Below are 144,179 nucleotides of genomic sequence, written 5' to 3'. Positions count from 1 at the left end.
CCTCCTTGTCTCCTAGATGTTTAGCTTCCTCTCTAAGCTACCTAGCTCTATATATAGGAGTTTTAACCCATTTTGTAAACACTTTGAGACTTATATAGATTTAGGCCTATAAACACCTAATTTTGCCCGGGGAGCCTACATCAAATAAATAAGCTAAGGAGACAAGATCAGGAGACTCCGGAGGTCCCAAACCAACACAAACATGAACCCAAATTACATTAAAGATTCAAATAGCACAAAAGCTATATTAGTAGCTTGGAATGGGTCATTCTAAGCCAATGAAATAGCTTAAAAAAATTGGGTCAGAACGCCCCGCTCTGACCTAGTTTGTTACATGCAAATTTCAAATTTGGAACGGACCATTCCATTTTCAGAACGGGCCGTTCCAAATTCAAATTTTTGCTGTAATAGATCATTTTGGAATGGCCCATTCCAATAATCAGAACGATCATTCTGATTGATTTTTGTGCCTATAAATAAACACCTCGTACAAAGTGCTTGGGGACCCTAAATAAAACAAAATTAGTCTATTAAAGTCTTAGATAATTCAGATATTCTCTTCCTCCTTTCTCCTTGTATGTCTTGAGATTTGTGAGGCAAATTGTAGTGTGCAAGGTAGCCAAAAAGTGCCTCAAGTCTACAACATTGAAGTTCCTTTTATAAAATCTCATCCAAGAGTTATTTCCATCAAATTCCTTCTCTACCATTTACTATTTCTATCACAAAATATTACTATAAGTAAAAGCAACCATGTAGACGTCATAGGATTAGTCGTGTAATTTTAAAATAAGTGTGTAAATAACCATCAATAAAGGGAACTCAACATTCAAATTTTATTCTCTATCACGCTAATTTCATCATGGGGTACCAATATAGGGTGTCGTAGGGTGTCTAATACCTTCCCTATGTGTAATCGACTCTCAAAACCAAATTCTGGCTATGATGGCCATAATTGACTTTTAAAAATCTTTTCTTTTTCCCATGTTTTGAGTAAAACATTGGTGGCGACTCCTTCGAACTCTTTTTAAAAACCATTAATTAGGATTAGTCTAGTCTCCGGGCATTCCCTAATTGATGAGATTTTCAAAATGGAGGTCCAAACCATCTGTGGACAAGATCAAAATTTTTTGACTTCCGACAGATGGCGACTCCACTAGGGAGGCTTAAAGAGGGTTAGGCCTAAATAAATGATGAAATTAGCAAAATAAGAATAATATTTCGAATATTTGTTCCCTTTACTTTGTTAGCATTGTATGTATTTGTTTTATTTGGCTTTAATATTTGTATGAGCGTTTAAATTATGCACCTATTAGAAATAACAACTATACACAAACCATTGCACACAACAGTTTCCTCTATACCTGGGGGCATGAGCATGTAAACATAGAAAGTGGTTGACATATGACAGGCCCAAGAATGGCCTTGGAGCCTACAAGCCTTATCAGAAATCACACTCAAGGTGATAACCGATTACTTTAGCCCAAAATACTGCATTAGATCTTAGAGTTTGTCAGTGACAGCGATAGAGATACTAGATCCCTACAACGAGGACAACTTGGGAGCCTTTAAAGACTAGTGAGGAAAATTAGAACATTCCTATTTAAAGCATTTTCTTTGACCGGAATCACAGACCATGGATTTGAACGTGAGTGTTCGCGGTGTACTTTGTCTGAGCATATGTTTGTTGCATGGTTGTTTGTTCAAACTATTTTTTTATTTTTTCAAATAATTCCCCTAAGAAAAAAAAAGAGAAAAACTGAACGAATATATAAGAAATGCGTGTTATCTGTATTTTTAGGATCATTAAGGAGACCTCAAACAAAGAAGAGTCAGTGTGACCTTTACCACGTTGTAAAATATTACAAAAAAGAACATCGTCGACTCACTTTCCCAAAGATGAGTCACCAAGTCTTTGTTAAAGGACTTCCTTCAAGCATTCTCATTTAGTGGCCTAATGGGAAATTATCGTTGTCTCTCAAACATGGCTTTTCAATGCTCTGTACTTACAACGACTCAGAGGATAAGAGTTATGGTGGCTTTAGAGGAGAGGAACCACGTGCTTAATGAAGAAGTCGCACAGCTCAAGTAACAAATTTCTAAGATGTTCAAAGCCATGAACATGTTGTAATATGATGACAATAACGCCAGTAATGTCAGGGATGCTTCCATAGATCATCTAAATGCCTTAGAAGAAAGGTTAAGAGTTTTGGAAGGCCATAGCTTTAACGTGCAGGAAGTTGCGGAAATATGCTTAGTGTAGGACATTGAGTTCCCCACCAAATTGAAGATCCTTGACTTCTAGAAGTACACCGGTACCAGTTGTCTGAAAGGGCACCTAACGATGTATTGTCAAAAAATGGCTGCCCATGTCGGCAACAAGAAGCTCCTGATACTTTGCTTTAAGGAGAGCTTATCTAATGTCGCTCTCAACTGGTATATGCAATTGGATAGAGGCAAATTTCAAACATGGAAGCAAATCGTCGATGCTTTCCTCTAACGATATAAATATAATATTGACCTGATTCCTGATAGGTCAGATCTGTAGAGTCTAAGCAAGAAAGGCGACGGACCTTTCAAAACTTACGCGTAGAGGTGGAGGGAGTTGGCTGCACAAGTAGAACCCCCACTGTCTGACAAGGAGACAGTCACAATGTTTATCAACTCCTTGAGTGGGCCCTATTATGACAAGATGATAGGGAACATGTCAACCCTTTTTGCCGACATAGTCACTATAGGGCCCGATTACAAAAAGGAACACCAACGACTCACTTTCCCAAAGATGAGTCACCAAGCCTTTGTTAAAGGACTTCCTTCAAGCATTCTCATTTAGTGGCCTAATGGGAAATTATCGTTGTCTCTCAAAGATGGCTTTTCAATGCTCTGTACTTACAATGGCTCAAAGGATAAGAGTTATTGAGGCTTTAGAGGAGAGGAACCACGTGCTTAATGAAGAACTTGCACAGCTCAAGTAACAAATGGGTAAGATGTTCGAAGCCATGAACATGCTGTAGTATGACGATAATAGCGCCAGTAATGTTAGGGATGCTCCCATGGATCATCTAAATGCCTTAGAAGAAAGGTTGAGAGTTGTGGAAGGCCACAACTTTACGTGCAAGAATTTGCATAAATATGCTTAGTGTAGGACATCGAGTTCCCCACCAAATTGAAGATCCTTGACTTCTAGAAGTACACCGGTACCAGTTGTCCGAAAAGGCACCTGACGATGTACTATTAGAAAATGGCTTCCCATGTCGGCAACGAGAAGCTCCTGATCCTTTGCTTTAGGGAGAGCTTATCTGATGTCGCTCTCAACTGGTATATGCAATTGGACGGAGGCAAAGTCCAAACATGGAAGCAACTCGTCGATGCTTTCCTCTGACGATATAAATATAATATCGACCTGATTCCTAACAGGTCAGATCTGCAGAGTCTAAGTAAGAAAGGTGACAAACCTTTCAAAACTTACGCATAAAGGTGGAAGGAGTTGGCCACACAAGTAGAACCCCTACTATCTGACAAGGAGACAGTCACAATGTTTATCAACTCCTTGAGTGGGCTCTATTACAACATGATGATAGGGAACATGTCAACCTTTTTTTCTGACATAGTCACTATAGGAGAATGGGTTGAACAAGGTCTAAAGACTGGAAAGATAAGGAAGGCCCCGATGAGCCATGACCCCAAGAAGGTCTATGGAAAGAAGAAGGAAGAAGGGGTCAACGCTTTTTTTCATTGGTTCCCCAAAGATCTGAACTACATCACAAGTAGAGCCCATAAGAGATAGGGTGGTGGACAAAATCCCCACCACCTATGCATAGCTACTACCCAGCTCTTGGAATCTTCAATATTTGTTTGACTCCCTCCATCAAAGAAAATGGAAGCTCCTTACTTGCCTTGGTATAAGCAAGTGTATTTTTTGTCTTTAGAGAGTTATAGTGAAGAATAAGCAATGGACAAAGTTTTTAGTAAGATATATCTACTGAACGAACTTGAATCTGAAACATAGATAAATAGTGCAAAGGATTTTATATTGGTTCGCTCAGACTAAGCTACGTCCAGTCTCCTTCAATTGAAGGGTTCCACTAGATTTTCAATTAAGTACAAGTATTATCACCACTTCTCGTTTGCCAAGTATTTTCGACCACTTCTAGCTTGCCAACTTCACTTGTCAACGCTAGTATTCTTTGTTCAGCCTCTTCAGGCTCGCAGTGAGTATTCTAGACCACTCCTGGTCCCCAAGTATTATCAACCACTCCTGGTTGGCCAACTTCACTCATTGGCTCTAGTATTCTTTATTCAACCTCTTCAAGCTCTTAGCGAGTATTCTTGACCACTTTTGGTCCCCGAGTATTATTAACCACTCCTGGTTGGCTAACTTCACTCATTAGCACTAGTATTCTTTGTTCAACCTCTTCAGGCTCTGAGTGAGTATTCTTGACTACTCCTGGTCCTCGAGTATTATCAACCACTCCTGGTTGGCTAACTTCACTCATTAGCTCTAGTATTTTTTGTTCAACCTCTTCAGGCTCTAAGTGAGGATTATCGACCACTCCTGGCCTGCTAACTTCACTCATTAGTGCTAGTATTCTTTGTTCAGCCTCTTCAGGCTTTCAGTGAGGATTCTTTGACAAGCCTCTCCAGGCTTATACAAGTATTCTTTCCCTAGCCTCTTCAGGCTTTACAAATGATAGATAATTTGTTTTGAGTGTGTGGTTTACTCTCACAGAGAGGATACAAAGATTTGCTACACTCACTAAGGTGCATGTTCCTAAGTTACACTTAGAACTCCTTAGTCTACAGAGATAAATACAATACAATATTGTACATTTGACTGTTTATGCTCTATCTCTAGTTTCGTTGCTTCTTGGGCTTGATATCACTCTTTGCCAGCCTTTCCAGGTTTGAAGTCATGACATATATAGTCTCTGTAAAATTTTCCTGTTACAAGTGTTTGTTGAAGCAGGATGTAGTCGTTCATGACTAGTTCGATCTTTCATTTAATACATTAGATCTTGCATTAAATGTTGCTTCCTGTTTATAGACATTGCGTGAAGTCTTCTACGTTTTGTTAGCTGCAGTGTCTAACTTTAACTGAGACCTAGGAACTTTTTATCCTTTTTCGGTCATCGTAGCTGCAAAGGCGTTGTCCTTATCTAAAAGAGTAATGTACTTTTTCTGACACATGCATGCTTTTACTTTTGCGCTTGTTTTTCTTCTTTTTCTTTTCTTCCTTTCATCGCATGATCATATTGAGAGCTTTTGTATGATTGTAGATGATGCCTGAATTTTCCCTTGAGACTTGATTCTTCAAATGCTTGCATGATAGTCTTCGTTTGCGTCTGGTAGTCTATGTGCATCTCAAGACTTGATCTTTGTCTGAGCATTTGTCATTAACGCTTTGACTTTCTCTGGTTTGGTCAACATTGTAGATGGAGAAACTTTGTTTCTGTCTAGAATGCTTTTCAGTTTGTGCTATCCTTCGTCTGATATGTAGTTGACTTTTTTCTGATTCTTGACCAGCCTTCATCTAAGTTCTTATGTTGCATTTTAGGTTGTGCTTGACACACCTACGTCTGATATTTGTTCCATCATCGTCTGACGCTCATGTTGTATTTCATCTATCATTTGGCTTGGTTTCGTCTGATCCTAGTGTTGTGTTTTTCCTTGACTCATCTTCGTCTAGTTGACCATTAAGCTTCATCTAATGTTTGTACGGACTTCATCTAGTTTTTAAATGCGCTTTGTGTGAAGCTTGATCATTTTTCTTCTTGTGTTATCTTCTCGTTCATGAATGTGCTTCATTTGCAGCTTGATCATTTTTCTTCTTATGTTGGACTTAGCTTCGTTTGACCTTTCTGTCTAATGCTTAAAGCTTTCCTTTTTTGTGTTGGTTCTAGTATACGAAGTGGCACATGCTCTATTCTTCAACTTGCCTGTACTTATATTTTTCTGAAACACTAACACACTTGTTAGAAATAACAATATGTATTATATTTGTCTCATTCAAAACTTTTCTAGGAATTGCTTCGTCTGACTTAACAAAAGTTTGACACCAACACACCTAGCATCGACAAGCAACCGCTGCCTAAACATGATGAGAATTGACCTTGGAGTAGGGTGTTGAAAAGCTACAAGAGTAGAGGCTTAGTGAGGGGTTATTTTTTTTTGTTTTTGTTATTATTTCTTTCTACCTACGACTCCCACCTGAAGTCGTGGGCTTCCATAATAAAAGGGTTTCTAAAAATTTTATTTTAATCAATAATAGACACATTTGTTTTCGCAAAATACTTATGTTCCCATTCTTTTCTCGCTTTTCTCATGCATTCGAATTCTAAAACCCAATACAGAACCTAAAAAAGGCAAACATGACTGATGAGAATAAAATTTAGCAAAATTCGAACGTCCACGATGTGTCATTCAAACTCAAGGAGGACCTCTCCTCATATATATAAAGGTTACTAGATTAGGAGGCCCGAATAATCCAACCTCATCAAGAGGAAACTGAGAAGGTTAACTTGAGACAAACAGAGGATAAGAAAGAAGTCCTCATCAACATGAAAATCGAAGAAGAAACCAAAAGCCAACCGATAAAACTCCTCAAGGAATATGTCGATGTTTTCGCTTGGTCTTATCACAATATGTCGCGATTAGATCCCAAAATCGTCGAACATAAGTTGCCTATAAAAGAAGAGGTTCGTCCTGTAAAACAAAATCTCCGAAGAGTCAAACTCAAATGATCCCTTCAAATAAAAGAGGAAGTGCAAAAACAGTTAGACGTAGGATTCTTGGACATTTCGCATTATCCTAAAAGGCTCTCAAATATAGTGCCAGTATTGAAGAAAAATGGGAAAGTGGGAGTCTGTTAAGATTATCGAGATTTAAATCGAGCTAGCCTTAAGGATGACTTTCTGTTACCACACATTGACATGCTAGTGGATAATACCGCCACAAACACCATTTTCTCGTTTATGGATGGGTATTCATCATACAATCAAATCAGAATGGCTATTGAATATCACGAAAAAACTTCTTTCATTACACCATGGGGGACATTCTGTTACAGGGTAATGCCATTTAGATTAAAAAATGCCAGAGCAACTTACCAAAGAGCCATGGTGACCTTGTTCCATGACATGATCCATAAGGAAGTTGAGGTCTATGTAGATGACATGATTGCCAAGTCAAAAAGTGAATGTGACCATCTCATTCACCTAAGAAAACTATTTAATCGACTTCGAAAGTACCAATTAAAGCTAAAACCTACCAAATTTACATTCAAAGTGCGATTTGGAAAACTCCTTAGATTCATCATTAGTGAAAAAGGGATAGAGGTGGACCTGGATAAGGCCAAAGCCATCATAGAGATGTCGCCCCCAAGGATGAAAAAGGTTTCCTCAGGAGAGTAAATTATATAGCTCGTTTCATATCTCAATTAACCGATACTTGTACTTCCATCTTCAAACTACTCCAAAAGAACCAGCTGATGGAGTGAAATAAAGAATGCCAACTCGCCTTCAACAAGATCAAACAATGTTTGGCGAACCCGCCAATATTGATGCCTCCTGTCGAGGGGAAACCTCTAATCCTATATCTTATAGTATTGGACGGTTCCATGGGATGTATACTAGGTCAGTGGTGTGAATTCGACAACTAAGAAAGAGATATCTACTACCTAAGCAAGAAATTCACAGACTACGAGATGCGGTATTCACCATTAGAAAATACCTTTTGTGCTTTGATATGGGCCACTCAACGATTAAGACAGTACATGCTAAGACATACCACCTAGTTGATATCAAGAATACCGCATCTCGTAGTCTGTGAATTTCTTGCTTAGGTAGTCTATGAATGGATCCCATTAAGTATCTTTTCGAGAAGCCTATACTCACTGGGAGGGTTGCTAGATGGCATGTATTGTTATCAGAATACAACATCACTTATGTCACACCAAAGGCAATCAAGGGCAACGCTTTGGTCGATTATCTAGCAAATGGATCGACCGATGTGCATCATGCGTTAAGGATGATTTCCCCAACGATGAAGTTTTAGCTTTGGGAAATGAGGGAGAAGGGCAAACTAAGGAGGAATCCTAGACCATGTTCTTCGACGGAGTCTCAAACCTGATAGGACACGGGGTAAGTGCCATACTAATCTCATCCCAAGGAAAGTACATCCCGATGATGGCAAAATTGGACTTCGATTGCACCAATAACATGGCTAAATATGAAGCCTGCAAATTGGGTTTGCATGCCACGCTCGATAATGGCATCACAAGATTAGAAGTCTATGGAGACTCAACTTTGGTAATACACCAGTTAAGGAACGAAAGAGAAACCAGATATTCCAAATTAGTTTCTTACTAGGAATACATTCAAAGCCTAATGCCTCAGTTCGAGTCAATCAACTTTGAACACACCCCAAGAGAAGGAAATCAGTTGGTGGATGCTTTGGCCACACTATCTTCCATGTTTTCCATAAAAGAAAGAAGCGAGATGCTGGTCATTAGAATTCAACGTCATGAAGTACAAGACTATTGCTTCACAATAGATGAGAAAGATGATGTTAACCCATGGTATTTTGACATCCAATAGTATATAGAAGGAGGAAAATACCCAACTGGATCATCTAACAACAATAAGAAGATGATCAGATGTAGAGCTATCAGATTCTCATCACATGGGGAGTCCTTTACAAGAAAGGTTTCGATTCAGTCTTGGTAAGGTGTGTCGATCACAAGGAAGCTTAATCCTTGATGAAAGAAATTCACGAGGGAACCTTTGGTACCCATATGACAGGAAACAGCATGGCTAGGAAAATCATAAAGGCAGGATATTGTTAGAAAAGAATGGCACAATCCAAAAGGGGGGGTGAATTGGATTCTATGACCTTTTAAAATTTTTCAGAGTATTTAGGATCTTTATTTCCCTTAAACTTTTCTAAGACTGAATTTTCAAATGAAGCTTTTTTAAAGACTTGTTATGAAAGTATGAATGCAATATGCTTTCTTGATTACAAAACAATGAGGTTGAAATGCAATGCTCTAATTCAGATTAAACCATCAATATTCATACACACATGTTAATCAAGAATTATCTTCTTTAATGTTCAACCAAGAAATTACTCAAAGTAAAAGATAAGGTAGAAGAAGATTGCACAAGTCTTTTATACTGGTTCAACCACTCCACATGTGACCTACATCCAGTCCTCAATCAGCACCTGATCAAGATTTTGTTCCACTATCTCAAGGAAGAAGGTTTACAAGCACACACATGCATATACTTCAACACAGAAGATAACCACTTTCTTGACCCCAAGAAAGCACCCCTTGTAAAAAGCCACTACAAGAAACCTTACCACTTGAGAAACCCTTCTCAAGATTTTACAAGTATTCACACAGAATAAAGGAACGAATTCACCTGGAATTCAAAAGAAAATCTTAATCTTCCCCTTTCAAGAATATGATGATGATGATGATCCTCTAACAAAGTTTTTCACAAACGTTTTTACTCTTGGATTTCACAAAGAAAACTCTCCAAGATAGTCACAAAGACTCCAAAAAAACGCTTTTCTCAATTTGATTATCAGTTCTAACTCATGTCAGAAGTTTCTAAAAGTTCAAACTATTTATAAAAGTCTCAGACCCAGATAATCGATTATTTTAAAGAATAATCGATTATTTTGTTCTTCAGGTTTTCTGGAAACCAACCAAGAACAATATAATCGATTATTTTGCTGGATAATCGATTATTCCAGAGAGTTATTCCTGGGATAATCGATTATTTTTGCAAATAATCGATTATTGCATCAAGGCATCCCATTTTGTCTGTTGCTGGAATAATCGATTATATTTAACGATAATCGATTATTTTGAGTTAGTTTTCAAAACTTCGTTTTAAGCCTCAAAATAACTTTCTAACCTTTTTAACTCATCATCATATACTCTCTACTTAGCTTAGATATAGATTTGCTCATGCACACAGCATACACATCAAACTAAACAATTTATACACTAATTCTTATTACATAGCATTTTCTTTGACATTTTCTTTGACTTTGTTTTTGTGCTTCCAAGTTGTTGTTGTACACACACATTGTGATCATAAGTTGTTGTTGTACACACATGTTGTGATCATCAAAACTCCTTTAAGCTTCAAGCTCTCCTAAGCTCGACAGATATTTCTGATCAACCATGGAGAAGGATTGTATCCTGTATGCAAGAAAATGTCAGAAATGCCAAACATATGTAGATAACATCCAAGTCCTACCTAATGAAATCAATGTCATGACATCACCATGGTCATTCTCAATGTGGGGCATGGACATCATCGGGCCCATTAAACCCAAAGCTTCGAATGGACATCGATTCATCCTCATAGCCATTGACTATTTCACCAAATGGGTTGAAGCAATATCATATACACATGCAACTTACAAGGTGGTGGTCAATTTTGTTCGAAAAAATATAATATGCTGATATGGAATTCTTGACAAGAATACAATAGATAATGGATCCAACCTCAACAACAAGATGATGACCAAATTATGTGGCTTTTTCAAAATCCAACATCACAATTCCTCCCGTTAAAGACCTAAAATGAATGGGGCAATTGAAGCAGTCGATAATAATATCAAGAAGATTGTTCAAAAGATGGTCATCACTTACAAGGATTGGCACGAGATGTTACATTTCCCTTTGCATGGATATAGAACATCCATTCGTACATCGACTGATGCTACACCTTTCTCCTTGGTTTATCGTACGGAGGCGGTCCTACCTGTAAAAGTGGAAATTCCTTCTTTGAGATTGCTCATGGATGCAAGACTCCCCGAGGCTGAATGGATACAAAGTAGATTTGATAAACTAAACCTCATAATAGAAAAAAGATTGGATGCTATCTGCCACGGACAAACTTATTAAAGGAGGATCAAGAAAGCTTTTGATAAGAAGGTTCGTCCTTGACACTTCCAAGAGGCCGATCTTATGCTCAAGAAGCTCTTACCAGCTCAAAAGGATAAGAAAGGGAAATGGACATCGAACTGTCAGGGTCCATTTGTGGTCAAGCGAGATTTTTTGACGAAGCATTGATCCTTACAAACATGGACAATGAAGAATTAGCTTATCTAGTCAATTTTGACATTGTGAAGAAATACTACGCTTGAATAAGATCGCTTTCAAAAAAAAATCCCGCTAGGATACGTTCTAGGCAAAAATTAGGGATAATACAAGAAGACAAGTGATGAACACCCAAGTTTGAAAATCGAAAGGTGATCTGGACACCCTGTCAAAGAACTAGGGTCCTTCAAGGAATCCATCTAGAGTTCAAAATAGGCAATCCAAGGCAACTAGGAGGATGATTACTTTTGTTTTCTGAGGAATATATTTGTCTAAGCCCAAACACCAGCCTACCTCAGCCATCCATTCTTTCTAAATACCTTTTTGTAATCCACTTCTTTAAAGGTTTTGATTTTAATAAAGATATCCTTTTTTATTCATTTCTCTTGGTCGTGTTAAAACAATGTGTTTTGTTAATGATTAAAACGAAAATCGAACAAGTCCAAATAAAGGAAAATAAGTAAATAAACAAACAATCCCGCGTGAGTCCCCGACAAAAAGAAAAGATATGAAATGCATCAGGACGTAAAAAAAGAGCTTAATCTAACGTACGAGAGGGAAGTGGAAAGTCACCTTCCAGAGATAACAAATGAATATCCAAGAGTGCACATTACATATGCATAACACGCATCTTAGAGAGACTCTTTCTACATAAAGCGGAATTATTTGAAAACATAAACAAGTGAGGATTTAAACATTAACAAAGCATGCATCTATTACTTGCACAACAAACAAGAAAAGTCAAAACAAGTCAGAAAATGGTAAATGCAAGAAAAAGGCAAAGCTTCCACATCAGAAAAGCCAGAGCTAAAAGAATATATACCATACCATACCTTGATAATGACCCACACGCATAGGCACTACATAGTTCATTTTGCATTTTGTTATGTCTTCTGTTATTTTAATTTGTGAACATTTTAATGGGTTGTAATATTTTTAAATATTGCTTACTCTGAACAATTTATGTCATGGATATGTTTTAAATTTCAATTTGGTTTTTTTTTTATTCATCTCTATATATTTTTTGTTTTATATATTGCAAATATTATTTCTCTCTATTAATTTTGGTTTGGTTAAGCTAAATAAGGGGAGAAAAGAATGATATTAAGAATGAGAAAAGAATAAGAATGAATGAATGTGATGAATGATTTGATGTTATATGCTGATAGATATGTGAATGATGTTATATGTTGATAGATATGTGAATGAAACGAATGATTTGAATGAATGAGCTTATATGTGAATGAATGGTTAAAGCATTACATTTGTGAATTCAAAGTATTACTTAACTTGTGTGTTGGAAGCTTTTCTATATGAAGTTTTACAGGCAGATCATCAACCAAACACAAGATATCTATTCAAGATATGTCATTTATCTTAATTAGATATTTGGCTCATCAAAACCAAAAAGGGGGAGATTGTTGAGATGTTGGAGATCATTAAGATGATGAAGATGATGGAACATCTTGAAGACTCATCAAGAGTGTTTTAGTTTTGATGATGTTAATATATAGATGTTGCTTAAAGCTATACAAAAGGATATTGTGTTGATTTTGATAGATATAGGCTTGTGTGTGTATTTGTTTATGATTGATGATGATGATGAATGCTAAATTCAAGAACTAATCAAGTTTTTTAAAAAACCAAGAATTTGATTTTTTAGTATTTCCATGTGTAAACATAAAGTAATAGATTATCTTGAAAAAAGTAATTTACTACCAAGTGTTTAAACATAAAAATATGACTTGATTCAAACAAGAGTTTTCAAGGTAACATTGTTAATCAATTACCATTCAGGGTAATAGATTACCAAGTTTGTTAGTAGAAAAGGATATTCAAATGTCCTCAGGGTTAATAGATTACCATGTCTGTTACTGAAAAATGATTTTAAAGTATTTTCTGATGTAACAAATTACCAAAGTTGGTAATAGATTAAAACAGAGTCTCTTACATGAAATGAGGTTGAAGAATCAAAGTTTTCATCGTGTTAATTGATTACCACATTAGATAATAGATTATCAAAGAATGAAAGGCAATCTTGGATCTTAGAAAGCTCGGGATAATCGATTACCATATCCTGTAATCGATTTCCCTGGTGATTTTGTGTTTCTGGTTCATTTTTAAAGAGCTAGTAACAGATTACCATATCAGGTAATAGATTACCTCTATTATTACTCTTTATAACTAAATCACGTCTTGCACTTTAAATAACTGTCTTTTATGAAATTAAAAGAGAATTTTTTAGAAAATATTTTGAAAGAAGAACATTTGAGAAAAAGATTACTTTTAGAAATATGAATAAAGGTTGATCAAAGAAATTTTCTGAAATATCAAGAAGTGCAAAGATTGAACATGAGTTCTTGAAGGAAGACATTCAAGAAGTGTATTCAAATGTGAAAGATCAATATCTACATGAAATTAGGTGATATTTTTCTGATCTTTAAACTTTTATTTTCGCTTTGAATGGTGTATCTCTTGAGATAGGGTGCCTCAACAAGAGATTTTGAAATCTTGAGTAGAGTTTCTCAAGTAATTTTCGCGGGGTACAAAAATTTTGTATGTTTTCAATATTGTGGTCTCAAGATTGATGTTTATTTGAATTCTTATAATATTGTGTGTGCATGGTGTTTGTAAACAATATTATAGTGAATGATCTTTGATTTAGTGGGATGCTAAATTAGGGAAAACTGGATGTAGGCCAAATAGATGGTTGAACCAATATAAATTTTTGTGTTCTTTATCTTCTTACCCTTATCTTTAAGAGTCTTGTTAATATCTTGGTTAAAGAATTAAAAGATTTGTGAGATATGAAATTTCAATTGCAGTACAAATTCTGATCATTATTCTTGTAATTGAAATTGATTAAGAAGAAGGTAATATAAAATCAACCTTGATTACAAGTGATTGTTTTGCTACATTAAATTTGATATTCTGATACTTTGGTAATAAACCTTGTAATATACTATTATTTGTTAAATCAAATTGAGTAAAGGTTGAGTTTTAGATATCTTGGTAGGTTTTTATTAAGAATTGTCGAAAGTTGAGTCATCTTAGGATAGAATTTATTCAACCCCCCTTCTAGATTCTAGTAAATTGGGACCAACACTGGAGAGGTTATAGCAAGCAATACTCATTGACCTGAAGAGGTTATAGCAAGCAGTACTCACCCCATGGGTCAGCTGAAGCCCTAATATCAGTCTAGCTTGGAGAGGCTGAGCTTAGAAAATACTCACCTCCTAATTTGGTACATGACAAAATTGTATGGGAAAAGTCTGGAGAGACAGTACTCACTTCCCAATTCGGTACACAACAAAGCTATAAGGGAAAAGTCTAAAGGGACGATACTCACTTCCTGATACGATACATGACAAAGTCGTAAGGGAAAAGGCGGTCTGGAGAGGCCGACACGATAATACTCACCTCCTAATCTGGTACGCGACAAAGCTGTAAAGGAAAAAGTCTAGAGAGACAGTACTTAACGTCGGCCGGCTGAAAGTTCTAATACCATTCCAGCTTGGAGAGGCTAAACTAAAAACATACTCACTCTATAACGAGCTAAATAGGATCTTCACTTCACCATAACAAGGAAAGAAGGAGCAGTACAGAGCATCTATACGAAGATCGGAGGCTTAGATGGCACATTTTTCCATCCTCATTCCCTAATGGAGCACACAACCTGACACTCAACTACTCTAGGAACAAGGATACATGCAAATCCATCTATCTGAAAAAAGCAATATGGAAGCACCTACGCTATGAAGTAGGATAAAAGACCTAGATGAAATGTCTACGTCTTTACTCGCCTTTGGAAAAACAACATGTAGCTATCCAGAGGACAAGTAAAGAGGGGAATTTATAGACACCTAATTTTGTCTAGGGTGGTTGCATCAAATAAAGAAGCTAAAGAGACAAGATCATGAGACTCCGGGGTCCCAAACTAACACAAAAATGAACCCAAATTACATTAAAGGTTCAAATGGCACAAAAAGGTATATTAGTAGCTTGGAACGGGTCGTTCGCAAACTAGAACAAGCTATTCCAAGCTAGTGAAATAGCTTAAAAAAACTAGGGTCAGAACACTCCATTCTGACTTAGTTTGTTACATACAAATTTCAAATTTGGAATGGGTCATTCCATTTTCAGAATAGGCAATTCCAAATTCAATTTTTTGCTGTAATAGGTATTTCTGGAATGGCCTATTCTGATAATTAGAATGGCCATTCCGATTGATTTTTGTGCCTATAAATAGACACCTCGTACACAGTGCTTGGGGACCCAAAACAAAATGAAATTAGTTTATTAGAGTCATAGATAATTCATATATTCTTTTCCTTCTCTCTCTTTGTATTTCTTGAGATTTATGAGGTAAATTGTAGTGTGTAATGTGACACCCTTACTACCCCAATATATATAATGTAGTAATAGAAACTTATAAATAAATTTTTCAATTTCGGTAAAAGGGTTCACATGAGAATCTTCAATATTATCCTTCAATAACCACAATAAAAATGCAAGAGTTTTCAAATTGTTTTCAAAAATAACATTTACAATTCCAAATCCATATAAAAACCTATATTCTAAAAAAATCCTTTGCCCCGATGTCACAATATCAGAGCATCCCGCAATTCCACTGTTGGCATTCTAGATGCCACTCGAAGCTGGATCTTTCTCACCTAAAACATCCATAATTCGTACGGTGAGAAAAGAAAACAATCATATGTAAAGTACATACAAACACACAATAATGTAATCTCATTACATAAGGAAATATTTACAAACATTTCTATATATCATAATTTATCAATCACTCATCATCTTCACATCTCAATTACATCAATCCACATAAACCTTACAATTAACACTATGCCAAGGCCACGCCACAACTGACATAAGTGATACAGATTAATTGCCTCACTCATCCCACACCATGCCAGGGTCACGCCCTCCCTATAGCATCACTTACCCAGGGGTCGTGCCATCCCTAGTCATTGATGTGAGGAACCACAATCACATCACAATCCATACAATCTCTTGCAATTAACCCTATGTCAGGGCTATCATATCTGACATAAGTGATACGTGTTAACTGTCTTACTCATCCCACACCATGCTAAGGTCACGCCCTCCCTGTAGCATCACTTACCCAAGGGCCATGCCATCCCTAGTCATTAGTGTGAGGAACTACAATCATAATCATATTCACATCCATACAACATCTCATATCATAACTCAATTCCATACACATATCAAATAGGTCCAAAATAACGGGTTTCATACATATCAAGCAATTCATCAATTTTTATCAAATAATATAACAAGGATATTCATAAATTAATATAATAATCAATAGAATTAGCAGTTTAACATAATTCAGCATAAACAGTAAAACCCTTAATTAAAACCTATCTCACAGACACTTTTCTACAATTTCGTTCTCTCTTCCAGATCATCATTCTTACAAATTATTAGCATATTTATAATCCTCAACACATACCGAATCTAATGGTATAATTAATTCCTCAAACAGAAATAATTCAATTTTTCCAAAACCTAGCTCACAGGCACTTTTTTACAATTTCGTTCTCTCTCCCAAATCATCATTCTTACAAATTATTAGCATATTTATAATCCTCAACACATACCGAATCTAATGGTATAATTAATTCCTCAAACAGAAATAATTTAATTTTCCAAAACCTAACCTACAGGCACTTTTCTATAATTTCGTTCTCTCTTCTAGAACATCATTTTACAAACAAATCATATATTTGTTGTCCTAAATATATACAGAATCAAATAATGTCAATAATTCTTCAAACATAAATATTTCTAAAATTACTCATAATTCTAAGGGGTCTTCCTCTACCCAATTCCCTCATGTAACTCTTCATATAAATAATTCCCTTTTCCCCCGTACCTGGATATGAAGAAGCTGAATCTACACTAGAGCTGGTTGGTCTCCCTCGTTGGGTTCCCCTCGGTCTGAAGCAGAAAGTAGAGAAAAGAAGAGAGAGAGCCGAAGAAAAGAAATCAGAAATGAGAGGTGTGCTTTTTGGGAGTGGCAAACAACTCTATTTATAGGCTTTTTACGCCGGAACGGCCCGTTCCAAATCCGGAACGGCCCGTTCCGGGCCCTTAAAACGTGGCTAAAAATCACATCCAGAACGGCCCGTTCCAAAACCAGAACGGCCCGTTCTGGTGTGCATTAATTACCCCCAACGGCCATAATTTTAAGAACGCCCTGTTCCAAGCCCGTTCCCAATTAGGGTTAATGGCATATTTAATAGTCCGGAACGGCCCGTTCCATCTTGAGAACGGCCCATTCTGGGCTATTAACTCACACACAACTTGGTAGTTTGGAACGGCTCGTTCCAATTTCGGAACAGCCCGTTCCAAGCTACTAAATCACCCCTATCACCTTTATAAAATTACCAAAATACCCTCAATTAAAATAAATAAATAAAAAAGTGAAATAAAAACTGGGGTGTTACATGTAAGACAGTCAAAAAGTGCCTCAAGTCTATAACATTGAAGTACCTTTTATAAAAGCTCGTTCAAGAAGTATTTCCATCAAATTCACTCTTTACCATTTATTATTTTTGTCACAAAACATTACTATAAATAAAAGCAAAAATGTAGACATCATAGGATTAGCCGTGTAATTTTAAATTAAGTTAGTAAATAACCATCAATGAAGGGAATTGAATATTCAAATTTTACTCTCTATCATGTTGATTTCATCATGGGGTACCAATATAGGGTGTCGTAGGGTGCCTAATATCTTCCCTACGCGTAACCGACCCCAAACCTAAATTTTGGCTATGAACATGTGCTTAGTCATTTGCATGTAATTAGCATAGCATTGGGTATGCATTTTATCCATGTGCACACATGCACATGGTGTGACCGAAATGCAACTCAAATGGATGCCAAATTACATCACAAATGAGTGCACATGGGTTGGTGACCGGTTGGCACCAAAATTTGAATTTTTGAATTCAAATTTTGGCGCCTAAGGTTAAGTAAACCATACCATGGTTTCACTTAACCTTAGGCTAACCATGGTACACCTTTAACCTAATTTCTCCCTATAAATTCTATTTGACCGAGTTTGTAGTCACTTTTGGAATTAATAGAATGAGATTTCTTCACTTGAACTCTCTCCCTCCGAAAGTCTCTCTTCAACCTACCTCTACCCTACTTGAGCTCCTCTATTTGTAGAGCTAGGTTACCTTACTTCTATCTGGACTTAGCTAAGTTACGGCTTGGTCACATTGTTCTTCTTGGAAGCTCCTATTCCTTGCAACTCTTCCAAGGATCCGAGAAGAATTTGAAGGCATTCCTTGAGGATTCTTCAAGTAGAACCTCATCACTCTATCTCTAGTTTCATTGCTTTGTGGGCTTGATATCACTTTTTTCTTGTCTACGCAAAAGCCAACCCTTCAAGGTTTGAAGTGATGATCTATATATAGTCTTGAAGAATTTGCTCGTTGCAAATGTCCGTTGAAGCAGTATATAGTCGTTCATGACTAGTTTGATCTTCCCATTTAATGCTTAAGATTTTGCATTAAATGTCGCTTCCTGTTTATAGACATTGCATGGAGTCTTCTTCATTTGTTAGTTGTTGTGTCTGACTTTAGCTGAGACCTAGGAACCTTTTTGTCCTTTTCCGATCGCGTAGTTGTAGAGGCATTGTCCTTATCTGAAAAAGTAATGTACTTTTTCTGACACATGCATGTTTTTGCTTCTACACTTGATTTTGTCCTTCTTCTTTTCATCTTCGCGCAACCATATTGAGAGATTTTATATGATCCTAGATGATGCCTGAGTTGTCCTCAGAGATATGATTCTTCATAGGCTTGCGTGGCAGTCTTTGTCTACATCTGTTATTCCATATGCATCTCAAGTCTTGACCTTCGTCTAAGCATTAGTCCTTAATGCTTTGACTTTCTATGGTCTGGTCAACATTGTAGATGGACTGACTTTGTTTTCGTCTAGAATATATTTCAGTATATGTTGTCCTTCGTTTGATATGTTGTTGACTTTTCTTTTGCTCTTTGACCAGCCTTCGTCTAATATTTGATTTGTCATCGTCTAGAGCTTGTGTCATTTTTCATCTATCATATGGCTTTACTTCGTCTAATCCTTGTTATATGCTTTGCCTTAACTATTCTTCATCTGAAACTTGTGATCATTTTCCTTCTTATGCTTGGCTTGTCTTCGTTGAGTTTTCCATCTAATGTTTGAGGCTTTTCGTCTATAGTCTTGTTTTAGCCTTTCAGTCTGATGCCTTCTTTTGTAGTGTATGAAGTGGCTCATGTTCTATTTTTCACAACTTGTCTGTACTTATATTTTTCTGAAACACTAAAAGATTTTTCACAACATGTATTACATTTATCTCATTCAAAACCTTACTAGGAGTTACTTTGTTTGACTTAACAGATTTTTTAGAGAAAAAAATATAGCTTTTTACAGTTAATTATCTTTCTCTTCTTTCTAGATTTCAAACTTCCTTTTATAGGCCTTTAGTGAAGATGACTGTTACAAATCCTTAAACTTTTGTTTTATGGCTTGTGTTTTTTGTCTTCATGATTTGCTTCCTAAAGAGAGAAGTGTCCATTGGTGTAATAAATACTTGAATTAAATACTTTCACCAAATGTCACTTCTTATCTGATAAAGAAAGTTACTTAACACCTTTTGGGTACCAAGTGGGTAAAACCATGTGTGTGTCAAGTTGTTGCAATGGTGAAACAACTTTTAACTACAACTTTCCATTTTTGTGGGGATCTGCTTGTCCTTTTTGACATAGAGCATATCTTTCTTTTCTTTTTGTAAAATGTAGGTATCGAGGAAGTATTTATAAATGATAAAGATTAAAACATGGTTAATTCATTGTTTAGAGATCATAAATGATAAAGATTTAATGCATATATATCTTTATAACTAAGGGTTCAACTTAGTTAATAACAAGATTTATTAATGCAACTTTCATCTTATAAAGATTCGTCTTACTAAATGATGGAAGACCATCCTTGAAGACCATAGGACCTTTGACAAGGTTCATGGTTAAGAGACTAGAAAAAGTTACTAAAGAGGATGTGCTTCTTAGACCTGTGCTTATCATGAGCATAGAGTATGTATTCTCTTCCTAGTTGCCTAGTTTTCTATTGTATATACTTTTGTATAGTTTATTTTCCATTCCTTTATATGCAGTAGTTAAATGTATAGGTTGTTTTTACCTTGTATTGAGAGGTGTATGTTCTTTGTTTGTAGGTCATGCCTTTGGGATTTAGAGGCATGTTCCTTATTGAAATGTATTCCTTTTGACCTTGTATTCATGGTCACCATTTTTAGTTTTTTGAGTTTAGTAATTGGAATGAAAATAGTCATTCTAGTGGTGTGGCAACAACCATTCTAGATGGTGTGGAAGTAGTAAAGGTGTGAAAAAAGTCAAAAGTGATTTTGTGCTTGTTTTTCTTCTCTTGGCTCAAGGAATTGATTTGACTTGGTTTAACCTTCATTTGTTAACCAAAGCAAACTAATTCCTTGGTTTTTGGTTTGGCCAAGACAAACCAAAGGCCACCTTGGCTGCCCATTTTGGCTATTCCTCACCTTGGAACTACTTCTCCAACCACCTAGAGATAAGGGGATACTTGGCACTTGTTCATTGGCTTTTCTAGATCTAGATGTCTCCTTGTCTCCTAGATGACTAACTTCTTCTCCAAGCTACCTAAGCTCTATATATAGGTGTTTCGAACCATTTGTACATAATTTTTTTTAACATTTTATGAAATGGCCGAGATTTCTCTTTAGAATTCTCTCTCTCAAAAACTTAAATCTCTATTTTATTTACTTCCAATTCTCTTATCCTCTTCCTAAGAGTGTGGTGAGACTTGAAGTGGTTTTTCTTCTTCCTTGAAGTGGCATCATTTGAAGGGAGTCCTTAACCATTAAAGTTGATTTTAGAGGTTTCCTCCTCCATTGGAGACCTTGGAGAAGCTTGAGGAGTGTTAAGAAGGAAAAGTCTAAGAAGAAATTTGAATGACAAACTACAATAATCTAGTTCCTCCAAAGATTTTCCATCACTGAAAAGTTGCATCTTGAAGATTTGTCTTAGTCCCTTTGAAAACGTATTCTATTGATAAATAACTTCTTTTGTTTGTTAACTGCAAAACTTTAAATTGGAGGGATCTAAGTTTGTCTTTTAACTTAACAATCACCATGATCATAAAAATCAATATCAAATGGCATCGAGCGCAACACCTCACACCTCAATGTTGAAAGGTCTATGACCTTTTTGGTAGCCCCATGCCTGGCTTGATTGTTTTCATGCCTAGCGTGGTCACAGAATTCGCACTTCTTAGACTTGTAATCTGTATGATTCTGTTATTCCCAATTCACACATAACCATCAAGCATTTCAATTTACAATCCATTTGGTTAATCATTCACTTCATATTTGAGCAACTTTATAACGTTATCAAACCATCATATTTCAATCCAAAAAACCCTCAATTTCATACATAACAACCTTAACCCTCATAATCCACAAATTCAATATCAAATTAATCAATTTAGAATAACATAAGAATATTAGCATAAAACAACCATACATTTGTAATCAATCTCATACTTAAGAATTTCCCATTAAACAAACAACATAAGAGGCTTAGGGATCGCCTCTCTACCATTATCCCATATATGCCCAAGGACTCGATAATCTCACTCCTCCCTACCTAAAGTGATGATTATCATGTAATGATACTTCTCTAATAGCTCCTGTTTTTAATCTGGGTCTCCCTTGACGATCTCCTCTAAGTTTCCTTTTGCGAGTACTCTAGGTTTTTCAAAATGAGCACAAAATGACCTAACTCCCTTTCTATTTACTCTTTTGAATTAGTCTCTAGGCTGGGTCCAAAGTCTAACTCAAAATCTTCTTATTAGCTATCCCCATTTTATTTGTATTAATAAAATATTCTTGTTATATTTTATAATTATTATAATTTATTTATTATTTATTTAAAAAAAATAGGATGTTACAATTTATATCTTAAAAATTTATCATATTTGAAAGGATTTTATTATATTTCAATGGACAATATAGATTGTTTAAAAAAAATACAATGAATACAAAAATAACATAAATTACAAGGTTTGAATAAAGAAAATAAAATCAATAAACATTTTAGTTTCATATCCTCTTAAGAAAACTTTATTTACATACAGTCTTCTATACATTTATATTTTCTCATTCATACTATTTAATTTGAATAATATGTTCAAATTTATGATATTCATTAACTGGTAGAATTATCAAAATATATTTTTAATATTTTTACAAATTTGATATTTCAATATTAAATTTTATTGAAAATAATCATTTGTTAAAACTTAATAATTTAAAATACTTCATAATGTATAATAATTAATAATTAAAAAAATAGTATTAAATATTTAATAATTGAAAAAAATATTAATAAATTATATACCAATATTGATAGATAAAAATGTAACAAAAGATATTGATACATAAAAAAAGATAGGAGAAAAAAGAAAGAGAAAAGGAAGAAAATATAAATGAGGGAGATGAACAAAAAGAGAAAAAGAATATGAGATATAGAAGATAGGAGAAGAGATAGCAGGGGAAAGAAAAAGAGAGAGAGAGAGAGAGTGATGGAAGAGCATGGACCAAGGGTCTAACCACTAGAGCAATGGCCAAAAGATTACTTGAAGACTTGACTGCTTCAGAGCTTAGTGGACCCAATGGGCTTGGTGGGCCTAGGGTGCTCCTCACTTGGACTTTACTTGTTTGACACCACTTTTATTGCATATTAATAGGATAAGAATTTACTTTGTTTTGGTCTTGTATTTTGGACCCTAGATTAGGAATTTTGAGCTTTGGGCTTATTGGGCCTAGAATTGGGCTTCATGGGCCTTTGGGCTTTTGACACCCAATATTGGGCTCATTTTCATTCTTGTAATTTTTCCTATTCATTGTATTTTATTGACCATTGTATTTAGGTCATTAGTATAGGAATTATGGAGGAATACTTGTTTAAGAGGATTAGGCAAAACTAGGTTTAATTTAGCTTGCATTTAAGTTGCATTTTGAGTCACATGGTTGGCGCCACTTATGGCTGAACATGTGTGACTCAAATTCAACCCTAAATGCAAAATAAATCAAACCTAGATGCCTTTAGCTCCTTGGAACCCGGTGATGCACATGTGGATTAAGATTTGAATTCAAATTTCAAATTTGAATTCAAATCTTGGCGCCACATGTGAAGCCTCCACATTGGCGCCAATTGCTTCCTAAATCTGGCCTTATAAAAGCATTCTCCCTAGCTTCTTGTAATCACTTTTTGATATATAGAATTTCTGAACATTTCTTCAGCCAAATTCTTCAAAGAGTCACCGAGAGAGAGAGTGCCTTCAAACCCTAGGAACCTTGCTTAGTTTCCTACCATTGAAGTGAGCAATCTCTTGATGCTTAAGCTTGGATACTTCCATCCTTAGTTTAGGCTCCTTTGATCCGAGAACTTCCTTCAATTCAAGCTTCTTCATTCGGTTCTTCCTCTCCAAAGAAGAGATCCTACGCAAGGTGAAGCCAAGGAGGAATTTCATCAATCATTTCTCCTACCTCCACCATCAGAGAGAGAGAGAGAAAATGAGATAGTGAAGACAGAGAGAGAGAGAGAGAAAAAAAAAGAAGATGAGAAAGAGAAAGAGTGAGAGTGGGAGAGAGGAGAAAAAAAAAGAGAAACAAAAAAGTGAGGGATAAAACAAAGAAGAGAAATAAATGAGAGAAAAAAATCATATGAAATCTCAAAGGTTTTGTGAGATTATTGAATGAGTGAATTATATGTAAATTCTACTAGAAAATGCAAAGCTAGGAGTGCTTCCAAAAAAGGCACTAATTTAATAGGTGTTGGACACAGACGAAGTCCATACTTTATTACGTACTCGTTATGAGTGAGGAACCTTGGGCTTAGGTAGCTTAGCAAACTCAGCTTCCCAACCAAAGCCTTGTTAAGTTAGATAAAAAAGAACAACAATAATGACATAAAGAATGGTTGTCTCATCACTTATGATTGACCTTGAGTGCTTCTGAACAAAAGTTAATGTGTCACTGAAATTGAATACATGAATTGGCCACTTTGTGAACTTGCCAAACTATGTTGGAATGGTCTACTTCTCCTCCTTTGAGAGCCCACTAGACAATGCAAACTTGGCATTGGAGAATAGATGTTGGTAAAAAGAAATTTGCATCAAACTTAAAGTATTCACACTCATGTATGCGCTTCATCTAGATTTCAAGGATCATTCCTGATGGAATAACACTAAGGCCAAGAAGACCAAGAGGTGATATATCGAAGGAGGCAAGAGGAATGGGTTAGTATTGAAAAACCATAGGAGGAGTAAGCCTACTTTTGGGCCTTAGCTCCTAAGTTTTTATAGCATTTATTTTTATTCCTATTTTTTGCCCTTGTCTTTAATTTCCTATTTTACCCTTGTATTTTGGGGTATCTTAGTCATAGGATTTATTTTCTTTTGTATTTCCCATTTTACCCTTGTATTATGGGGTACTTTAGATCATAGGTTTTTAATTTTGGGCTAAGGTATTTAATTAGGGAGCTAGACATATTTTTGGTGGTGTTTGGACCTATTTTTGGACTTAGAAAGGCTTAGGCCCAAGTGGAGGGCAAAGGTTGCATGGTTTTATCATGCACCTACATGTAGCCTAACTAAACCCAAAGATTCCATCCTTGGCCACCAAGTTGCATCTAGGGTTAATTTGGGTTTCATTTGGTGTGCATTTGGCACCCTAAATGCAACCCTAGATGCCTCCCACTCCTATAAATACCCTAGGCACCACACCTTGTAAATACTTTGGAAATTGAATATAAAGAGAGCATTTTTGCCTTTATATCATCCTTAGTCACCCTTGGCTAATTCGGCCACCTCCCTCCCATCTCTACCTTGAGAGAAACAACCCTACAAGTGGCCTTCATCATCATGAAGTGAGCCAACCCTAGAGTACCCTTCTCAAGCATTTCCTCAAACACCTTCTACCCAACTTCCATTGTCGTCCATTCCATCATCATCCACCCTAAAACCTTGTGCCACCTTTGAAGAACTTGATCCTTGGAGAAGGCGTCCTATTCTTTGCTCATCATCTCATGTCCATGCAAGTAAGGATGCCATCAATTCCTATGTAACTTTTTATTTCAACTATGGTAGGATGTGGCATGGGAATGATGATGGGCAACTCATCCTTCCTTTTGTTCAGATCCAAGAAGGGTAACTTTGGACATATCCAATTTGGTTGAATGCCAATCCAAGTATTATCGTTGTTGTAGATAGACGAAGGGAAATTACAAAGCATCTTAATGAATAAAAATTGGTAAGTTTTCCCTATAAATTTCATGTCCTGGTTATAGGCCAAATACCTTGGAGTGAGGGGGTGAATTGTGTAGGGAACCAAGATATTTTTTCCTTGAAAGTTACTTTCTTCACCTTTGGATCATCCATATTAATCTCGATTTTTCCTTTATTACTCTATAAAAGGTCTTGTAAAGGATTCAAGTCTCCTTAAAATTAAGATTTTTATTTTTCATTGAAACTAATACCTGTATTTTCTTTCACCCAGGTAATAAAGTGTTAAATTTGAGGACAAATTTCTTATAAGAAGGAGAAAATGATGGAATCTACCAAAGGCTGCACTTGAAAGAATTTGAGAAATAAAGAAGTTGAATTGATTTGCTTGACAAGGTCTATAGAGATATATCACCTAGTGTTATTTTCTACATCTTGATGAAGGCTTGAGCCCAATTTGATTGATTTGCTTGACAAGGCCCATGGAGATATATCACCTAGTGTTATTTTCTAGAACTTGATGCAGGCTTGAGCCCAATTTGAAGATAACATAACAAGTCCAAATGCACATGATCCAGAAGAAGCATTCCAAATGCACATGATCCAAAAGAAGCATTGATGGGTTGGAGTTTAATTAGTTTTGGGACTAAATAGTTGTTTAAGCCCATTTTGTTAATTATTAATGTAATTTTCATATTTCTTTTTATTCAAATAATTCATATATCTTTTTATATTATTTAGGTCAATTTTTAATGCTTTTAGGCTTCCTACATCATAATGATAGTTGCCCATCTAAACTTATAAATAGGAGCCTTTTGTAAATATTTCAACAGAAAATGAATTAATTAGAATTTGGATATTTTTCCAATCTAGAGGATTTTCTCTTTGTAGGTTTTTAAAAACTACTTTTGATTCTTATTTTTGAATTTGCTAATTCAAAGTGGTGAGTCTTCCTCAACTTATTAATCTTTAGGAATTGTTGCATTGTTCTTTCATTTCCTACCTCAATCCATATTTTCTTCTTCTTCTTTTTAATTCCTTTATAAAAATCGTCCAAAATTTTCATGCTTTGAGATACTGGAATTTTGATCTCATGAAGTTCATATCAAGACACCACACAAAATATGTATCAATTTCAGTTGTAATGTGTATGTATTAATTCATTCAACTTTTATTCCATTTTATAGTTGAATAGAATTCTCAAATCTTTCTTAATTTCTATTGCATCTTTGTCATTTTTTTTTGGTTTTGCATCAGTATTTTAAGACTTTATTTTAGATTAATCTAGTTTAACTAGAAGGTAAATAAAACCCAACTAAAGATTATTTTTGCCAAGAATTACACTCAAATAATGCTTTGCATCTTTGTCTCAATTCTTCTATCAATATGAATTTTTTTTTCTTTTGCATTTTTTCTAATTCTTTCTTTAATTCCTTCTTTTTTTCAGTAACTCCTTCAATTTTATCTATGACATACTCATTTACATATGTTTTATTTTATGTTGAACCAATCTTTATGCGGCTATATGTTTATACAAAATCAAAAACAACTTATACGATTAAGTAAAATAATGACAAAATTGATAATTGTATTTTGAGTAGTTCATTACAGTAAATGTGTTGTTTTTATTATGTTATGATTGTGTTATATCTTTAATAATAAAAGTCAAAATCTAAATTAAACTACTCATGTTGAAAATTATTCTGTCGCTAATTTGAATAAAAAATTTATAACTATATTTCAAAATTTAACTCCTTTTAATAAAAACCTTATTTGGTTATAATATATGTGAGAAATTATATTCATGAGATTCAACATATTTGTTTGATTCTTGAAACAAATTTCTACTACAAAAATTGAAAATTTATAATAAAATTTGGTTGTATCAAGAATTAGAGGTAGCCTCATGAGTCATGATAAAGACAAATTAATATAAAATATTTATGTTTTTTTTTATTATTTTATTTTATTTTAATATATTATCTTAACTAACCAAAATTATCTTTAAAAATAGTATGTTATTTAAATCATTTTTTAAGATATAAATTAATAATTTTTTAATTGTTTGATGTTAAATAAGTTTGATGATTTTTTTTATATTGTTTTATTACCTAAACGAAAAGTGGATTTTTCAGAAGGATTTGAAATAAAAGTTTTTAAAACATAACTCAAACATTTTTTTTTTAATGTATTCCGTTTTTCACAATTTGGTATAACAGTTTATTCTCTAAGTGTACTGGGACTACACACCACCGCTCAAAGTCAACACTAAACACACCTCCTTAGGCCGAGTACCCATCAGGATAATGGGCCGAGTACCCCCCTCAAGCCGAGTACCCCCTCAAGCCGGATCCAACCTCAGGCCGAGCACCCCCTTAGGCCGAGCACCCCTCCAGGCCGAATACCCATCAGAACAACAAATGGGTCGAATACCCCTTAGGCCGAGTACCCCCCTCAGGCCGGTGAATAGACCGAATACCCCCTCGGGTCGAATAAACCATTAAGCCAACAAATGGGCCGAATATCCCCTTAGGCCGAGTACCCCCCACGAACCCCTTCGGCTTCATCCATGATCGAAGACCCTTTCGACTTCACTCATTACCGAAGACCTCTTCGGCCTCGAGCCTGACTGAGCCACCACCACACAACTTGGAGGAAGACCAAACACCCCCCCTCGGGTCGAATAAACCATTAAGCCAACAGATGGGCCGAATACCCCCTTAGGCCGAGTACCCCCCACGAACCCCTTCGGCTTCATCCATGACCGAAGACCCTTTCGACTTCACTCATTACCGAAGACCTCTTCGGTGCCCGAGCCGACGAAAGCACACCCCCACTTCGGCTGGAGCACGGGCCGAACACACCCTCTCGGCCAAAGGAGAGCCAGGTCTAAACACCTCCTCGGCCTAGGCCTAGGCCGAACACCTCCTCGGCATTGACCTAGGCCGAACACCCTCTTCGGCCTCGGAGAAGGCCGAACCCCCTTTCGGCCTCATGCCTAGCCAAGGACTTCAACAAATCAAGCCACTGCCATCAGCGACGAGTCAAACACCTCCTCGGCCTAGGCCTAGGCCGAACACCTCCTCGGCATTGACCTAGGCCGAACACCCTCTTCGGCCTTGGAGAAGGTCGAACCCCCTTTCGGCCTTACGCCTAGCCGAGGACTTCGACAAAGAGCAGATCACAAACAACACGTGGCCAGTTAGATACTTATTATGCGTTAATTACCAAGCCAGATTAAGACAGGATTAAGGTTAATTCATGTATTACCCGCATCCCAAGAATGAAGGCCCACCAGGCCCAAACGTGTCACTATAAATATACAGGTGGTATGACATGAATGAGGTACGCTTTTATCTAGTATAAATATTCTCCGCTCTATACCGAACACTTACTTGAGCGTTGGAGTGCCTTTGCAGGTACCCTCCCCACCCTTGGAGATATCATTCGGTCGGCACCGAGGGCTTAGAAGATCGCAAGGAAGGAGCGACAGGAGGAGTGTTCTATGCAGGAACATTTTGGCGCCCACCGTGGGGCCGATAACCAAAACGGTTCTCGACCCAGGAGCAAGATGGTAACAATAAGGAGTCAACAAGACAACGCAACAATTCACCTCGGGATGCCCTGAGATCCCCCGCGAATGAATCAGAACGAAGAAGGGGCGGAGGAGTCATACACAACCCGATCGCCACCTCCCGATCCTTCTTCGACCATCGAGCAACTAAAAGCCGAGATGATGGAGCTCAAGAGGCTCCGAGAGAAGGACGCCCACGACTTCTCGGTCCTTAGGAAAGAAAATGCCGAGCTTCGAAGCGAAAATCGTTCCTAGCCCCCATCTTGTGGCACCCCAAACACTCAGTCGACGCGTGACCAAGGAGAGTCGTCGGGGTGGTACAAAGAGACGAAGGCCCCTTGGCCACCTGGCGAAGAGACAACAACTATGGATCAGCAACGAAAGCAAGGGAGGAAGCCATTCACCCCGGACATTGCCGGAGCTCGATTGCCCGACAATTGGAAGAATCTGGCCTTAGAAAAATACGATGGAACCGCCGATCCCGAAGAACACCTCGATGCATTTGTTACTCAAGTCGGGTTATACACCGGTGACGACTCGATCATGTGTAAAGTCTTCCCTACCTCTTTAAAGGGACCGACACTGAATTAGTTCACAAGACTCCCACCAGGATGGTGGACTCTTTCACAACCTTGTCCTCCCGGTTTGTAATACAATTCGCCACAAGCCGACCTCATCAGCTCACTTTGATGGCATTAGTCAATTCCCGCCAGGAAAAGAAGGAACCCCTAAGGACATTCATAAGGACATTCATGGAACGGTTCGGAAAAGTGACCCTCTCAATCCGAGACCTAGATCCAGCGGCGGCAATGCACCACCTTATCACGGCATTAAGGCTATGCCCTTTTGTAAACAGCCTGTGTAAAAAGCTGCCTCGAGATCTGGACGACCTTCGGCAAAGGGCTACTAAGTATATGCAGATGGAAGAGTTGGTCGAATTCAGAAATCAGAACCGGACCGACCTTCTTCCCGGAAAGAAAGAAGTCAAAAAGGAACATCATCCAAGACCTCGCCCTCGAGACGCGCCCGATCGAGATAGAACCAACAGGGGCCCCCGATATGCACAATATACGCCGCTCAACGCCAGTAGGACCAAGGTGTTGGAGCAGACATTGGCCACAGAAATCCTCGCGGTGCCCCGCCGCGCTATGACTCCACCCCACACGGACAAAATCAAGACATGCCAGTTTCACAGGAACCGGGGACACACCACGGAGGAATGCACAGCCCTCCTAGATCGCATTGAAGATCTCGTTAAGTCTGGTCATCTTCAAAACTTCACCCAACCATCGGGTAGGAAGAGATACGACAACTTCCATGATAAGAGGGAGTCCGGAAGAGGGAACCATGAAAATGCACCTTCGAGGCACAGATCTAGGGAACGAAGCAGGACCCCGGAGAGAAACGGTAGGCAGCAAGACTGGAATCAACCCAGGAGGGTCATAAACACAATAGCCGGAGGATTTGCAGGGGGTGGAAGCACATCTTCGGCACGAAAAAGACACCTAAGAGCAATCAGATCAGTTAACGCAGTAACACAGGCAGGAATGATCCATATGCCGCCAATTACCTTCACTGACAAAGACTTCAAAAGGGTCGACCCAGTGCAAGACGACCCCATGGTCATCAGTGTAGAGGTCAACAATTGTATTGTAAAGAAAATGCCAGTGAAAGAGTGGATACCCGGGGGACGATAGACCTATACACCTACTTTGGAGACGACCAACAAAGGCGCAGGATCAAAGTACGATATGTGGTAGTCAATGCTAACACCTCGTACAACATCCTGTTGGGCCGACCCTCCCTAAATAAGCTCCGAGCTATCGTCTCCACCCCTCACTTAGCTATGAAGTTCCCCTCAGAAGAAGGCATGGTCATCACGCTGCACGCTGACGGCCCGAGAATGTTACTTCGCTAGCTTAAAGGTGCAGCCAACTCCAAAGCCGAGACGAGAAGTCAATGCCATTGGCGATGTCCACCACCAGAGTCCGGTCATAGACTTGGAGCTCGATCCACGAATTGAGGACGAGCACCGAGTTGAACCGGTCGAGACAACAATCCCCTTTCAACTCGGGACAAGAGAGGAACAGGTCACGTACTTAAGTTCTCAATTGTCAGAGGACGAAGCAAGAGAAATTAAGCAAATCCTTGTAAAGTACTCGGATCTATTTGTCGGGACGGCGGCCGACATGCCTGGAATCGACCCAAGCTTCCACTGCCATCGGCTCTCCGTGTGAGGAGATGCCAAACCCATCACCTAGAAGAAAAGAGGGTCGAAGCAGTAAAAGAAGAGACAATCAAACTACTACAAGCAGGGTTCATCCGGGAAGTCAAGTACTCCACCTGGTTGGCCAATGTGGTAATGGTCAAGAAGGCCAATGGCAAATGGCGGATGAGTACCGATTACACGGATCTGAATGAGGCATACCCAAAAGACGCCTACCCCCTACCACACATCGACGCATTGGTCGACGGAGCAGCAGCACATCAAAGGCTAAGTTTCTTAGACGCCTATTCGGGGTATAATCAAATACTCGTCTACCCACCAAAAGAAGGGAAAACCGCGTTTATCACAAATTCAGGCAACTTTTGCTACAAAGTAATGCCGTTTGGTTTGAGAAACGCGGGGGCAACCTACCAACGACTCATGGACGAGATCTTCCGGCACCAGATAGGAAAGTGAATGGAAGTGTATGTGGATGACATGGTGATTAAAGCAGCCTCCACTAGCGATCACGTAAAGGATCTCGGAACGATATTCGATGAAGGCGGCATCACATGCGATTAAATCCAACAAAGTGCACCTTTGGAGTCGCTGGCGATAAGTTCTTGGGCTTCATGTTGTCAAAGAGAGGCATAGAAGCTTTCCCCGATAAATGCCAGGCCATTGTTAATATGAGAAGCTGATGTAAGGTAAAAGAAGTGCAACGACTGGCCGGACGCATAGCCTCAGTGGCTCCTTTTCTGCCATGCATGGCAGACAAGTCAAGAGCCATAATGTCTTTGTTGAAGCAGGCCAGCAAGTTCCAATGGACTGAAGAATGCGAGTCCTCGTTTCAAAACCTCTCGCAAGATTAAGGTTGGCATACGACTTGGGCGTCACCAGAATCAAGTGTTGGAGCGACTCACAAGTAGTAACGGGCCAAGTCAACGGCACCTTCCAAATTAAAGAACCAACGCTACTCTTACTTCCATGCTTTCGAGAAACACTAGGACAACTTCAAAGATGTCCACATTGAATACACACCCTGGGAACTCAATACGGGAGCCGACCAATTGGCCAAGCTAGCCAATAGTAAGAAAATTAGCCACTTGCACAGTGTTATACAACAAGAATTGCAAATCCCAAGCGTCGGGGAAATTGAGTGCTTGCAGGTCCAACAGGGGGACGACAATTGGATGATCGGCATAACACACCATCTTTTGATCGGGGAATTACCCGATGATCACCTCGCAGCCAGGAAGCTAAGGGTCATAGCTGCCCGATACACGTTGATTGCAGGAGAGCTGTACAACCGAGGCGTTTCTTCACCTTTGTTGAAATGCCTTGCACTCGATCAAGCACATTATGTCCTCCGTGAAATCCATGAGGGCATATGCGGAACGCATTCAGGGGGACGAACCTTAGCGACCAAAGTTATCCGAGCCGGTTATCACTGGCCCACCCTCACGAGTGATTGCATGAAGTTTACCCAACAGTGCAAGCCGTGTCAACAACACGGCCCGGCTGAAGAACTACACTTCATCACTATCATTAAATCCCTCCCGAGTACCTCACTCGGCCAAGGTTGAAAACACTCCCTCCCGAGCACTCTAGCTCGGTTAAGGTTGAGTCATTAAATCCCTCCCGAGTACCTCACTCGGCCAAGGTTGAAAACACTCCCTCCCGAGCACTCTAGCTCGGTTAAGGTTGAGTCATTAAATCCCTCCCGAGCGCTCTAGCTCGGTTAAGGTCGAGTCATTAAATCCCTCCCGAGTACCTCACTCGGCCAAGGTTGAAAACACTCCCTCCCGAGCACTCTAGCTCGGTTAAGGTTGAGTCATTAAATCCCTCCCGAGCGCTCTAGCTCGGTTAAGGTTGAGTCATTAAATCCCTCCCGAGTACCTCACTCGGCCAAGGTTGAAAACACTCCCTCCCAAGCACTCTAGCTCGGTTAAGGTTGAGTCATTAAATCCCTCCCGAGTACCTCACTCGGCCAAGGTTGAAAACACTCCCTCCCGAGCACTCTAGCTCGGTTAAGGTTGAGTCATTAAATCCCTCCCGAGCGCTCTAGCTCGGTTAAGGTCGAGTCATTAAATCCCTTTTGAGTCATTAAATCCCTCTCGAGCGCTCTAGCTCGGTTAAGGTTGAGTCATTAAATCCCTCCCGAGTACCTCACTCGGCCAAGGTTGAAAACACTCCCTCCCGAGTACCTCACTCGGCCAAGGTTGAAAACACTCCCTCCCAAGCACTCTAGCTCGGTTAAGGTTGAGTCATTAAATCCCTCCCGAGTACCTCACTCGGCCAAGGTTGAAAACACTCCCTCCCAAGTACCTCACTCGGCCAAGGTTGAAAACACTCCCTCCCGAGTACCCCACTCGGCCAAGGTTGAAAACACTCCCCCCCGAGCACTCTAGCTTGGTTAAGGTTGAGTCATTAAATCCCACCCGAGTACCTCACTCGGCCAAGGTTGAAAACACTTCCTCCCGAGTACCTCACTCGGAAAAGGTTGAAAACACTCCCTCCCGAGCACTCTAGCTCAGTGAAGAGCGAACCATTAAAATCCCCCAAGTACTTACTAATCGGCTAAGCATGCAACGGTCATAGTCGTGGACAGATACGACTCCCTAGACACGTACGGAAGCCTTAAACCAATTGCATGTTCACTCACAAACCCCTTTGTCTTTCATCCTCGGGCTTGGGGGGGCAGTGTACTGGGACTACACACCACCGCTCAAAGTCAACACTAAACACACCTCCTTAGGCCGAGTACCCATCAGGATAATGGGCCGAGTACCCCCCTCAAGCCGAGTACCCCCTCAAGCCGAGTACCCCCTCAAGCTGGATCCAACCTCAGGCTGAGCACCCCCTTAGGCCGAGCACCCCTCCAGGCCGAATACCCATCAGAACAACAAATGGGTCGAATACCCCTTAGGCCGAGTACCCCCCTCAGGCCGGTGAATAGACCGAATACCCCCTCGGGTCGAATAAACCATTAAGCCAACAAATGGGCCGAATATCCCCTTAGGCCGAGTACCCCCCACGAACCCCTTCGGCTTCATCCATGACCGAAGACCCTTTCGACTTCACTCATTACCGAAGACCTCTTCGGCCTCGAGCCTGACTGAGCCACCACCACACAACTTGGAGGAAGACCAAACACCCCCCCTCAGGTCGAATAAACCATTAAGCCAACAGATGGGCCGAATACCCCCTTAGGCCGAGTACCCCCCACGAACCCCTTCGGCTTCATCCATGACCGAAGACCCTTTCGACTTCACTCATTACCGAAGACCTCTTCGGTGCCCGAGCCGACGAAAGCACACCCCCACTTCAGCTGGAGCACGGGCCGAACACACCCTCTCGGCCAAAGGAGAGCCAGGTCTAAACACCTCCTCGGCCTAGGCCTAGGCCGAACACCTCCTCGGCATTGACCTAGGCCGAACACCCTCTTCGGCCTCGGAGAAGGCCGAACCCCCTTTCGGCCTCATGCCTAGCCAAGGACTTCAACAAATCAAGCCACTGCCATCAGCGACGAGTCAAACACCTCCTCGGCCTAGGCCTAGGCCGAACACCTCCTCGGCATTGACCTAGGCCGAACACCCTCTTCGGCCTTGGAGAAGGCCGAACCCCCTTTCGGCCTTACGCCTAGCCGAGGACTTCGACAAAGAGCAGATCACAAACAACACGTGGCCAGTTAGATACTTATTATGCGTTAATTACCAAGCCAGATTAAGACAGGATTAAGGTTAATTCATGTATTACCCGCATCCCAAGAATGAAGGCCCACCAGGCCCAAACGTGTCACTATAAATATACAGGTGGTATGACATGAATGAGGTACGCTTTTATCTAGTATAAATAATCTCCGCTCTATACCGAACACTTACTTGAGCGTTGGAGTGCCTTTGCAGGTACCCTCCCCACCCTTGGGAGATATCATTCGGTCGGCACCGAGGGCTTAGAAGATCGCAAGGAAGGAGCGACAGGAGGAGTGTTCTATGCAGGAACACTAAGAGTTGAGCACTTTAACAAGTGCTAGAGGAAAATATCCATAGTTTTAAAAGGATGATTTATTCTAAAGAGAGTTTATCTATCAAGAGTTTTAATCTTTAACAGAGAAGTTTATGCTTTATTATGGTGATAAGATAGACACACATGAAGTTCATGCAAGACTTTTAATCTTTAATGGAAAAGTTTATGCTTTATTATGGTAATAAAATAGACATACATCAAGTTCATGCAAGACCTTTAATCTTTAATGGAAAAGTTTATGCTTTATTATGGTGATAAGATAGACATACATCAAGTTCATGCAATACAACATTTAGAGGATAATCACTCATATTGATTTGGTCATCACAAAGTCAAAACAAGAGTGTAATCATAATGACTACAACATGCTCCAACTAAATGTTAAGGTAAGCTATATTATTACCTACAACAAGTTTTGTAGTAAGAAAAATGCAAGAGACTAAGGCCACATACAAATTACTCATGAATATTTAATTATGATTTATATATTTAAAACTCTATTTATATAAATTTTAATTATAATTTATATATAAATATAAATATATGTATATATAATTTATTATAAATTTTAGTAGCATATAATAAATATTTAGCATATACATCACATATACTAAAATACTATTTAATATTAATATTCTACAAAATCTTAAGTTTGAGTTCACAAAAATTTTAACAGTTTTTTATTTCTTCAAACCACAATCAGGATTTTCAACGATACCAATATTTTCCATTTAAAATAATCAATTATTTCTCTCCATAACTGATTGTTGGTTTACATAATGATTTTCATTTTAAACAATGGATTAATTTGAAGAAAAAAAAGATTTTCATTATTAACATTTTATTTATTTTTTTGAAATAAATAATTAATAAATACTCCTAAAATTCATTCTATTTCTCTCCACAGCTATTCTCTTTCTTTGTGCTTGATAGAGAGAAAAAAAATAGAATAAAGAGAAATAAAGAAAAAAGAAATAAATGAGTGAAATAAATAAAAATAAAATTTAATTATATAATTAAAAATTAAGTAAAAAATATATAAAAAATAAAATGTTTATGAAAAGGAGAAGAGGAAGAAGAAGGTGAGTCTCATTACTTTTTAATTTCTTATTAACTAAACCTTTCACCAAGCGATTTAAAACCTGGATCGGTCGGACCGGTTGGACCGGGAACTGGTGGTCCAGCCAGTCCGAATCTTAAGTTGAATCGGTTATGCAGTCGACCCGTTTCAAACCGGATTGAACCGGTCAATTTTCTGGTTCAACCGGTAAATTGCAAGCATATTATATATGTACATATTATTTATATTTTTAATTTGTATTAATACAATTTAACATGTAATTTTTTTTATATATTTTTTATAAAATAAAAATAAAAATAATTTTAAATAAGATAGAAAAATTGAAATTTAAAATAAGATATGAATTTATTAAAATTTATAAGTATAAAATATATTTAATATAAATACTTTTTTAATAAAAATAAATAAAAATTGAGTTATGTGGTTAAACTAGTGACCCACTAGTTCAACTTTTGACTCACTGACCCGGTACCTTAACCGGTTCGATGACCGGTCCAGTTTTTAAAACTATGCTTTCACCTTATTTCTTCTCCCCTATTTTTATTCGTTGATTTCTATTTCTCACTCATTTACCAATCACTTTATGCCAAAAGCTAAATAGAGCATACTTGCTAGGGATGACAAATAAACCTGTACCCGTGGGTAATACCCGAACCCGTCCCGACTTTGACGGGGAATACCCGGTTTGACCGGGTACGGGTACGGGTATGGGTAAAATCCGAAATATTAAACCGGGGACGGGGACGGGTACGGGTATATACTTACCCGCCCCGTCCCCGTCCCCGTCCCCATCCCCAGTTTCATACCCGTACCTGATTTCATTTTAAAATTTGTTAAGACATAAGATATAGTTTTGGTGACTATAGTTTCAGAAACTAAGAAAATGTTGAAGTTAGTTTGCTTCACATTTTGGCCCAAGACCCCGATCAAAACCAAAACTAGATGTCTACAGTCACCAAAAGCCCCAATCAAAACCAAACCTAAAACCCTCTTCCTCTCTCTTTCTCCCATTCCCATTTCCATTCCCTAAACCCTACTCCGGTAGTCCCCAAAATGGGAAGCAACCAAGCCGCCATCTCCTTCCTGTCGAACATCGCCCGCGCGGCCGTGGGCCTGGGCGCGGCGGCCACGACCCTCTCCTCGACTCTCTACACGGTGGACGGCGGGCAGCGTGCCGTCCTGTTCGACCGTTTCCGCGGCATCCTGGACTCGACGGTGGGCGAAGGCACCCACTTCCTGATCCCGTGGATGCAGAAGCCGTACATCTTCGACATCCGCACGCGCCCCCACACCTTCTCCTCCATCTCCGGCACCAAGGACCTCCAAATGGTTAACCTCACCCTCCGCGTCCTCCAAATGGCAGCATGCATATAACTCATGTTCCTGATGAATTTTTGTGTGATTGTGGAACTGAAATTCTTTTGCAAACCAAGGTTACCAGCGTTTTCGTTGTTGGTGAGGTTGAACAGACCAAGGTGTTGTGCAGAGCTTGTGATGTAGATGCCCGTGACTGGCGTGAAGATAAGTTGAAAAAAAATTGTAAAAAAAAAATTTAACGGGTACGGGTATACCCGATACCCGACGGGGACGGGGATGGGATAAAAATTTCATACCCATCGGGTATGGGGACGGGGACGGGTATGAGTTTCGGTCGCGGGGACGGGGACGGGTATCATGAAACCCGTACCCGCCCCGCTCCGTTGCCATCCCTAATACTTGCTAGTCCAAAGCCACATCCCACGTGCAAATGGAAAGGAAAAAATAAAAAGGGTTAAATATATTTTTAGTCCTTCAAATTTAAGATAAATTTATTTTTGGTCCCTCAAATTTAAAATTGTTGTTTTTAATCCTTGTAATTTTCAAAAATCTTGTTTTAGTTGCTTAGGTCACCAATAACATATTTGAAAATGACTAATTAAGACAGTTATGCAATATCAACCGGATTTAATAGGGATACCAATAGGTAGATTTTATGCAATAATGTTTGATAAATTTTTTAATAAAATTTGAATATAAGGACTAAAATAAGATTTTTTGAAATTATAGGAAATAAAACCAACAATTTTAAATTTGAGGGACCAAAAACAAATTTATCCTAAATTTGAGGGATTAAAAACATATTTAAGCCAAATAAAAAATAAAGAACACGTGAGTGTCACGTGCCAGTTTCCCGGCTCGAAAGAAGTGAGCCCAACTTCCCCAAAAACTACACTCCCCGATATCCATTCCCATTTCCCAACTTCGACAATAAGAGAGATCCTTTTGGGCTCATTCCCAAACACACTAACACCAAAACCAATCACAACACAACCAAAAGCAGAGAAAGAGAGAGAGAGAGCAAAGGAAGATAAAAAGAAAAGAAACCTTCCCTGCCCGCCAAACACAATTTCCCCCAAAGAAAACCCTTTCGCGCTCTCTCCTCCCAAAATGACACAGCCATCCGCGCCTCCGCCTCCGCCTCCACCGCCGCTAGCGCCACCGCAACCGACGACTCCGCCGCCGCCGCCGCCTCAGCCGACCGAGAGCGTCCGCGTGCGGTGCGCCGGCTGCCGCATGATCCTCTCCGTGGCCCCCGGCCTGACCGAGTTCGCGTGCCCTACCTGCCGAATGCCGCAGATGCTCCCGCCGGAGCTCATGCCTAAGGCGGACGACACGGCCACGCCGCCGCGGGCTCCTCCGACCTCCGCTCCGCCGTTGCAGCCGCCATCGGCTCCGGCGCACGGCATTGATCCAACTAAGATCCAGCTTCCCTGCGCCTCGTGCAAGGCCATCCTCAACGTCCCTCACGGCCTCGCGCGCTTCTCTTGCCCTCAGTGCCACGTTGACCTCGCCGTCGATGTCTCCAAGGTCAAGCAGTTCTTCCCCGTCGCGCCGCCGCCCGAAGAAGTTAACGAGGTTTGCCTCGCTCCTATTCTGCTTTTCAACGAATTTCGGAAATTGCGAAGCAATTGCGCCACTGGTTTACTGTGTAGTCTGATTTTAGGTTACAGTAGGGTTTCTATGTGTACTTAAGTTCGTCTTGATTGATATTGGGGAGATACAGAATAAAGTGTGATTGTGAATGTGGTTGATATTATAATGTTATAATGTTACTGTGCAGTGTGATTTTAGGTCACAGTGGGGCTTTTATGTGTACTTTAGTTCGTCTTGATTGATTTTGGGGACATATGAAATGAAGTGTGATTGTGAGGGTGGTTGATATTGTAATGTTGCTAACAAGGACGGAGAAAACAATGAAGTAGAATATGAATATGCCTGATAGTTGATAAGGTAAAGATGTTAATGAGGACGAACTAGGATTGTATAGAGGATGCTTTTCTCTGTAAACTTGGTATGGGTGATAATGGGATTCTATGTGTACTTTATTATATCATGTCTTGATGGATATGGAGGATGTACAATAGGTGTGATGAAAATTGAAATGGTAAATGTCGCTTATTAGGTTGAACTAGGATTGTGAAAAGGAAGTAGAATATGCTCGATAATTAGTTATGTGGGTGTAGGATTTCTTGGTTGGTATGGAGTGTGTATAGTGAGGCGTGATGCTAGTTGATATCATGATATGATAGTTTAGCTTACAAGGATGAACAAACATTATATAAAGGAAGTAGAATATGCTTCATAGTTGGTTGATATAGGGTAAAGCTGTTAGCAAGGATAAGTGTTCATTTCAAAATGGAAGGAGAATGTGCTTGATAATTGAAAAGGTAAAGATGTTAGAATGAACAAGCATCACAAGTAGGAAGTAGAATATATGCTTGATTGTTGATAAAATAAATATGTTAACAAGGATGGACAAACATTACAAAGATGGAGTAGGATGTGCTATTTTATTTTTGTGGTAAATTGTTAATGAGATAAGTGGGAAGTGCGTTGGTAATGAGTTGACTTGTTAAGGTACTGATTGTGTCCTTCCATGTTTCTCTGTTGTTGGGCTTATTGCGTATTTGGTCCATCTCATGCACATTTAGGGTGAAGATGTATAGTGTCATTGCTTTGGTAGGTGCAGAACTGTTATTAATAGAAATTTCATGCATTGTAAATTTGGAATTAGAATTTTTCTACAAAGAAGTAATATTGTTCAAGGGTCTTGAAATTTTACAATTATATAGCTGTCGGTCTGAAGCAATCAATGATTCATTGACAAAACACAAGCCTTATTGGTCTTTGATCTGTTTTCATTTGGATGGAAGGATTTGTAGGTTAGATGAAGGGAGGAATAATTTTTCGCTTTGATTAGATGTTCTCCTTATTTGAGGATTTTTTTTTTCTTTTAAATAAGAAGGAATAGAATGATAGATTATCATGTGAACATTCAATCATCCTTTATTCAATTTTATAAACATTTTATAACTTGGTGCATTTAGATATGGGAATTTAACCATCCTTCCCTTTCCTGCAAATCCCTTCATCCAAACCTTGGTTGTGTAGGTAGAAAGTAGGGAGTTGGAAAATTTGGAATTAAATAACTTTAAGCTGTAGTGGGAACTCATGTTTGATTCTTGTGCGAAAGATTGTTAGGCTAGTGACAATTACAGTATCATGAGGGAGATTAGTCTTTGGCCTAGTGAGCTGGTGTGATAGGACAAAAAAAACTTTACACTTGCTTTGTTTAACAAAAGTATGGGCTGGAATATGAAGTGTAATAGTTTTTTTACTCTGAGCTAAAACTTTTGTTTTCGTATATTATTTTTCCTTATATCTATATTTTTTTTTATTCTCCAATCTCCATCAAATTAAATCAGGTTGCTGTTGAAGTGGAGCGGGATGAAGATGAAGGTGGCATGGTTGGAGAGACATTTACAGATTATGTGAGTTACTAATTGCCTTCTTTTGACAGCATTGAGTGCTAGAACTTTTATTCGACTGAATTATCAATTCATTTGTTATTTCAAGTTATTCAAGCACAGTTTAGTGGTATTAAGATGTCTCCTTGTGCAGCGCCCACCAAAAGTATCTATTGGACCTCCTCACCCAGATCCTGTTGTCGAGACATCTTCCTTGTCTGCAGTACAGCCACCTGAGCCAACTTATGATCCAAAAATTAAAGATGATTTGGAAAGTTCAAAGGCTTTATCATGCTTGCAAATTGAGACATTGGTCTATGCTTGTCAGGTTTCTTCTATGATATAATTGGCAGTATATGGTTATGTTTAGCTTTTCCTTTCTTGTGTATGATGTTAGTTTTAATGACAGAGACACCTTCAACACCTCCCAAATGGATCTAGGGCAGGATTCTTTATTGGAGATGGAGCTGGTGTAGGTAAAGGTCGAACAATTGCAGGGCTAATTTGGGAGAACTGGCATCACAGAAGGAGAAAAGCATTGTAAGTTTAGGTCATGATCTCCATGCAATCATGCTTGTGTGTTATTGAAAATTGAGATAAATGTTAATTCATGCTTTGAATGTATCTTAATACTGTGTGTCTGAACATATTTCAAGTTTGTAAGTTCAGCTTGTTGTCTGGATATTCTCTCGTAGTTTAATTGTTTTGATGCTTTTGTCATGATGATCTTACACAGATGGGTTTCTGTTGGTTCTGACTTGAAGTTTGATGCTAGAAGAGACTTGGATGATGTGGGTGCGGCATGCATTGAAGGTATTTCCTTGAAAATTTTATGCAGATAAGGCTGTGTTTTCTACATCTGTGGTGTATCTATTAATCTGTTTGCCCACTGTGTTACATAACTAATGCAAAATATAATTCTCATTATGGATTTTTTTAGTTGATGTATATATATATATGTATTTATGTATGTATGTATGTATGTATGGATATATAGTCTTACCATTCTTTCTACGGAAATAGACAAGAAGGAAATTGAAAGGAGGGAGATATGATTGAAATTCCAGATTTCCACCATTTGGTTAAAAAGGAGAAATGGTAAAGAAGTTTTTTTTTTTTTTTTGTGGGGTCCACCAGAAAAAATCCCCCCCCAAAAGTTGCTTGAAATGGGGGTAGATGATCTCTATCTTTTCCATTTATTTTTCTTAAAAATAAATAATTTTTTAAATAACATTTTGTTTTAAAATATTTTCATGTTAAGAAGAAACAATACAGTAAAAAAATAATTTTTTAACTAGTATAAAAATATTCACTTTATATATATACACTATTTTCCACTTATTCAAAAAAGTGAGGAGAAATTTCTCCATTGGTTTTTCTTATCTTAATCCATCCAAACAACACATTTTGGACTCTATTTGTCTTTTATTTTTATTCTTCCTATTTCTTATTTCTGTACTCTATATTTTAATCCTAATCCAATGGGTTCTGTTTTGTGTTTGGTGCATTTTAAAAATTGAACAGATCAGGGCATAAGATTAAAAAGAAAAGTAGTGCTTTTTTATTCCGTTAGGGGATTCCATTTTGTATGTGTACCATACCAATTGTTACCTTAACACAAATATCTTTATCATATGGCTAATTACAGATTTTACAATTTGAGGCATGGACAGATGTACAGAACACCGTTCGGCACATTTTGGACACGACACTTATTAGACACACCTTGGACACGTGTCTAACACCTTTCCACTGTGTCACAATTATTATTTTATTTTTGGTTCGGGCACTTTTCCGACACAAATTGGACACCTCTTTGACGCAACTAAGATACCTTTTTGATACGACTTGGACATGAGTCAAGAAATTGAGTCGACACTTGCACTTAGCTAAACACTAATCTAACACTTCTATTATAAATTTTTAAAGTAAACTTATTTATAAATATTGCAAGACTCGTGACATCCTCTTTAAGTTTTTGTGAGGCTTGTTTTCATTTGAATTACTAAGTTTTTAACTTTTGAGAGATATGATTTATTTTCTAAGGGTCATTATCATAATAAAACTGCAAAGTTTAAGAACTTTGAAGGTGAATATATATAAATTTTATTTCTCAGTTTAGATTTTTGTCATGATAATTATATATATATATGTATGCCATGTCCCCATGTCCTATATTTTGGACATTAGCCATGTTCTGATGTCGGTGTTGTGTGCGTGTCTGTGTTAGAGCCAGTGCTTCATAGTCTACAATATATATAGATTGTACTGGTAGTTCTATGCTCCCTCCATTCCCTGCTGTTGCTTTGTATCATATGCATTGGCCGCCTTATGACAGATCGTTTGTCAGTATCCTGCTCATGCACATTCTTACTTCTATGATATTATACACAGTTTTATGGTTTATTTCACTTCTGTTTTGTACAATATATTGTTGTATTAGTTGTTAGTTCTTTGCCAGCTAAGAAGAGTGAGTTACTGCCAGCTGTTATTTCTGATGTAGGCAGTTAGTCACTGCACTACTCTCTATGTACCCTATAAATTTTTATCTATAGGTTTTAAAGAATCAGAACTTCAATATCAGTTTTTCAGTTTCTCTCTCAAATTCTCTGAATTCTTTAGTCTATTCATGTTTTTTATTGAAAGAGAGAAAGTTATTTGTTTCTTTATCTTCCTGCGCGAAATTTTCTTTTGCTTGCTGCCAATTTCAGGTGTTTTTTATGTAGACTAATTTAAATATTTTACTTTTCTTTTCCTCTATCCAGTGCATCCTTTGAACAAACTGCCTTACTCTAAGCTTGATTCGAAGTCTGTTGGGGTCAAGGAGGGAGTTATTTTCTCGACGTACAATAGCCTCATAGCATCTTCTGAGAAAGGCCGTACTCGTCTCCAGCAGCTTGTACAGTGGTGTGGACCAGGGTTTGATGGTCTTATAATTTTTGATGAGGTATGTAAATATTTTCTGATGTTAATTGGTAATTCCAATATTTATTTTGACGGACATTAATTGTTATTCCAAGTGCTTCTTGGATTCAATTTTATTTTTTCACCTTTTTGTTACCGAGGTTTAAATGGTTCATTGTAGTGTCACAAGGCAAAAAATTTGGTCCCTGAATCTGGTAGTCAACCAACACGAACCGGAGAAGCAGTGCTTGATATCCAGGTTTTGTTCTTCATTCCTATTTCTTGAGACAGTGACCAAATGTTTCTATATTATTTTTTGTTTTCTGATGTGAATTTATGTTGAGTTGGGTCTTCATTCATCCAGATGATATATTTTTTCTGTTCTTTAACATATATTTGGTTTACTTTAACCCTCATTTGTTATTTTTATATGTAGTAGCTTTCAGAATATTTTTAATAAGGTGAATTGGAGTGAATAGTGTAGAAGTGATATCTTACCAGAAAGAAAGATAACAGTGGTCTGATTTAATATGGCTAGTTTATGCAACTTGTAGCACAAGTACAGTGCCAAAATGAATATTCTAAATTTTTTTAGCAGAAGCAGTTTAAAACCAGTTGTGGAAAAGAAACATATCCGTGTGAAATAAACTTCCAAAGACTTGGGTGAGGTGCAGTTATAATTGGATTTGCATCCCAGTATGCTACCCATTATAATATGGATCATACTTGCTATTAATTACTTGGTATTGCTAAGTAGAATGCAAACATCATAACCATTTAGGCCATATAGCAATGTTTTAGATACCTGATTCTCAAATCCTAATCCTCCTTCATCCTGAATCAAAAAATAAGGTTCCCAACTAACAATATGGTCTCATTGTTTGTTCACACCTAATCAAGGAAACTCTCTTATGATTTTACTGAAAATTCAATTTTTGCTGGAGCCTAGTGGCATGGTTTAATACATGTAACCTATGAAGCCCATATATTAATTACGACATGGGTATGAAACAACACGGATATGGGAATACGACATTTTTTTTAAAATTTATGATACAATACATTTTGGATATGTCAATAAAACTTTACAGAAAAATTTATATAGATGTAGAATATTGGTAAAGAAGAGACATTAATTCTTTCTCATTAATTTATAACTATGATGGTTATAATTTACAAAAAAGATATTTGTCTTCATAAGATTCATAACAACAAAAAATACTGTTTTTGACCATATCAAGTTAACTATATTAATAAAAACATCTTTGGTTGAACTTAAAACTAATATTGGTTCAATTCAATAGCCTATGACTCACAAGCATCATTACCAAATTACTGCCAAATGTTAATTGTATCACTTTCTTCGCTCCTGTTACCATCATCGAGAAAAAGTTTGGTTCACTAAGAGACAACTTTGCCAGTTCAAGAAGTCTAACATCATCATCAAGTGGATGATGTATATCTCTACCGATGTCCCACAACCTAGTCTCCTTTTTGTGCCCTTCATCTTTCATAGACGAAAGTTGAAGGTTGAAATGCACATAAACCAAATCTTCTACCCTTTTGGATCTATTTTGTTTTTCTTCATACAATGAATAAAGGAGTATGTACTCCAATTCCTTTTGCAGCATTGCAAAAAATGCGAATGTACAAAAAGCTTAAGACAGGCTTTTTGGATACTTTTCAAATACATATCTAGAAGTATCCAATAAGTATCAAGGAAGTATTCGAGAAAAAAAGGTTAAAAAAATTAAAAAAGGATTGGATACTTTTATGACACGTATCAAGAAGTATCCTAGGAGTATCAATATCCAACATGGGTGCGACATTGATACTTTTCCATTTTTGGAGTATCTGGGCTTTGTAGGATCTAACCATCCATTTTACATGATATTCTCAAATCCCTTTCGTACTTGTTCCCTAATGTGGGTTGCAAACAACATAGAGTGTGTTTGGGAACTAGTTGTGTTGAACACATTGGGGTTGAAAATAAAAACTACACTCACAAGCTTTTTCTTTTTTTTGCATTGGAACATGTGTTTTCCCGTTAAACGTGATTTTAAACTAGTATGCAAACATTCACACAAGCAATAAATCCAAATTGCCATGTTCGTGCATTTGAAGCAAACAAGGATAAGACAATTGGATAAATGTTGATAGGTCCCCTTAGGCCCCATAATACCATTTTTTTTGAAGCCTCAAAGTATCACAGTGTTTTTGTACTCTAATTATTTTTTTTTATCAATATTTGTACTCTATTATGAAGCTTTTGTTGTGCTGTCTAAAATTAGTGAATTTAGTTTATGATTATGTCATTTGAATTATGCTATCATAGTTTATCTTTAGGATTTATTTAAGGATTATGGTATTTTTATGGTGTTGTCATAGCTTATCTTTAGGATTTATCTGCCTTTATCTATTTCAGGGAGTTAGTTGAGGGAGATGATAATAAATATAGTGTAGTTTGGGAGATATGCTTTGGGTGTTTTTCTATTAGTTGTATTTTGGAGCTTGTTCGCTGGGAAAGGAAGGCTGGAGATTAATCTGCCAATTTTTATTTTCTATTTGAAATAATAATACCCAACCATTCTTGTTTTTCCATCACACTGTAATTGAAGCTTTTGTTAGAAAGAAGCGGTGTAGTGCCACAGTTACAAGAGAAAAGATGGAAGGAGATGTTGGATGGATACAAAATAGTATCCTTAGACCTACTGTCCAAAATGCACAGTATCACCATTTTTTTTTTCTTTCCCTTTTGAAAAAACAACATACATTATCAGATAACTTGATAATTGATATATGACTATATGTCCATCATTGTACAAGTGTAAGTAGACTATTCTTGCCATGACTACTATGGGGGGTTTTTGCCAACTGCCATAGGAATGTGTGAAGGGGTTTTTGCACATTGGTGGTTGATTTGTAAGGTAATGCAAATGGTCTTTTTGTAGTTGTTGAAAGGCTTAATTGCATTTTTTTTCTGCAAACTTTCATTTTGTCGCAAATTTTGCTCCCAATTAATTTTATTTGCGGATTTTTCCACCAAATTTGGAGAATGTTAAGAATTGTTCCCCTTCGCCAATTGTAAGTTAAAATACTAGTGGAGCATTATGCATAATTGTATTTTGTGACCCCAAAGTTTCACTTTGTTGCAAATTTTACTCTAATTTTTTGGCGAATTTTGCCTCCCCAAATTTTGAAAATGTTATGAATTTTAACCCTTTGATAGATTATACTTGGTATGATTATAAAAACTCACATTGAATTTGTATTAATATTCACATAACTCATATATTAGATAATTCAGAACATTAATGTAGGCATTGGATATATTTCTACATACTACTTGGATGATTTTAATTTTTGAGAAGTATATTGATGTTTTGATATATGAATGACTTTTATACAATTATCTACTATTTTTTTCCCCATTTGTTAAAAGTCTTTGTCTCCTTATGCACTCTCTTCCCTCCTCTCTATCGAGAGTGTGTGTATATATATATGCGTGTCTCCTACTTTATCCACATTAATGTATGTTGAAGTCAAATTATTACTTTGCAATATTCAGCAATGAAATTATCGGTACAAAATGTGGTTTCTGAGTTATTGCAGTCTAATTTCACAGGATAAACTACCTGAAGCTCGTGTTGTTTATTGCTCAGCGACTGGAGCATCTGAGCCGCGCAATATGGGTTATATGGTTCGACTTGGTCTTTGGGGAGATGGGACTTCATTTGCTGATTTCCGTGAATTTCTAGGTAGTTTCTTATCTCTTTTCCTGTGCTTAATGAAATTCAATTTAACTAGCAATCTTCATCTGTTTTTGAACATGCTTTTATATTTATTTCATTCATAAATAAATTTTGGATAAATACATTGTTGGACTTTTTCCCCCTTCCATATACTTACTACTGCAACATTATGGAGGTATATTATGCTTGTCTAATTAATGATGTATTTATCTTCAAACATTTATGAATATATTGATAGATAACCAAAATTTTGATTGTTTAATTTCAACTACGTATAGAGACATAATATAGAATGTTCAAGAATTTCTTAAGTCTTTGAAGTCAACAATTTGAATTTATACATCCAGGTGCTCTTGACAGAGGGGGTGTTGGAGCTCTTGAATTAGTTGCCATGGACATGAAAGCAAGGTTATAATATTTTCGTGCACACACCAAGCCTCATCCTTAATGAACAGACATGCTTATGAGAGATATATCATTTTGCTTCATTTATCTTATTGTAGGGGTATGTACTTATGTCGGACACTTAGCTATGAGGGTGCAGAGTTTGAAGTTATTGAAGCACCACTAGAAGAAAAAATGATGGTATGGGACACAATTGTTTACTTGTGCTATTATTTACCGAAGTTGTAATTGTTTTACAGAAGAAAGTGGGTAATTATCTGGGCAAACGTTGACTGGCTTCTGAAAATAATAATCTGTAAAGTATAACCTAACAGAAAGGGAATTCCATCAACTGGTTTCCACAGGCTGTCTGTAGTTGTGTGACATGCAATAAAGTAATTAGCCTTTCCTTTTTCTGACAATTGGTTTGTGTTTAATCTCTTTTTCACTTGTTTATGTCAGAGTCATATTTATGTTAAAGTTAGATGAGAAACACATAGAAGAGGGGTTGAATATGTGTGTGTGTGAATAAAGGAATTATAAAAACTTTTCGCAATATGGTTGTCTTTCGTCTAGTAAAATAATGTAAGTGATTGCCAATGGAACTCCTCAAGATTGGTTCAACAATATATTTTTGCGTCTGGAAATTTCATCGTCTGTTTGAGAAAAATACTTCTTCAATGAAAACGTTCTTTAGAATAATAAGTTGAACAAATGTGGTTTTCGTCTGAAGGTAGTTCTAATAAACAATAAGCGTTAGACGAAGTTTTTAGTATATTAACTCGATCAAATAAAAATGTGTCTGAACCATAAAATTATTGCAAGTATTTTTATACTGGTTCATTGAAACTGAGATACGTCTAGTCTCCTTCATGTTCCACTAGATAATCAATTAAGTACAAGTATTGTTTGTTCAGCCTCTTCAGGCTAGCAGTGAGTATTATAGACCACCCAAGTCACGACCACTCCTAGTCTCAAGTATTCTCAACCACTCCTGGCTCGTCAGCTTCACTCGCAGACGCTAGTATTCTTTTCTCAGTCACTTCTGGCTCTCAGTGAGTATTCTTGACCAACTCCTGGCCCGTTGACTTCACTTATCAACGCTAGTATTATTTGATTAGCCACTTCTGGCTCTCAGTGAGTATTATCGACCAACATCTGGCCCGCTAGATTCACCACTAGCGTTAGTATTCTTTGTTCAGCCACTTCTGGCTCTCAGTGAGTATTATCAGCCAACTCCTAGCCTGTTGACTTCACTCATCAACGCTAGTATTCTTTAATCAGTCACTTCTGGCTCGTAGTGAGTATTCTTTGACAAACCTCTCCAGGCTTTACAAGTATTATTTCCCTAGTCTCTTCAGGCTTTATATATGTTAGGCTGAACTTGTTTGGTACACTCACTAAGGTTTTTGTTCCTAAGATGCACATGCTTGGAACTCCTTAGTCTACAAAGATAGTTATCCTATACATTTGACTCTATATGCTCTATCTCTAGTTTCGTTGTTTCGTGGGCTTGATATCACTTGGTTAAAATGCAAAGCCAAAAAGGCCAACCAAAAGCCAACCTTCCAAGGTTTGAGATAGTGATATATATATTGTCTTATAGAATCTGCCCGTTATAAGTGTCCGTTGAAGCAAATATAATCGTTCATGACTAGTTCAATCTACCCATTTAATGCTTGAGTTCTTGCATTAAATGTTGCTTCCTATGATAGACCTTGCGTGAAGTCTTCTTTGCCTTGATAGCAGCAGTGTCTGAATTTTGCAAAGACCTAGAAACCTTTTTGTCCTTTTCTAGTCACATAGCTGTAGATTGTTGTCCTTATTTGAAAAAGTGATGTACTTTTTCTGACACATGCATGCTTTTGCTTTTGCGTGCTTTAGTTCTTCTTTTCTTCTCTTTGATCACGCATTTTACGTTGAGTGCATTTGAGTTATTGTAGACGCTGCCTTGATTTGCCTTTTAATTGCTTGCGTTACACTCTTCGTCTGCGTCTGTTAATCCTATGCATCTCAATCTTGACCTTTGTCTGAGCATTTGAGTTCAATGCTTTGACATTTCTCTTTATCTGATCAACATTATAGGTGGACAGACTCTGTTCTTTGTCTGACGTGTCTTTCAATCTGTGTTGTCCTTCGTTTGACGTGCAGTTGCTTTCTTCTGATTTTTAACCAACTCTTCGTCTGAGTTTTTGTGTTGCGCTCTAGGTTGTATTGACACACTTTCATTTTCATTTTGATGCACATCTCATATTTTATCTATCCTTTGATTTGCTTTGTTTGATTCTTATGTTTTGCTTCGTCTTCACCCATCTTCGTATGCTATCGATTCTTCCTTTTTCTTGGCAAATGCACATATTCTGTTCTTCAACCTGCCTGTACTTATGTTTTTCAGAAACACTAACATACTTGTTAGAAGTAACAACATGTATTATATTTTTCTCATTCAAAACCTTACTGGAAATTGCTTCGTTTGACTTAACATATGTGTATCAACAAATACCAACATTTAAGTATGTCAAATTAGAAATGTACTTTCTCTCTGTCTTTTGTGTATTTAATTCCTTTTGCCATTGTTTTGAGTATGGTAAGAGAAAGGGATTGGAGTTGTAGAAAACAACAAATATCTCTTGGCTGCAGACAGTTTTGACATTCTTTTCATATAATAATAATTATAACATATATAGTTATATGTATTATCTTTAGATACATTAAGTTATCCTTTTCATCTGATGATCTTGTTATTCATACCAAACTTCTTAGGAAATGTATAAAAAAGCTGCAGAATTTTGGGCTGAACTACGAGTAGAATTGCTGTCTGCCAGTGCTTTCCTAAATGATAAACCTAATTCTAGTCAACTATGGCGATTATACTGGGCAAGCCACCAGGTATTAAAGTTTATGTGGTGTGTAAAGATACACCTGTATTTTGATTCTCTTTTATGTGTGCTAATATTAATCGACTCTTTTGTTTGTTAATTCTCCTTGTAATGCTGTAGCGTTTCTTTAGACACATGTGTATGTCTGCTAAAGTACCAGCTAGTGTGAGACTAGCGAAGCAAGCATTAATTGATGAAAAATGTGTAGTCATTGGTCTTCAGAGTACTGGAGAAGCAAGGACAGAGGAGGCTGTGACAAAATATGTGTGTATTTGAATTCTCTATATTTCCACATGAAAGCAATTTTGTTTTCTGGGATTCAGTTTCTGACATGCTTATGATTTTTTGGATAGGGTTCTGAACTTGATGACTTTGTTTCTGGTCCTCGAGAATTGCTGCTTAAATTTGTGGAAGAAAATTACCCATTACCAGAAAAACCTGAACTTCTCCCAGGTTTGAGACTTGTTTTGCTAAATGATTCTCTATTATTTTCTTTATTGTGCATTTAGTAGCTCTTGTGTTGTAGGAGAGGATGGGGTAAAAGAGCTCCAAAGGAAGAGGCACTCTGCAAATCCTGATGTTTCAGTAAAAGGAAGGGTCAGAAAAGTAGCCAAGTGGCAACCTCCTAGTGATGTTGAAAGTGATGAAGAATCTGAAAGTGAGTCTCTTTTAAACAAATTTTGATGAATCTTATGCACTTATACTTGTTTCAATACTGCTTCAGCTTTGTATGGTATTAAGGCATTTTTCCCAACTACTACTACTACCAATATCCAAGACCATATCCCACTATGTTGGGTTAGCTAAATTGAACAAATGAAACCATTTTGATATTTCTGAAGTCAAATATTCAGAAAAACCATTTAGATGATCTCTCTTCTTTTGTTTCTCTTCTTTCTTTGGTCTTCCTTTTCCTTGTAACCAGACTATCTTCCATTCAATCCACTTTTCATACTGCAAACAGTTGGTCTTCTCTTTTACATGGCCAAACCACCATAGGTGGGTTTGTCTCATCCTTCCCTCAATAGGTCTTGTACAATTTTCTCTCAAAAGCAGCTGTTCCTGATCCTTTTTTTTGGGGGTATGTTCATTCATTCACCATAAAATTCTCATCTTGCTACTATTTTCACCTTTGTTTGCTCTTTAATGTCAAACAGAGACGGATCCAGCAATCTATTTGGGGGGTGGGGGGGTTCTTTGCTATTATATAATTTTTTTCCACTTATAATAAATAATTATTTAACAAATAATGACTTCTACCAAAAAATTTACTGGTTTTTACACAATATTTAAATTATTTTTTATTTCTATGATAAAAAAAGTGCAACACAATGAAAATTTCTATTGCCGAAAATTTTTCTATTTCAAGCAATAAAAAATCTATAATTTATAAGATACTGATTGTTTAAAAAAATATAAAGAATATTTAGTAAAGGAGTTATACATTCGTAAAGAATGTAATAATTATTTCTTAAAAAAATTGTTGAATAGTAAGAATATACTTATAAATTTTATTCGTTATTTTACAATGCATTGAGATAGTTAATGGAATGAAAGAGGTGCACAACATTTTTAAAATTCCATAAAACAAAAATAATCCAAGCATTCATGAGTTGTAATGTAGCACATCTTATTTGTTTCTCTTATGCTATTGGAATAGAAATAATTTGTCTCCCTAAGATTTTAATTAAAGACTCCATATATTATAACCTCTACATTTTCATTCTACTTTGAAAGGCTTTTTAGTTTCACAAACATGACAATAAAAAAAAAATAATATATTGAATATAATAATCTCACAATTTTATAATAATAATTAAAACTCATTAAATCTCACAAAATTAATACACACACATATAAATATAATCAAGAGATTGGATATGAGCCTAACTCAACCTTATAAAATTGGCTTATAAGTGAAAATTACCCTCACTTGTATACACTATTAAGGCCAAATCACTAGTCGATGTTGGATCTCTAACTCATTCTCCTTACACTTACAAATGGACATCTGATAGTGGTTCAGTAACAACTCGATAGTTGGTGGCCCTATAGATTCAATGAAAATCTCTAAGATAGGCTCTTTTGCCATCTTAAAAATGCAAACTTAAAGTTTGAGATGTCTAGTCCTTGATGTGAATGAGTTTTGTTGAGATTTCATATCGACTAGTAATTTGGCCTTAATAGTTTATATAAGTGAGGGTAATCCTCATCTTATGAACTAGTTTTGTAGGATTGAGTTAGGTCAAAATCCACATTACAAGAATACACAGACACACACACACAGAGAAAGGTATCAAGGGAAGGGGGGAGGCCCATGCTTTTTCCCCTGGATCTGTCACTAAAAGAACATTTATAACAACGGAACACTTGGTCTTGTATCTGTATTGTACAATGAGTTTGGATGGCAACTTGATGTCACAATTCACATTTCAAGCATTTTCCCACTTCATCTTCTAGCTTGAAAAATCATGTGTAAAAATTTAATGTGTGAAATTTGATGTTTTGGAAGTCATTTGGAACTTGCTAGTTTTGCACTTTATTAAGATTCTACTGGTTTGGTGCAGCTGACTCTGCCATTGAATCTACCGACTCGGATGATGAGTTTCAAATATGCGAAATTTGCACTACTGAGGAGGTAGTTTTGCTTTGCTTAGTATTACTTTTTAATTGAATTGTTTTAAAACTGGGGATGCAGGAATCACTTAATTTTCCCTACAGGAAAGGAAAAAGATGTTACAGTGTTCCTGCTGTGGTAAATTAGTTCATTCCACATGCTTGATGCCCCCAATTGGTGATGTGATTCCTGAAGAGTGGTCATGCCATTTGTGTAAGGAAAAAACAGATGAATATCTTCAACAAAGACAGGCCTACATAACAGAACTTCAGAAGAGGTATAGAATTTAAACATTTCTCGAGTTCTTGGGGTCTTGTTTCGATGGTGCAAAAATTATCATTATATGTTGAATTACTGATTACTAAAGAAACTGATTGTAAAAGATACATTTTCTTTTATCAACAAAATTAGGAGGGGTTAAATTGAAAATGAAAGAGTATGGAAGGGATGAATGTTTTCTTACATTATTTCAGGTATGATGCAGCCTTGGAACGCAAGACAAAAATATTAGAGATAATTCGTTCTTTGGATCTTCCAAATAATCCTTTGGATGATATTATTGACCAGGTAGTCATCATATGCTTGATTCACATTCTTGCTTTGAATAACCCTTGTTAATATGCTTTAAATACAATGTTTAAAGTTTATTTTAAACTGACAATATTGATGGAAGGGAGCAGGAAATAAAGATGCTGGCCTTTTGATGTTGTACAACTAAAATATTTTAGTTGTATACCAAGTTTTGGAACATCCAGTCTTTTCTCGTGTTGATACTTTAATATTATGCATCGATGAAATGGTGTTGTGGAACAACTAAAATGTTTGATTTATATATTGTTATGGAATTTCTGGTCTTTACTCTTGTGTTTATAGTTTGATACATAGTAGTCAATCCCGGACAGCGGAGCGGAGCGGTCGACCCTAAAAATGGGATAGCGGGATGACGCGGAGCGAGATAACCGCTATTTTAATATTAATATATATATATATTAAATAATTAATAATATATATGTATATATATATATATAAAAGCTAAAAAAACAAAAAATAACACTAAATTCATGCATTAAACATTTGGGGATGAGATGCGGTTCCCATCCCATGGCATGATGGCCCATGGTTGCCTACCTGGCCAGAGCCTACACACAAATCTTCCACTGCCAATTGTGATGCCATCATTTCATATTTCCACTTGAATGTTAAGATGGTTTTGGAAAAGTGTTTCTCACACTTTCTTCATTACTTGATTGAGTATATAAAAACATACAACATAGGCTGAAAAAGGCTAAGAGCCTAGGACTGCTGAGAGCCTAGGATTGTTGAACAGACATACAAAAACAAGATAATATTAAATACAAAAGCTTCCCTAATAAGCTATTCTAACATTTCCAATCTCCCCAAATTATCATTATCATTCATTCACCTTAATTCCATGACCATGCCGATAACTCTCTTACTCGAAGCCAACGCCTCCCACTTCCACGCCTCCTAAAACCCCACAAATTCACTCCCATACCCGACTCAAAACGACGCCATCCTTCCGCATGCCTCTCCTCGCGGAATCCATAGAACGCCTCCACCTCGCAATCCCCCTGGGACCTTCTCGCCACCACCGTCTCCGACATGCTTAAGACGCTCAAGAAACCCGCCCTAGCCGCGCTCTTGGTGGGCCTCTTGTTAATGTACCATCCAAATTTGGCTTTCACGGCCTCGGGAGGCCGAATGGGAGGGAGGTCATTTTCCTCATCTTCTTCTTCTTCTTCTTCGTCCAGGATTTACTCCCTGCCTAGGATGTCCGGCCCAAGCCCAGGCTTCTCTTTCTCTGCATCGGAACAGATGGACCGGATGAGCATCGGAATTGACAGACCGGAGGAGACGTTGACAGAGACGCCTGAAGATGACAACCGGAGTGCGTCGTCGGTCATCCCCGAGAGAGAATCGTGTCCAAGAGAGAGAGGAGAGGGAGTGCGAGACATTGAGAAAAGAAGAGTGGTTCCGCGAGAGGGAGAAAGGAAGAATTAGGGCAAAAAAAGCCCAATTCAAATTATAGACTTACCCTTAATGAAGGATCTGTCCAAGACGTGCTGCGATTTTGTGATTTTTGCCGCTCCGTGACTGACGAGGCCACTCCATCCGTGACACGAATCTGAGACGCGACAGCATCACAATTACGGCATCAGGCCGCTCCGCTCTAGAGCGCCGCGATAGCGGCCACTCCAACCGCGATTGACTACTATGGTTTGATATTCCTGCTTGTTTAATTTTTTCTTATGTTAATTCCCTTTTATGTTTCTGATACTTGGATATCTCATTTCATTCTATAGTGAGAGTTTTTCACTTATTTGAAGGACTTGTTTAGATAAACCTTTCCAGAATCACTTAAGTGACAGCGGCTAGTGGTGGCTCGTGATGGAGAGGCCGATCGGCGACCTCTGAATGTACATGCGGTGTCAACTCCGGCAACTGCCGACAAAAGTCAAAAACCCTAGATGTTGGCGGCTGGATTAGGGTTCCTGGACGAGAGTGCTCTGATACCAACTTGAATATGAATAATTTCTTATTATTGAATCTGAATGGGTACAATAAAATAAATAGGCATAAAACATAATAAATCCCTAAAGTTTAGGGATTTAGATAAAACTGACTAAGGAAACTAAACTAGAAAATAGGAGAAGATAAACTAGTATATCTAAACTATATCTTATAGAATTATCTTAACAGTAACTATAAGAATGCCATCCCACTTCTCTTTGGTGAAATGCCTATCATTCTGTGTTTGATTCTATCATGCTGAATTGGGTTATGAGCAATGTTGATAGCCGAATTGTTATCACAAAACAACTTCATAGGACCCTCATATTTATCTGAGGTCATCAAGATTAATTTTCATCTGTAATCCTTTACACTTGCCATGTCCCATAGCTTGATATTCAGTTTCTACACTAGATCGAGCAACTTCATTTGGCATTTTACCTCTCCATGTTACCAGATTTCCACCAAAAAACATGCGTTAACTAGAAATGGATCTTCTATTTGTGGTTCACTTTGCATACTCAGCATCAATGTATATCTACATGGATAACGAACCTTCTTTTCTAGATAATAATCCCTTCCTTGAACTTGTCTTAAAATAATGGTGAATCCTCTCAACTACCTAAAGGTGTCTCTGATGAGGGTTATGCATAAATTGGGTGGCCACAATAACAACATAGTCAATATTTGGCCTGGTGTGTGATAAATATATGAGCTTCCCTACAACTTTGGGACTTCCTTATAGGTGGACTTTCTTTACTTTCAATCTTGTGATTTTTCTCAATTGGCACCCTTGTGGTCTTACATCCCAGTTTTCCTTGTCTCCTTCAAAAGATGAAATACATATTTCCTTTGAGACAAAGGTGCTTTTGTGGAATGACCAATCTCTATTCCAAGGAAAGACTTGAGCTTTTCCAACTCTTGCGTCTCAAAATGAGTTGTCAGCTATTCTTTTAGAATTAGTTTCTCTGCCTCATGACCTCATCATCACTTATAATAATCATATCATCACAATACACTAGGAGAAGGGATAATTTTCTATTAGTGGAATGTTTTATGAATAGGGTATGATCAACTTAATTTCGTATCCCAAGGACTTCATCGCTTGAATAAATCTTTCAAACCACGCTCAGGGATATTGTTTGAGGCCATACCAAGTCTCTTTCAACATACACACTTTTTTCTTTCTACCATGAGATTCAAATCTTGGGGGAATCTCCATGTAGAATTCCTCCTCTAGGTCTCCACGCAGGAAGGCATTTTTATCATCTAATTGTTGTGGATTACGACCAAAGTGGGTGGCCAAGAAGAGAATGATTCTTATTGTATTCAATTTTGTTACAAAAGCAAATGTCTCCTCATAGTCAAGGCCATAGGTTCACGTTTATCTCTTGGCTACTAATCTTGCCTTGTATAAATCTAATTTCCCATCAAATTTACACTTAATTGTATATATCCATCTCCACCCTACAACATTTTTGCCATTGGGTTTATCAATAATATCCCAAGTTGAATTTCGCTAGGCTGGTGTCATACAATTGATTGCTTATGTAAAGTGGGAGCAATTTTGATGCTGGTTGTTTGTAGAGATAGAATGTGAATTATTTGAGCTATGGTCTTGACCTATTTTATTTGATAGTCAAAAGAAGATGATGACTGTTTTTTTTTTTTTTTGGAATAGAAAATTTCGTGCAATGCCATGTTAATTGACTGGAGTAGTTTAATGTTTGGAGGTGGATCTGATTAAGTATGCTTAGTATATAAATATTGAGTTCTTTGGTTCCATTCCATCTACCTTTTTAAAATGAATGAGGAAATCAAAATTATGTAGTCAATCCTGTGATCAAGAAGTAATAGTGAAGAACAATTTTATAGCCAACATTTGCAATTATAAACATGCACTGGGAGACCGGAAAATATCAGTTCATTGTGTGATGATGATGCCTATACTGTGTGATTGGTGCATTTTCTCAGACCAGGGTTTTAAATAGCACACTATATTGCCACTATAGCAGTGGAGCAGCCCCTGCCCGCTACACTGGTTGCCGTGGAGAAGTGGTTTAATGTAAAGGCTGTAGCTGATTACGTAGTGGGCTAAATAGTGACCTTAGTGGTGCTATATATTGATTTCAAAAAATACCCTCTGAACAAAGGCATTAGAACATTTTTCGATTTCAATTTCTAATAATGAAATCTACAACTGTAATAGTATTGAAAATGATAAGGAAGACTTGGATTTAGAAGATGATTAATAATTGATGGTTCCTATCTTGGAAACTTGTATTGACTTTAGTTGGTGTATACTCGCATGTTTTAACATTTAAAACATTGTTTTCATATAATACTTGAGAATTTTAGACAAAATAAAAGCTAATTAAACTGGTAGGCTGAGAATTTTTGGCAAAATAATCCGTGACTATAATAATTTCACAAGTATTTACACTAGTGCTCTGTTAATTCTTTTCGAGGTTTTTTGTATCTCTGTCAAACATGCAGACGTTAGGATCTATCTCATAGGTTCCAGTTTTTCTTTAGTTGTCTTCTGGGTACAATGTGTACTTTTTGGAACATTTCCCTCGATGATATTTCTTTTTCTATTTAAAATGCTATCTCTTTCCTGACTGCAATTATTGTCATTTATATGCAGCTAGGAGGCCCTGACAAAGTTGCAGAAATGACAGGAAGGAGAGGCATGCTTGTGAGAGCTGCTACCGGAAAGGGTGTAACTTATCAGGCTCGTAATACGTGAGTTGTTGTTTGCCTCCCTAATTAATAAACATTTCATAATAGATGGGTTATGAATTTCTTTGTACATGTTTAGAAAAGATGTCACAATGGAAATGGTGAACATGCATGAAAAGCAGCTTTTTATGGATGGTAAAAAGTTAGTTGCCATTATCTCTGAAGCTGGATCAGCCGGTGTTTCTTTGCAGGCAGATAGAAGAGCTGCAAATCAGGTGTGAAAAACTGATTTTGAAGTGTTTTCATCCCTGATATCATTGACTGTCTGTCCTATATTTGTGCACATATTCTGCTTGGAAACATCCAATATACTGAACTTTAAATATCTATTCTATCTGTGTGTGAATTATGTATCATAAACAGCACTTTAGCTGTCTTTAATGTGGGTAGTTTTTCTCTAAAGAGAATTAGTTACAGGTTAGTTAGAAGCTGGGTATGACATCTGTCACCAGCTGTATCAGTTGCTTGCACAGAACTCTAGGAATAGATATACTCTGATGTTACAGATTAATTACAACTATGAAAATCTCTGTGTGAAAAACTGATTTTGAAGTGTTTTCATCCCTGATATCATTGACTGTCTGTCCTATATTTGTGCACATATTCTGCTTGGAAACATCCAATATACTGAACTTTAAATATCTATTCTATCTGTGTGTGAATTATGTATCATAAACAGCACTTTAGCTGTCTTTAATGTGGGTAGTTTTTCTCTAAAGAGAATTAGTTACAGGTTAGTTAGAAGCTGGGTATGACATCTGTCACCAGCTGTATCAGTTGCTTGCACAGAACTCTAGGAATAGATATACTCTGATGTTACAGATTAATTACAACTATGAAAATCTCTCTTTATTCAAATTATTTTCTCTGTTTTCTCTTTAACTATAACAATGTGTCATTTGCTGTCCTGTGTTCCTCATTCTGTGCTCTTTTACCTTTGCACAACAGAAAAGGAGGGTTCATTTAACTCTAGAACTTCCATGGAGTGCTGACCGGGCAATTCAGCAGTTTGGAAGAACTCATCGATCGAATCAAGCTTCAGCACCAGAATACAGGTCATTGAGCATTATTGATTAAAATGTGGCTTTTGCGTTCTATCTGTTTGTTTGCTTTTCATATTGGTATTACAATTAACTCCAATTATCTTTCTATGGTTTCAAATCTGCTAAATATTTAACATAAAACTGGGGCCTGGGGAAAAAGCTTTGATTGACGTTCTAGGGGAAAGATAAAGGAAATACAATTAGGGAAGAGGTTATATTATAAACCTTCATGCTATAAATTATTTCGGGAAGGAGCTGGCTTTCATATTATATTGTATATCATGACATGCAGTAGCAGTTTTGAGTTGTACAAAATTCAAGAGTAACTATCTTTATTGCAAGCTATTTGATATCTGTTGGCATGTGTTTAAATTATGGACTGCATATCAATTCTGATTTGAGATGGTTTGTGGCATATAGAATGCTCCAACCAAATAAACCAAATAGTGGCAGAGATTGCACGATACTGCAAAAGTTTGGCTTCTTTCCCTCTCTCCCAAAGCAGTAAAGCTAGCACAGAAACTGGTCTGAGGAACTAGGGCTAAACCAGTACTCTCTGAAAATGTCAAGTAAATAATTAAATGATATACAGATACAGAACAATGTTGGAGCATATATGGAACAGATTTTGAGCTTCCACCATAAATAATGTATATCTTGGGAAATGACTCACAAGAAACTGATTGTTGTAGCAAAATCAATACATTGCAGAAGAATGATGATAAGAAAGGGTGTAAAATTTATGGTTTCCAAAAGAGGGCCGTGCTTGTCTAGAATTATGAAAATTCATTAAATTTGAACATCTTACTAAAATCTTTAATGTAAGGTTGTAAAAATCTAGATCCCTCCTAAAGGTTGTGGAAGGGGATGAAATATTGTAAACCGTTTGATTGTAAGACAGATTATAAGGTCCTAAAAAAATAGGGAAGTGTATTTTAACATAGAAATATGATAATATAATTAACTTATAATATACTAAAATTCCAGTAAAAATGTCAATATATTTTTTTGTAGTTATTGTAGTTTTTTTCTTCTTCATATTTTATACACCCACATGATGGAAACAGTGGTAACACGAGACTGGCTACTCTGAACTGAAGTATAATTGCATAGCTAAACTCCACCTGTTATGTGTAATGTTTCCTTCAATGGAACTGTGTTTCACAGATATAAAAATTGCTTCCTTGCTTTGTCTAAATATTGTATTGCTGGTGTAAATTGTTTACTATATCATATCACGTGATAACATATAAAAGTTAAGAGGGAAGCTCTTTAGACCTGATCTGAAATGGTTGCAGACTTGCAGTGCTAGGTTCTGTTGATGCTCTCTAGATTCTACACCGGTTGTACCTAATCTCTATTATTGTAAATACTGTACAGGATACTCTTTACAAATCTAGGTGGAGAACGACGATTTGCATCAATTGTTGCCAAGAGATTAGAATCTCTTGGTGCATTGACTCAGGGTGATCGCAGGCATGATGAATTTATCAATTTCCTTTTTACAATGAGCTGGCATGGATGAATACTAACATTTTTGGCTATGTTATTCCTAACTTACTTGTTGTATTGCAGGGCTGGACCTTCATTAAGTGCTTATAATTATGATAGTGCCTATGGAAAGAGGGCTCTGATGATTATGTACAAAGGAATAATGGAGCAGGTTTCATAATATTCATTAACAAATATGTCCATTGATATGCGTAGAAGGAAAAGAATGTTCAAATACATCCACTGACATTCATTTTCTTTAGGATTCTCTGCCTGTTGTACCTCCGGGATGTTCTTCTGACAGACCAGATGCAATTCAAGATTTTATTTTGCAGGGAAAAGCTGCTCTTGTATCTGTTGGAATAGTAAGGGATACAGTTCTTGGTAATAATTCATTTATTACCCTCTTCTAAAAGTCATATTGTGTGGTTTGATATTAATAATAACAACAATAAATTTTCAGGTGGAGTTTGGGTTTCATATTCCACTGCCAAATTTTATTGTAATTTATAATTAAACACATGGTTCCTATATTTGTAGGTAATGGTAAAGATCTTGGAAGGTTATCTGGTCGTATTATTGATTCGGATATGCATGAAGTTGGACGGTTCCTCAACCGGATTTTGGGACTACCCCCTGATATTCAGAATGGGTCTGTGTTTTGTGAATTAAATGGCTTGATGCTTCTAGTTTTTAGTATTAGATTCAATATGATAAATACTACTGTATCAACAGGCTATTTGAGTTGTTTGTGAGTATCTTGGATCTTCTTGTTCGGAATGCTCGCATTGAAGGCAACCTTGACACTGGCATTGTTGACTTGAAAGCTAATGTAATTGAACTGCAAGGGACTCCAAAGGTTTGTTTGTTACTAAACTTTTTGTCACAACTCAATTATTTTTATTAACTTCATTATATAGCTAATATAGATGGGAATTTTTTTCACTTTCATGCAGACTGTTCATGTTGATCAGATGACTGGGGCTTCCACAGTTCTGTTTACATTTGTCTTGGATCGTGGGATCACATGGGAGGTACTTGTTCTTTTCTATGTGACTTGAATAATGGTGTGCTTTTGCACTGAAAAACTTAGTTAGCTGACTTATAATTTAATATTTACATGTCAGTTGGCAAGTACAATGCTGAATGAAAAGCAGAAGGATGGGCTTGGTTCATCCAATGATGGATTTTATGAGTCAAAGCGAGAGTGGTTGGGAAGACGTCACTTCATTTTAGCATTTGAAAGGTATAATTTCCTGTTTCCTTAATTCAAATTCAGTCTCATTGAATGTAAGTCTTGATGTTGTTTCAATATCAAACATCTCTGTCAAGTTAAGGATTCTAAATTAAATGTTTGAGGTCCTACATCCCAACTTTCTTGTTTCTTTAAGGAGGTCAAGGACATACTCTTCCTTTGAGAGATAAAGATACCTTTCCTTGAATAAGCAACTACAATTCCCTAGAAATACTTTAACCTCCCCAAGTCTTTCATCTCAAATCGAGTTGCTGACTTCTTCATGGTCGTTTTTTCTAATTCATTGTTACCTGCAATGATCATATTGTCTACATAGACTAAAAACATGGTGAGGTTGCTAGCATGGGAGTGTTTTATGAAAAGCGTGTAATCGCCTTGCTTCTGTTTGTACCCCAAGGAAATCATTGTCAAAGTTAATCTCCCAAACCATGTTCGTGGGGATTGCTTGAGTCCAAACAAGGCCTTTTTTAATCTGCACACTTATTCTCTCTCACCATTGGAAGCTTCAAATTCTAGGAGAATCTCCATGTAAACTTCTAAATGTCCATGTTGGAAGACATTTTTTATGTTACAACTTTATTGTCTTTGGGTCTATCTACGATTTCTTAAGATGAATTTTTTTCCAATGCCTTCATATCCTCCTCTGGTTGCTTCCTAGATTGAAGTTGGCACTGTTGTTGCATCTATGGTAGGAATGAAGCATTGATGTTGAATAGAGAGATGGTCAGTGCAAACATATTGTGAAATAGGATATTTAACCCAATACCTTTTTCCTTTCCTCAAGAATATGAATATCATTATAATTAACTCTTTCATATAAATTATATGCACCCAACTTGTTACATATATAGCCAATTCTAGGTCTTCTCAAAGACTTGGTGAAAACATCTTCCAACTAATTGGTAGAGTACACAAAGCACATGATAATGTCTCGACTAAATCTTCTCTCTAACAAAAGGCCAATCAACCTCAATGTGTGGTCCTTTCATGAAAGAATTTATTAGAGGCAACATGTGAAGTTGCTTCATTATCAAAAATGAGCTTCATTTGTGCGACCTCTTTAAACTTTAGCTCTCTAAGAAGTTGTTTCAGTCATGTGAATTAATAAGTAACTAAAGCCATGGCCTTGTATTTTACCTCAATACTTGATCGGCCTTGTATTTTACCTCAATACTTGATCTTGTTGTAACATTTTTCTTTTTACTTTTCCAAGATACCAAGTTTCCTCAAATCAACACACAATACCCAAAAGTGGATTGCCTATCACCAAGGTTGTCAATCTCGAGAGTTTACGTAATCTCGTGGAGGCTCCGTAAACTCGTATCGTAAACTCGTAAGAGATTACTCAATAATAAATAAATAAATAAATAAATAAATAAAAATAACATAATAATTAAACATTTTAACTCCCAAATAGCAAATTACATTAATAACAAATGTTCTGAACACAAATTTAAGATCAAAAGTTCACACAAATGCCAAAACACAAGTTCTTAAAAATAGACAAATAAAAAACTAAGACATCACATGAGTAATATCTTCAAATATCCATGTCTAATCCTCTAATAATATCATCTCCAACTCCAAGGTCTTCATCATCATTTCCATCATCACCATCAACATTTTCCTCAGATGAATGTTCACTAAGATCATCATCAAAAACCAATTTGTCAAGATGAAATTCATCCAAAGTTGGATTACTTGAGCTTGAACCTCCACCATCCAATTGCACATTAACACCATCACCTCCACCTTCACCTTCATCTTGAGGTTGCTCAACATCAACATTCTCTTCACCATCATCAACATTGTCTCTTTCTTCAACTATCCATTCATCATTTGATTGAATATCATCAAATGGAAGAGTAATTGCTTTTCTTATTACTTTACTTCTTAACTTCAAGTTGTACATGACATACACCAAGTCATTCATCTTTTTTTGATGCAAGCGGTTTCTCCTTTTTGTATGAACCTAAAAAATAATATACAAAAATATTATGATCAATTGATCATTTAATTTAAGTCTAAAACTAAAGAAATAAAATTGAAAAACCATAAAAAGGTCATGAACTTCAATTACCATTTCAAATGAGCTCCAATTACGCTCACATCCAGAAGAACTACAAGTCAAGCTTAAAACACGAATGGCAAACCTTTTCAATTCTGGACAATGATCCCCAAACATCTCCCACCATTCTGCAGGAAGCATTTCCTTCCTGCATTCCTTTGCATCATCTAAGCCAAAAAGCCCTCTAGCATAATGAAACTCAAGAAACTGCATATTAATTTTTTTTCTTGTTGCAGGATCCTTCACCAATCTTTTCATACAATCTAACAACCCATGCTTCACCTCATGATCATCATTTCTAAAATTAGCTTCATAATGTAATTGAGGATTAAGATAATACCCAGCAGCATGCAAAGGCCTATGAAGTTGACTATCCCACCTCTTATCAATAATTTCCCATATAGGTTCATAGCTACACAAATACCAAATGTAGTATATTAGAAATAAATCAAATAACTACACATAAATAACCTAATTAAATTTTAAATGAAACAAACTTTAGAATTCTTACCTTTTTTTTACATTATTAAAGTTGCTCTGAATTCTTTCTTTTGCACAATCCATCTCCTCATATATAAAACCCATGGCGGGTTTTATATCAGAATCCACCAATCGAAGGACTACCATAAGAGGGGCAGCAGCTTTGAGACAAATGGTTACATTCTTCCAATATCGACTATCTAAAATTGTATTTTCAATTTTTCTTCCCTCTTGTGAAGTTCCAAACTTACTTTCCTTCCACTCTTCAGAGCTAAACATGGTCATCAACGATGGTTTCATTTCATGGAGACAAGACAAAGTCAAATAAGCTGTTGCAAATCTAGTCATGCCAGGCCTAATCAAATCTCTTCCTTTTGTAAACTTTTTTAGCATGCTAATGAGCATGCTTCTACCATATATGTAGGTAGTGATCCTCCTCCCCTTCTTTATAGTAGTTTGATGAATCTTCAGGTGTTTCTCAAAATCCTCAAATATCAAATCAATGCAATGGGCAGCACATGGGGTCCAATACAAGTTTTGTCGAGTCCTCATCAACAATTCTCCTGCTGCCTTGTAATTTGCAGCATTATCAGTAACCACTTGCACTACATTTTCTTCTCCAACATATGTCACTACCTCATCCAACATCTTAAAAACTTTGTCAGTAGTTTTTGAGATATCCGAAGTATCCAATGAATATAAAAATACAGTCCCTTTTGGACTATTCACCAAAAAATTACAAATAGATCTCCTTTTTTTGTCTGTCCACCCATCAGACATAATTGAACAACCAGTTCTCTTCCACTCCCTCCTTATATTCTTCAAGTAATACATCGGTGTTTTGGACTGCTTGTTTCAAGAGCTTCTCTCTGATATCATGGTAGGATGGAGGTTTATAGCCAATTCCATATTTTCCAATCATCTCACACATTTTTGCAAATGCTGGATTTTTAATAACATTGAATGGAATGGCACTTGTGTAAAAAAATTCAGCAACTTGAGCATCAACTTCTTCTTTATATCCCTTTTTCATCATTTGATTTATAGTTGCTTGAACTCCTCCTCCACTACCTGCAAGAAATTTTGCCTTTCCTTTGGACCACAACTTCCTTTGATTATTTGTCTCCAAGGCCACCCCCTGACTTTGTTGTTCCTCAACTTCTTCTTCATCAATACTATTCAATCTTCTTTTCTTCAATGATGCCTCTTTAGCCTCCATAACAATTTTTAACATAAGTAACTTAATTTCTTCGGGCACTGAAGCACAAGGCTCTGAATCTTCTCTAGTCCCTGCAAGATGATGTTTGAATCTAGAAATTCCTCCACTCACAATCTTTGAGCAATAATTACATTTCACTTTTCTTGCATTGCCCTGAACATCTGTCCCATGCTTCCACCCAATATCTGACCTGTTTCCTGGGGCATTTTTATTTCTAGCAATAGAAGAGGCTGCTGATCCACTACCAGTAGAATTTGATCCACTCCCAGACATGATTATAGTAGAAATTACTATAGATAGAATCAGAAATGATAGTCGGACGGAGTTGCAATCAGAAGCAAGTTAACAATGATTCAATGAATCACAAATAAAAAAAGTAAAAATGTAAAATTTAAAATCCCTAACCTGGTGGAGACGCGGAGGAGAAGGAGGCGCAGAGGTTTCTCCGCGCGCACGAAGGAGAGGAGACTCGCGGAGGTGTGGCGGAGGTGTCGCGCGCACGAAGGAGAGGAGGCTCGCGGTGGAGTGCGCGGAGAGGAGAGGAGACTCGAGGAGGTGAGGCGCGAAGGAGGTGAGGCGCGTGGAGGTTAGGCGCGCGGAGGTGAGGTGCGCGGAGGTGAGGCGCGCGGAGGAGGTGAGGCGCGGAGGAGGTGAGGCGCGAAGGAGGTGAGGCGCGGAGGAGGTGAGGCGCGAAGGAGGATAGCCGTGGAAGAGGCATTGCGGAGGTCTGGAGTGGAGAGGAGAGTAGGAGACGAAAGTGCCCTAACCCACAACACAAAACGTGCGTTTTGTGTAAGTGAAAAAAAAAACGGTGATCTCTTAATATCGGAGGTAGTCTCGCGAGTTTACACGAGTTTACCCGAGTTCACCGAGATTGCTCCGAGTTCACTAAAAAACGAGTTTACCTCCGAGTTGTACAGGTAAGCTCTTGTAAACTCGTCTCGCGTACGAGTTTACGAGTTGTCACTAGAGATTGACAACCATGCCTATCACTAGGTGAACCAACCCAGTCAGCATCAAATAGCCAACTATCTAAGCATGTCGCCTGCCTTCATAAATGAGGCCTTTGCCTAGGGCACTCTTAATGTACTTCAATATCCGAATTACTGCATTTCAATGGTTTTTGGAAGGAGAATTCAAGAATGGACTCACCACAGTCCCTACAAATGCAATATTTGGATGAGTGACAGTGAGATAATTCAGCTTCCCAACTAACCACTAACTTCTCTTAGGATCTGATAATGGCTCCCCCTGATTGGGTAGCAATTTGGCATTAGGATCCATAGGAGTGTCCATGGGCTTGGAATTCAATAGGCCAGTTTCTTTCAGGATGTTGAGCATATTTTCTTTGAGAGATTACCAAACCATCCTTGGATTGAGCAATTTCAATACCTTGGAAATATTGAAGCTTACTGAGGCCTTTAGTTTAGAAATTGAGTGAGAGGTAATGTTTCAAGATGAGAATACCATGTTGATCACTACATGTGATGACAATATCATCCACATAGACAATGAGATATACAAGATAGAGTGGTCGACGTCAGTTAGAATCATATCAAATTGTTGCATAACAACACAAAATTGGCCAAACCAAGCCCAAAGGGATTGTTTAAGTCCATGTAGGACCTTGTGAAGTCGACACACCATAGTAGTGAACTCCCCTTGAGCAACAAAATTGGGTGGTTGCTCCATGTAAACTTCATCAAGATTGCCATGTAGGAAAGCATTTTTAATATCAGGTTGGAAGCGAAGCCAATGTCAAATGGCAACCATGGGGAATAGTAGGCTAACATAAGTCATTTTGGCCACTGGAGAGAAAGTATTAGTGTAGTCGTGCTCATAATATACATAAATAGATGATATTTTGTTTCCTCTAAATCAATATGTTCCTATGAACTACTATTGTGACTATAAATGCAAAATATCATATTCTGATTAATAAGATATACGTGCCTATAGACTGCTATTATTACATTAAAAACAGTCATAAAAAAATCTATAGCTCAAGTAAAGTTACCAAAGAAGCAAGTGCTTGTAAGGATCGAAGAGCTTAGGGGAAAAGGCAAAGGTACGAAGTGACAAGTTACTTGACACTCAATATTACAAAAGCCGTATTTGGAAGGCAGGCGAAAATGTAGTCATATACAATACACTATACTGAAGAATAAATATCACTTAATGCTAACCGAGCAATTGCGCTCATAAATACAATGAGAATGGAAAAATGTTACTGTGCAATTCATGTTTGTAGTGAGCTTTTGTATAGAAATGAAGTTATTTAGTTATTAGTCAATTTTGGGTTATGTAGAATTGTACGATTCTACCTTGCTGTATTACGTCTTAGTTTACGCTGATACTCACTCCAAAGCAGACTTGTTGGACTCGTTCAAAGTCATGGAATCATGGGAACGATGTCTTTTTCGAGTTGGTTTGTGTCACATAATGTGGGGCCAACTTTAACATTTGGGCCAAAGTTTGACATTTTTGTTTTGTTTTGGGCTATGCCCATAAAGTGTAACCCTAAACAACTAAACCTAGTGGACCCTAACAGTAAGAGTAACATGTCTAACACATTCAGTCGACAAACAAACTACTGCTCTGCTTGTATCATGAACCTTCCTTCAACCTCGAACATTTGCTACCAAAGTTGTTCTCCAGAGAATTCAAAGGCATTCTCCGACACGACCAAAGCTGTTGTGTGGTGCGACCAAACCCGCTTTTATTTTGTTCATCTAGATGAGGCTCATCTTTCTAAATGGTATATGAAGGAGAAGATGGAAAAGTTGGAAGAAATAAAGATATCTTAAGTAATTATGATTTTAATCAGGATGATCTGTTTTAGCCTTAGGGTTGGTCAATTAGAGGCCTGAACTAGGTGTTTTAACGTTTTATGTTGTTTTGTTGGTCATTTCAATTCTGTATGGGGTTTAGATTTTGACTTTATTATACTAATGATTTGTGATTATGAGTTTAAGCTTAAATTAAGTATTCCATGTGTTATGATGGCTGTTTTTTTTCTCTTATTTATACTATCTTAGATGCATATATATATATATATATATATATATATATATATATATGTATATATACATACATATATTTGGATTTTATAAATCTAGTAAAATCTTACATTTCATGTTACAATTTCACAAGTTATGATTCGGTGACCCTTTACTGAGTCAAACTAAAATCTCAATTTTGACTACTTTGGTTCTTATGGTCATTGTTCTTAATTATATGCTTATGTCAGTATTTCATTTCATTTGTTTCAGTTCTGCTTCGGGTATGTATAAGATAGTACGCCCCCCTGTTGGAGAATCAAACCGGTATGTATTTTCATGTAATCTGGCTTTGTTGATCTTTTCAGTTTAACTGTGTTTTTAACCATCATCGCCCCCTAAATAATATAGGGAGATGCCTCTGTCTGAATTAAAAGGTAAATATAGAAAAATTTCATCTTTAGAGAAGGCTCAATCTGGTTGGGAAGAGGAATATGAAGTTTCATCTAAACAGGTATATTTCTTCCTTAAGTTACTTTTCCTATTTGTAAATTTGCAAGAAAATCGATGTGATTGCAATATTGAAATCTTGAGGCTTGACAATTGACACAAATAGTCGAGGACTGGTTGTGACTGCTTAAGCAGGTTCTAGTATTATTTGAACAAAAATAAATAACACTATTTGTTACAGCCAATGGTTGTATAAATTTATAAAATGCCATTCCCCTTTTACTGTCTATCTATAAATAAAATCTACAAAGAAAAAGGCAAGGGGGCAAAGTAAACATTCACAGGAAAATGCACTAAGAACCTTGTTATTTGTACTTCCCTTGTAAGATAAACAAATAAACTATCATAAAAAAAAAAGAAGATAAACTAATGCACTATTGCCCTTTCTAATTACTGTGAAAACCTGGGACAATTGTCATGTAACTGGCCATGCACTTAATAGGTAATTATATTAGTTTTGTATTACTCCCCTGCTGTATTGTATATATCACCTATAACCTCATGGTCAGTATTGTGTAGCTATGTACGTTAGTACCTAAAAAGACATTTAGATGGAATGAGAAAATTTGTTGTCTTTGTTGACTTTGTTGTCTTACACGACTTCTTTTTACCTTTATTGGCAGTGCATGCATGGTCCCAATTGTAAGATTGGCAACTTTTGTACAGTTGGTAGAAGACTACAGGAAGTAAATGTGTTGGGTGGCCTCATCCTTCCTGTTTGGGGAGCTGTAGAAAAGGCCCTTTCTAAGCAGGTACTTGTACAGCATATAAGATTCTGGGAACCAAAACATTTTATTAATCTGATGATTTGAGCTGAATTTGGAAATGCTCAGGTTTACAGTTTGAAAATTCTAGCAATGGGCTTGGATTATGATATCACTAGTCAGTTTTCTGATTTAATATAGTATTTGTTAAGATAATTCTATAAGATATAGTTTAGATAAACTAGTATATCTAAACTATATCTTATAGAATTATCTTAACAGTATTATTTGACACAAACCCTGTCTGGGGGGTACAGTAACCTTTGAGGTTCAATAGAATTAATCTTTCATAAAAAGTTCATTTGAGTGGGATTTGTTTCCTTGTTGAATAGTTGGATCATTGTACTTCTCATGACTGCACTACTAAAGACTGATTATAAAATATCTATTTATCGGCAGTACTTTTAGAAATTGCTAAAACTATATTTTTTTAAAGAAAACTAAACTGCAAAACAAAATCTGTGCAGGCCCGCCTTAGCCATAGGAGGCTACGTGTTGTACGCATTGAAACTACTGTGGATACCCAACGTATTGTTGGGCTTCTTGTTCCTAATGCAGCAGTGGAAACTGTGCTTCAAGGTTCTCTCTCTGAAACACACATTCACATTTTTGAATATGCATTCATGATTTGCCTACATAAAAGATAGAAAATGAATATAATTGTTTGTTCAATGTGCTTGGTAAGTGATTTCTTTTTTGGACTTAGATATTGTTCCTTTCGACTACATAGGTGCAATTTTGGACTGGATTTAAGATCGAAGGACATTCACTGAATATACTGTTTATATTTTGTCTGGGCTCCTTTATATAGTTGTAAAAGAGTTGACTTCTTTTAAATGCATATAATTTGGTGTAGTCAAAGGATTTCCTTAACTGTTAAGATTGCATCAAGGGTCAACCTTGGGCACTTAACTTTTTTACCTTGATTTTGGATTTACTTACTAACAATATGCAGGTGTTAGTACCTCTGTGCTTCTTGTAGATGATTTAGTTTTGTTCAGAGAAACTTTTGGAATCACCTGTTTTTGGATTAAGATCAAGTACAATAAATATAAGTTTAGAAAAGATATGCAGTTAACAATGGCTTGGAGGTGAAAATGGGAGATCATGCTAGAGTTAGTCACACAATGTAGGTGTCTTGGATTTAACATGGAAAGTAATATACAGATAGAGATGTAAATCATAGGATCCAAGTTGGATAGATGAAATGGAGGAGTGATTTAGGTGTGTTATTTGTCATGGAAAGATGCTCCCCAGGGTTTAAAGGAAAATATTAACTTGTCGTTCAGCTAGCAATGCTCTTTGGTATTGATTGTTGAAAAGTGTCAACAAGATCATAAACAAGGTGTTGCTCTTGTTATATGAAATAATTAATAGATGAATTATCTGCATTTTAATCTCTTTATATTTTTGTCAATTATAATGAAGAAACTAACCTAATTTTATCTGAACATCGGTTGCAGGTTTAGCATGGGTTCAAGAAATTGATGATTGACATGTGATGATACGCTTTGCTCACCTTTTGTTTTTAGCAAAGTTCGAACTTAGGTGCCCTCTTTTGCAGTTGCTTGCACTAACACCAATATTTGGTGTCTTCGAATGTCAACAAGCAATTTTTTTGGAAAGGCTCGACCTTGATGCGGAATTTTTTAGAGGGGAAGGGCTTATTCTCTACGCCTCACAACACAATTGTGCAGTCTCATTTAGTTATTATTTTGTCACCCATTTTGGGATATAATTCGATTTTGTATATTTGTAAAGACGATTCACTGGAAAAGTGAAATACTAGATAGCTAGGTTGTATCACATATAGTCCAGTCTGAATCTGAATTAGTTTGTATCAGATATCATGAATGATTATTGAAATCATAGTTGAAGTAAATATTCCTTGAGCTACATTGATTGTCCAAACATAGTATTACACGAGCACACCATGCACAACACATTATTGTTTCTCTGCACCAGATGATATCAGCACACGAACAGGCCATCAACATGTTGATCACTGCAATAGAGTCCTGGTTGTTGGGTGAAACCTCCCCTCTTCAGCTTCTCTCTTGCCTTCAAAACAAGCTCTTGATTTGTGACTGCACCATCACTCTCCTTAATTATAGCCTGTATCGCATTGCTAAAAGCTCCATAGGCACTGGCAGCATTACCTGAAGGACTTGCGTCTGCAGAAGTTTGATCCGTCTGACAACCGCTCATCAGAATTCCACCTTCTGGCAGGCGGTGTGTGGTTGAACCAGCATATGCCTCATATTTATTTTCTACCTTTGTCTCCATGGCAGGTTTTGCATACCCATAATCGTTTGCATCAAGCTTTTGCTTGAGAAACTCTTGAGCAAGACTACCCACCAACCCCAATATTCCACCATGTTTTTCACTTCCACCGTCTCCATGTTGGAGTTTATTCAAGATAACCTTCATGAACTTCTTTACTTTAGGGCTAGCATCTTCCCCAAAAATATCATAAAGTGTAAGTCTCAGTTTCCCGATGTCTATATCATTTTTCCCAGTTTTCTGCTTCAGTATGTCTATGATGGTAGAAAGTGGCAATGATCTATTCTTTACATAGCCATAGTGCTCATGTGGAAGTTCAATGTCCCTATCATCAGCTTCAACGTCATTCTTGTGTCCATGATGGCGCAATGCTGAAGGGATATGAATTCCACGAGACTCGATGGCATCTTCCACAGTACGACGCAGAAAACTGGACAATCCAAACCCAGAACCAGAATGGTGCCCTTCCCCTTTTGTACTATTTCCTATCTGCTCCTTAGCCCCGTCAATTAGGCCACCACTATGGCAAGAGTCTGATACTATTGTGAGCTTGCAATCTCTAGGCACCCCTTCTACAAATTCCCTGAAATCATCATCTGTTACATTGACACAGTTTATTAGTTCCCACAAGAACAGTTTCAACGCACATACAGATTCTTCTACAGAAAAAACCAAAATACTACCTTTGAATTAAGTTTCAAGAAAACAGAATTACTCTAGTAAAAGAAAAGCATTGCAAACATCACAATTAAGGATGGATTTGGTATGATGACATTATTCGGTCTGACAAAATCATAAATCGGTATTTGTAATGAGATGAATCTTTGAAGTTCTTTTACTTCAGTTATACTCAAACTGACCAATAGAGACCAATTTTTGACTCCATTTCTTAGAAATTCCACTCAAAGTTATACCCACCCGTTACAAAAGTAACAAAAACATCATCATTTTAACAAAGTGCTTTTATTTTTAACACGTATAGCTTGGGATCCCCATCCTATAAAAAAAAATATCAAAAGAGGGAGGGGAGATCAGAACATAAAATTGAAATGGAGAATTCATCCAATCAGTGAATATCGTTTTGAAAAGCAAAAAGTGAGGTAAGATGTGACCAGTGATGAGGTTCATATCGGAAGGAACAATGCATTCATCATATCCAGTGTCATCCTCCTCTCCCGTTTCCGCAGGGAGGCGAGTGCCGTGTCCGCTGTAATGCACGAACAGAACGTCCCCTCCTCTCGCCGTCCCTATCAGCCTTGTCAACGCTGACCGAATGTTCTTCCCCGTTGGCTCCCTATACGCCTTGTCCGTGTCGATCAAAACGGTTATGTCGTTTTCCGAGAACCCGTATCGCTCCACCAGACACCGCTGCATCCTCCACACGTCGTTTACGCACCCTCTCAGCTCCGCCTTCGTTCCTGGGTAGTTGATTCCGATCAAAACCGCCTTCTTCGCCATCCCTTTCTCAACTACCAGCTTCCACTCCTTTGTTTTCTTCCTCTCTTTTACATCATATTTCACGAACACAACAGTGTTTGTTTCCGTTATTATACTACTACGTCTATATAAATATTAATTATTTTCATTATATATTTTTCTATTTTTTTTAATGTTTTTCATATATTAAAAGAATGAGACGATGATTCTAATTAATTTTAAGGATAATTTTAAAAGTAATATAAATTATTACTAAATTTAATATTATTAACTAAATTAACTAATTATAAATTAATTAAATTGGTTATATATATAAGTGCATTAACAATATTTAGAGTGCAAATTAGTTGACGTCGAATTATTTTAACTTAAAAGGACTTTTTTAGTTAAAAAAAATCTTGCAGATTTTAAAAGGCTTTGCAGGATTTTCATGACTTTTAAGACTTTACAGGATTTTACAAGATTTAAAATCAGGATTTTAATGGATTCTGTAAGACTTTTAAATCAAGATTTTAATGGATTATGTGGGATTTTGTAGAATTTTCGTGAATTTTTGACATTTGATAAGGTTTCAAAAAAAAAATTCATACATTCAAATTTAAAAAAAGTCAAAGATAAAAATAATAAAAAAACAACAATGTCTAGATAAATAATAATAATTCTCCATAATATCCTATCCTCTTAAATAACATTCACCCACATATTCATAACTATACTAGTCCTCTAAGCATTAGCGTCTTCTCGCTCTTGCTCCTGGTTTGAATAATAGGCTAAAAAATATGATCTTCATTAACTAGTAATGTTGAAGATGAAGGTTCATCCACCGCTTCAATTGGAAATTCATCAGAACGACATTTTTTTTATCTAGAAAGTTATGTAATGCTACATATACTAACACAAGTTGTACTTGTGTCTTAAATAAAAATGGAGGTGTTGACTTAAAAATTGTGAACCTTGATTTAAAAATACCAAATATTCTCTCGATTACATTCCTTAAAGACGCATGACAAAGATTGAACAATTATTTCTTATTTTTAGGGTCATTATCCTGACTTCCAAAATCTTGTAGATGATATTTTAACAGTATTTCCTTTTTTTTAAAAATAAGTTAATGAAGGCATAAACCCTAAACCCTAAAAATTAGATATTTCAATGTCTTATGTTAATTTTTTTTAAATATAAAAAAATTATAATTTCACAATATAAAAATTAAAAAAAAAATCATAGTAAAAAAAAATAAAATATTTGTTGAGTCATAAAAGGAGGAGGGATAAGAATAACAAACTCAAGGGAAGGAGAGAGGTTGCAATTTTTATGCTGAGAGAGTTCTTCCCCCAACTAAGATTCATTTTCATCTCATTCTATCACAGAAACCCTAACTCAAATTCATCTTTTATATATATATATATATATATTGTAGAGATCATTATATCAATTTCATCTTTCACCTTTTCTTTTTCTTGACATGTGTTATAAAAAAATTATCATTTAAAAGTTGAAATTTCAAGCATTTTTTTTATGTTATATAAAGGAACAATTCAACTAAATAAAATAAAATAGAGCAAGTCAATTAAAGAGAACGAACAGTAAAATAGAGCAAGTCAATGACACTATCATTTACATATCAGAGTTTCATAAAATAGGGGAATGGAATGAGAACAATACTACAATATTATATATGAACAATGAACAATAGTGCAATATTATTAACAAAGAAAAAATGGAGAAGACAGGAGCATAGAAAAAAAAAGATGAAAAACTCACTTGAAAATTCTTGAAATACTTGAAAAGTCATTTCAAACAATCCTTCAAAATCCGATGGGTTTGGATGGGATTGTTTTATGAATTTGGTATTTATAGATAGCACTAAAAAGTCTTTCAAAATCTCTCTCACACAATAATCCTTTAAAATCCTTATATTTTTTAATACCAATGGATTATTTTTAAGTTGTAAAAAATCTCAAATGAATACCAATAGATTTTAATGGATTCTTTAAAAAATCTTGAAAATCCAGATTGAATACCACTGTATTGTTTTTAAGTGACATAAAATCCTGATGAATACCAATGGACTTTTTTACTCAAAAAAAGTATTTTAAAATCATACGAAATCTTAAACCAATACACCCCCCTAAATCTATTGTTATACTTTTTTTTTAATTTCCTTACTAATCCTCCTACTTAATAAAGAAAATATTGAATGAATAAATAAAACATTTAATGTTTTGATTAAATATAATATATTTGAGATTTATCATTTAGTAAATAATATAATATTTTATAAATATTTAAAATTACTTTTAATGAGGGAGTTATTTATCATAAAAGGAAATAAAGTAATATTTTAGAGTGATTTAAAATTATTCTTAATACAGGGAGTTATTTATGTGTTCTATTCTTTTCATGTAAAAAATATTACGATATTAATAAGAATCAAAATTATTTATCCATTTCGTGACGGATCCAGAAATTTTAGATAGTGGGGGCAATACTTATTCATATATTTGTAGTATTAAAAATTTTACATATAACTTTTAAAAACATAAATATATATCATAATTATTTTTTACAAGTTTTTATATCTACGATTACAAGTAAAGATGAAAATAAATTAGGTTAGACTGAATTTTATTATAATTTAATAGGTTTGAACCTAACTTTCTTTAAAAATATATATCCTAAATATGACTTATTTATCTATCATAGACATTTTTTAAATGTTTGGTTAGAACTACAATCCTAAAGACCTACTTTATAATAATTTAACACTATTAAAAATATAAAATAAATATGTTAAATTTTATAAAAATCAAGTTTAATTTATTTATGATATAAACATATTTTTAATATCTAATATATATTTTTAGATGATAATTTATTTTAAAATATATTTTATATAACAATTCTAAATGGAACATAAACCTTTCGATTTTTCTTTTTTTAATTTTTTAATCAACATATACAATAATTAGAAAACGCAAAAGGTAAACATGCATACTGTAAATTTTATTTTTATCAAAAATTGATTTTTTTAATATATTACATTATATATGTGAGTATTAATATATATATATATATATATATATATATATATGTATGTATGTATGTATATATATATGAGTTAATCACCTATACACTGTCAGTGTAAAGTGACATGACACAATTAAAAGATATAATTGGTTGTCAATGTAAAAAAACTTTACACTATCAGTATATAGGTGATTAACTCTATATATATTATAATTAGACTTTTTAAGAAAATTGATTTGTTATTAAGAAATATTCTTTATCACATAAGAGAATTAATATCCTTTAAAAGTTTGATAAATATCAAATAAATGAATTTCTTTTCATGATAATTTAAATATATTTTATTTATTTTATTAAAATATAATTATTTTTTAAAAAATATATTATTTTTTAAATAAAAAAATATTTATGTGTGAAATAGTAGTGGGGGCAAATGCCCCCACTACTCACAATGTGGATCCGTCAATTTCACTACTAAAAAAATTGCGTTTAAAAAAATTGCGTTCATGCATTTACTTCAATTATTATCATTAGAGGAGAAGGCTAAATATTTTTAAAAGTAAAATAAATAAAAAAAACACATAATAATATGAATGGTTATTTAAAATTGGTCAATGATGATTACTAAAATTATTTTTTTCTAAGTAATTAAATATATAATTATTCATAAATTGTAAAGAAGAAAAACGGTTATAAAAGAAATACTGCTTTTATATATGAGTATAGATTATATGATGTAGACAGGGAATCGGATGAAACCCGTTCGTATTTAATTGTTTTTTCTCTGCATTGATTAGTTGTTGTGTCGTGTGTGGTGGCGTTGAATGCTTCTTCTTCTTCTTCTACATTTTTATTTTTTATTTTTTATAGTCTTGTTGTTATTTTAAACTCAAAATAATACTGGCGTGATAATAATTGAGAGTGATTTATTTTAGCACTCTCCTAACAAGTTTTCAAAATTGAATTGACTGACATAGGCTAACCACTGATCTTCGTTAGGTGACAAATAATGGTTTGAATGGAAGCTCCCCTAGTAGCTTCTTTTTAAACCAACTATTCTATTTGTTTTTAATTTTATATCCACTAGTTATATATCCACGTATATATATATATATATAAAAGAATGAATCTTTTTATTCTAGGAGTAAGTCTACATAGATTTATTCCGTTCAATAACTCATGTTTTATATCAAATTTTAACGATCTAACCATTTAATTTAAAGTTCTTAATCTATAGATCAAATTTGCAAATTTTTAGAAAATTAAAAAATTATTTGATAAAAATTTGCAAATTTGATCTGTATTAAAAACTTTAAATTGAACGGTTAGATCGTTGAAATTTAATGTAGAACATGAATTATTAAACGGAGTAAATCTCGGTAGACTTTCCTGGAGTAAAAGGATCTCTATATATATATATTATGATTGTGTTTATAGTGATTAAGAAAAAGAAAAGAAAAGACCTCCTGTCTCTTAATATTCTTAAAAATAAAAAATAATAGAGTGAATAGTTATTTAAAAAGTTCCAATTCTCTTTTATTCTTAATAATTAAGGTGTAAAAAAATTATGAAAATCAATAGCAATTACTAAAAGAAACATTTCTTTTATATATCGGTCTAGATTTTTTTTTTTTGAACACTCGCTGATTCTTCAGTGTCATTCTATTTGGTGTAATACTATGTAACGAAAATTGTCAATATCTTAGACTATATGATAACCGTATAGAAATGGTGATAAAAATTGGATGGTTAAGGACAAAAAATGAGTCTTTTGATGAGATAGTATATTAATAAAATAAATTAACAAAAAAGTTAAGTAAAATGGAAAGAATATTAGATAGTGTATTAGATTGCGATATATTTATAAAAAGAAATTAGATTGATAAAACAGTTAAACTAACAGAAATTATAAGTACGGGAACGTAAATTGAGCAAAGTAAATGACAAAGACGTATTAACTAATTAATGGAAATGCAAATTGTAGACCAGTTAAAATTAACAATGAATTTAAGAGCATTAAAGGCCCCGGAAGGAAAACAACTTGAAAAGATAAAAAAGAAGAAAAACTCTACAAGTTTCCACCATGTGCAAACTAAGTAGTGTGTGAACCTATTTGGATAGATACTAAAAAAATAGTTTTCAAAAACTTTTCTACTCAAAAATAAAAAAAAATTTAATAGAAAAACTCTTAAAAATATTTTAAAACTTATATCCAAATCAGTTCTACATTATCTTCTTGATTCGTATTCTCATTAATCAAACTTAATCTATATCCCAAAGAATGTTCTCTGAAATTGGAAGTTACCCCTATTTTTTTAGTATAGTAGTCATTAAACGAACAATATTCTTACTTTTTAATATAATAATTTTTTTTAATTTATCTCTTCATAAATTATTCAATTAGCACAATTAGAAATAATGTATTTATTAAAAAAGCAAACTATTTTATTAAAATTATATAAAAATGATGTACTTATTTTTTTAATCTATGTATGTAATCAAGATAGAAGAAGTATGAATTTCACTAAAGAAATATTATATTTCAAACGACACACAAAAAGTAACTACATATTTTATAATAAATATAAATTCACGTACATGGAATGTATTCAGAGCCGAAATCTTTGGTTTGGAATATAGCCTTGCTCTGATAATTTGGTCTCCCAGCACAATGATTATGTAGCAGCAAAGTCACCACAATGCTCTAATCAGCCAAGACACAAGAATAGTCCATACCTGATAAAACAGTATGAAAACAATAACTTGATTTTCCAAAGACATATACAGCAATACACAAGCATACTATAAACAGCACACATTATTCTCTCTTTCAAAGCATCACATGAGAACATATGATCAACACACAAAAGGAGCATCAACATGGTGATCACTGCAATAGAGTCCAGGCTTCTGAGTGAAACCCTCCCTCTTCAGCTTCTCTCTTGCCTTGGAAACAAGCTCATGGTTTGTGATTGAACCACCACTTTCCTCAATTATAGCCTGAATTGCATTGCTGAATGCCCCATAAGCACCAGAAGCATTCCCAGAAGGGCTTGCATCTGCAGAAGTTTGGTCAGTTTGGCAACCACTCATCAGAATCCCACCATCCGGAAGGGCGTGTTTGTTTGATCCAGCATATGCCTCATGTTTACTCTCTACATGTGTCTCCAGTGCAGGCTTTGCATACCCCTCATCATTCTGATCAAGCTTTTGCTTCAGAAACTCTTGGGCAAGACCACCCACTAACCCCAATATTCCACCCCCACCTTCACCACTTCCTTGTTGGAGCTTGTTTAAAATCACATTCATGAACTTCTTCACTTTAGGACTAGCATCTTCCCCAAACACATCAAAGAGGGTTGGTCTCAGTTTCCCAACATCAATGTCATCTTTCCCCGTTTTCTGCTTCAGTATATCAATCAGAGTTGAAAGGGGCAAAGACCTGTTCTTTACATAGCCATAGTCCCCATGTGGAAGTGCAATGTCCCTATCTTCATTTTCATCACCATGGTGGCGCAATGCTGAAGGGACATGGAATCCGCGAGACTCGATGGCATCTTCCACCTTCCGATGTAGAAAACTAGAAAATCCAAAGCCAGAGCCAGAGCCAGAGCCAGAATGTTCATCCTCTCCCTTTGTGCTCTCTCCTATCTGTTCCTTAGCTTCTTCAAGTAGGCCACCACTGTGGCAAGAATCAGACACAATTGTGATCCTGCATCCTCTAGGGACCCCATCAACAAATTCCCTGAAATCATCGTCTGTTTCCAAAGACACACACACATAGCTTGTTACTTCCCACAAAAAACATGCTAATGCAACAACAATGATCCATCTAAAACAAAACACCAAATTACTTGTACAATGCTTGAATTAAGTTGCTACTTGCTATCAACACCAGAACTAATGAAGCGTTTTTCCTGTGAGTTAATAGATCTGAAAATATCATGAATCTGTTTTCAACAAATTCCCTGAAATCATCACCTGTTTGCACAAACATACACAATAGTTCTAGGACTAACAGAAATTAAATTGATAGTTTATTACTCCCCACATACACAATAGTTCTACCAAAAGAACACACAAAAAATCTTCAACTACTTCTGACTTAACTCTTAAGATGCTGTGAACACCAGATTTACTTAAACAAACACAGAACAAACATCGGTCTGAAAAAAGAATCGAGGATCATTTTTGAACATCATTTCAATAATAAAACAGATCCAATTTTTTTTTCCTTTTTACTTCACTTATTACCTAAAACGGTTCCTTACACCAAATTGATAAAGACACCAAATTTTGACTCCAATTTGGGAAACTCCACAAACATAATAACCTTCCAAAATAACGTAAAAGTGTAGTAAGAGTTTAATTTTGATACACTATAAAAGGAATTATCATCATAATTAAAATTCAGTTATTTAGCACAATGACAAAAATCCTTTATACAGAGAGTAAATACAAATTACATTCTTAAGGTGAGCAAATGGTTAACGATTTAGAAATGATTAAAGATTTAGAGTTAACTAAGTAGCTGTGATCGGATAATTTAACTTGTAAATTATGCTTATGCAATAATCCTCTCCAAGTTTCAATATTATTGCTGCTTTCTAGATAATATTAGGCTGTCTCCTCATTATATAATATTTTTTTAATTTATGAACATGCTCAACACAATATCTTAAAGTTTAAAACTAACAATTAATTTGCATTCAAAGGATGTTGTTTCTACTAGACAATCATTATTTTAACAATGCGAAAATTGACCCTAGAAGTACAAGATAGACTCCACTGAACCAGAATGAGCCTTATAATTACTTGATCAATAGGTTTACTTACATATTTTTTCATCTTCTAACCCCTCCCCTAATTAAATTCATGAAATTACGAGCACCATCAACATTACTAAACGATACCAAATAATGAAATAAAAATAAAATCATCGATTTTAATCAATTTCAAAGATCAAAATCCCATATTTATAATCTCAGACCCCGACGTAAATTCAAGTTTCTAATTAGATTGATTGCTCTTCCTCAAACAATTCACGCGTGCACTATCCAGATCATGCCCACATCCCACCTCTCTCTTCATCTCAAAACACAGATCCCAAAAATACACAAACAAACAATTCATTAATTCAAAACAAAACCAGAAATAAAAAAAAATAAAAAAAAAACAGATCACAGTAACATAGTTAAAATAATGTTTTTCAGAACCACGTCCCACATCGAGAGATTAGCCATTGGTTATAGTCTTTAAAATATTGCGCTTACCATAAAGTAACGGATGAAAAAAAAGGTTAAAGAAAGAAAGTAAAAAAAAAAAGAAGCTAACCAGTGATGAGATTCATATCAGAGGGAACAATGCATTCGTCGTAGCCAGTGTCGTCGTCCTCCCCGGTCTCGGCGGGGAGGCGCGTGCCGTGGCCGCTGTAGTGCACGAACAGCACGTCACCAGGCTGCGCCGATCGGACGAGCGCGGTGAGCGCCCTGCGAATGTTCTTCCCCGTTGGCTCCTTGTACGACCTGTCCGTGTCGATCAAAACGGTGATGTCGTCTTCGGAGAACCCGTATCGCTCCACCAGACACCTCTGCATTCTCCACACGTCGTTTACGCACCCTCTCAGCTCCGCCTTCGTTCCCGGGTAGTTGATTCCGATCAAAACTGCCTTTTTCGCCATTCCACTTTCACTCTCTCTCTCTGATCTATCAACGAAGCCTGTTATATGACTCTGACTCTTTTTCTTCTTTTCTTTTTTTCATCAATAATAATCACCAAGACAAGGGTGTTTCCGGTATATCATTACGTTTCCTTTATATAGTTGACTGTGATTATGATCCATGAGGTTAGTTTCATAGACTCAATTAAGTTACATTTGATCCAAAAAAAAAAAAAAAAAAAACAAATACATCACTATTCACTACATATTTAATAAATCATCTCGTTCATACACTAATGAAGTTAATAAAGAAATTAAAAGTAAGACTTAAAAAATTAAATAATGTAAGTAAAAGGGCTAAAATATTTATATAAGATAAAGTAAATGATTTTCATCATTGAAAATATTTTCTTGGAATCATTTAAGGTTATAATGTTTTTTAAGGAGAGGTTTCTATATTCAATACATGTTTTATTTTTTGTTTATAGACATGATTAATGTAAAATCTCAAAACTACCGACAAAAGACTGATCCATGTTTATAGGAGGTAAAAACGTGTTTGAATAACATCTTTTTGCATAAAGAAAAGGAAGAAAAGTGTAATAAAAATGAAATATCAAATAATTTTTAAATTTTTTTAAAATTTATAGACTTTAATTATACATTAAGAACTTTTAATTTAACAGTTGTATCGTTAAAATTTAACATAAATCATGATTTATTGAATATAATAACTTAAGCAAGAGTTACTCTTAGAATCATTTGATCCATCCGCATATATATATATATATATATATATATCACTACAAGAAAAATACTCATTACCCACGGATTTTTTCCCACGGATAAATATCCGTGGGAAAAATGACATTACCGACGAATATTACCCACGGATTCTTTCCGTCTAAAATTTCAGATAACCTTACCGTGGGAAAATTATGATGTTTCAGACTGATATTTCCCACAGATTTATATGTCTATTTAAATCTAAGGTATTAGTTTGTTGATATGGATGTGAGTTTGTTTGTTGATTTAGGTGTTGATATTCCAATTCTTTATATTCAAAGATAACAATTAACTTCTAGTTATAATATAAAGTTATGATATTAATATCTTCAATAAAAATTAAAATTGCATTGTATATGTATTACTATTACATTAAAACAAAAAGTTATATATGTTGTTAGTTTATAATTAATAGATAATTTAATAAAGATAAATATTATCATAACAAATTTAATTTAATAAAAAAAATGTAACTTCTAGTGTTCTTTTTACAAAAATAAGCTATTATAAATTCTATAGGAGTTTGTTGATTAATTGTATTGGATTGTTGCAATGACTGATTGATTTGTATTGAATTGTATTGTATTGAATTGTATTAAACCATATAAGAGTATTTTTCATAGATTGATTTGGTCATTGAAAATATATATTATTGTTAAATACTTGCTTGTTCTCATAGATTTTCTGAGATGTTTCTTTGGTTATTAATTAATATATATGGTTGTTAATAGAGGATGGTCAAATGGAGTCCTGAGCATGAAAGTAATGTCAAAAAAAATTTCAATGCAAAAGCTTCTCATAGACTTTCTGAGATGTTTATGGATGCCCGAAAGAAAAATAAGAAACCAGATTGGATTGGAGATCGTGTGTGGAACTCTTTATTAGAACATTGGAATGTACCTACATATCGTACAAAGTGAACACAAGCACAAAAAAAATAGAGCATCTGAAAAGGGTGGAAGTATGCACACATGTGGCTCCATTAGCATGAATGAACATGCCATTCGCATGGTATGTTTATATTTTAGTCTTCATTCTTCTAATGCTTAATTTTATATGTTAAATTTTGATTTATATAATGTTTTTATTTGTAGGAAAAGGAGCTTGGTCGACCTGTACACCATGATGAACTCTTTCAGCAAACTCATATACGAAAAGACACTGGTCAGTTTGTTGATGATAGATCTAGGCGGACACATGTGAGTCTATGTTACTTATTTTATTGCTCTTTAATTTTATTAATGTTTACACTATTTTTACGTACTGTTTATGATGATAATAGGAAGATTTTGAAGCTAGATTTTCTCAAGCTATATATGAGGTTGGATCCACTGCTGGCACCTCAGAATGCACCCCTTTAGACCCTGTTGAGGAGGATAGACTTAGGAGTCAATGTTGGAATGCAACTATCGGTAAAAAATACAAGGGACGTCGTTATGGTACAGGAGATCTTTATGAGAATGAACATAGCAGCTTTGTGGGGACATCTTCAAGTCAGTCTCAGAATACACAAGAGATTTCTCAGTTGACACAACGAGTTTTAGCTAATGAGGAAGAGATGCGTCGGATGCGCTCCCAATATCAGACTGAGATTCAATCCTTGACCTCCCAGTATCAGACTCAGTTCAACACATTTCTCAATGCTGTACTCCCATTCCTACCACCTACTATGCAGACTACTCTTCAACAGCAACAACAACATCAACAACCAAACAGACACCAAGACCAACAACAAGGCAATCGGCAACCAACAGAGGATGAACAAGCTAATGACCAACATCAACAACATTCACCTGGATATTCAGATTATTAGATATATTATGTTATGTTATAATTCTATTGGTTGTACTGGATTTTATTTTTAAATTTGAACCCTAAACTTTATTTATGTATGACACTTTATTTTTTCTGAATGATTAAACTTGTTTTAATTCACATAATTATGATTCATTTAATTAAACAGGATTATTATTAATATGATTTTTAATTTATTTAAAAAAATTTAACAATACCCAAAGAATTTCCCACGGATTAAATCTGTGGGTAATCTATCATGAATAAATCCAGGGGCAATTTCCCACGGATTTAATCCGTGGGTAATTTCCCACGGACTGAATCCCTGGGTAATTTCCCACGGACTTAGTCCGTGGGAAATTACCCACGGATTCAGTCCGTGGGAAATTACCGACGGATTCAGTCCGTGGGAAATTACCGACGGATTCAGTCCGTGGGAAATTACCCACGGACTGAATCCGTGGGTAATTTCCCACGGACTGAATCCGTGGGTAATTTCCCATGGACTGAATCCGTCAGAAAATTCGTGGGTAAATATTTCAGACGAGCAATTTACCCACGGATTTTTGTCCGTTTGTAATCCGTCGGAAATTGAGTGTTTCCCACGGATTTTTTTGATTACCCACAGATTTTGGCCGTCTGTAATCTTGAAATTTCTTGTAGTGTATATATATATATATATATGGATATACATTTATAATCATGTACAGAAGAATTAATGAAAAGTTCTTATTAATAAAATAACCTATAAAAGAAGATTAATTGCACTAGTTTTCTTATTAATTTTGTTTGTGCAATTTTTATAGAAAAGATATTAAGAGTATAATTTCAAGCATGTGGTTCAGCGGTAGGGTTTGATCCACGCTTAAGCAAGGTCAGGAGTTCGAATCCTACCTTGTGTATGCAGCCGCGTTAAATCTTGGGGCCAGCTATCCCACCCTTTGAGGTCCCACCGCTGGCATGATGAGGTAGCTATGCAACTTTCTACAACTATTTAATATATGAATTTAAATAACATTTAATTAAGATGTTGATTTAGCAATTAATGTTCATTATATATGTATCATATCCAGGTCATTGGGAAGGACTTATTCAGGGTTCTACGATATAAATGGGGTTCAGATTTTGGTTCTTTTATATCAAAGAAAGTAGTTGTTGTTGCTGGTGATGTTTCTAATCAGAACTTGGGAATTAAGGATGAAAACACGAGGAGGCAAATATTGGAAGAGTTAGATATTATAGTGTTGCTGGTGATGTTTCTAATCAGAACTTGGGAATTAAGGATGAAAACACGAGGAGGCAAATATTGGAAGAGTTAGATATTATAGTGCATAGCACTGCAACTACCAATTTGAATGAGAGGTAATAAGATTAATTTGACTTATTTAAAATGATAAATGATAAATAATTTATTTTCGCCATAGATTAAAAAACTAGCGATTGATATTTTCATGATTTGTTATATGCTTAAACATGTAATAATATTGTCCATATATAAACCCTAAACCATATATATATATATATATATATTTATAGGAGGAATCCGTTTAATTACTCTAGTCTATCTAAATGTAATCTATTCAATAACTCATGTTTTATATCAAATTTCAACGATCCAACCGTTGAATTTAAAGTTCTTAATGCATAAATTAAGTCTACAAATTTTTAAAAAAATTGAAAACTATTTAATACTTCATTTCATTAATTCAAATCAACATATAAAATAATTTTATAATTATCCGTCAATTTGAATTAATGAAACGAAGTATCAAATGATTTTTTTTTAATTTTCATATTTGATCTATACATTAAGAATTAAATTCAATGGTTGAATCGTTGAGATTTGATATATAGCATGAGATATTAAATGGAGTAAGTCTAAGTAGTCTTACTCTTGGAGTAAACAAATCTCTCCTCATATATATATATATATACATATATATATATATTGTTCTTACCGAAAATCTGCTGTAGAGCTGATCCGCCAGGTAAGATCAGTGAGCCTCCTTCACTGGTATGCTGGTGCTCCGAGATGGGGGAAGTACCTACAAAAGAGACTCCGATGCTAAAGTTAGGGTTTGTATGAGTATGTGTCTCGTATATGTAATGCACGTACCTTGGTGTGACTTAGGGTTGCTTTGGGCCTTGGGCCTGAGATAAGATGTAATATGATTAGATAACGGACCTCGTCTGGGGTGAGATCCTCGGGAATCAGTTATGATTCGCTTAAATGCCGAGCTGATGCCACGCGGTGCGCGTCCGAGGTCGGCTTACGTTGTGGTGCCGAGCTCGGAGCTCGGCTGCGCGGTACAGATAGTACACTAGCCCCCCGAGCTCCGAAGACCGTAGGTCGAGGAGTTAAGACCGAGCTCGCTGGGGGGAGGTGACCTTTCGCGTATGTTTGCTTGTTGTGGTTCCATGTGTCGCGACTGTTCATTTCCCGGAAACGTGCAAGTGGTGCGTTATGGGAAATGACGGTTATGTAATGATGGTCTTGCAATTAATTGTGTTGTCAGGCGTGTCCCTTGGCTGACACGTGGCATGACCGTTTTGAATTTTGGAAGGGCCTTTTTCTCTCCCTCGCGCCTCTTCCCCTTTTCACTTTACTCATTTTTCACTCTTCCAATCTTCTTGCGCACGTTGTCTCTTCCGTCCTCCTATCCATCTTCTGTCTTGATTTCTTCCGTTTCCGCCATCGTTTCCGGTAACCCCGTCGTTGTTAGGGTTATTTTCTGACGAGGAGTACCAGGTACTTCCTTTCTACAGTTCTCTTTTTTTTTTCCTTCTCCCCAGATCTTCTCTTTCTTTTAATGGCTGGTGGGAGTGGTGCCGACTCTTCTGCGCCTGCTAGGGGCAAGGCGCGCGGTAAGGCGGTGGCTACCGGGAGAGCCGCCACCGAGAAGAGGGATCTGCCTCCGTCCCGGGCCCGGAGCCAGGCATTCCTGGCTACGACTGGGTCAAGTGTGAGATGGCGGGGGTCCAGAGCGTCTTTCGGACCTTTCTTGAGGTTAATAGGATCTCCAGGTCGTGTAGGGTTTGCGACCCTTCTATTTCCCGAATGATCCGGCTTGAACCCTGTCAGGCCGGTGAGGGCGTGTACATGGGGAGGTCTTCCGACCCTCCCCATTTCTATATGTACCACTATTTTTTTAGGGATTTAGGTGTCTGTCTTCCCTTCACTCAATTCGAGTGTGATTTTTTGAACCATGTCAACTCGGCTCCTTGCCAGTTGCACCCCAATAGTTGGGGTTTTTTGAGGGCTTTTCAAGTCCTGTGTACAGTTTTGGGGGTAGAGGTGTCTCTTCCCGTTTTCCTTCATTTTTATCAGCTGAAGTTAGGCGTTCCTCCTTACGGTATACTATCTCTGAGCGGGAGTAGGGATGGGGGTTTGTTTACTCTCTTCTCCTAGTCGTATAAATATTTCAAGCAAGAGTTTTTCCGGGTCGCTCTTGTGAACGTCGACCCCTTGGAGGATGGGGCGTTTTACTTCGGCGGGCTGCCGAAATTTCCCTTCTACTGGTGCCCCCGACCGTCTAGGTTTCATGGGGTAGGCCAGGTGAAGCTGACGGCCTCGGAGGTGGCCGCCATTGACAACCTCGCTGCACTTCCTCGCCCGCTGGATTGCAAGCTCGTTCTGTCGCTTGCGAACTCGGCGTACAGGGAGAGGGGCTTGGAGAGTGAGTATTTTTTTTTTGGTGGCTTGGGGTTTGTGTAGCTTTCTTTTGCTGATGTGCCTTGCTTCTTATCTGTAGGTATCATGGGGAAGAACTTGTGGCGTGAGCTCAAGCGTCGCTACAACGTCACCGAGCTCGAGGTCCCCGAGCCTCAAGAGGAGGATGTTCCCTCTCTAAAGGTCAGCCGGAAGAGGAAGAGGGGAGCGAAGGAGGTCGGGGGGACCTCTGCCCCTCCGGATGCCGAGGAGGTGACCTCCAAGGCTGATGATGTTGGTGCGGTGGACCTTACCGAGAGTCCACCGCCCAAGGGGGTTCCTCGGGTGGCTTTTGAAGAGGTGGTTCAGGCTGCCGAGGTGGCGAATCCGGCCACCGAGCAGGTTGCTCATTCTGCCGAGGTGGTGAGTACCTTATTGCTTTTGCTTTTTTAATGTCATCTATTGTGTTTTTCTGTGTTCTGACCTAGGGCCGTCTTCCGCAGGCGGGAGATGCCGCCGAGGCGGCGACACAGGCTGCTGGGCGGGTCGCCCAGGCTACCGAGGTGGCAGTTTCGGCCACCGAGCAAGTTGTTCCTGCTGCTGAGGTAAGTAGTGTTCCTTGACTTTCGTGGTTTCCTGTATGTCACCTTACTTATTTTTTGACATGGGGCTGGTTTTCACAGGCGAGGTCGGAGGTTCCTATTGCGGACCTTCCAGATGCCGAGCAGGGGACACCGGCTTTTGCCTCTGTTGAGGCTCGTGAAGGGGGTCCGAGTCGTGAGGTTTCCCCATCCACCGCTGCAGCTTCGGTGCCGTCGTCTGGCTCGTCACAGGGGGCTTCCCGGAGCCGATACCTAGCCCATCGCTTCGGGAAGGGCCTTTCAAAGGTGCAGCTGGACCATGTGAGCGCCTCGGCCGACATGGACTCGCTGTGGAGCGTGGGTGTGACCGCCGAGAAGTTCTTCCCTCAAGGCTCGTTGAGCTCCGAGGACCAGGGGTTGATAGACGGGGCCGACCCCGAGGATAGTTTCGACGTTGCGCAGGTCCTTCTACAGAGGGCTATGGGCATCCTAGGCCACTGGAAGCCTAGGTGGGCCAAGCAGTAGGAGGACCTGGCCAAGCAGCAAGAGGACCTTGCCAAGCTGAGGGGCCGACTTCAACCCTGGAAGGATGCGAATAAGATCCTGAGGGAGGAGAACAAGGCTCTTAGTGCTACCCTTGGTGAGGCGAAGCGGCAGTGTCGCAACCCGAAAATTTCCGATCTTGCGACTAATGGTTTAGACGTCCTTTTAAAAGTCTCATCAATTAAGGAATGCCCGGACACCAGACTAATCCTTAATTAATGGTTTTGAAAAATGAGTTCATGGAGTCGCCACCAATGTTTTACTCAAAACATTGGAAAAAGAAAAGGTTTTTAAAAGTCCAATAATGGCCTTGATAACCAGAATTGGGTTCGGGGGTCGGTTACGTGTAGGGAAGGTATTAAGCACCCCTACAACGCCCTAAATCGGTACCCTATGATGAAGATAAAGTAATAAGAATTAATAATTAAAATATTTAATCTCCTTTATTAATAATTATTTACATGCTTGAAATTTAAATTATACAATTAATCCTAAAATGTCTACATGATTATTTTTATTATAAATAATATTTATTAAAAAAATAAGAAATAAAAGAGAAAAGAAAATTAGCTGAAATACCTCTTGAACGAGCTCTATTGATCTTCAAAGATGGAGATTAGGGTGCTTTTTGGCAACCCTTCACACTACAATGCCTCACAAAAATCTCAAGAAATACAAAAAGAGGAGGAGAGAGAAAAAGAGAGAAATTTCGTGCTCTAGGGAGTCTGGACGAAATTTTTGGGGTCTTGAGAAATGAGCCCCAGTTGTCTATTTATAGACTTCGGGAAGGGGGTCCAGAATGGCCCGTTCCAAAATCGGAACGACCGTTCTGGATATGGCCGTTGTGGGTTAATTTGGACCCTGGAACGGCCTGTTCCGAAACCGGAACGGCCCGTTCCGGGGAACCAGAACGGCCTGTTCTGATTTCAGAACAGCCCGTTCTGGGTTCCAAATTAAGCACACATGATTGGTCTGGAACGGCCTTGGAACGGCCCGTTCCATTTTAGGAACGGCCCGTTCCAGCCCCGTTCCAAATAAACTTTTACCCCTTTTTGGAGGAGTTTGGAACGGCCTGTTCCAATCTTGGAACGGCCCGTTCCAATCTAGAACGGCCCGTTCCAATCTCGGAACAGCCCGTTCCAAATTAGGGTTTTTGGCCTTTTAGGAGCCTCGGAACGGCCCATTCCGGACCTTGGAACGGCCCGTTCCGGACCTTGGAACGGCCCGTTCCGATTTTAGAACGGCCCGTTCCGGGCCCATAAAAATATTTAATTTGTAATTTTGTGCCCTCTGAAGTCCTGTCTTCTTGTTGGCATGTTTCAGGAGCTCCTTCCCTTCGTAACAGAGGTCCATGTCCTTATTTGTATGCCCCCGGACGAAATTGGGTGTCTACAGGCAGGAGGCCGAGCTTCGATCTGCGCGGGGCGACCTTGCAAGGGTGCAGAAGTCTCTTGAGATCGCCTTGCGATCCAACGAGGCTTATGCTTCCCAGGTGGGGGAGCTGCAGGAGCTCGTCGCCTTCTCTCGGGGTCGCGTCCGCTCTTTGGAGGATGAGGTGACGTCTTCTCGTGGCCAAGTGCTGGCTCTAGAAGATGTTGTGACCTCTCTTAAAGGAGAGTTTCCGGTGGCGGCTGAGGAGCGCCTTCGTAGCGAGGTCATTCTTGGTGGCCGGGAGGACGAGATTGCCACCTTGAGGGCGGAGCTTACGGAGCTGGCAGCGGGGAAGGCGGCCGTGGAAGGGAGGCTTGCGGAGGTCGAACGCTCCGTTGTGATGGAGCACAAGAGGGGCTTCCACAAGGCTGCTCGTCAGGCACGGCTCCTTGCTCCCGGGTTTGACTTTTCCTCCATGCATGTGGAGAAGGTTGTCCGCTTTGGGAGGCTGGTTAAGGAGGACGATGTCGATGACAGTTCTAGTGAGAATGCCTCAGCCTAGGCCGCCTTTATAATAGCTTAGTTTATTTTTCCCTTTTCTATTTCCTTGTTTAGTATATTCCTTTGAACTCAAGCGTTAAACTCTGCAAGTGTTTTGTATGTATATTGCTCTTCGAGATTTGATTTTCCTTGCTTTGATTGTTTTTTTTTGTCTTGTCTTTGATTGTTTTTCTGCCTCATCGGGCTCAATCTTGTTTTTAGAGTAGGATAGACTGTATTAAGGGTTCGAATTCGACCTCAAACGGTGGTCCTAAGGTTCGGACTTGACCTCGGGTTTGTGTAAAATGAATTGTATTGGGGTTCGTACTCGACCTCAGTTTTTGTGTAAAATGAATTTCATCGAGGTTCGGATTCGACTTCGAATGAGCGCGTCGAGGTTCGTATTCGTCCTCAATCTGGAGTAAAACGAGTTTTGTCGAGGTTTGGCGTAAAATGAATTTTGCCGAGGTTCGTACTCGACCTCGATTTGGAGTAAAACGAATTTTGCCGACGGATTTTGCCGAGGTTCGTACTCGACCTCGTTTTGGAGTAAAACGGATTTTGCCGAGGTTCGTACTCGACCTCGTTTTGGAGTAAAACGGATTTTGCCAAGGTTCGTACTCGACCTTGTTTTGGAGTAAAACGAATTTGTGCATTTCACCAAGGTCCGAACTCGGCCTCGGATAAGAGTGTTAAGGTTCGTACTCGACCTTATAATTTTAACGAGGTTTGGACTCGACCTCGAATGAGAGTGTTGAGGTTCGTACTCGACCTCGTTTTTTTTTTAACAGGGTTCAGACTCGACCTCGGTTTGGTGTGTTGAGGTTCGTATTCGACCTCATAATTTTAACGTGGTTCGGACTTGACCTCGTTTTGGAGTAAAACGAATTTGTGCATTTCACCAAGGTCCGAATTCGACCTCGGATAAGAGTGTTAAGGTTCGTACTCGATCTTATAATTTTAACGAGGTTCGGAGTCGACCTCGGATGAGAGTGTTGAGGTTCGTACTCGACCTCGTTTTTTTTTTAACGGGGTTCGGACTCGACCTCGGTTTGGAGTGTTGAGGTTCGTATTCGACCTCATAATTTTAACGGGGTTCGGACTCGACCTCATTTTGGAGTAAAACGAATTTGTGCATTTCACCAAGGTCCGAATTCGACCTCGGATAAGAGTGTTAAGGTTCGTACTTGACCTTATAATTTTAACGAGGTTCGGACTCGACCTCGGATGAAAGTGTTGAGGTTCGTACTCGACCTTGTTTTTTTTAAACGGGGTTCGGACTCGACCTCGGTTTGGAGTGTGAGGTTCGTATTCGACCTCAGTAAGGGTGAAAGAGATTGGTTCGATTTTGTTTTTTATAAAAACAATAAATAAGAAAATGGATTCAACAAAATGAGTAATTTTATTGATCATTTTTGTGTGCCTCGTTAAAAACCCTCTTAGTCAAGGACTGAGGCGGGAAAAGAGTGCACAATTTTGTTCATACAGAAAGGAGAAATAGAACCTAATGAGCTATGGTGGGGGGACCCCCCTTGCTCCGGATGAGGAGATCTTCAGACTCTCAGCATAACACTGCCAAGCTGTCTTCTAATTTGCCTTGACGGAGATGATCCTGCCGTCATTCCCTGGGAACTTCATGGTGAGGTGTGGGGTAGACACCACCGCTCCGAGCTGATTCAAGGTTGGCCTCCCGATGATGATGTTATAGGAGGTGTTGGTCTCCACGAGAAGGTATCGAACCATGATTCTCCTTGTATCCGGGGGTACCCCGAAGGTTGTCAGTAGGTCTATGTACCCGCGAGTGTGAACTCACTCTCCTGCGAAGCCGACTAAGGGCTTCGTGTGCGGCTGGATGAGAGAATGGGGGATGTCTAGCCTAAGGAACGTTGGCTAGTACAGGACGTCGGCCGAACTTCCTTGGTCAATGAGTGTCTTCTATACCTCCCAGTTGGCGACCTCCACCATGATCACCATGGGATCATCTTGGTTAGGGCTAACACCCGCGTAGTCCTCGTCAGAGAAGGAGATCGGCAGTGAGCTTTGGTGCGAGGCCGAGGTGGTACAGTGGATGCAGTTGACATTCTGCAGGTGCCTTTTTCGGGCCGAGCTGCTGGCGCCTCCCCCAGCGAAACCACCTGCAATTGTGTTAATCACTCCCCGTAAGGGGGCTGACCCTGTCTCCTGGCTTACCTCGGCCTGCACTACGCCGCCAGCATTTTGTTGGAAGCCGGAGGGTTGATTCGTGCGAGTTCCCGAGCCTCGCCCTCTGCCACGCCCCCGACCACCATAGCCTCCTCGGTGACCCTGCTGTCGCTGGACGTATTGGCCGAGGTGGCCTGCCTGGATGAGCTCTTCGATGCGATCCCGGAGCGTGCGACACTCCTCCGTGGTGTGACCGTGGTTCCTGTGGTACCGACAGTGTTTGGACTTGTCGGCGCTGTTGGGAGTGTGACCTGGTGGTGGAAGGGCGAGTAAGTTGTTGTTGCTGGCTTCTTCCAGGATGTGGACTCTGGGTGCATTCAGGGGAGTGTAGAAGTCGTATCTCCCCCCTCTGTTTGCCTTAGCCGTCCTCTTGAACTGGCTGTCATTGTTGACTTTGACCTTGTCGTTGTGCCCCTGCTCTGGCTTTGCCGGTCCTTTTCCGCGAACCTCGTCACGGAAGGCGGAGTGTTCCTCCATCTGGATGTAACCTGCAGCGTGGGCGTGGAGCTCGTCCATGTCGCGGGGGGACTCACGACACAGGCTGTCGACAAATGGCCCAGGTTTGAGTGCCATGAGCATGGCATGTAGGGCGACCTCGGGATTCAGGTTTCTGATCTTGATCGAGGTGGCAGCGAACCGTTCCATGAATGCCCGGTGTGGTTCATCGTCGTTTTGCCTGAGACTGGCCAAGGCGGCTGAAGTGACATGATGAGGTCGGCTCGTCGCATATTGCGCGGTGAATCTCCTGACTAGGGTGCCGAAACTGTCGATGGACTCGGGGGGCAGTTGGGTGTACCAGTTGAGCGCGGCCCCCTTGAGTGAGGTCGGAAACACCCTACACAAAATAGCATCATTGTTGGTGTAGAGATTTACCTGTGTTGTGTAATGGTCGATGTGCTCATCCGGGTCCGTCGTGCCATCGTAGCGGTCGAGGTGGAGAGGCTTCCACCCGTGAGGGAATGGTGTCTCCATAATGCCATCCACAAAAGGGTGGCGACGAAAGGTTGCCTGATCTCCCGCGGCATGAGTGGGGGCCTTGCTGATTTCATGGGCTGACTTGTGCGTCGGTGCGTGAGACCGATGCGTTGCAGGTCGTTGAGTTGGTGTCTTGGTTACCGTCCGAGGTTGAGAGACTGAGTGCTCCTCTTCCTGATTGTGGTTTCCCGTATGAGGAGGATGATCGGAGTGGTGTCGAGGGAGTTGAGCGCGGATTCACTCGTTCTCGGCGCGTAGCGCCGCCAGGTCGGCTTCGTTAGTGGCACGCATTGCCGCTAGGTCAGTGTCGTGCTTGGCACGCATGTTTTGTAGGTCGGCGGCGTGTGGCTGCCGCATCTATTCGACCTGATCGATCAGTCTCCTCAACGCTGCTTCGTTATCCATGGTAGTTGAATGGTTTGCGTCGTCTGTCGTGCGTCTACTATGGCTTCTGGTGAAAACCATAGGCGTAGCCGATAAGAGCTGTCTTGATCGTCCCCACGGTGGGTGCCAAATGTTCTTACCGGAAATCTGCTGTAGAGCTGATCCGCCAGGTAAGATCGGTGAGCCTCCTTCACTGGTACGCTGGTGCTCCGAGATGGGGGTGGTACCTGCAAAAGAGACTCCGATGCTAAAGTTAGGGTTTGTATGAGTATGTGTCTCGTATATGTAATGCACGTACCTTGGTGTGACTTAGGGTTGCTTTGGGCCCTGGGCCTGAGATAAGATGTAATATGATTAGATAACGGACCTCGTCTGGGGTGAGATCCTCGGGAATCAGTTATGATTCGCTTAAATGCCGAGCTGATGCCACGCGGTGCGCGTCCGAGGTCGGCTTACGTTGTGGTGCCGAGCTCGGAGCTCGGCTGCGCGGTACGGATAGTACATATATATATAAGGAAAAAAATTTAAAAATTTATAGATTTGATATGAGTATTAAGAATTTTAAATTCAACGGTTGGATCATTGAGATTTGATATAAAGTATGAGTTATTGAACGAAGTAAGTCTAGGTAGACTTACTCCGTGAAGTAAACAGATCCCTCTTTATATATATATATATATATATATATATATAAGAGATCAAATAATTCTAAGAGTAATTTTTTTTATAAATTTACTTTACTTAATAACTCATGGTACATACTGAATTTCAACGATCTAACTATTAAATTAAAAATACTTAATACATAGATCAAGTTAATAAACATTAAAAAAATTTGAAAACTGTATGATACTTCGTTATATAGAAATAAATCAGTGTAGAAAATATTTTTATGTTTATTTGTCAATTTGAATTAATGAAATTAATTATCAAATGAATTTCAATTTTTTTTTAAATTTGTGTACTTGATTTATATATTAAGTACTTTTAATTTAATAGTTAGATGTTGAAGTTTAACACACGCCATGAGTTATTGAGTAGAGTAACTTTACTAAGAGTTACTCTTGGAGTTATTTATATATATATATATATAGATAGATAGATAGAGAGAGAGAGAGATTTACTCTGTTCAATAACTCATGTATTATATTAAATTTAAAAAATTTGAACGTTAAATTAAAAGTTCTTAATGCATAAATCGTCTACAAAGTTTTAAAAATTTGGAAAAGTATTTGATACTTCATTTCATTTTCAAATTAATGTATAAAATGTGTAACAGCCCGATTTTCACAGATTGTACGAAGACCCAAAGCCCAAAAAGGGTGATTTAGTAGCCTAGAACGGGTCGTTCCAAACTACTAAAATTGCCTACAAATCTTAGTTGAGAACAACGCTTTCCAAACTAGATGGGCTGTTTCAAATCACTAAAAAGGCTTGTAACCCTAGTTGGGAACGGATCGTTCTAGTTTAAGAACGGGCTGTTCCAAACATTGTCGTTATGGGTTAAAATGTAACCCCAGAACGGGCCGTTCGGATTTTAGAACCGGTCCATTTTGGATGTGAAATTTTACACATGACGAAGAGTCCAGAACGGGTCGTTTCAAATTTGAAACGGGCTGTTCTGACCACTCCTGATGCCTATAAATAGAGCGCTCTAGGACTCCCCAAAAGTACACTTTTCAGTTCTGACTTCCTTCAGTTCTGACTTCTTTTCCTTCTACATTCTCTAAAGACCGAGGGGAACCTAGAGGAGGAGACTAACCAGATCCTGCTTTAGTTTTAGCTACTGCTTATCGAGGTACGGTAGAAAAAGGGAGATTTATGTGTAGAGTTACATGAGGGAATGAGTGGAGAAGAGTTCCTGTGGAGTTTTTAATAATTTTATAATTGTTTCTATTTCGAGAATTATTGGTATTATGAGATTCTGTATGTGTTTAAGATTAGGAATATGTAAATAATTTGTAAAAATGATGATCTAGGAGAAAAAACGAAATTGTAGAAAAGTGTCTGTGAGTTAGGTTTTGAAAAAATTGGGAGTTTTACAATTTGAGTTAAGATCCTATTAAATTGGTAATTCAATCGAGTTTTATATTGATTTATAAATACTATTGTTATATTACTTGGTAAAATTGATGATCTAGATGATAATTGGATTCATTGGGATGTGCTCATGTTATGGCTTAATTGTTCAAATAATTATGATGTGTGTATGTTGACATGAAATGAGGTGTTGTATTGATTGTGAATGTGATGTGATTGTGGTTCCTCACACATATGACCAGGGATGGAACGACCTTGGGTAAGTAATGCTACAGGGATGGCGTGACTCTGGCATAGTGGGGGATGAGTGAGGCAATTAACACGTATCACTTATATCTATAATGGCACGACCTTGGGCAAGAGATGCTACAGTGGTGGCGAGACCATTGACATAGTGTTAATTGTAAGATTTGTGAGATTTTGAATGTGATGTGATTGTGGTTCCTCACACATATGACCAGGGATGGCACGACCTTGGGTAAGTGATGCTACAGGGATGGCGTGACCCTGGCATAGTGTGGGATGAATGAGGCAATTAACACGTATCACTTATGTCTAGAGTGGCACGACCTTGGGCAAGAGATGCTACAGGGGTGGTGTGACCATTGACATAGTATTAATTGCAATATTTGTAATGGATTGGTGTGATTGTGAAATTGTGATGTGAAATTGATGCATGATTGATAGAATTAGGACATATAGAGATGGTTGTATATATTTCATTAAGTGATGAGTTATGATGAGATAGTGTTGTGTTTTCCTTATGTACTTTACATATAGATGTTTTCTTTTCTCACCGTACAATTTATGGATATTTTAGGTGAGGAAGATCTGGCTATGAGTGGCATCTAGAATGCCAACAATTGAATTATGAGTGTGCTTTGATATTGTGACATCGGGCCAAAAGATTTCTAGGACATGGATTTTTATATGGATTTGGAATTGTATTTATTATTTTGAAAAGAATTTGTAAACTCTTAACTTTTACTTTCCAAGTTTTATTTTCAATTATTTTGGATATTGAAGAACAATTATGAAGGTTTTATGTGACCCCTTTTACCAACGTTGAAAATTTTATTCTTTAGTTTATTTACATTGTTACAATATATATGTGTTGGGGTAGTAAGGGTGTCACATTTAGTGGTATCAGAGCAGGTCGATCCAATCGGTTGTGAGTTATGTACTTATCATGATTTTGTTGTGTACTCTAACAGTGTTTTGTTTGTTGTGTACTTTGATGATGCTTTGCTTTGATAATGATGATGATGATGTTCTCCTTGTGTTGATATTGTTGAGTTTGATACTGTTAGATTATATTGTAATTAGAGGAATGATGGATAGTGTTAACTAATATCGTTATTACTGCTCATCTTCATTCTTATGAGTGCTTAATTGTTTGATACTTCTTGCTTACGTAAGAACTAGTGGATGAGTGATATCGCTTGTGTTGCAAGCATATGTGCGAGTAGTAGTAGACGAGATATTGTGCTAATCAACTAGAAACTATTAGAATCTTGGATGTGGGTGAGACATTGATTCGTCAGGTGTATTGAGAGTTTATGGTTGATGGAGCTTCTGAAACCTATAGTTGTAGCGATTGAATCCAAGGAGACTGTATGTTGAGAATTGGAGTTTTGGTATTCTTGATGAGAGATTGGAACGTTGGTCATTTCCTTGAGTGTTGGTGCTTGCATGTTAACCTTTTATGGTTTAGGTAGCATGTGAGTTTTATTTTCTAAGTCTTTTGTGATGAATATGTGAGTTGTTTTGGTTTAGGATTGTAGTGGGAAGCTTGGATATGAGTTTGAGGTGGAAAGGAGTGGGTTTGGAAGGATTGAGATATTTTCGTGGGTTTAGGTGTTGATACACTATTGCTATCTGGTGTAGAGGATGTTTGTACTGCAGTTTTGTTGTGCCAGTACAAGTGTTATATTGACATAATTAGATTTTGTGGTCTTCATAAAAGTTGTAGCCTTGGACGTTATCTTTCTAATGGAACTAGAATCAGGTAAAACGAAGGTCTAGAAATCTAGTTATAGCTGCTTTGGTGATCAGAAGTCTAGTTGTAAGCGCTAAATTTATTTGTTGTCACTTTTGAATTTTTTAGCTAAGAAGATGATTTTTTTAGAATCTCATGTCTTCATAAGAGTTATAGCTTATTCTCTTAGCTTTCTTTTGAGATAGGTTTGAGATCATTTGGATGAGTATAACTTTCTAGGTATCATTTTCTTTGCCAATTATTTATGGGATATGTACTGTGTCATGATGTTTTGAGTTGTTAGGAAATGCAAGGATAAAAACTGATTTGGATATGATATTCTGAGGCCTTGTCATATGGATTTAAAGGTTGTTTAAGGTTGTATGATGTTATGTGGTAAAGTTGGTTCATATACATGCTATATGGAGTAAACGATGATTGATTCGTACATGCTTAGGGATGATATAGATGAAGGTTTAAAGTAGGTATTTTAATATGATTTGATATGCATGTATGTTGATATGAGGATAAATGACCTTTTATATATCAATCAGTGAATGTTTGTGTGTTTAGTGAGATTGACCTTAGGATGTGATATCATCATATTGGAGTTGAGGGTAAAAATATATCCAAGATAGCTTCATGCTAAGTTATTTAAGTGTGATTTGTGATTGTATGAGATGAGCTTTCTAGGCCCTGTAATTTTTAGTGAAGGTATAACGTAGATCTACCTATGGTAGAAGTTGTGCTTAAGTGGGAGATACTTAAGTCAATTAGTGAGGTTAGGATTTTTCTTGGGTTAGTTCTTTGTTATTGGACATTTATTGAGGAAATTTTTAAGATAACATTACCTTTGACTGGATTGACCAGGAAGAGAGAATTTCCTTTATGTGGGATAGTGTGAGAGTAGTTTCCAAACTTTTAAGGAAAGATTGACTAGTGTGTCAAGGTTAATATTACCGGATTTTAGTAAGTCTTTTGTGGTATATGTTGATGTTTCTAAGATGGGTTTGGGTGGAGTGTTGATGCAAGAAGGAAAGGTAGTAGCTTATGTTTCTAGGAAATTGAAAATTCATGAGAGGAATTTCCTTACCCATGACCTTGAGTTAGCGGTTGTAATATTTACACTAAGATTTGGAGACGCTACCTATATGAATCTAAGCTTGAGGTATTTAGTGATCATAAGAGCCTTAAATATCTTTTGACCAAAGGAGTTGAATATGAGACAAAGGAGATAGTTGGAATTTCTTAAGGAATAAGATTTTGATCTTATTTGTTATTTGGGCAAAGCCAATGTGGTGGTCGATGTTTGAGTAGGAAACCTCTACATTTATCTTCCTTTATGATTAAAGAGTTGAACCTTTTGGCTCAGTCTAAGGATTTAAGTTTGACTTGTGAGATTACTCCTAGTAATGTGAAACTAGGTATGACTCGAGTAACAAGTGGATCGTTGAAAGAAATTGGAGAAGCAGAATTAGTTGATTCATTTTGGTGACAAGATATGAGGCTATAGGACATGGTAATGGATAAGAGTTGCCTTAAGTATAGATGGAGTGGTAAGACTTTGAGACCGAGTATGCGTAACTAGTGAACTTATGCTTAAGCACTTGATTTTTGGAGAGAGTCATAGAAGTAAAACTAATATAGTGGTAGATGCCTTGATTTGGATGACCATTTACCTATCATCTTTGATGATTTAAGGGTTGGATTTAATTGAGGAGGTTAGAGACTTAAGCATGATGTGTGAGCTCACCCTTAAGAGCATTGGATTGAGTATGTTGGAAAGGACTAATAGATTAATGGATGAGATTAGAGAAGCCCAGGAGTTAGATTCTTTCTTAGTGAACCAAGTGGAGAAGATTGGTAGGGGTATAAATAATTTTTTTCTAAGTAGGAATTGACATTGTTTTGTGGTGCAAGAACAAAAATTTGGGTGCCTAGTAATCTCGAATTAAGGAAGATGATCTTAGAAGAAGGACATAAGAGTACTCTTAGCATTCATTTAAGAGCTACTAAGATGTATCAGAGTTGCGCAGCGGAAGCGTAGTGGCCTAAGGTGAAGAGAGGAATAGAGTAATTTATGTACTCATGTTTAGTATGCTAGAAGTCGTTAGGAATTTTGTAGCCTTTAGATGTCCCATTTTGGAAGTGAGACTCTGTATCTATGAACTTAGTTGTAGTTTTGCCTTAAGATGCTTAAGAAATTTGATTCTTTTTGGGTTATAGTGGATAAACTTACCAAGGTGGCTCACCTTACCCTTATTGATATTAGGTATTCTTTAGAGAGATTGATAGAGATGTACATGAATGAGGTAGTGAGGTTATATGAATTTTCCTACTAGTAGAGTTTTCGAAAGGGGACTGGAGAGACTATGACTTACGAATTAGCAAGCAAGATGCGAGGAGCCTACCTATTTCTGTTTTTAGGTGAATTTCGGGGAAGAAATTTCTAAAAGGAGGGGAGAATTGTAACAGCCCAATTTTCACAGATTGTACGAAGGCCCAAAGCCCAATAAGGGTGATTTAGTAGCCCAGAACGGGTCGTTCCCAAACTGGAACAAGCCATTCCAAACTACTAAAATTGCCTACAAATCTTAGTTGAGAACAGGGCGTTCCCAACTGGAAGGGGCTTCCAAATTACCAAAAAGGCTTGTAACCTTAGTCAAGAACGGACCATTTTAGTTTAAGAATGGGTCGTTCAAAAGATGGCCGTTATGGGTTAAAATGTAATCCTAGAACGGGCCGTTCTGGTTTTAGAACAGGCTGCTCGTTCTGGTTTTAGAACGGGTTGCTCGTTCTGGTTTTAGAACGGGCCACTCGTTCTGGTTTTAGAACGGGCCGCCCGTTCTGGTTTTAGAACAGGCCATTCTACATGTGAAATTTTACACATGACGAAGAGTCCAGAATGGGTCGTTCTGGATTTGAAACGGGTCATTCCGGCCACTCCTGATGCCTATAAATATAGCGCTCTAGCACTCCCAAAAAGCACACTTTTCAGTTCTGACTTCTTTCAGTTATGACTTCTTTTCCTTTGACATTCTCTGAAGATCGAGGGGAACCTAGAGGAGGAGACCAACCAGACCCTGCTTTAGTTTCAGCTACTGTTTATCGAGGTACGAGGGAAAATGGGAGATTTATGTGTAGAGTTACATGAGGGAATGGGTGGAGAAGAATTCCTGTGGAATTTTTAATAATTTTATAATTGTTTCTGTTTGGAGAATTATTGGTATTATATGAGATTCTGTATGTGTTTAAGATCAGGAATATGTAAATAATTTGTAAAATTGATGATCTAGGAGAGAGAACAAAATGGTAGAAAAGTGCCTGAGTTAGGTTTTGAAAAAATTGGGGGTTTTACTATTTGAGTTAAGATCCTATTAAATTGGTAATTCAATCGAGTTTTATATTGATTTATAAATGTTATTGTTATATTACTTGGTAAAATTGATGATCTAGCTGATAATTGGATTCATTGGGATGTGCTCATGTTATGGCTAAATTGTTCAAATAATTATGATGTGAGTATGTTGGCATGAAATGAGATGTTGTATTGATTGTGAATGTGATGTGATTGTGGTTCCTCACACATATGACTAGGGATGACACGACCTTTGGTAAGTGATTCTATAGGGATGGCGTGACCCTGGCATAGTGCGGGATGAGTGAGGCAATTAACACGTACCACTTATGTCTAAAGTGGCACGACCTTGGGCAAGAGATGCTACATGGGTGGCGTGACTATGGACATAGTGTTAATTGTAAGATTTGTGATGATTGTGAATGTAATGTGATTGTGGTTCCTCACACATATGACCAGGGATGGCACGACCTTGGGTATGTGATGCTACAAGGATGGCGTGATCTTGACATAGTGTGGAATGAGTGAGGCAATTAACACGTATCACTTATGTCTAGAGTGACACGACCTTGGGCAAGAGATGCTACAAGGGTGGCGTGACCATTGACATAGTGTTAATTGCAAGATTTGTGATGGATTGGTGTGATTGTGAAATTGTGATGTGAAGTTGATGCATGATTGATAGAATTAGGATATATAGAGATAGTTGTAAATATTTCATTAAGTGATGAGTTATGATGAGATAGTGTTGTGTTTTCGTTATGTACTTTACATATAGATATTTTCTTTTCTCACCGTACAATTTGTGGATGTTTTAGGTGAGGAAGATCCGGTTATGAGTGGCATCTACAATGCCAACAGTTGAATTATAGGTGTGCTATGATATTGTGACATCGGGGCAGAAGATTTCTAGGACATGGATTTTTATATGGATTTGGAATTGTATTTATTATTTTGAAAACAATTTGTAAACTCTTAAATTTTACTTTCCAAATTTTATTTTCAATTATTTTGGATATTGAAGAACAATTATGAAGGTTTTATGTGAACTCTTTTACCAACGTTGAAAATTTTATTCTTTAATTTATTTACATTGTTACAATATATATGTGTTGGGGTAGTAAGGGTGTCACAAAATGCTTTTTTGATTATTCATCAATTTGAGTTAGTGAAAGTGAGTATCAAATAATTTTAAAAAAATTCTTAAAAATTTACAAACTTGATTTATGTATAAAATTTTTTTAATTTAACAGTTAAATTATTAAAATTTGATATAAAATATGAGTTATTCAGTAAAATAAGTTTAGGTAAACTTACTTTTGAAGTAGGTGGATCTAAGAGTAAATTTTGATAAATTTACTCTAATGAATAACTCTTATATAAAATAAGTTGTTGTTTTTTAGGAGTTGAATCCTAGATAGCATTGCAATATATGCAAGACCATTTTATTTATTGGAAGCTAACTTCAAAATTTTATTGTTTATATAAAATTGCTTAAAAATGTACAAAATTCAAATTGTGGATTGTTCAAAGTGAAAAATACATAACACTACCTATGGCTATTCAGACAGATTTAGTTCTTCTAAAGTAGATAAATGTGAAATATATATGTAATATCAACTTTCGTAGATGAAATGATAGACAATAAACTTGGCTTTGTGTAAGTTTTATTGTAAGATATAGATTTTAGATGTTTATGCTAACAATGTGATACATAATATAACAAATAATTTTATAATAGAAGAAGTTTATATGCTGTCGGTCATATACTATTCCCTATAATGCTTATTTTTATATTTTTGTTGGTCATGATGTCCACCATGAAGAACCTCTTGATTTGAGGTCAAATCCTTTTCAAGAGGGAGGGAATGATGGAATCACACTAAGGCCAAGAAGACCAAGAGGTGATATATTGAAGGAGGCAAGAGGAATGGGTTAGTTTTGAAAATCATAAGAGGAGTGAGCCTACTTTTGGGCCTTAGCTCCTACATTTTTTTATTAGTATAAGATTTATTCCTATTTTACCCTTGTCTTTAATTTCCTATTTTACCCTTGTATTTTAGGTACCTTAGACATAGGATTTATTTATCTTGTATTTCCTATTTTACCCTTGTATTTTGGGGTGTCTTAATTATAGGATTTATTTTTACTTGTATTTCCTATTTTACACTTGTATTATGGGGTGCCTTAAATTATAGGATTTTATTTTATAGCTAGGGTATTTTATTAGGGTGAGAAAATAAGGCATAGACGTGTTTTTTGTTAGCCTTGGATTTATTTTTGGACTTGGCAAGGTTTAGGCCCAAGTGGATGGCACCTAGGTTGCATGGTCTTATCAGGCACCTAGGTTGCATGGTCTTATCATGCACCTAGATGTAGCTTAACCAAACCCAAAGATTCCATCCTTGGCCACCAAGTAGCATCTAGGGTTAATTTAGATTTCATTTGAAGTGCATTTGGCTTGCATTTTTCAGCCAAGCACTCTCAAATGTAACCCTAAATGCATCCTCCCTTCTATAAATACCCTAGGCTAGCAACCTTGTAAATACTTTGGAATTTATGATATTAAGAGAGCCTTTGTGCCATAATATTCTTTCCTTAGTCCCGTTGGTCATTTCGGCCACCTATCCTCCTCATCTTCACCGTGAGTGTTCTCACCTTTAGGAGTGACCTTCATCCATCAATGAAGTGAGCCAAAACCCTAGAGTATCACCTTAGCATTTATCAAACACCTAGCCTCCATCACCAAGGCTAGAAACCTTGAGTTCCATGATCCAAGGAGTCCGGTCTTCCCTCTTTGATGCTCCTAACTCAATCCATGCAAGGAGGGATGCCATGAAGTAACTCTTGTTTATGTTACTCCACTTAATAACTCATGATCTATGTTGAATTTCAACGATCCAACCATTAAATCAAAAGTTCTTAATGTATGTATGAAGTCTACAAATTTTTAAAAATTTTGAAAATCATATGATACTTCGTTATATAGATTCAAATTAACACATAAAATATTTTTATGATTATCCGTCCATTTAAATTAATAAAATGAAATATCAAATAATTTTTAATTTTTTTAAAAATTTATAGACTTGAGCTATACGTTAAGAACTCTTAATATCAGCGTATATAGAAATATATCAGCGTATAAACATTAAAAAAATTTGAAAAATTTGAAAACTATATGATACTTCGTTATATAGAAATATATCAGCGTATAAAATATTTTTATGATTATTCATCAATTTGAATTAATAGAATGAATTATCAAATGAATTTCAATTTTTTAAAAAAAAATTGTGTACTTGATTTATATATTAAGTACTTTTAATTTAATAGTTAGATGTTGAAATTTAACACACGCCATGAGTTATTGAGTAGAATAATTTTACTAATAATTACTCTTGGAGTTATTTGATCCCTCATATATATATATATATATATATAGATAGATAGATAGATAGATAGATAGATAGATAGATAGATAGATAGATAGATAGATAGATAAATAGATAGATAGATAGAGAGACTTATTTTGTTCAATAACTCATGTATGATATTAAATTTTAACAATTTTAACGTTAAATTAAAAGTTCTTAATGCATAGATCAAGTCTGCAAAGTTTTAAAAATTTTGAAAAGTATTTGATACTTCATTTCATTAATTCAAATCAATGTATAAAATACTTTTTTGATTATTCATCAATTTGAGTTAGTGAAAATGAGTATCAAATAATTTTAAAAAACTCTTAAAAATTTACAGACTTGATTTATGTATAAAGAACTTTTAATTTAATAGTTAGATTATTAAAATTTGATATAAAATGTAAGTTATTCAGTGAAATAAGTTTAGATAAACTTACTTTTGAAGTAGGTGAATCCAAGAGTAAGTTTTGATAAATTTACTCTAATGAATAACTCTTGTAATTAAAATTGATTTACTCATTAATAACGAAAATTATTAATTTAGTTTTTATATAAAGCAAGTTGTTATTTTTTAGGAGTTGAATACTTTAGAATTTTATTGTTGTAGATTCAGTTTTCTTTTATTTTATGTAATATGGAATAATTTTTATTTATATAGAATTTGGTTCTAATTATATTCCTTTGGAGTTGTACCTTATAAAATCAATATAATAAATTATGTTTAGTCTTTTAAAAAAATAACAATAATTTTATCTAAAATCTATTATTAAATTAAAATTTTGATATGTACAAGATTAAAAAAATTAATTATTTATTCATGTGATTCAAACTAACAAGTTATTGAGTTGAATTGAACTGCTAACAAACTTATACCAAGTTAAGTTTCGGATGAAAAAAAATATATTTATATTAAACTCAAATCGAACTATAAACTAAATCAAATATTATATTGACTCGAGTTGAGCTAAATTAAGTTCAACTCAACTCGACTCATTTTCGATCTCAAGTTTAACACATGATGCACTAATACAATATATATCTAATATTGCGACAAAATGTAGAATATGTTAAATTTAAGATATATTTAACATGTATAAAATTCATAAACATAATAAATATAGAATTACTATATATTTTATAAAATTTATGAAATTACAACGAACATATTTCATGAGCATTACTAGAAAAATAAAAATTAAAGTTATTATCATGAATTACTGATTTTTTCCTAAAAAGAAGAATAATATCAATCTCGTTCTTTTAGTGAGTATCATTCATGATATAATAAAGATTTTGGTTCATTAAAAGATAATACTATGGGGAAAAAATTGAAGTGTAATTTATCCTACATTATTAAAAGGGTCACTCAATATTTATTCAAACACTAAATCTAATAATGTTGGGTATTGTAACAGTCCAATTTTCAATGGGCCGTAGGCCCAATTCGTTGCCCAGAACGGGCCGTTTCAAAAGTGAAACGAGCCGTTCTGGAATAAGTTAAAGGCCCAAAATTTGAGAAGCAGAACGGGTCGTTCTGGTTTGGAGAACGGGCCGTTCTGGAAGCAGAACTGGCCGTTCTGCTGGGTTTGAGAACGGGCCGTTCTGGTTTGGGAACGGGCCGTTCCAGTTGAAAAATTTACATAGGTTTGAAGGGCCCAGAACGGGCCGTTCCGATTTTGGAACGGGCCGTAGTGGTAGGTGGGCGAAAAATCCTATAAATAGGCCTCAAATCCTCTCATTTCTACACACCTCTCATTCTCACTCTCTCTTCTCTTCTGTTCTCTCTTTCGTTCTTCTTCTTCTCTCTGAAGACCAAGGGGAACTCAGAGGATGAGGTTCTGCTCCAGTCTTAGTTCCAATCCTTATTTAAGGAAAAAGAGGAGGTTCTGCCCGAGTTCCTATGTATCCAGGTACGGGAGAAAAGGGGATTATTTATATGTGGAGTTGCATGAGGGAATTTGGGTAGAAGAAGAGCCCTTAGGATTATGAGTAATTTTACAATTATTTCTGTTTGAAGAATTATTGGCATTATTTGATTCTGTATATATTTAGGACAATAAATATATAATTTGTTTGTAAAAATGATGCTCTAGGAGAGAGAACGAAATTATAGAAAAGTGCCTGTAGGGTAGGTTTTGGAAAAATTGGATTATTCCTGTTTGAGGAATTAATTATATCATTAGATTCGGTATGTGTTGAGGATTACAAATATGCTAATAATTTGTAAGAATGATGATCTGTGAGAGAGAACGAAATTGTAGAAAAGTGCCTGTGAACTAGGTTTTGGAACAATTAGGGGTTTTACTGTGCTGAAATTATATTAAATTACTAATTCTATTAATTATTTTATTAATGTTCTTGTTATATTATATTATAAGAATTGATGATCGAGATATGAATTGCTTGAGGGATTTGTAAACCCTTATTTTGTTAGACTTATCTGTTGAGTATGTGATATGAAATTGTGTATGTTATATGGAATTGTGATATGAGATGAGATGTGGTATGGAAATGATTAAGAATATGATTGCGATGTGTTTCCTCACACTAATGACTAGGGATGGCACGACCCCTGGGTAAGTGGTGCTACAGGGAGGGCGTGACCCTAGCATGGTGTGGGATGAGTAAGACAGTTAACACACACCACTTATGTCGATTATGGCATCCCTGGCACAGGGTTAATTGCAAGAGACTGTATGGATTGTAATTTGATTGTGGTTCCTCACACTAAAGGATCAAGGATGATACGAACCCTGGTAGTTGATGTTTCAGGGACGAGCGTACTCCCGGATGATCAGGGATGATACGAACCCTGGGTAGGTGATGCTTCAGGGACGAGCGTACTCCTTAATGACTAGGGATGGCACGGCCCCTGGGTAAGTGATGCTACAGGGAGGGCGTGACCCTGGTTTGGTGTGGGAGGCAATTAACCTGTATCACTTGTGTCAGATGTGGCGAGGTCTTGGCATAATGTTAATTGTAAGATTGACATGAATTATGAATATGAAAATGATGTTGTAAAATGTATAATTGGTGTGAATTATGATGGATTGAGATATGTATGTGAAATGAGATATGTTAAATGTGAATTGAGATATGAAGACGATGAATGATGGATATATATATATATATATATATATATATTTTATTAAATAATGAATTATGATGAGATTATATTGTGAGGTGTTTGTATGTACTTTGCATATAGATATTTTCTTTTCTCACCGTATAAACTGTGGATATTTTAGGTGAAGAAGATCCGGCTACGAGTGACATCTAGAATGTCAACAGTTAAATTATGGGAATGCTCTGATAATGTGACATCGGGGCAGAGGATTTCTAGGACAGAATATTTATATGGATTTGGTATTGTAATAAATGTGTTTAAAATTGTAAACTCTTAAATTTTACCTTTAAAGTTTCATTTTTCAGTCATTTTCTTATATTGAAGAAAGAACAGTTTCGAAGTTTTATGTGAACCCTTTTACGAACCCTTTGAAAGTTTATTCTTCTTAATTGAATTATATTATATATGTGTTGGGGTAGTAAGGGTGTCACAGGTATGATGGGTGTATTGAAAAGAATCCAAGTTTCATATATACTAGTGATAAGAATTTATAAATGAGGACACCTTTACCTTAAACTAGTCTTTTATAGAGTTGAGTTAGATTCAAATTCACTTTCTTAGATGGTTTCACAACTATCCTATGTCCACTAAAAAGTTGATTTTGTATAGTTGAGTTAGGTTCAAACCCACTTTCTAAGAAATACTCTTTTAGTAAGAAAAGATATACTTATTTCAAGAGTAAGACTTGATAAATTTACTTCACTTAATAATTCATGTTTTACATCAAATTTTAACGATCCATTCGTTGAATTAAAAGTTCTTACTGCATAGATCAAGTTTGCAAATTTTTAAAAAATTTAAAAACTATTTGATACTTTGTTTTATTAATTCAAATTGACGAGTAATTATAAAAATACACTACAAAAAAAAGTCATTTTAGCCACCGAAATTAGCGACCGAATTATTTTCGTTGCTAATAGAGACTCAATTAGCAACCGAATTTGACTTGGTAGCAAATTTTATTTAGAAACCGAATTAGCGACCGAATTTTGTAGTGGCTAAAAATCGATCGCTAAATCGGTCGCTAACATAACAAATGTTGGTTAAATTAGCGACGGAACGGTTTCGGTCGCTAACAAAATTAAAATAATATTATTTATGATAATTTTAGTGACCAAATAGAAAATCGGTCGCTAAAAAAATAAAATAATATTATTTATAACAATATTAGCAACCAACTAAAATCGGTGGCTAAAAAAAAAAAAAAATATTTATAATAAGTTTAGCGACCGAAACAAAATCAGTTGCTAATTAAATCAAAAATAATATTATTTATAATGATTTTTAAGCAACCAAACTAAAATCGGTCGCTAAATAAAATAAAAAAAATTATTATTTAAAATAGAGTTAGCGACCAACTCACAATCGGTCGCTAAAAAAAATATATTTATTATTTATAATAACTATAGAGACCGAATTGCAATCAGTGGCTAAAAAATATTAATATTTTTGAAATAATTTTAGCGACCGAATTTATATCGGTCGCAAAAAAAAATAAAAAATTATTATTTATAATAGTGTTAGCGACTAAAATAGCATCGGTCGCTAAAAGAATAAAAAATTATTATTATTTTACAATAATTTTAGCGACCAAATGTAAATCGGTCGCTAAGTGAATAAAAATATGATAATTTATAATAATTTTAGCGATCAAAGTAAAATCGGTCGCTAAAAAGAAAAAAAAATTATTATTTATAATAATTTATAAAAAATGTTTTCATTTTAATTTCTTGTAAAATAATTATAATATTTAATTTTTCATCATTAAAAATTTACCATTATAAGATTTATTTTTTTAATTTAATTAGTTATTATAATACTCTTAGCCACCATATTGACACTACAACAAAACTTAGTGTTACTGACAATTATTTAATTTTTTGATTTAATATTGGATTTCTTTTGATTATAATATTTTAATTTATTTTATTTGAAATATCAGTTAGAATATTTTATTATATTTTCATTTTAATTTATTGTAAAATAATTAGAATATTTAACTTGGTATCACTAAAAGAATAACTATTATAAGATTTAATTTATTTAATTTTATTATTTATTATAATACTTTTAGTCACTGTATTGATAAAAAAATATTTGTAATTAAAATATATTTTAAAATTTTAATTAATTCATTATCATTCACTCACTTTATTAAAAATTGATAAAAAAATAATTAATTTTCAATTAATTTAATATAATAAAAAATTTAAAATACATATCTAAAATTTGCAACAATTTTTAAATACAAATATTTAATTAATTTTAATATATACTAAATTTAATATTAGAAAATTTATTATGATTTTAGTTATCATTTTTATTATCTTGTAATCAAATATTGGATTTCTTTTGATTATAAAACATAGTAAACAAAATCTAAAATCTGTATTAGTTTCTTTGATAAATTTTTTTTAATTAATTTTAATACATAATAAATTTAATATCAAAATATTTATCTGGATTTGAGTTATAATTATTATAATCTTCTGATTTAATATTAGATATCTTTTGATTATAAAACATAATAAATAAAATCTAAAATGTGTAGCAATTTCTTTGATAAAAATATTTATTATAATTTTATTTATGACTTTTATAATCTTTTGATTTAATACTAGATTTCTTTTGATTATAATATTTTAATGTATTTTATTTGAAATATCAGTTAGAATATTTTATTATCTTTTCATTTTAATTTATTGTAAAATAATTAGAATATTTAATTTAGTATCACTAAAAAAATAACTATTATAAGATTTAATTTATTTAATTTTATTATTTATTATAATACTTTTAGTCACTGTATTGAGAAAAAAATATTTTTAATTAAAATATATTTTAAAATTTTAATTAATTCATTATCATTGACTCACTTTATTAAAAAGTGATAAAATATAATTAATTTTTAATTAATTTAATATAATAAAAAGTTTAAAATATATATCTAAAATTTGCAACAATTTCTTAAATACAAATATTTAATTAATTTTAATATATACTAAATTTAATATTAGAAAATTTATTATGATGTTAGTTATAATTTTTATTATCTTGTAATTTAATATTGGATTTCTTTTGATTACAAAACATAGTAGATAAAATCTAAAATCTGTATTAGTTTCTTTATTAAAAATATTTAATTAATTTTAATATATAATAAATTTAATATCATAATATTTATCTAGATTTGAGTTATAATTATTATAATCTTTTGATTTAATATTAGATATCTTTTGATTATAAAACATAATAAATAAAATCTAAAATGTGTAGCAATCTCTTTGATACAAATATTTATTATAATTTTAGTATGATTTTTATAATCTTTTGATTTAATACTGGATTTCTTTTGATTATAATATTTTAATGTATTTTATTTGAAATATCAGTTAAAATATTTTATTATGTTTTCATTTTAATTTTAATTTATTGTAAAATAATTATAATATTTAATTTAGTATCATTAAAAAGATAACTATTATAAGATTTAATTTTATTATTGTACCTTCCCGGTAAAATTCTGACTGGACCCCCACTCGTCTAATACCCGACTGGTAGTCACAGCGCACGGCAACTCGGCTCTAACCCAATTACATGCACCCGCGAGGGCATTCGCCGTTCTCCCGACAGGTCCCCTAGTAAGGGCCTTGTCGGTAAAATCCCGACTTGACCAACCACCACTCACCCCCATGGCCTCGAGATAAGAACGGTTAAGGAGAATCCCGATAATGGCGGGGCCCACGAGGCCCATGAACACAAAGGTATAAAACCCAAAACCCTAGAGCTAGGACGATAGATTACACTTTTGAATGCTCTGGCTTTGAGGCTTGACCTAGGAAAAAACCCTAGACCACCCTTTGGCCGGAACATTTTGGCGCCCACCGTGGGGCTACGGTGAAACTTTTCCTACGCCCCAAGTCATACAGAAAGACCTACACTTTACCATGGCGAGAGGCGGCAACAACAACAACAACTCACAACCCCCTACCATGGAGGAGATGATGGCCATGATCAATGGCTTAAGGGAGGACAACGCACGGTCCAGGGAGAGAGAGGAGGCCATTCAGCGCGAGAACGAAGAGATCAGGAGAAGAGCGGACAAGCTGCAAGCTAGAATAGCGGCCAGTACCAGGACTGTGGAGGAGGACATCATGCTGGAGGTCCCTAAAGACTTTCGACCATTCTCGGAAGCCATAGAGGCCGAGATGATCCCTAGGGATCATCGGATACCACAGGTCCAACCTTTTGATGGAACGCAGGATCCCAGTCAGCATTTGACGGACTTTCGGGCTCAAATGTTGATCTGTGGAGGGAGCATGGAGGTCCGCTGCAAGTTTTTCATGGGCACGCTCAAGAAGGCGGCGCTCGACTGGTTTAGCGGTCTTCCTGATCGGTCGATCACCGACTTCGATGTCTTTAGCCGGCTCTTCATGGCGCAGTTTGCCGCCAACAAAAAGAAGCCGCTGATCACGTCGGATTTGTTCGACCTCAAGCAGCAGCGCGAAGAGTCTCTGAAAGATTTCCTGCAGAGGTTCAACGAGGTCGCCTTGAGGATAGCGTCGTTGGACGAGAGGATGGCGGTCATCGCATTCCAGAAAGGTTTGAGGTCCGGAGCCTTCGACATTGCGCTTGAAAAGGCGAACTGTCAAACGATGTCGGAGGTGAGGGCTTTCGCCTTGAGCCACATCAAGACGGAGGAGAACCAGATTATTAAAAGAGCAGCTGAGAACCAAGAAGCAGGGGGCAGCAATAAGGAAGTCAACAAACATCTCCGACCGCGATCGGATTGGAGTAAGCGGCGGGACCGCTATAACACGAAGGAAGGCAACTATCGGCAAGCCGATCACATTGATCGGCCAAGAGGCGGGTGGACGCGTAACAAGGAGGAGGAGAAGTTCACTCCACTCAACGTTCCCCGACGGCACATACTGCATGACATCAACAGCGCGTCACTTTTCGAGTTCCCGGCGGCAACTGACCGCTAGTTGGGACCATACAAAACTGATTGGTGTGAATTTCATCGGACCCATGGACATACTACAGAGAACTGCTTCGTTCTCGGGAGGCAAATTGAGCGCCTCATTAAGGAGGGTCGCTTGAAAAAATTCATTGTAGGGAAGTAGGATGAGGGTTCATCCGACAGGCGACGAAGGCGCGAAGGAGAGGACTCGAGAAGAGGAAGGCGGGAAGGGAGGTCTCCCCCGAGGGACCCTCCAGAGAAGAACACAGAGACTCATCAGCAAGCGGTCCATGGAGACTTCAACACCATAGCCGGGGGATTCGCTGGAAGGGGTCCGACTTCAGCAGCACGGAAGAGATACTCTCGGTCGGTGCAATCGGTCTCCGGTTGGGCGAGACCCTCTCGCCCAGTCATCACGTTCTCAGATGCCAATTTTGAGGGTGTGTCACCCCACGAGGATGATCCTATAGTCGTTTCGGCGATCGTCATGGGTTACAACGTGAAGCGAGTGTTGGTGGATCAAGGTAGCTCGGCAGATATAATGTTCTGGGAAGCCTTCGTCGGAATGAAAATTCCGACCGATCGTCTTATGCCGTATGCAGGTACGTTAGTTGGTTTGGCAGGTGATCAAGTAACGGCCAGGGGATACACCGACTTGGAGACAACTTTTGGCCAGGGAGATCACATGAAGACTATCACTGTCCGATACCTGATGGTCAACGCTCAGTCGTCCTACAGTATGCTACTCGGACGACCCACTTTGAATAAGTTGGGAGCAGTCGTTTCCACACCCCACCTGAAGGTGAAGTACCCATTACCCAGCGGGAAGGTAGGGATCCTTTGTGTTGATCAAGAAGTCGCGAGGAAGTGCTACGAGGACAGCTTAAGGGCGAGGAGACAGTTATATGTGACACAAGTTGATCGAGGGGTTCAGTCAATCGAGTTAGATCCGAGGATGACTCACTTCGATTCCCGACCAGCCCCAGCAGAAGATGTGAAGGAGGTTAGCTTGGCCGAGGGAAAAACGGTGAAGATTGGTGTGTCTTTGGGTAAAGAAGATGAGGAAGGATTGCTGACCGTATTAAAGAGCAACATGTCCGCTTTCGCATGGAGTGCTTCGGACATGCCAGGCATCGATCCCGACTTCCTATGTCATCGCCTCATGGTCGACCCCAAGGTGAAGCTGGTGATCCAAAAGCGGCAGAAGTTCGGAGAGGATAAAAAAAGGGCCATAGCCGAGGAGACGAAGAAGCTGTTGACGGCTTGTCACATTCGGGAAATCCAATACCCGACGTGGCTAGCAAATGTGGTAATGGTAAGGAAGAGCAACGGAAACTGGAGGATGTGCACGGACTTCACCGACTTGAACAAAGCGTGCCCAAAAGATTCATACCCGCTGCCCAATATAGATTGCCTAGTCGACAACGCATCGGGGTATGAATTGTTAAGTTTCATGGATGCGTACTCGGGATACAATCAGATCAGAATGCACCCTGTCGACTGTCGACGAGGATAAAACAGCATTCATGGCCGACCAAGCCACCTACTGTTACAAGGTGATGCCTTTCGGTTTGAAGAACGCTGGGGCGACGTACCAGAGGCTTATGGACAAGGTGCTGGCTGACTGATGGAACTAGGTGAGGAGATTGATGTTCCTCCACTTTGCTCCATGCTTAGGACCGAAGATGCTTTTGAGGTTATGACTCCAAAGACTCTTTGAAGCTCCTTGAAGTGTTCTTCAATGGAGGAGAAGCCTTGAAGTGGTTCGGTTACTCCTTAGCTTGGGGTAGAAGCTTAAGGAACCAAGGAAGGTTGGAGAACCTTTGGAGAGAACTTAGGAGAGAAAGTTCTCTTCGGTTTTGAGGAAGACTCTTGAGAGAGAAATCTGAAGTTTATTTCTCATATATGTCAAAAGTGACTGCATAGGAGGTATTTACAAATATATAGAGAAAAGGTAGCTTCTAGGAGAAGCTAACCTTAACCATGGTTCACTAGGAACCATGGTAAGGTTTACTTAACTCCCTACGGTTTAGCAAGCTTGCAAGGGAAGCTAACCTTGACCATGGTTCATTTAAGAACCATGGTAAGGTAAGCTTACCTTACTTGAGTTTAGAAGCTTGCAAGGCAAGCTTCAAAACTCAAGAAGAACAACTAGGAAATTCGGCCAAGGAGACTTAAGAGAGCTAGGCGGCCTTGAACACATTTTGCTCCTTGAATTAATTTGGAAAACCTTGATTTGGTTTAGTTAGGTTCATCATATTATGATGAGACCTAGCTAAATCAAATCTATGAAAAATTAGGAGCAAAATGAGTCCAATATGCAAAATTTAGCCTAGGCCCAACTCAGGCCCAATTTCTAGTCACACCTCAAGCTTTGCTAAATGTCACCCCCTTTTCCCTACTGAAAAAATATAAAATGAATGTATCATCTAGGGAGGTTAAATGGAGTTAAACTCTTCAAGTAACCTACCTTAAAAACAATATACAATCACTAGGAAAAAGCAAATAAAGTGCCTCACAATACAAAGGCAAAAATAACCTATACAAAAGACTATACATGAACTGTACAATATAAACAAGTAGAACTAAGGCCTTCTCTTCATGATAGAGCATTCCAAGTGAAGATTACCTTGGGCCTAACAAGCCCATTAGTCTTCTCAAGATCCAGCTCTTCCTGTATCCTCCTAGCCATAGCTATGGTCACTAGGCCCTTGGCCCATGGTCTATCATCCCCTCCTTCTTGAGAAGGATTTGTCCTCAAATCTGTAGGCTCATCTTCCTCATCATAACCTGCAAAGGGAATAAGATCACTTACATTAAAAGTGTTACTTACTCCATAATCACTGGGAAGATCTAATCTGTAAGCATTATCATTAATTCTTTGGAGGACTTGGAAGGGACCATCTCCTCTTGGGTTGAGTTTTGACTTTCTTTGAGAAGGAAACCTTTCCTTTCTCAAGTGAAGCCAAACCCAATCCCCTTCCTCAAAAATGAGGGCTTTCTTTCCCTTGCTTCTATCTAAAGCAGTTCTCTCATTTTGTTGTTGTATCTGAGTTTTAACCTTCTCATGCAATTTTTTAACAAATTCAGCCCTAGATACCCCTTCTTTATGAAAATAATGAGAAGAATCTGGTAGGGGTATTAGGTCTAAAGGAGTAAGAGGGTTAAAACCATATACAACCTCAAAAGGTGAGATTTTGGTAGTCTTATGGACTACCCTGTTATAAGCAAATTCAATGTGGGGCAAGTACTCATCCCAAGACTTATGATTACCCTTAAGGACTGCCCTTAACATTGTAGATAGGGATCTATTAACTACTTCTGTTTGCCCATCAGTTTGTGGGTGACAAGTAGTAGAGAAAAGAAATTTAGTTCCTAGCCTACTCCAAAGAGTTTTCCAGAAATGGCTAAGGAACTTAGTATCCCTATCTGAAACAATAGTTTTGGGTAGACCATGAAGTCTAACCACTTCCTTGAAGAAGAGTCTTGCTATGTTGCTTGCATCATCTATTTTGTGGCAGGGTATAAAGTGGGCCATTTTACTAAATCTGTCTACTACCACAAAAATAGAATCCATGCCTCTCTAGGTCTTGGGCAAGCCCAAAATAAAATCCATACTGATATCAACCCATGGAGAGTTAGCAACAGGCAAGGGTGTATAGATGCCATGAGGCATTACTTTAGACTTTGCTTGTAAACAAGCTATACATCTAGAGCAAAACCTCTCAACATCCCTTCTCATATGGGGCCAAAAGAATTTTTCTTTTAGAAAACTTAGAGTCTTTTCAACTCCAAAGTGCCCCATGAGACCACCCTCATGACTTTCTTGAACAAGGAGTTTTCTTATAGATCCTTGGGGTATACAAATTCTTCCTTCTTTATACAAATACCCCTCAGAAATATAGAAACCTCCTTGAGGCTTTGCTAAGCATTGGGTATAATTTTCTTTGAATTCGAGATCATTAGTATACAATTCCTTAATGTGATTAAATCCCAAGATTTGAGATCCAAGGGAGACTAACAAAGTGTGTCTCCTAGAAAGGGCATCAACCACAACATTATTTTTCCCTTTCTTGTATTTAATCACATATGTGAATTGTTCTAAGAACTCTACCCACTTAGCATGCCTTTTGTTTAGCTTGCCTTGGCCCCTCAAATATTTAAGTGACTCATGGTCACTATGAATGACAAACTCTTTGGGAATAAGGTAATGTTCCCAAGTTTGAAGGGCCCTAACCAAAGCATAAAGCTCTTTGTCATAGGTAGGATAGTTAAGGGAGGCACCTTTGAGTTTTTCACTGAAATATGCAATAGGGTGCCCACCCTGTAACAAAACCGCCCCTATACCAACTCCAGAGGCATCACATTCTAACTCAAAAGTTTTTGAAAAATCTGGTAGAGCTAGAAGTGGTGCATGGGTAAGCTTATGCTTCAAGGTTATGAAGGCATTTTCTTGTTTCTCTCCCCATATAAATTCCACATTCTTCTTGACTAGATCATTTAATGGGGAGGCTAGTGTGGAGAAGTTAGGAACAAACCTCCTATAGAAGCTTGCCAAACCATGGAAGCTCCTAATATCTCCAACACTTTTAGGAGTGGGCCACTCTTGGATGGCCTTGATTTTCTCGGGGTCCACATGAACCCCTTTTTTACTAATTATAAACCCTAGGAAAACAACACTATCTACACAAAAAGTACATTTTTCTAAATTTCCAAAAAGTTGATTTTTCCTAAGAATATCAAAAACTTGCCTTAAGTGTCCTATGTGATCACTTAGGCTCCTACTATATATGAGGATGTCATCAAAATAAACTACAACAAATCTACCTATACAATCCCTAAGGACATGATTCATGAGACGCATGAATGTACTAGGAGCATTGGTGAGCCCAAAGGGCATCACTAACCACTCATATAATCCAAACTTGGTCTTGAAAGCGGTTTTCCATTCATCTCCTTCTTTGATTCTAATTTGATTGTATCCGCTTTTAAGATCAACTTTAGAAAATATGATGGCTCCATGAAGCTCATCTAACATGTCATCAAGCCTAGGGATGGGGTGTCTATACTTCACAGTGATGTTGTTGATGGCTCTACTATCACAACACATTCTCCACTTGCCATCTTTCTTTAGAACCAACAACACTGGAACAGCACAAGGACTTAAGCTCTTTCGAACCCAGCCCTTCTCCAACAACTCTTGGACCTGAGACTCTATTTCTTTAGTTTCTTGGGGGTTGGTCCTATAGGCAGGCCTATTAGGTAGGCTAGCCCCAGGCACCAAATCAATTTGATGTTCTAATCCTCTAGAAGGAGGAAGGCCCATTGGACCCTCGGGAGGAAATAGATCATCAAATTCTTTTAAAAGTGTTTTTACCCCCTTAGGTAAAGTCTCATGTCCACTAGATGTGGCAGTGCAAGAAAGAGTTCCTTTACAGAGAAGGATATAAGAGGGTTGTTGAATCAAGAGGTTTTTTTTTGAAAAATTATTTTCTTGAGCAACAACCTCTAGGGAGGGAACTCCTTTTTCCCTAGATTCCTCTCTATCCTTATGTTTCACAGACTTTTTTTTTCACTCTTTTCTTCTTTTTTTTAAACCTTTTCTCACTATCTCTTTTTAGTTTCATTTGTGCTTGATCCTCAGCCACCTGTTGAGGAGAAAGAGGATGAAGCACAAATTTTCTTTCCTTATGAGTAAAGGTAATCTCGTTAGTAAGGCCATTGTGCATGGTTTTCTTATCAAATTGCCATGGCCTTCCTAATAAGATGTGACAAGCTTCCATTGGTATTACATCACATAGCACCTCATCTTCATAATTACCAATAGAAAGCTTGACCTTTACTTGTTGGTAAACTGCCAAGTCACCATCCTCATTAATCCAATGAAGTTGATAAGGTTTAGGATGGGGACTAGTAGTTAAGCCCAACTTCTCAACCAGCCTAGTGCTACAACAATTGCACCATGAGCCACTATCAACAATGAGAGAACATGCACTGTTTGAAACTTTGCATCTAGTATGAAATATGTTCTCCCTTTGTGATAGAGTATCACTAGGTTGGTTGTTGAGGAGTCTCCTAATCATTAAGAGCTCCCCTTCATAAGGAAAAGTAGACTCTACACCTTCTTCTTGTTCACTTGCTTCTTCCTCACTATTACTAGAGGAAGTAGTAGCCTCATCTTGGCTACTATAAATGTCATGCCCCCTCATGATCATGACCTTCTTTGTGGGGCATTGGGAGGCAATGTGGCCTCTCCCTAAACATTTAAAGCACTTAATATCACTAGTCCTAGAACTAGTGTGTGTAGTGTCCTTTCCCTTTCCCTTATCTTTTTCTGTGGCTAGATTATTGGAGGGTTCAAAAGTTTTCTTCTTTTCAAAAGTTTTTCCCTCCTTCTTGGAATCTTTCTTTAGAAATGAAGAGTTGGAGCTATTTTCGTAAGATTTCCTCATTCTTTGTTGTTCTACCCTTACACAAAGTTGGACCAAGTCATTTAGGTCCCTGTAGGGTAGTAGCTCCACTTGGTCTCTTATTTCTAAATTAAGACCACTTAAGAATCTAGCTACAGTAGTAGCTTCCTCTTCCCTAATACAAGCCCTCATCATTAATAGATCCATTTGTTGCCTGTACTGTTCTACAGACATGTCTCTTTGTTGGAGCCTTTGGAGCTTATTCATAAGCTCCCTCCCATAGTAGGTGGGAATGTGCCTCCTCCTCATTGCACTTTTAAGATCATTCCAATATTGAATTGGAGGATCATTGTGGAGGCGTCTCTCTCTCTCTAGGGCTGTCCACCAATACATGGCATGCCCTTGGAAGCTAAGGGCAGCCAAAGGGACTTTCCTCTCTTCACTTACCCTATGGCAAGCAAAGAGTTGCTCAACCTTCATTTCCCAATCTAGATAAGACTCCACATCATCTTTGCCAAAGAATTGTGGGAGGTCAACCTTGACTTCCCTTGGCCTAGTAGTTCTCCTAGGAGTATGTTGGTAGTGATCCCCTTGATTCATGCTTTCATTAGGGGATGTGTATTGGGAATGTGAGCTCCTACTCTTTTTCCTATGTTTCTTCATATCTTCTTTTAATTTTTCTTCCTCTTGCCTTAAAATTCTCAATTCTTCCTCTAAATAAGCAAGTTGTCCTTCTCTTTCAATTCTTTCCTTCTCTCTTTGAATGGACTCTTGCTTTTTCCATAGTTTAAGTGATTTGAGCTCTTTAGTGATGTAAGAAAGACTTTTTGGAGAGCCATCACTTTCACTATTGGAGGAATTTTGAGACATTTTAATTCAAGAGATTTTTCCACACAAAAATAGTTTTTATGAAAATAAAGTTTTTAAGTGCTTTAGACTTGGCACTTGGAGGTCGAAGAGTACAAATTGAACTTTGGAGGGAGGTGAGCTACTAAAGAGTACAAATTGAACTTTGAACTTTCCGTCACTAAAATTTGTCACTAATTTTCACAAAAATTTTCACAACTAGCTTTCTTCCTTCTTGCTCCAATTCAGCCACCAAATTGCAGCCTCACAAGGTGTTTCACTCCTCTCTTAGAAGCAACCTTGACTTTGGTCACTTCTAGGTGTTTTCAAGAGCCTAGCCACCAAGAGAGAACAAACTCCCTAAGCAACCACCAAAGCCTTCAAGTGGATGTCCTTTGCCTTGGCCTCCTACACCTTTTAAGAAGCACTCAACCACCTTCAAGACTAGAATATTAGTGTAAAACTGAAAAAGAAAAATTTAGAATAGCTACACCAATTGGTGGAAAACAAATGAGACAAGACTACAAAGAATTCCACAAAAAATGACAAGCAAAAATTAAGGCAAATTTAGAAAGCTAGCACACAAAAGAATAACCTAGGAATGGTACTAGAATGGATTAACAAATCAAAAGCTAAGATTAGAAAACAAAATAAGACTCAAATATATGGCTGGACCAATGCAAACATGTCACAAGAATTTTCCAAATCCGAGAGCACACAACACCAAATTTTCACTCCTATGGCTTTTTCTTTTGCTATTTTCTTTCTTTTTCTTTTGCAAAATATTTTTCTCTTAATTTTCTTTTGATGTTCAGGAGTTTCAATGCCTTTTAAACACTTAGAAGTCTCGGATTTAGTGTAAAAATACTGCAGCAAAAATTTCACACAAAACAAGAGGTGTTCACATGCATTTTGTAACTAGTGCTCCACTATTTTGTATTATTTTGAGAGAAAATTTTTAAGCACTCATTCTTTTGTTTTTCTCATGCATTTAAGACACTCACACCTCTGTTTTGGTTCTGTTTTAAGGTTAAAAAAATTGCACAAAGTTTCAGCCACAACACAAGACACAAGGAGACCTAATAGGAAAGTGTTTATGAACTTTTCTTTGACAAACTTTTAACAAGACATAATAGAAACCTAACTCTAGGAAATTTGCTAGAACTAATAGCAAATTAGGAACTCAATCATGTAAAACAAAAGCACATATAGTAAGGTACAGATTTAATAAGAAAAGACACAACAAATTCGGACACAAAAATGCTAAACAAAAATTAGGTCAAACAAGCTAGTCTAGGAAGTTTCAACATACAAAGGACTACACATGACTTTCTAGGACAAAACAAGAGATTCAAAAACAAAATCTATGCTCAATGAATGTTGTCCAATCACGGACACATGTGAATGAATGGAGAAGACTCAAGCAAAAATCAAAAGCACAAGCACAAGAGTACCTAAAGCACAAAACCGAAATTGATTCACAAGAATAGGAACAAGCAAACATGAATCAATTACTTCATATTAGACATATAGGATCCATCAAAATTTTTAGAAAACCTAGATCCATACAGAAAACACAACAAGACATGTAATAGGAGGAAGATACAACACGGATTCTATTAGAAAAAATTAGAGACAAAAACCTCAAGAGCACTAGGCTCTAGATACCAAAAATGATGGAGCTAAGTTGAAGAAGATTGATGAACTTCAACTCCTCCATGCTTGGACCGAATGTTCTTGAGGTTAATCCTTTGGAGAAGCTTGAATCTCCATGAAAGAAGCTTCCATGGAGGAGAAGCCTTGAAGAGGAGGTTCGGTCACTTCCTAAAGCTTGTGAAGGAAGCTTGAGGAACCAAAGCAAAGTTGGAGAACTTTGCTAGAAAACCTAGGAGAGAACTCTCTACGGTTTTATGACTCTTGAGTGGGAGAGAAATTCAGATTTTATTTCTCAAATTTGTCAAAAGTGATTACAAGAGTATAGAAAACAAATATATAGGATAAGGTAGCTTGTAGGAGAAGCTAACCTTAACCATGGTTCACTAGGAACCATGGTAAGGTGAACTTAACTCCCACGGTTTTAGCTAGCTTCTAGGAGAAGCTAACCTTGACCATGGTTCACTTAAGAACCATGGTAAGGTTGGCTTAACCTCCCTTAGTTTAGTAGCTTGCAAGGCAAGCTTCAAAACCAAGAGGAGAAGTCTTAGAAATTTCGGCCAAGAGGAAGTCTTTTGGGCTAGGCGACCTTGGTCTCAAAATGGCTCCAAGATTAATTTGAAAATCTTTAATTTGGTTTAGTTAGGTTCATCATATGATGATGAAACCTAGCTAAATCAAATCTATGAAAAATTAGGAGCAAAATGAGTCCAATATGCAAAATTTAGCCTAGGCCCAACTCAGGCCCAATTTCTAAGCACACTCCCTAGCTTTGCTAAAAGCACCCCCTTTTCCCTACTGAAAAAATACCAAATGAAAGTATGAACTAGGGAGGTTAAATGGAGTTAAACTCTCCAAGTAACCTACCTCAAAATCAATATACAAACACTAGGAAAAAGCAAATAAAGTGCCTCAAAAATACAAAGACAAAAATAACCTATACAAGAGACTATTTGAAACTATACAATATATACAAGTAGAACTAGGCTTCTCTTCATGATAGAGCATTCCAAGTGAAGACTACCTTGGGCTTGGCAAGTCCACTAGTCTTTACAAGGTCCAACTCTTCTTGTATTCTTGTAGCCATAGCTCTGGTAACTGGGCCCTTGGCCCATGGTCTATCGTATTATCTCCTAAGGTGTAATCGAAAGGAGTAATAATTTGTTCTCTAGGAATGAATCCTAAGTCGTAGTTTTCTGTACCATAATCAAAATGTTGAATATGACTAGGAAAACTACTACTTCCTGTATAATTATCTCCCATAAATCCTTTGTAAGATTTTATTGAAGATTGTGTTTCAGAAATTTCAGAAATCTCTGATTATGTTTCTATTTTGTCAAGGCATAATTTTTCTTTGAGGTTTATCTCATTATTATACCAATTTGTAAGATCTAGATCTAGGGTTTCTTTTAGATCTGAACTCAGGGTTTCATCACAAATTTCATTATTAATTCGTGATAAAAGTTTTTGTGTAAAAATCAAGTCATCTTCCTCATCATTAGTATCTTCATTTTTATAACTTTGTGAAATAGTTTCTTTTTCTTTTTCATAGTCTCCGTAGATGTGGACAAGATATGTCACAGTTGAATTTTGTTCCAAGTTATTTACCATAAAATATTGTGTCATTGATGACTGGTTTTTGGCATATTGTATAACAATTTGAAGACTTGACTTCTAAAGACTAACGAGATATATTGTACATTTTGTTTCACAAGCAGGATTCAAAATCCACTATTAAAGTTGTATTTCAACTAAATGTGTTTCTTATATTTAGGACACTTGAAAATGGTGAAAGTAGTCATGTGCTTAAGTTCCACATATATTTAGTAAAGAGAACTCTGTCATTGGAAGTTATGCTGGTTTCATCTTCCTTTAGCTTGTTGGGTAAATTTGTTTTCTCACCTCCACTCTTCTTTCTTTCTGCTTTGTTCATACTTTCAAAAATTATTATATGGAACTGATGGGGTTATATTATGATATTTGTCTTAGAGGATATTTTATGAGGATTATTTTTATAAAGTTATTACACAAGCATATTCCACAATGATGAGATATTGTTCGCTTTGGGCCTAAGCACTCACGGTTTTGCTTTTGGTTATCACCCAAAAGGCCTCTCAATCATTGAAATATGTTTGTGTTATATAAGTTGTTATTTCTTGTCTTATTTTATAAGATATGTGACTTATTTGTATCCCAAGAGGAACTTCTCTTCTTGCAATATCTTTCTTCTTCCAGTTTTCTTGCAAAAAAAATTATTTATTGGATATGACATTTTGTTGTAATTTGATGTCAATTTGACTCAATCTTTGACCAAAAAAAACACTGAAAAAGCATTCCGAGCATTATGAACTTAGTCTTGCTTCATGCACAGCTTCCTATGTTGTTGGTTTTGTTTTTTAATTTCTTTTAGTGTCTCTTCTCAACTTTTCTTATTTTATGTTCTCATGCTACTGTTCCACATACCTGTCTGGTAATATTGTAATAACACTATTTTCTAAATTTCTGTTTTTAAATGTTTCTGGAATTCCAAAACACAATCTACGGAAGGAATTAAATATATATACTACTGTTCCACAATAGAATATTTTGCAGTGATTTAAAATTTCTGGAATTCTACCGTGGTAGGCACATTCATCCCATCTAATTGACACGTGGATATAGAAAGAAATAATTGTCAACTTCAAGCTCTTAAACCTTTAAGTTTTCTTCGGCATTTGTACCAGGATTATAAAACAAATTTCGGGTGCAAAATTAGGCCAAGAAAGAATGTGATAGATTTAACACTGATGTGAGATTTGCTCTTTTTCTGAAGGTAAATCAAGCAACTTAGCATCATATTATCTTTCGTTTCATTCGATATAGATTCTTAAAATTCTCCAATGTTCCTTTTTCTCATCTAATTGTTGAATTTTATGATTTTATGACTTAGATTGAAAGTGTTGTCAATCAAGAGTTGTGTTGGTAAAAGATTTTCAAATTGGTTTGGACTTTGGAGATGATTCATTATCCAATGTGGATTCCTTAAAGTTTAGCAATCATAAAAATTGTGTCCTACTCCTACCTTGAACTCTTGCTATCTTTCAAGAATCTATCAATAATAAGGCTTGATAGTAAAGAGATTACTTGTTCCGAGTTTCAAGAAACTGTCAATGATAGATCTTCTATTATTTCATTTGCATAGTTAGAAACCTCGATCTTCATGTACTTACAGGAATGGAAATGTAAAATAGTGCGGGGAGCTTGTCCACATCTAGAAAATCAATCTATTATGAATTGTCACAAGCTGAATACCAGAGCAACTTCCTTGTTTAATGATTTTAGCTCGTTGCTTTTATTTCCTTTTTTAAGGATCTTTCCATTGTGTTTCTTCCCAAAACTCATTACTATGCTTTTGATGAACAGTGGAAATCTTAATATGATTTTTGTCCCAGCAGCCTAGTCATAATCTCATTGTGGCGTTGTTAAGAACTTTGGAAGAACCACTCCGCAAAAGCTAGCTGTAATAGCTAGTGTCTAAGACATTATAAACCTAGAATCTCTACTTTTTGTTGGAAAATCTTAAATTTCTAGAGATTCCGAGATATCCGAGATATCCGAGATATCCGATTTAAGTTATCTGGAATTATTTGATTTATCTTTTGAGTTATTTTGTTTCAGATTAGATTAGATAGTTTTTTGATAAGTTTTGATTTGATAAGATATTTTATTATCTTCTTGTTAGTTCAGTACGTTGTAAAATGGCTATTTAAAGGCCATCTCTTATTCAATAAAAAATACAGTGAGTTGCTACGTTCACCCACAACATTAGTATTACCTCGTCTATCTTATTTTTTCTACAAATTGGTATCAGAGCTTTATGCTCTGAGTGCCGAGTGTGAGAGGAAAATAGTGTGCGCTTGTGAAGGGGAGGAAAAAAGAAAGAGAGAGTAATGGCGAAGGTTGTTAATGGAATGACCGTACCACAACTGTCAAAGAAAACCAATTATGATAATTGGTGTTTACAGATGAAGACCCTGTTGGGTTCCCAAAGTCTATGGGATATAGTGGAGAAGGGGTTTCAAGAACTCGAGGAGGACGAAGACCAATCTGTGGCTCAGATTGCCGCATTGGAAAAGACACGAGTAAAGGACAAATCGGCTTTGTATTTTTTGTACAATGCTGTGGATGAGTCAGGCTTCGAGAAGATTGCAAACGCTGCATCTTCAAAGGAAGCATGGAAGATATTGGAGGTTGCGCACAGAGGTAACCACCGTGTCAGACAAATCCGACTTCAAACTCTCCGAGGAGAGTTTGAGTGTTTGAAGATGGAGGATAAGGAACAAGTATCCGAGTACATAACTCGGGTGGAGAAGTTGGCTAACCAACTCAGAAGGAATGGGGAACCAATGCCAGCAAGTAGAATTGTGGAGAAAATCTTGAGATCATTAACAGATGATTTCGAGAGTATTGCATGCGTAATTGAGGAGTCAAAGGACTTGTCAGTTCTCTCAATGGAAGAGCTCGCTGGGTCACTAGAAGCCCACGAACAAAGGAGGAGGAAGATGAAGGGTACTCTTGATCAAGCATTACAGGCGCAACTTGATTTGAATGAAACTCGGAACACCCAGGGCCGAAGATCAAGTGGACAAGGACGAGGTGATCAAGGACGAGGTGATCAAGGACGAGGCAAAGGACGAGGTGATCAAGGACGAGGTAGAGGACGAGGTGATCATGGAGGTGGACAAGGACGAGGTGATCGTAGCCAAGGAAGTCAGCCGAGGTCCGAGGTGGAATGTTATAAGTGTGGCAAACTCGGCCACTACGCAAAAGAATGCAGATCGGCAAATTGCTACAATTGTGGCAAATACGGTCACATAGCAAAGTATTGCCGAGCTAAAAGCCGAAGTGAAGAGAAAGAGAAGAATCTTCTCACAGAAGAAGAGGACGAGGAAGCAGGAATTTTGATGATGACGCAGAGCTCGGAGACCAAGCTACGTCCGAGTTGTGCCTCCGAGGATGAGCTAAACTTGATTTGCGTGGAGAGATCAGCAGTTGAGCTTCCAAGCTCAGATGAGAAGTCAGAGGCCGAGCTTGATTCGAGTTGCTTAAACAACTCGGTCTGGTATTTGGACACTGGGGCGAGCAATCATATGTGTGGAGAAGAGAGTTTCTTCAACGAACTCATCAAGGTGAAGGCTGTATTCGTGTCATTTGGAGATGATTCCAAGGTTGCGGTAAAAGGGCATGGAACCATCAAGTTTATGCAGAAGGATGGACGAGTTGGAGAAATAAGAAATGTCTACTACATTCCCGAACTTAAGAGCAACATCTTAAGCATGGGGCAGATGATGGAGAAAGGCAACTCGGTTCTGATGAAGGATCGAGTGCTTTATTTGAAGGACAAGCATGATCGTTTAATAGCCTGAGTGGAGATGAAAAAGAATCGGATGTATAAACTGAAGCTGAACATCATTCAAAATAAGTGTTTAAAGCTGGACGTGAAGGATGAAGCAATAATGAGGCATTCTCGTCTTGGGCATTTAAACTTTGGAGGTTTGGTCGAGCTATCAAGGAAGGAGTTGGTGCACGGACTGCGTGGTGATGAGTTTGACAAGAAGTTTTGTGAAGCGCGTGTACTCGGAAAGCATTCAAGAACAAGTTTTTCGAGCTCGTCCGAGTACAAAGCAAAGGAGCAAGACATCTACAACTCCACTGACGAGTTACATGTAGTGTGTCTATTGACAGGAACATAAGCTATAAAGTTTGAAGAGGCGGTACTTGATGAGAGATGGAAGAAAGCAATGGATGAGGAGATCGGATCAATTGAGAAGAGTGAGACGTGGAAGCTGACAGATTTACCCACAGGAGCTCGGCCAATTGGTTTGAAGTGGGTATACAAAAGGAAGACAAATGCAAATGGCGAAGTGGAGCGCTACAAAGCTCGTCTTGTGGCGAGGGGTTATAAACAGCAGAAAGGCATTGATTATGATGAAGTTTTTGCACCCGTGACAAGGATGGAAACGATTCGATTACTACTGTCCTTAGCAGCTCAGCATGGATGGAAGATACAAAAAATGGACGTGAAGTCAGCATTCTTGAATGGGGTGTTGGAGGAAGAAGTCTACGTGGAGCAACCTCTAGGGTACATGAGGAGAGGTGAAGAGAAGAAAGTGCTGAAGCTCAAAAAGGCTTTGTACGGTTTGAAGCAAGCTCCTCGAGCATGGAATGGGAGAATAGACACCTACTTCAAGAGAAATGGTTATGAACAATGTCCGTATGAACATGCTCTCTATTTAAAGAAGTGCAAAGGAGATATATTATTCGTTGCTCTATACGTGGATGACTTGATATTCATGGGAAGCAAAGCTGAGCTAGTTGAGGAGTTTAAAGAAGTGATGAAGAGGGAGTTTGAGATGACCGATTTGGGCATCATGAAGTACTTTCTGGGTTTAGAGGTGGACCAAAGAGCAAAAGGTATTTTTGTGTCCCAAAAGAAGTATGCCGAGGAGATTTTGAGCAAGGCAAAGATGCTGAATTGCAATCTAGTTTCTACTCCCATGGAACCTGGAACGAAGTTATCTAAAAATGGAGAGGCTGAAAGAGTTGATGCAAGCAGGTACCGAAGCCTAATCGGAAGTCTAAGGTATCTGACAAGTACAAGACCCGACCTGATGCTAAGTGTGGGAATTGCAAGCCGCTTTATGGAGGATCCGAGGTATTCTCATTGGAAAGCATTGTAGACCCCTAAAATTGTCCGGGTCGGAAATAAGACTCGAAGACTCTCGAAGACCGAAGGAAAGTCAGCCAGAAGGACTCCTAGAAGACCCTAGGATGATTATCTGTAGGTTTAGAGGTCCTAGAGTAGCTTGAAATAAGGAAGTGGGAGGATTAGAGCTCAATACGGCCTCCTAGAAGTTCAGTACGGCCGTACTGAACATTTTGAACTATAATACGGCCGTACTGAACCCAATACGGCCGTACTGAAGTTTTTGAACTTCAATACGGCCATACTGAATTCAATACGGTCGTACTGTAGTTCAAAACTTCAGTACGGGCCGTATTGACCCCAGAGGCCGTACTGCGCCTCACTCCTATATATAGGACGTCATTTGGACGTCATTACACACTTTTTCCAGACTTCTGGACCCTCTTGCTGAGTAATCTGGGGTTTTTGAGCAGTGTTCTGCCCTAGAATTCTCTCCGAGAGCCGATCCGACGAAGTTCTTGAGTTCTGAGCATTTAGCTTGAGAATTCGAACTAGTCGAAGGGAAATCTTTTTGATTTCCATAGTAAAGATTAATTTTTAGGGAAGGAGCGAGCGAGCGTGTAGTGGGAGGGAGCGCCAAAAAGCCTCCTAACATTTGAATATATAAAAGCACGCTTCAAAGGTTTCTTCTTCAAAATCCTTCCTTTTACTGCTTTCTGATTGTTGCATCGCATGTTTAATTTATTCATCATGTAGATATCTTATTCATAGCCGTTTATAATAAATAGGGGTAATTTAGTAATTTTACACTGTTATTTATGAAATAATCCGTCATAGGGAACCCGAAAGGGGCGTTGTGGGGTGCTAACACCTTCCCCGCACGTAACCGACTCCCTTACCCGACTCTGGTTGTAATGACCAAGGTTGATTTATGAAATCAATTGCCTTATCCCTTTTTCCAATGTTTTGAGTAAAACATTGGTGGCGACTCCAAGAACCCTTCTTTTTGCGAAAACCACTAATCCATGGAGGGTCCCGCTTGGGATTAACATGGATTGGTGAATCATTTAATAAAATTGTTAGTTCGACGAGGTCTCAGTTTGAGAATAAGTCGTTCTAACAATCCACCACTTTTCAAACTCCTAAAAAGAGTCCGACCATCGTCGCGAATGCCAAGGTCCGTTTCGGCGGGTGGCGACAGATGGCGACTCCACTGGGGAAGTCTCGAGAGTCAGTCCCATTTAGTGATGGATTATTTCTAAAATAATAGTTTAAAATTACTTCATTACCCCTCGCTTGTATGATAACATGTTTTATTTATTTGGCTTTAATAACTGTTGTATGTTTAAATTTTTGCAATTGTTTGAAATAAAAACTGCACACAAACCTTTGCACACAACAGTTCCCTCTATACCCGGGGGCATGAGTGGAAAGCCATAGGGAGTGGATGTTAGTACGACCGGTTGTCGAATGGGTCTATAGGTGCCCGTAGACCGTTGTCGGAAAGCATCACTCAAGGTGATAACCATGAACTCAAGTCCGACAGTGCGTTGGAACTTTCCATCGACTTACGACGAGAGGAATTGGGTCCCTATAATGGGGGCACCTTGGGGGCCTCAGACCAGTGAGAACAGTTAGAACCTCCTTGAATATGCACTTTTCTGCAGGATACCTCTACCTCGTGATTCGCTCGTGACTGTTCGTGGATGAGTGAATTGTTTGTGTAAATGTTTATGTGACATTGTTTGTGCATTAACAATAAACCTCGTGATAAGGTCTAAGAATAATCCCCATGCATAAAAAAAAAAAAAAAAAAATAATAATAATAATAATAAAAAAAAAGGGTCATGACTTGAGAGGAAAGACCATGTGTGAAAATATAATAAAAGTGAGAAGCATGTGCATCATTACTAATAAGACATCATGCATCCTCATTACCATTCATTTTAGGTCCACCAATACCTCTTGACATGAGTGAAAGAGACCCATAACTATTGAGACTCTCCGTTAGGGGAGAGATCATAGGTCGAGGAGGGTGGTAAACCTCCGTCTTAAAAAGGCAGCGCCTTAAAGATGGAAGAATACCAAGCTCGTGTCAAGAGTGTATTCATTCCATAAATAAACTAATTAGATTAAACATTCATTTTAGAAAGTGGCTGGTCATCTCTCTGTCCTCACGCGCGCGCAGAAAATCAAGAAGATGGACACGTTGGAGGAACAAAACAAGAAGCTTACAGCCGAGCTCTCACAGCTCAAGGAGCAGATGGCGCAAATGATGGAACTCATGCGCCACCAAAACATGAACGGGGCTCACCACAGTGACCATGAGTCCCATCATGAGGAGGATCATGAGGAAGAACAAGACCCTCCGCGAGCTGTACCCCTTGGGGCGGGGATTACGATTAGAGAGCCTGAGATTTCAAAAGATCAATTCCGCGCTCTAGAAGACCGGCTGAGGGCTATGGAGGGGCATGATTTTGATATTAAAGACGCCGCCGACATGTGTTTAGTAAGGGACATCCAATTCCCTCCCAAATTCAAAGTGCCCGATTTCCCAAAGTACGTGGGATCGACTTGCCCCAAAAGTCATCTCACCATGTATTGCCGAAAGATGGCTGCATATGCCACTAATGAAAAGCTCTTAATTCATTGCTTCCAAGAGAGTTTGGCCGACACCGCACTCAACTGGTATATGCAGCTGGATGGGAATCAGGTGCGTACATGGAGGCAGTTGGCCGACGCATTTCTCAAGCGCTACAAGTATAACATCAACCTAACACCCGATAGGTCCGATCTTCAGGCCTTGAGTAAGAAAAATGATGAATCCTTTAAAGTGTACGCCCAACGATGGAGGGAGTTGGCGGCACAAATAGAGCCCCCGCTGTCGGATAAGGAGACGGTGTCCCTATTCATAAACTCGTTGACCGGTCCCTATTATGACAAGATGATAGGGAACACGACAACGCTCTTCTCGGACATCATCACCATTGGAGAAAGAGTGGAACAAGGGCTGAAAAGTGGGAAGCTAGCTGGGCCTTCCCAACCATTTGAAGCTAAGAAGACCTTCGGGAAAAAGAAGGAGGGAGGAGTCAATGCCGTAAATGTTTCTTTATCTTCTTCCACTTCGAAGTCGGGAAAGTCGCAATACAACCCTGTGAAGAAGTTTGATAAACTTCCGACCACATATGGCGACCTCCTGCCGAAGCTAGTAGAAGCACGTCTTCTAGCTTACATTCCACCAAGGAAGATTGATCCACCTCATCCCGATTGGTAAAAACCGCAAGACAAATGTCTATACCATTCGGGGGCATCGGGGCATTCAACGGAGAACTGTAGAGCTCTCAAAAATAAGGTCCAAGACCTTATCGATGCTGGGTGGATCACTTTTGATTCGACAGCGCCCGACGTGAGCAAGAATCCTCTGCCGAAGCAGGAGTAGAGAGAAGAGCAAGCCACGATAGGGCCCCTCCACATTTTTCTTTTCTTTCTGGGACTCATGATCAGTACCCGAGATCATGAGATCCTTTTCATGTAAATAAGGGTTTCTTTTGTACATTTTTTTATACATATCAATAAAGAGGCATTTTTCACGCATCATTCTCTCATTTATTCTTTTCTCTTTTTCCCTCATTAACATTAATAATTCTAAACCTAAACAGAACCAATAAAATAATTATGTCTGTAATTGTTCGCTCTGACCGGGATCCGAAAGTTGAGGATGAATGGGTTGAGCTGGACAGTGATGAGGAAGCCATCTCTCCGGATCTGCAAAGACTGCTAGATCAAGAAGCTTGTCTACTCCAACCGTGTCAAGAGAAATTGGAGACTGTGAATTTGGGGGCAGGTCCGAGGGATAAAAAAGGTCAACATTGGGACCCATATCAGTGATGAAATAAGGACACATGTTTCCGCTATGATTATAATAAAATCATTCTTTATTCTTTCTCATTGCTTCTTTTCTTGCTTATAATAAAATTCTAAACCACATTATTTTTAACCCTGTTTGAATAAACATGAATGAGGTTAAAATCATCTTAATAATAATAAACCCGCATCATTTTTATGTGGAAGTGTGTGTGACAACTTGGAGCACCTTCCCTTGGCCTCGACAAGTGCCATCATGGATAAAAAGAAATCCTTTAAAATAAAAGAAGCTCGGCAGGAAACCCAAAAAAGGGGCTGCGCAAAAATAAGAGCAAAAGACCCGCTAGGAATCCCACAAAAGGGTGACCTAGGCAAAAGTTAGGGTTGCAAAAATGAAAAAAAAAACAAAATCCACGATGGTACCACGAGCCGAATTCAAGAAAGGTTCAAGGGAAGCTATCTAAGTTGTCAAATCACAACGTCAATAAACAAAGATTTTCTTAACTTCATAAGTGTTTAATCAAACAAGCCTAAACACATAAGCCTACCTTGGCCAACCATTCTTACAAAAACCATTTTTGAAAAATAAATCCCCTCTAAAACACAAACTTCAGAAAAAAAATATCTTTCCTTTCTTTTCTCTCTTGTCCCAAACGATTTTAGAATAATCTGGTGGAAGCATGGAGAAATAAATCATCACTGAAAATGGATCTAATCTGAATAATAAAATGGTGGAAGAACTGTGCCAAAAATTCAAGATCCAACACCACAACTCTTCCCCATATCGGCCGAAGATAAATGGGGCAGTCGAGGCAACCAATAAGAACATCAAGAAAATAGTGCAAAAGATGGTTGTCTCATTTAAAGACTAGCACGAGATGTTACCCTTCGCTCTTCATGGTTATAGGACTTCAGTACGCAGTTCTACCCGTCGAGGTCGAAATACCTTCTCTAAGGTTAATCATGGAAGCAAAACTTTCCGAGGCAGAATGGGTTCAAAGCCGATACGACCAGTTGAACCTTATCAAAGAGAAACGGCTGAACGCCATATGCCATGGTCAAGCCTATCAGAGGAAGATCAAAAAAGGCTTTTGACAAGAAAGTCCACCCTCGAGTCTACCATGAGGGAGAGTTGGTAATGAAGAAGTTGCTACCAGTTCAAAAGGACAAAATCGGAAAGTGGGCCCCGAATTACGAAGGACCATACGTGGTGAAGCGAGCCTTCTCAGGAGGAGCATTGATCCTCACAGACATGGATGGAGAAGAACTTCGATACCCAGTCAACGCTGACATGGTAAAGAAGTGCTACTCTTGAAGACGTTGCTTGCATAGGCCCGCTAGGATGAAAACTCGAAAAGGGCGTCCTAGGCAAAAGTTAGGGCAAAATAAAAAGCCCTCCAGTACAAGGGTGCTAGGCAAAACAAAGGCGAATTTATCCCCGCTAGGATACGTCCTAGGCAAAAATTAGGGGCAAAAGAATAAGACACAAAAACAAAGCAAGCAACGATCACTTGAACCGAAAACCGAAAGGCGGTTCAAGTGATTATCTTCTAGAAGCAAGCGTCTACACTCCTGGCTCAGGCATCTCACCCGAAGCAATTAGGGGAACGTAAGAGCAACAATTACAGATATGATTGTTAAGCCTGATGTATATAGCCTACCCTGGCCAGCCATTCTTCAGAAATTCCTTTTGTATATCTTTCTGTAAAAACATTTGTGAATATCAATAAAATATCTATTCATTTAATAATCGGTCAATAAAAACATTTGTGATTATGCCTCTAAATTGGTGTTTCTTAAAAATTGTATGAAATTCCTTTAATAATCGGTCAATAAAGAAAGTTGGAGGGGTTCCTATAAAATCCGTAATCTCCTGCGAAAAAGGCTCACAAAAAATCTTCCCTCACGTCGACGACAGGAATTCCTCCAAGAAAAGGAGGATAGGGAGAGCCATTCATTTTTCTAAAAACATTAACAAAATAATTAAACTTGCATTTTGTGCATCACACACACATTAGTTGCACATTCAAAGACCTTATCATGAGGCAATCGCATAAAATAGAAAAATAGAAAAATTGCTTGTGTATGACAGCAGTCAACAGAAAAAGCCAAAAAACGACAAAAAAGGCAAAAATTCAGAAAATCAACCGCATTGTACAGAATAACTGAGCCTGGAGAGGCTTGCCGAAATAATACTCCTTCATCATACAGAATAATTGAGCCTGGAGAGGCTTGTCGAAATAATACTCCCCAAGAGACATCTCCGCCTGCACTCTTGGGCTGAACAAAAAATCAAGAATAACCGAGCCTGGAGAGGCTTGCCGAAATAATACTCCCACAGAATAACTGAGCCTGGAGAGGCTTGTCGAAATAATACTCCCTCATCACACAGAATAACTGAGCCTGGAGAGGCTTGCCGAAATAATACTCCCCAGAGACTTCTCAGCTCACTCTCGTGGATCAAAATCCCCAGTAAGAGCTATCAAAGCAAGATCGGTAAGATCCCCCAATGGAAGCAATGATCATCCGAACAGAACATCCGAGTCAAAGGACTTTGACTTCCTCAGTGGAAGATAGCTTTCCAACTCAAGCGATGAGTGAAGCTAAGCCTGAAGAGGCTTTCTAAATAATACTCTGGGATACATAAGATCTTCAATCCCCATTCGCCTACTCAGAGGCACTCCTTAAAGAGAAAAATAAAAAAGATCAATAACCATTCCCCAAGCGGAATCCGGCACTCAGCCGAACACCAAAATAATTCGCCTACTCAGAGGCACTCCTTCAAAAATAGAAAAATCAAAAAGATCAATAATCATTCCCCAAGCGGAATTCGGCATTCAGCCAATCATTGAACGTCAAGATGATCCGCCTAACAGAAGAGGCTAATCAAAATCAACGACAGAATCCCCCAGTGGATAACAGCCTACGCAGAGGCAACAAAACCAAGAAATCAAAAAAGACTCCCGAATAAGGATAACCGGGATACTCCACCAACGTCGAAAGGACGTCAGCCAATCATAAGGCATCGCTCACCTCAGGAAGAGCATCTTTGTGTCTGCATCCCCACGGAATCAGAATTTCCCAGTGGGCACCAACTACGCAATGGAAAGTTGGGACACAAGAACCTATGAGTAACTGCACATCCCCTAGACGGATCCCTGCGTTATCCAGCCCTCAGTGGCACAAAAATCAAAAACAATCGTCGAAGCAGCATCGTGGACTGTGGAGACAAAATCATCACAAATCCCTGGAGAGGGCAAACTCACACTGCCAACGTCGTCAGAAACGCGGAGGCAGACCCTGGGGAGGGCAAACCGCAGACCCTGGAGAGGGCAAACTCACGCTACCAAAGTGACTAGAAGCACAGAGGTACGCAACCCTGGGGAGGGCAAACCGCAGACCCTGGAGAGGGCAAACTCACGCTACCAAAGTGACTAGAAGCACAGAGGTACGAAACCCTGGGGAGGGCAAACCGCAGACCCTGGAGAGGGCAAACTCACGCTACCAAAGTGACTAGAAGCACAGAGGTACGCAACCCTGGGGAGGGCAAACCGCAGACCCTGGAGAGGGAAAACTCACGCTACCAAAGTGATCAGAAGCACGGAGGTACGCAACCCTGGGGAGGGCAAACCGCAGACCCTGGGGAGGGCAAACCGCAAACCCTGGAGAGGGAAAACTCACGCTACCAAAGTGACTAGAAGCACGGAGGTACGCAACCCTGGGGAGGGCAAACTGCAGACCCTGGGGAGGGAAAACCGCAGACCCTGGGGAGGGCAAACCGCAGACCCTGGGGAGGGCAAACCGCAGACCCTGGAGAGGGCAAACTCACGCTACCAAAGTGACTAGAAGCACGGAGGTACGCAGACCCTGGAGAGGGCAAACCGCAGACCCTGGGGAGGGCAAACCGCAGACCTTGGAGAGGGCAAACTCACGCTACCAAAGTGACTAGAAGCACGGAGGTACGCAGACCCTGGGGAGGGCAAACCGCAGACCCTGGGGAGGGCAAACCACAGACCCTGGAGAGGGCAAACTCACGCTACCAAAGTGACTAGAAGCACGGATGTACGCAACCCTGGGGAGGGCAAACCGCAGACCCTGGGGAGGGCAAACCGCAGACCCTGGAGAGGGCAAACTCACGCTACCAAGGTTGTCGGAAGCACCGAGGTATGCACGAGCCTGGAGAGGCGACGACTAATACTCAACCTGGAGAGGCTACTCAACAATTTTCCACCGGAAGACACTACAAGTCGGAAGGATGGCTTATTCCCCGGACAATTGGGTCAACTCCTTTACTTGTCAACCGGTATACTAAAAAGCCGTTTGACTAAGTAAAGGGGGGGCAGCTGTAGACCCCTAAAATTGTCCGGGTCGGAAATAAGACTCGAAGACTCTCGAAGACCGAAGGAAAGTCAGCCAGAAGGACTCCTGGAAGACCCTAGGATGATTATCTGTAGGTTTAGAGGTCCTAGAGTAGCTTGAAATAAGGAAGTGGGAGGATTGGAGCTCAATACGGCCTCCTAGAAGTTCAGTACGGCCGTACTGAACATTTTGAACTATAATACGGCCGTACTGAACCCAATACGGCCGTACTGAAGTTTTTGAACTTCAATACGGCCGTACTGAATTCAATACGGTCGTACTGTAGTTCAAAACTTCAGTACGGGCCGTATTGACCCCAGAGGTCGTACTGCGCCTCACTCCTATATATAGGACGTCATTTGGACGTCATTACACACTTTTTCCAGACTTCTGGACCCTCTTGCTGAGTATTCTGGGGTTTTTGAGCAGTGTTCTGCCCTAGAATTCTCTCCGAGAGCCGATCCGACGAAGTTCTTGAGTTCTGAGCATTTAGCTTGAGAATTCGAACTAGTCGAAGGGAAATCTTTTTGATTTCCATAGTAAAGATTAATTTTTAGGGAAGGAGCGAGCGAGCGTGTAGTGGGAGGGAGCGCCAAAAAGCCTCCTAACATTTGAATATATAAAAGCACGCTTCAAAGGTTTCTTCTTCAAAATCCTTCCTTTTACTGCTTTCTGATTGTTGCATCGCATGTTTAATTTATTCATCATGTAGATATCTTATTCATAGCCGTTTATAATAAATAGGGGTAATTTAGTAATTTTACACTGTTATTTATGAAATAATCCGTCATAGGGAACCCGAAAGGGGCGTTGTGGGGTGCTAACACCTTCCCCGCACGTAACCGACTCCCTTACCCGACTCTGGTTGTAATGACCAAGGTTGATTTATGAAATCAATTGCCTTATCCCTTTTTCCAATGTTTTGAGTAAAACATTGGTGGCGACTCCAAGAACCCTTCTTTTTGCGAAAACCACTAATCCATGGAGGGTCCCGCTTGGGATTAACATGGATTGGTGAATCATTTAATAAAATTGTTAGTTCGACGAGGTCTCAGTTTGAGAATAAGTCGTTCTAACAATCCACCACTTTTCAAACTCCTAAAAAGAGTCCGACCATCGTCGCGAATGCCAAGGTCCGTTTCGGCGGGTGGCGACAAGCATTAAAGAGGATACTAAGGTGAAAGAAGCAATCAATCACGAAAGAAGCAAGCACATCGACGTCCGATTTCATTTCATCAGGGAAAAGGTGAAAGAAGGAAGCGTGGAGCTCGAACACGTAGGAAGTAAAGAGCAGGTAGCCGATATCTTTACAAAACCATTGCTGACAACAACATTTCAGAAGTTAAGAAAGTTACTCGAAATGAAAGAAGAAGGAGAAATTTAAGATTATGGGGGAGTTTTGTTGGAAAATCTTAAATTTCTAGAGATTTTGAGATATCCGAGATATCCGATTTAAGTTATCTGGAATTATTTGATTTATCTTTTGAGTTATTTTGTCTCAGATTAGATAAGATAGTTTTTTGATAAGTTTTGATTTGATAAGATATTTTATTATCTTCTTGTTAGTTCAGTACGTTATAAAATGGCTATTTAAAGGTCATCTCTTATTCAATAAAAAATACAGTGAGTTGCTACGTTCACCCACAACATTAGTATTACCTCGTCTATCTTATTTTTTCTACACTTTTAATGTGAAACTCAAGTCCCAAACCTTGTGATTGAATCTTAACATTCTGGACTTAAATATATATTTTTAGACAAATATCTTTTTAGGGGACTTATAATAAAATTTGAACCTATAATTTATACAAAAGAAATAATAGCGACACTCTCTCTAGCACTCTCTAATATTGGTTGATAATCATAAATTTTGGTTGATTTTAAATACAATCTTGATCTTAATAATTTATATTTAAGTTATACTTTAATATATGAACAATTTCTTTCTTTTTGTGAGGCCTAAATACCATCTTCAAGTTCAAGACCATAATGAACCTCTCGCACTAGGATACTTGGTTTAATGCCTGTAGGATAATGAAATCATGTAGCATCTGAAATGAGTTTGCTCTGCGTTGAGCCAGTCCAGTGCGAATTCATTGTCCCAAATCCAAGTTCATTGACGACTCTTAAATGAGTTTTAAAATAGACCAAAGCCTTCATTCAAGATCCAATGTAGATAGTGTTTGGTGCTGGAGTTAAAGTAGATAGTGGAAAATACTAAATAATAAGGATTCCCAAAACTGAATACTATTGAGTGGAAATAATTAAAAGATCTAAAAGAAAAAATTCTTGCTACAGACTTTGTTATTGCTTCCTGAAGCAATAGCAATGAAAATTGGCAATTAATTTAAACCAACAATGGCAATACAATAATACTGATTGGCGATTTATCGGACTTAGGTAGTGTACCCTATGGTAATTGGCTATCGATCAATTTCCCAAGTTCATTATTTTAGTAATTATTAGTATCTTACACGCGGCAATATTTTTTTTTAACAAGGAGATACTCATTCCCTTCGAGTCCATCAATATAGTCCATCAATATAATGGTAAAGTAGTATTTTTTATTGTAACTTCATGTCCAAGAAAAAAATCAAATTCTTATTCTTGTTTAAAAAAAATAATATCAAATCTCTTGATCTACCAGACTTTTGGTACATGTAATATGCATTAGCTAAGCATTCAATTGTTGCACTAGACAAGTTCACACAGTATATTGAGTATGTTGTGCTGGTACAAATTAGGAAATTTGAATTAAATGTTGGCCTGCAAAATGCATTTTACACTCCGATATGTTCCAGAAAATAGTGTTAATGGACTGATTCAAACCAACAAAATGAGAATTCAAAGTGAATAGAGTGATCAACAATAATTTTACTGCTACAGTCTAAATCAATCTGTGTTACGATCCATTCTTGTAACAAACCATTAAAGATCAGGACAGATCACACACAAAAAAAATAAGAGAACTAGATGAACTAAACCAGAAGAACATACCAGATCATAAAACAAGAGCAAACCCGATTCTAGATATTTGGAAATTTTCTTAACTTATTTCATTTCTATCAAGCCTCTTTCCAACCACTACAATCAAGCCTTATCCCGAGAGAAGGTAAACTACGTGCAGTACATCAATTGATGTTAGTGGACTATATGAAAAAATAAATTTTCAAAAGTGTCATTTACAGCAATGTCTTAATAGCATTTTCTCCATGATTATTCTTAGGTGATTATTGTTATTGTTAATGCAGTAAAACTTTTCATTTATTTTTTACTGCTATAATTAATTATGGTTGCTTGTATTAGTGGGTAAAGTTCTGCTATAATTATGTTTGCTTAGTCCAGTAGATAATATCTTGTTAGGTATCTGATTTTAGGCAAATTTACACACTTAATGATAGGTGAGAACATGTGTTTTACTGACAGGATTTATGGACTCTATGTATGGCTGTCATTTTTCATGTATTTGCCTTATATATGAATGAAAAACAAGTAGAATCGTATGGTTGTTCAGCAAATACGAAATTGCTCTGTTCCCTAACCTTTCCTCTTCTCTGTTTTATGATTTGTATGGTTTTTATGTTTTATGCTTTCGCTGTCCATTGCATGTCTTAACAGTGGTATCAGAGCATTGTTCTTATAGGTTGTGGATCTGAAAAAAATGGAGAGGAGAGATTAAACACTTGTGAGTGAGTGATAAAATGGCTTCGGGGAATAATGGTGTATTTGTTGTTCCTCAATTTTCTAGGAAAAACTATCACATATGGATTGTCAAAATGAGATCATGTTTGAAGTCTTTTGGCTTATGGGAGTATGTAGATCAAGATAAGGAAGTTCCACCATTGAGGGCTAATCCTACCATAGCTCAAATGAAGCAACATGAGGAGGAGATTTGAAGAAGGAAAAAGTTGTCTCATGTTTACATTCAGCTTTTACAGATGATGTTTTTACAAGCATTATGCACTTGGAAACAGCAAAACAAATATGGGATGAGCTGAACGAACGATATGTCGGTGATGAACGGGTGAGATCCATCAAACTATTGACTCTTAAAAGAGAGTTTGAAATGCTGAAAATGAAGGAAGGTGAATCAGTCAAGGAGTACACTTTAAAGCTGTCTCACTTGGTGAACCAAATGAGATTGTATGGTGAGGTGGTCCATGACCACAAGGTAGTTGAAAAAATGTTCATCAGTCTACCCGTAAAATTAGAAGCCAAAGTTGCTGCCATTGAAGAGTCAAGTGATCTTAAGAAACTAACCATTTCTGAAATGGTCAGTAAATTGCAAGCTCATGAGCAAAGATTCTCCATGAGAATGGATGATGTAACTGAAGGTGCATTTCAAGCAAGACACAAGGGAAAGCAAGCTGGTTAGAAAAATCAAAAGAAGCAAAATTATAAAGCAGTTGGTGACCAAAAAGGGAAAACCAAGATGGATGGGAGTAGTGAATCTGCAGCAAACAATCATTTTCCTCCTTGTTCTACATGCAAAAGAACAAATCACTTGTCGAAAGATTGTTGGTATAAGGGGAAGCCTCAAATCCAATGTAACATTTGCAAGAAGTGGGGACATATAAAGAGGTACTGCAGATTCAGGCAGAACCAATCTCAACCACAACATGCACATCAAGTTAACTTCACCGATCAGCAATTCCAAGATGAAGAACACTTGTTTATGGCTACTCAAACAAGTAGTTCAGGTTCAAATGATGTATGGTATGTTGATAGTGGGTGCACAAACCACATGGCGAGGGACTCAAGTCTCTTTACTTCTTTGGATAGGACTGTCCAAACCAAAGTTAAGCTTGGAAATGGAGATATTGTACAAGATGAAGGAAGAGGTATTATTTCTGTTCACACTAGCAAAGGTCCTAAATTTATTCATGATGTTTTATTTATTCCTGATTTGGATCAGAATTTGCTAAGTGTTGCTCAACTAATGAAGAGAGGATATTCTCTTTCATTTAAAAATAATGGCTGTATCATATTGGATTCAAATGATTCTGAAGTTATTAAGGTTGAAATGTGCGATAATAGCTTTCCAATCAGTTTGAATCAAGTGAATGAATCAGCTCTTGTTTCCAAACATGATGATTTTGTTTTATGGCACAAAAGATATGGTCACTTTAATATGGGTGCTTTGAAATTTTTGCAAACTCATGATATGGTGAGAGACATGCCTATGATGGGTATTATTGATGATTTATGTGATGCTTGTCAATTGGGAAAAATGCATAGAAATTCTTTTTCATCAACAAATGTCACACGAGCAAAGGAAAAATTGGAGCTTATTCACACTGATTTGTGTGGTCCAATGAGTGTTCCTTCTCTTAGCCAAAGCAAATATTTTCTTCTGTTTATTGATGATTTGACAAGAATGACATGGTTTTATTTTTTATCAAGCAAAGCTCAAATTTTTGATGTCTTTAAAAAGT

At 37.3% G+C, this 144,179-nt stretch overlaps 10 protein-coding genes and 2 pseudogenes across 11 annotated transcripts; 9 read left to right on the top strand and 3 right to left on the bottom strand.

The window, feature by feature from the left end:
• The first annotated feature begins 10,594 nt into the window (after window positions 1-10,594).
• Window positions 10,595-10,918, top strand: LOC145950404 (uncharacterized). The gene has a single exon (XM_083061491.1). The coding sequence runs from the start codon at window positions 10,595-10,597 to the stop codon at window positions 10,916-10,918; it is 324 nt and encodes a 107-aa protein (XP_082917617.1).
• An 18,756-nt stretch (window positions 10,919-29,674) lies between these two features.
• On the top strand, window positions 29,675-30,760 carry LOC145950403 (uncharacterized). Its single transcript, XM_083061490.1, has one exon. It carries the CDS (start codon window positions 29,675-29,677, stop codon window positions 30,758-30,760), a length of 1,086 nt encoding a protein of 361 aa, XP_082917616.1.
• A 6,672-nt stretch (window positions 30,761-37,432) lies between these two features.
• LOC145950402 (prohibitin-3, mitochondrial pseudogene) lies at window positions 37,433-37,753 on the top strand (annotated as a pseudogene).
• Window positions 37,754-38,612: 859 nt separating this feature from the next.
• Window positions 38,613-72,701, top strand: EMB1135 (RING/FYVE/PHD zinc finger superfamily protein). The gene is made up of 32 exons (XM_083062281.1): window positions 38,613-39,274; window positions 41,125-41,190; window positions 41,321-41,494; window positions 41,576-41,706; window positions 41,903-41,979; window positions 43,932-44,113; window positions 44,252-44,329; window positions 47,696-47,828; window positions 48,170-48,230; window positions 48,326-48,407; window positions 50,970-51,095; window positions 51,206-51,349; window positions 51,439-51,538; window positions 51,612-51,743; window positions 53,653-53,723; window positions 53,807-53,979; window positions 54,176-54,269; window positions 58,882-58,979; window positions 59,056-59,191; window positions 59,925-60,031; window positions 61,400-61,495; window positions 61,595-61,682; window positions 61,774-61,894; window positions 62,051-62,162; window positions 62,246-62,369; window positions 62,467-62,544; window positions 62,638-62,756; window positions 69,805-69,858; window positions 69,943-70,045; window positions 70,665-70,793; window positions 71,273-71,384; window positions 72,269-72,701. The coding sequence occupies exons 1-32, from the start codon at window positions 38,807-38,809 to the stop codon at window positions 72,298-72,300; spliced, it is 3,801 nt and encodes a 1,266-aa protein (XP_082918407.1). The 5' UTR covers window positions 38,613-38,806; the 3' UTR covers window positions 72,301-72,701.
• LOC109789350 (metacaspase-5) lies at window positions 72,626-74,636 on the bottom strand. Its single transcript, XM_020348274.3, has 2 exons — window positions 74,201-74,636; window positions 72,626-73,684 (listed from the first exon to the last, which is right to left on the bottom strand). Exons 1-2 carry the CDS (start codon window positions 74,544-74,546, stop codon window positions 72,777-72,779), a joined length of 1,254 nt encoding a protein of 417 aa, XP_020203863.2. The 5' UTR covers window positions 74,547-74,636; the 3' UTR covers window positions 72,626-72,776.
• Window positions 74,637-80,074: 5,438 nt separating this feature from the next.
• On the bottom strand, window positions 80,075-83,327 carry LOC109789349 (metacaspase-4). 2 transcript variants are annotated; one of them, XM_020348273.3, is made up of 3 exons: window positions 82,890-83,327; window positions 80,373-81,313; window positions 80,075-80,291 (listed from the first exon to the last, which is right to left on the bottom strand). In XM_020348273.3, exons 1-2 carry the CDS (start codon window positions 83,233-83,235, stop codon window positions 80,412-80,414), a joined length of 1,248 nt encoding a protein of 415 aa, XP_020203862.2. In that variant the 5' UTR covers window positions 83,236-83,327; the 3' UTR covers window positions 80,075-80,291; window positions 80,373-80,411. The 2 variants fall into 2 exon arrangements, with proteins under 2 accessions (XP_020203862.2, XP_020203861.2); XM_020348272.3 differs by having other exon boundaries at window positions 80,075-81,313; window positions 82,890-83,326.
• Window positions 83,328-84,754: 1,427 nt separating this feature from the next.
• LOC145950715 (uncharacterized) lies at window positions 84,755-85,840 on the top strand. Its single transcript, XM_083062378.1, has 3 exons — window positions 84,755-85,011; window positions 85,095-85,199; window positions 85,283-85,840. The coding sequence occupies exons 1-3, from the start codon at window positions 84,895-84,897 to the stop codon at window positions 85,811-85,813; spliced, it is 753 nt and encodes a 250-aa protein (XP_082918504.1). The 5' UTR covers window positions 84,755-84,894; the 3' UTR covers window positions 85,814-85,840.
• A 28,116-nt stretch (window positions 85,841-113,956) lies between these two features.
• LOC145950401 (uncharacterized) lies at window positions 113,957-114,952 on the top strand. The gene has a single exon (XM_083061488.1). It carries the CDS (start codon window positions 113,957-113,959, stop codon window positions 114,950-114,952), a length of 996 nt encoding a protein of 331 aa, XP_082917614.1.
• A 462-nt stretch (window positions 114,953-115,414) lies between these two features.
• On the top strand, window positions 115,415-116,555 carry LOC145950400 (uncharacterized). The gene is made up of 2 exons (XM_083061487.1): window positions 115,415-116,301; window positions 116,408-116,555. The coding sequence occupies exons 1-2, from the start codon at window positions 115,415-115,417 to the stop codon at window positions 116,553-116,555; spliced, it is 1,035 nt and encodes a 344-aa protein (XP_082917613.1).
• A 3,051-nt stretch (window positions 116,556-119,606) lies between these two features.
• On the bottom strand, window positions 119,607-127,217 carry LOC145950399 (uncharacterized; annotated as a pseudogene).
• A 623-nt stretch (window positions 127,218-127,840) lies between these two features.
• Window positions 127,841-129,241, top strand: LOC145950398 (uncharacterized). Its single transcript, XM_083061486.1, has 2 exons — window positions 127,841-128,158; window positions 128,792-129,241. Exons 1-2 carry the CDS (start codon window positions 127,841-127,843, stop codon window positions 129,239-129,241), a joined length of 768 nt encoding a protein of 255 aa, XP_082917612.1.
• Window positions 129,242-142,702: 13,461 nt separating this feature from the next.
• On the top strand, window positions 142,703-143,119 carry LOC145950397 (uncharacterized). Its single transcript, XM_083061485.1, has one exon. It carries the CDS (start codon window positions 142,703-142,705, stop codon window positions 143,117-143,119), a length of 417 nt encoding a protein of 138 aa, XP_082917611.1.
• The last annotated feature ends 1,060 nt before the right edge of the window (window positions 143,120-144,179 follow it).

This window comes from Cajanus cajan, chromosome 8, assembly GCF_000230855.2.
Source record: "Cajanus cajan strain Asha chromosome 8, NIPB_CcT2T_4, whole genome shotgun sequence".
Lineage (NCBI taxonomy): Eukaryota > Viridiplantae > Streptophyta > Magnoliopsida > Fabales > Fabaceae > Cajanus > Cajanus cajan.
The sequence above is the reverse complement of the archived record's forward strand: the minus strand, read 5'-3'. Positions and strand labels throughout refer to the sequence as shown.

What these genes read in the sequence shown, in the direction of transcription:
- LOC109789349 (XM_020348273.3), bottom strand. Translation starts at nt 83,235, where the DNA reads ATGGCGAAAAAGGCAGTTTTGATCGGAATCAACTACCCGGGAACGAAG. An exon ending in TGATATGAATCTCATCACTG is followed by an intron (nt 81,314 to 82,889) that starts GTTAGCTTCTTT and finishes CTTTGGAAACAG; the next exon opens with ACGATGATTTCAGGGAATTT.
- LOC145950398 (XM_083061486.1), top strand. Translation starts at nt 127,841, where the DNA reads ATGAAGACCCTGTTGGGTTCCCAAAGTCTATGGGATATAGTGGAGAAG. An exon ending in AGATGGAGGATAAGGAACAA is followed by an intron (nt 128,159 to 128,791) that starts GTATCCGAGTAC and finishes ATGATGACGCAG; the next exon opens with AGCTCGGAGACCAAGCTACG.
- EMB1135 (XM_083062281.1), top strand. Translation starts at nt 38,807, where the DNA reads ATGACACAGCCATCCGCGCCTCCGCCTCCGCCTCCACCGCCGCTAGCG. An exon ending in ATAGAAGAGCTGCAAATCAG is followed by an intron (nt 59,192 to 59,924) that starts GTGTGAAAAACT and finishes TTTGCACAACAG; the next exon opens with AAAAGGAGGGTTCATTTAAC. An exon ending in GCTTCAGCACCAGAATACAG is followed by an intron (nt 60,032 to 61,399) that starts GTCATTGAGCAT and finishes AATACTGTACAG; the next exon opens with GATACTCTTTACAAATCTAG.
- LOC145950403 (XM_083061490.1), top strand. Translation starts at nt 29,675, where the DNA reads ATGGTGGACTCTTTCACAACCTTGTCCTCCCGGTTTGTAATACAATTC.
- LOC145950397 (XM_083061485.1), top strand. Translation starts at nt 142,703, where the DNA reads ATGCACTTGGAAACAGCAAAACAAATATGGGATGAGCTGAACGAACGA.
- LOC145950715 (XM_083062378.1), top strand. Translation starts at nt 84,895, where the DNA reads ATGTACCTACATATCGTACAAAGTGAACACAAGCACAAAAAAAATAGA. An exon ending in ATGAACATGCCATTCGCATG is followed by an intron (nt 85,012 to 85,094) that starts GTATGTTTATAT and finishes TTTTATTTGTAG; the next exon opens with GAAAAGGAGCTTGGTCGACC. An exon ending in ATAGATCTAGGCGGACACAT is followed by an intron (nt 85,200 to 85,282) that starts GTGAGTCTATGT and finishes TGATGATAATAG; the next exon opens with GAAGATTTTGAAGCTAGATT.
- LOC109789350 (XM_020348274.3), bottom strand. Translation starts at nt 74,546, where the DNA reads ATGGCGAAGAAGGCGGTTTTGATCGGAATCAACTACCCAGGAACGAAG. An exon ending in CGATATGAACCTCATCACTG is followed by an intron (nt 73,685 to 74,200) that starts GTCACATCTTAC and finishes TCAATGTAACAG; the next exon opens with ATGATGATTTCAGGGAATTT.
- LOC145950404 (XM_083061491.1), top strand. Translation starts at nt 10,595, where the DNA reads ATGAATGGGGCAATTGAAGCAGTCGATAATAATATCAAGAAGATTGTT.
- LOC145950401 (XM_083061488.1), top strand. Translation starts at nt 113,957, where the DNA reads ATGGAGGAGATGATGGCCATGATCAATGGCTTAAGGGAGGACAACGCA.
- LOC145950400 (XM_083061487.1), top strand. Translation starts at nt 115,415, where the DNA reads ATGGGTTACAACGTGAAGCGAGTGTTGGTGGATCAAGGTAGCTCGGCA. An exon ending in TTCACCGACTTGAACAAAGC is followed by an intron (nt 116,302 to 116,407) that starts GTGCCCAAAAGA and finishes GGATACAATCAG; the next exon opens with ATCAGAATGCACCCTGTCGA.